The sequence below is a fragment of the Rhinolophus ferrumequinum genome, chromosome 3 (assembly GCF_004115265.2).
Source record: "Rhinolophus ferrumequinum isolate MPI-CBG mRhiFer1 chromosome 3, mRhiFer1_v1.p, whole genome shotgun sequence".
NCBI classification, from domain to species: Eukaryota; Metazoa; Chordata; class Mammalia; order Chiroptera; family Rhinolophidae; genus Rhinolophus; species Rhinolophus ferrumequinum.
In genome coordinates, this window is record NC_046286.1 from 79088609 (window position 1) to 79212856 (window position 124248).

Consider the following 124248-nt stretch of genomic DNA (forward strand, 5'->3'; position numbering starts at 1 on the left):
AGGTAGTGGGTCGGCAGGCTTGGTGGGAATTCTTGCTTGTTTCTATACGTGGGAGAAAAAGAAGGTCGTAGTCCCCCTATTTACATGTGCACCCACAAACACACAGGTCTGTTCCGACTCCTCTCCTACCTTGTTGAAACTGCACGAGACTGGGCCGCTGCATCCTACTTCTGCTATTCCTGCACTATTTTGGGAGCCCATGATCTCATGCCCTCTGCAGACCACACTCTGCAATTCCAGTCCAGCCCGCGCCACGAGGCCACGCAGGGCGATTCCTGCAAGTGTTCGGAAGGTGCCCCGGGGCGCGGGGAGGGGAAGGCTTTGGGGCAAGTTAAAGGTACGCCCACGTTAAAGGACCCAAAATAACCGACACACAAAGTGCCCGAAATCAGACAGGAAGCCAAATAATCCGGGGCGTTGAGTTGCTTTCCCCCTCACTTCTAGCTCTGGGCGGCGGGCGACTAGCCAAGGGTCTGGCGACGAGGGGCGGGCGCGGCGGCGGGGCGGGGCCGGTGCGGAGCCTATTAAAGGTGCGGCGGGGCGGCGGGGCGGGAGCGCCCCGGACACGATGGAGCGCGACGGATGCGCAGGGGGCGGGAGCCGCGGCGAGGGCGGGCACGATCGCCGGGAGGGCCCGGCGGGGAACGGCCGCGACCCAGGCCGCGGCCACGCCGCCGAGGCACCCGGGGACTCGCAGACGGCGGCGTCCTTGCTGGCCCCCATGGACCTGGGGGAGGAGCCGCTGGGAAAGACGGCGCGCGCCCGCCCGGCCAAAGACCCCAACACTTATAAAGTGCTCTCGCTGGTAGGTCCGCGGCCCCGCGCGGCGCCCGGGGCGGGGAGGGCGGCACCAGTTCCTGCGCTCCGAGCGCGATCAGCACCCGCGACCAGGAGAGAGGCAGCTTGTGTGCCGCTCCTGTTCGCCCTCGCGCTCAGCTCTGCTGGCTGCACAACGTGCTCATCACTCCTGTGCCTCCTCTTCACCCCAGGGAAATAGTTCACTCTCACTTGTATTAACTGATGCATAAGAAAGGGCCTGTTCATGAAAGCAAGCTGTTAAAAATTGGTCTTTATAAACACCACCTCTAACCCCCAGGGAGTGCAAGGTTTTCAGAGGGGGAAAATTACCAGCGCGAAAGTTGTTGGTCTTAGGAACAACCAACAATGTTTTATCCCCTGTGGTTGGCGTTTGGGTGGCTCTGGGTGCGATATTGATGACTCACCTGGCGTTAACTGATTCCACTTGAAAAGATGGAACAGAGTTCAGTGTTTTTCAAGAACTTGGGAAAATATTTTTTCCTTTGGCTCTGTTTAGGAATTTCCTTGCAGCTGTTTAGAAATTCCATCAATATTCATATTATGTGAGTGTAAAGAAACGATTATGATTCTTTGTCCACTCTTTAAACTATTGGCTACTCGGTTTTTGTTGCTAACAAAAGTCCTTATTATTCCTCAGCTATTCTGTTATGACAGTTGCAGGAGCCACAGTCAACTTTTGTGAAATGTGGGGGTTGTTTTTCAGTCTAGATCTGTGGTGAGAAGTGCTGGACTGAGAGAACGTTGGGTTCTTGGCTTCGTTGTTATTAATGGCTGAGGCCTTCCGTAACCTCTCCCCAAACCGCGATTTGTTCTTTGTTAAAATGAGGACATCAACTCCACTGCACATCGCATAAGATTATTGTGAGAATCACATGGAACAATGTATTTGGGGAAGTAAATTGAACACCTACAAGGAGAACAAATCATTTTTATTGTATTATATGGAAAGAACAGATTTCCACATATAGAGTACCCTAAAATATATCGTCACTTACATGTTATGATTTGAACAATGATGTGTAGACAATATCTTTTCTGATTTTTGAAATCTTTTTTCCTTTTATAAGCATTTCCATTTTCACTGTAGTTTGGGTATCATGAAAATATTACAGTACTTTGAGGAATCAACATTCCTAGACTAAAGAGATGGTGTCCTACTTAGTACTTAAAAACAAGCCTGAGATTCAATGAGTGAAGTGTTCTAAAGTATGATTTTATCTCAAAATATATTTTGCATCATATATCACTGTTTATGTCTAGAACACATGATATTGATGAGAACTTAGTTTTAAGTCTATTGAGTTACCTTTTTAGTTTTTGTTAATGGGAGCCCTTAGCTTTTTTATCACAATCACTTCAATTTTTAGTATCAGTACTTTCAGGTGTTTAGCACACTATGAGAATTCAGTAACTATACATTGAATCTGTATGTAACTCCAATGTAAAATCATATCTAAATGTTCATACTTAGAAATGTTGCTAAATTTAGGTTTTAAATCTTTCCTACTCATTTACTTAGAGATTTACAATTGGTATCAGTAGAGGTCTGCCTTTGGAACATGCATTCTGGTCTTTGACCCCTGCGATCAGCTGGTCAAGCAGTATTCTGTTATGCTCCAATGATGCAACGCTGGGTGTTTGACATGGAATTGTCCTAGGATTTAATTTCCACAAATAGCACAATCCTAAATATTTTTTATCTCATTAGGTGGAGTCTTGTGTTGTGACACAAATTTAATTGGAAAGAACTCTTAACCTCTTGTCTTTTGATGAACTGCTGTAGGACGTTAAAATCCACCAAAACTCATTGCTGTGTTTTTGAAACTCATAATTTATCCATTCTTCTTTTACCCATGCACTTCCAAAGGGAAAGTCTCCAAAAGGAACTTGACAATTGTCATCAAAGAGCCCTGGGACATGTCTTCTAGAAAGGAGCTGCAATTATGGGATTCCTTTTTCAGGTTAAACATGAGCACACTTTTCATAAAGCTGAAGAAACGGATTGACTAATTGCATCTGGGATTGAGGTTATAAGAGGCCAGCCACTAAGGAGGTCCTCAGGCACATTTTCATCTAGTAGGATAAACACAAGAGTTGCCTTGTAGAGAGATAATCTGTGGAAACTTGACCGTTGCATTTTTCTGAAAATCCTTCAGATAAGCTAAATGATTTGGCATGTGAGAATGGATGCAGAGGGGAAGATCCTGCCCTACTCTTGCTTCTCTCCAGCGTGGTTTTTGATCCCAGGAGACCAGCAGGGTCTGCTCTGGGAGCTTTGGCTCTAGGCCCTGGAAATGCTCATTCTTAGGCACGGAGCCAGACTGCAGGAAACTTCAAGAGGGCAAATAAATGTTGTATTCTCTATATACTTCAGGAGATATGTTAAGTACTGGATCCTTTCCTTGGTTCCAAATTAAGTTTTGAACCGAAATGTTCACATCCACTGAGGTTGGACTTGAAGATTTATTTGAAATGTCTTTTTTGCTCCCTGGCATAATTTTGAGGGGGCAGGTAACTTTCACCCACATGGCAGTAAATTTCTCCATTCTCCAGTGAGCTGTTCTATGGCATTATTTTGTGTTTGTGAAATTCTGCTGTACTCATGAATACATATACCTACCTGTGTTATGTGTGTGTAAAGGGCCTTGTGTGTGGGTGGTGGTAAGTAAAGACTACTTTTACCTTTCACTGAAAGTGTTCTTTGTAAGTGGCAGAAGTTGGCCTTGTTTATCATAAATTTGGTTGTGAAGGTTATTCGTTCTGTTACGTAGATTCTCTTTCCTTCCTCTTGTAGCATATTATCTTATCTCTAGAATACAGATGGAGAATATTCAAGATAGTTCTCTGCTCTTAATCTGACCTAGAATTGACATTGCTCTTTGATTTGTAAAATGTAACATCTGTCCAGCCGTACTTTAGCATTTATTTCAAAATGACCAGAACATATCGGAGGCCAAAGAAGTCTCCTGTTTGCCCCTTTATGGTATTTGTTCCACATGTTCTAGTGAAATGCGCCAGAAATTTCTAGGAACCCAGCAAGAATGTTGTATTTACTACTGGGCCTAACACAGGGCCTTACGCTTAGTGTCAGGTTTTGGTTCACTGAATGAATGCACTGTGTTTTTACCTAGACCTGGTGATACACTGACTTGGCAAAGGGCAAGATGGGAAGACTAAATACACAACCACATACCCATATACCTGGGTATATGGGTATATGAAGGTTGGGAGTCCAAATATAGATTCACTAAGAGAGATGACACTTGGGTATAAATCCAGGGACAATATCAAACTGGTATCAAACATTTTATTAGTGTGTACTGATAATTATTGCTGTAATATGTAAAAATATAATAATATAATATAACTATTGCTATAAAAGGGAGATGGAAGAGACAGTAAATGAACTGGAACCAGAAATTCCCAGCTGAGGCCAACCTACTTAAGAGCCCAAACAGGGCCTCCATGATAACTTGAATTCAGAATTAGGATCTAGCCACTGGGCATTCGCTCAGGTACAAACAAGCCCAGTGTGGCCATCTGGCATGTACAAGTAAGGCCACCCTGCAGGTACAAACGAGAGTCTCCTCACTTATACCAAGGCCTCTTTTGTTTTCATGACTTTGCTGTCACACCCCAAGTTCAGTCTTTGTGGATCTTGTAAGGAACTATTTTCTCCAGCATTACTTTCTGTTGCTTCCTTTCTTCTGCTCTGTGTCATATTCTGATATTTGTTTCTCTCTCAGGATTAATATCTGAGCTGTTTCTACTCTATGCATTTTCTTTCTCATGGACACTCAGCCATCTTTTCAACATCTTTCTTTTTTTCCTCCTATCACACTTTTTCAGTTAACTCTGGACACTCAGTTTTGTCATCTCCTCTTGTCCCATCATGTCCTAATCATGACTCTGAAAAGAATCCCTAATGGCCATGTTGGGAGACCTTATACATTCTCGGCTGTAATAAAGAATTGGGGCCCATTAATCCTTTTAGAATATTTGCAGAAATTTTTATTTTCATTTTCCTCTAGTTAATACTTTTTTCCTCAGATATCAATACTAAAGTCAAAGAAAACAGCTTTATAGTCAATTTTGTTTTTGATGAATTCCATTGCAAAATATTTGTGTGACTTTTAAGACATAGCACTTGTATCTTATCTATATTATGAGCTTGGACAAGCCAGAGATTCATAAATTATTATTATTATTTTTTTTTACGGGAGGAAGGGCATTTCAAGTTTCAAACAACTTAGGAACAAATAAGCTTTTGGAATACAACTTGTAATTAGAGATCTCTGCCTTTGGTTCAAACAAACATGCCTCTATCAACCATGAAATATCCTCCAAACAACAAAAATAAAGAAAAATACTTTTAGTAGAATAGAGATTACTCTACTGAACCTAAGTTCTGTGCAGCAAGAACTGATAATCAGAATGCTGACCCAAGATAAAAATCCTTTGGCATCAAGTAAGAGCTGAGTTATGTATTTACCAGGGAAAGAAAGTATAATACATTTAAGAGGGCTTTCCAAAAATAAATAAATAACCAGAATGTTCAGCTAAATATTAACTAGAACACTCTATTTCCTGAGTATTTTAGTTATTTGAGATTCACTTCTAAGAATTAAGACAGCATTTATAATATTTCTCATTATTTTCTGCTCATTCACTTTTAGTTTTTAGAGTACGATTTGGTGGAGATGTAGGTATTAAAAGTTTAGATGATTATAATCATTCACATAGCACTTCAGAGTTTCAGAAAGCATTTTCCCATAGATTCTTAATTGATCCTCAACAGCTTTAAATTGGGTAGTATGGTGACAATCCTACTTTACAGGTAAGGCAACATCTGGTTCCCAGGGGTACAGTCTGTATTATTAAACATTAGTGTGCATAGGAACCATTCGGGAACTATTAAAAACAGACTCTTGGGCTCCAATCCCAGAAATTGTGATGTGAATATTTGCAATTGTTATGGACTGAATGTTTGTGTCCCCACTCCCCACCCCAATTCATATGTTGAAGCCCCAATTGTACAAATAGTCATGCACTTACAATTTAAAAAAAAAAATTAAGTTTTGCTTAAAAGAATGTACTAGATGAAGCAATAAAAATAACCTTGATGAAGCAGATTTTATTAAATTTCAACTCTAAATTGCCTGTCGTTACTATTCTGTATGACAAAATTGGAAGTATTATATAGTATATTTACTGCATGCTGCGGTACCATTGTTTTCTGGATGAAAAGCAATTGTGCAGTTGATTTGTAAGCTTAACTGACTGCTTTTTTTTTCATGGAACACCATTTTTAGTTGAAAGAAAAACTGACCAACAGTGGTTACAAACTTGGGTATTTGGCATGTAGTTTTTCAAAAATGAATGATCTTAACATGTCACTTCAAGGAGAACAAATTTAGGTGACTGTTGTCTATGATAAAACCTGAGCTTTCAAGCAAATATTAGAATTTTGGAAAACTTTTATCTGCCATTGTAAACTTGACAGTTTCCCAATCCTTAAAGACTTTTCTGATGAAATTGATGGAGATAGAGATATAATTTTTATATGGCCTAATAACTCGTGTCAACATTTGGAAAAACTACATAACTCAGTGAACCAACATTTTCCAGAGGCCCAATGGGTGACTTACAAAATTATGCATGGATGCAAGTACCATTGAAAGTGCAAGATAAACTCATGGATTTTAATGTAACAGTATGAAAAGTTCATTAATATTGTGTCCAGTTTCATGTTGCATTTTGCCTTTAGGAAATTATACTTGTAGAATGCTGGTGTCCTTTTAAAGAAGAATGTCCACAATGATCTGAAAAAGACTTCTTACGGTCCTCAGTAATTTTTCAGAGTATAAAAGAATTTTGAGACCAAAAGTTTGGAGAATATCTGCTTTAAGAAAAGTTGTACATTCAATACTATATAAGAAATAGGAAGGGGGCACCAGAGATTAAGACATAAAAAGAAGCAGCTAATTACAACAGTTGTATTTTTATTTAAGGTCCTTTATATGTTTCAAAATAATTCTACATCTCGTTCCTTTGGTTCAAACCACAGCTCTGCCATTGTCCCTGTGCTAGAGATGAACAAAATCATGGCTCAGAGAAATTTGGAGGACTTTGCAAAATCACAAAACTAACAATTCTCTTATTCTCATCATTGTAGTTTATTGACGAATCCTTTTGAAATCAGAATTGGGTTTAAATCCGTACTGTTATTATCTGTTGGAATGTAGGCAAATAACTTTAAGTTTCCTGAATATCAGCTTCCACAACCATAAAAGAGAGATTATAAAACGGTGTTGTTAGGAGAATACATGAGATAACGTGTACAAAGTAGCTCATAGTGTGCTCTAAGTGGTTGTTTTTCTTGTTATTGCTAAGCTTCAATGTAATTGAATTTTTTATTTTTCCTTACTCAGAAGACACTTGACATCCTTGTACCCAAATTGTGGTCTGCAGACCAGCATGTCAGTATTAACTACTTGGAACTTATAAGAAATGCAGACTGGTGGGCCTCATCCCAGACCTAACCAAACCAGAATCTTCATTTCCATAGATCCCCAGGGATTAGTTTGTACATGAAAGTTTGAGGAGCAGCACTCCATAGGGTTATGCAGTGGAGAAGTCACAGCAATGGTAATTTCTTTAGCTGGGAATTCTAATCAACCCTTGTTCTGCCATTGACTTCACACATACTGCTGATTGCATTTCGACCTTTTCCTTCCTTTGACCTCAGGGGGGAATTAATGATAGTAGCCACACGAAGTGATCACCCTGATAAATCTAGTACGTGTCTGTCACCATGCATATTTATTACAGTATTATTGGCTACATTCCCTATGCTGTTCTTTACATCCTCATGACTATTTTGTAACTACCAATTTGTACTTCTTAATCCCTCTTCCTTTTTCCCTCAACACCCAACCCCCTTCCATCTGGCAACCATCAAAATGTTTTCTGTATCTATGAGTTTGCTTCTGTTTTGTTTGTTTATTTTTCTCTTTAGAGTCTACATATAAGTGAAATAATATGGCATTTGTCCTTCTCTGACTTCCTTCACTCAGTACAATACCCTCTAGGTCCATCCATGTTGTTGCAGATGCAAGATTTCATTGTTTTTTAAGACTGAGTAATGTTCTATTGTACATATGGAGCACCTCTTCTTTATCCCTTTCCCTCTTTTTAATTTTTCAGCTACAGTTGACATTCGATATTATTTTACATTCATTTCATGTGTACAGCGTATGCTTAGACATTTATATAATTTAAGAAGTGCCCCCCCGACTAGTCTAGTAGCCACCTGGCACTATGCATAGTTATTACTATAATATTGACTATAGTTCCTACCTATGCTTTACAGTCCCCTGATGATTTTGTAACTAGCAATTTGTGCTTCTTAATCCTTTCACCTTTTTCACCCTGCCCCCAATGTCCTCCCATCTATTACCCCAATAAACCCATTTGACACCATATGTAGGTATTAAAATATTATTGACTATAATTTTTATGCTATACCCTACATCCCATGACTACTTTGTAATAACCACTTTGTATTTCTTAATCCCTCCCCCTTTTGCACCCATGACTCCAACCTCCCTCTCATCTGGCAACCATCACAGTTGTTCTCTATATCTGTGAGTCTGTTTCAGTTTTGTTTGTTTATTTTGTTCTTTAGATTCCACATGCAAGCAAAATCACATTGCATTTGTCTTTCACTGTCTGACATATTCCACTCAGAACAATACCCTCCAGGTCCATCCATGCCACCACAGATGGAAAGAACCCATTCCTTCCCTGGCCGAGCAATATTCCATTATATATATGTACCACGACCTCCTCTTTATCCATTCTTCTGTCAGTGGACACCCAGGCTGCTTCTACATCTTGGCCATTGTAAACAGTGCTGCAATGAACATATGGATGCACATGTCCCTGGAAGCAGGATTACTGGGTCCTTCTCTGTCTCTTGTTATAGCATATGTCCCCAGGAAGTAAGATTACTGGGTTCTTCTCTGTCCTTTGTTACAGCCTTTGTTTTAAAGTCTATTATCTGGTATACACGTAAGTATTGCTACCCCAGCTTTATTTATTTATTTATTTATTTATTTATTTATTTATTTATTTATTTATTTTCCGTTTTCATGAAATAACTTTTTCCATCCCTTTACTTTCCTTCTGTGTGTATCTTGCAGTCTGAAGTGAGTTTCTTGTAGGCAATGTATGTAAGAATTTTATTTTCTTATCCATTCAGCCACCCTATGTTTTTGATTGCAGCATTTAATCCACTTACATTAAAAGCAATTTTTGTTAGATACATAGTTATTGCCATTTTATTATTCATATTTTTTATTTTCTTTCTTTCTTTCTTTTTTTTTTTTTGGTCTTAAAGAAGTCCCTCTAACATTGCTTGTAATACTGGTTGGGTGGTGATGAACTCCTTTAGCTTTTTCTTTTCTGGGAAGCTCTTTATCTGTCCTTTGATTTTAAATGATAGTCTTGCTGGATAAAGTACCTTTGGTTGTAGGTCCTTTGTTTTCATCACTTTGAATATTTCCTGCCAATCCTTTCTGGCCTGCAAAGTTTCTGTTGAGAAATCAGATGACAGTCTTATGGGAGCTCCCTTGTAGGTAACTAAGTGCTTTTCTCTTGCTGCTTTTAGGATTCTCTCTTTGTCTTTAACCTTTGCCATTTTAATTATATGTCTTGGTGTGGGCCTGCTTGGATTCATCTTGTTTGGGACTCTCTGCACTCCCCGGATTTGTACGTCTATTTCCTTCACCAGATTAGGAGATTTTTCATTCATTATTTCTTCAAATAGGTTCTCAATCCCTTGCTCTCCCTCTTCTCCTTCTGGTACCCCTATGATGCGAGTGTTGTTACTCTTGATATCATCCCAGGGATCTCTTAAACTATCCTCATTTTTTTGGATTTTTTTTCTTTTTGCTGTTCCAATTGTGTGTTTTCTGCTACCTTGTCTTCCAAATCCTGATTTGATCCTCTACTTCATCTAATCTACTGGAGATTCCTTCTAGTGCATTCTTCATTTCAGTTACTATATTCTTCACTTTTGATTTTTTTTTTTAAATCATTTCTATATCCTTTTTTATGCTTCCTTTCTTTTTGTTGAAGTTCCCACTAAGTTCCTTGAGCACCCTCATAACCATTGTTTTGAATTCTATACCTGGTAGGTTGCTTGCTTCCATTTTGTTTAGTTCTTTTTTCTGGAGTTTTCTCCTGTTTTTTAATTTGGGATGTATTTTTTTTGTTTCCTCATTTTGGCTGCCTCTCTGTGTTTGTTTCTATATATTAAGTAAGGCAGCGACATCTCCCAGTCTTTCCAGGTAGCCTAATGTAATAGCGGTCCTGTGGGGCCCAGTGGCACAGTCTCCCTGGTCTCCTGAGCCAGGTACTCCAGGAGTGTCCCTTGTATGGGTTATTTGTGCCCTTCTGTTATAGTTGAGCCTTGAGTGCTGTTGGCATGTCAGTGGTGGTATTGACCCTCGGGCTGACTGGCTGTGGGGTTTGGCCACGTCCACAGCTTATATGGCTGCTGTGTGGGGGTCTTATCACATGGAGTGAGATTCACCCCAGTGGGCTCTGGTGCCTGTTGAGACCACTCTTTGTGTGTCACTTGTGGGGCTGATTGGGCAATGTTCTGCTGTGATCTGAAGCCAACCTCCAAGAATGTTCGTTCTGGGGCCTCTTGGGAGGGGCTCCAGTGCAGGCCCAGGCAGCTGCTGCCTGTGACTGGCTGGGAAGTACCTGGTAGGAGCTACAAAGTGATCCACAGTTGGTCACTGCCTGTGCTGTATCTAGAGGTACATGGGAGAGGCCACGCTGCTACCAGTACCGGATCTGGGGAAGCTCCACAAAAAGCCAGAATATTCCAAGGCCTGTTGCCATCTGCTAGTTCCTGTAAGGTTCAGCCGCCAATAAAGCTTCCTGTGGTATGCAAGTTGGGTGAGGCAGAGTTTCAGTGAAGCAGTGGAGCTTACCAGGCCAATCAGATTCAGATTTGGTCTGTGAGTGTGGGCTCAAAAACAGGAAAGATGGCACCCACCTGCTGGCTGCACAGGAAGATTTCCCATACAGGGAAAATGGGGACTATCCCTCCAGTCCTTGCCCCAAAATTACACCACTCAATCTCTCCCCATATGTCTCTGATGCCCACAAGTCACCATCCCTTCATCAGCGCTCAGGGTGAGTGCCTGTGCAGGCCTTTTAAGAGGATGTCTGGGTTTCCTGCAGCTTTCTGTCCCACCCAGATGGTTGGAATCCCCACTGTTGGAATCCCTACTGTTTTTCACAGCCGGAAGTTGTGGTGTCTCTTCTTTCTGGCACCAGTACTCCAGGCTAGGGAATCTGGTCCCTTGCTCCTCTGAGGGGAAGCTTTGTGGCTGAGATATCTGTCTCGATTTTCAACCACCGCATGTGGGTGTGGGACCAGCCAATTTCGCATCTCTACTCCTACCAGGCTCGACATGGCTTCTTTATATCCTTAGTTATAAAAGTTCTGTTCAGCTAGACTTCAGGTGGTTCTCCAGGTTGATTGTTCTATAATTTAGTTGTAATTTTGTTGTGTTCTCGGGATGAGGCAATCACAGCATTTATCTAATTCTCCATCTGGGTCTCCTCTGTCCATTCATCTCAAATAGGTTTTCAATTCCTTGTTTTCTCTTTTCTCCTACTAGTACTACTCTGATGCAAATATTGGTATGCTTGATATTGTCCCAGAGGCCCCTTAAGCTGTCCTCATTTTTTTATTTTCTTGTGGCTGTTCTGATTGGGTGTTTTCTACTACGTTATCTTCTAAATCGCTGATTTGATCCTCTGCTTCATCTAATCTACTGTTGATTCTCTGTAATGTATTTTTCATTTCCCTTATTGTATTCTTTATTTCTGACTGGTTGTTTATCATGTTTTCTGTCTTCATTTTTATGTTTTCTATTGCTTTGTTAAAGTTCTCAATGAGTCCATCCACTCTTCCCCTAAATTCATTAAGCATCCTTATAACCAGTGTTTTGAACTTTGCATCTGGTAGATTGCTTGTCTTCATTTTGTTTAGTTCTTTTTCTGGAGCTTTGTTCTGTTCTTTCGTTTGGGATGTGTTTCTTTGTCTTGCCATTTTGTCTGCCCCCTTGTGTTTGTTTCTATGTATTAGATAGGGCTGCTATGTCTCCTGGTCTTAGTAGAGTGGCTTTATGTAGTAGATGTCCTGTGGGCCGCAGTGGCAGTCTCCCTCGTCACCTGAGCTGGGTGTTCCAGGTGTGTTCCTTGTGTGGGTTCTGTGTGCCCTTCTATTGTAGTTTAGCCTTGATTGCTGTTTGGACATCAATGGGAGGGATTGGCCCTCAGGCTGATTGGTTGTGAGGACTGGCTGTGATGACAGTAGAGGAACTGTAGTGCAGGAACTGACCATATGGAGCAGGATTCACTTTAGCAGGGCTCTGGTGCCTGTCCTGTCTATCCTTTGGATATATTGTCCTGGGATGCAGCCTCCGGTGATGCTCTGGCTCGGCCTACTTGGTGTGCCAGCCCCAGGGCCTGCCACAGGCCAAGTTCAGCTGCAGCCTGTGCCCAGCCTGGGGCCCCCTGTCATGAGCCACCAATCAATCTGCAGATTGCCACCATCTGCCCTGGGCTTGGAAATACCTCAAGAGGCCAAGCTATGAATTGAAGCCAACTGCCACAGGTGCCAAGCTTGGGTCTGATCAGCAAGAGATACAAGGCACACTGAGGCCAGATGCTGCTTATTTGGGGTTTGTGAACCTCTGAGAGGTTTTAGGAAAATCTGCAGCATGAGCCAAGACAGGCCATTTGTATGGAAAAGCCGCTGGAAGTGGCTTGATTGGGCCTGCAAGTTCAGTGGGGTGGGGTCTTAGGGAATCACCAGGGCAGGGTGAATGGTGTTTGCCAGGTTGATGGAGACTCAGACATGGTGGCCGCCTGTGTCTACGTGCCCAGAGGGGAGAGGGCTCAACAAAGGAACAGTAGATTCTATCAGCACTTCCATCTGGGAGAAAGCTGCCCTTCCAGCCCTTACCCTGAATCCAGATTACTTAATTCCTCCCCTTATGTCCCTGGCACCTTGCAAGCTGCTGCCCCAGCACTGGAGCTCAGAGCAAGTGAGTCTATCAGTGGGTAAGTCTATGTGTGAGCTCTTTAAGAGGAGTGCCTGAGACTGCAGCCAACCTCTTGCTCATTCAACAACAATTTCTCCTGATTTTCACAGCCAGGAGTTATGGGGACTTCTCTTCCTAACACTTGAACCTTGGACTGGGGAGCCTGTTGTGGGGCTGGGACGCCATGCTTCTCTTGGGGGAAGCTCTGCAGCTGAGATATCCCTTCTGATTTTTAACCACCACACGCGGGTGTGGGACCAGGGTGTTTCAGGTCTCCGCCCCTCCTGCCAGCCTCATGTGGCTTCTGTCTGTCCTTAGTTATAGGAATTCTGTTCAGTTAGACCTCAGGTGATTCTCAACGATGTGTTCTATAGATTAGTTGTAATTTTGATGTGGTCATGACAAGAGGTGAGCCTAGCATTTATCTACTCTGCCATCTTGACTGGAAATCTAGCACCATTGTTCTTGTCACGTGTACAGGACACTGGATACACAATCTCTTACTCCCATCACGTGTGCAGTTTCCATCTCTCAGGAGCCTACCTATTCTCTCATTTGTTTTCTTATACTTTAATTGCCTCTTCCTTACTCTGCCCTGGCTTGTCCTTTAATTTCTCGTTATTGCTCTTGGTTGTGCCAATCTTCTGCCTTTGCTGTGATCTGAAAACACTGAGATGTTTTTTCCAATTCAACTATCCATCTTTCAGAATACCAAGTAGATGTCACTTTACATCTCACCATCAGTAGAACTCTTCAATTCAAAGTTTCCACCACAGTACTTTCTCCATGATCAACAATGTACTTGACCAAAAACCAAAACAAAGGATCTTATACTAGGGCTTTTCTGGTGGTGTTGAATCAGGTTAAATGTCCTCTGTGCAGAATATGTTCCATAACACTTACTTCGCCAATCACACTGGTTTCCTAGGTGCCACCCAGCATCATTTAGATTAGAGTCTTCTGGAGAGGAGGAAACAGGTGAATAAAGTATATTCACGTGGGCAGGGTGTGGTTCAGGGGCATTATGAATACTGTGTCAGTCTTTTCTATTTTTGAATTAACCAGGGAAATAAGTACAAAACATCTCTATATTTGTACGCTATTGAAATATCTTACTGATCAGTTCAAAGGAAGTATATATAGAGTATGTTGACATATAAAAGTGCTTTACATTTCTCACTTCTTGGGAACTTTCAAAGAAAAAGAGAACATTGATTTTTCTGGGGTGATTCAGACAAAGGTCTTGAGAGAAAGGGGTCATGTAAAGAGTCCTAAACTTGGAATCACAAGAATTATTTGCCATGTGACCTTTGAACAGTCACTTGGCTTCTCTGACTTTCTATTTCCTTAACCATAATAAGAGGGGTTTGGACTAGGTGGGTTCTTTCCAGGTCTAAAATCTTAGACATAGAGAGCTGACAATATTTTCCTCTTGTAAAAATACTACATATTGAAGAAAGCTCAGAAAATGCAAAACAGTATAAAGAAGATACTAAAAATTGCTGTTTTCTTATTATGTGTTATCCCTGTTTTGTTCCCACTCCAAGGACTTTTTTATGTGTATGAACTATTTTTTTTAGTAACAAAACTGCATGTTTCATTGCCTTTTTTCTTTTATGTTCCATTATGAGATTTACCACTGCTAGAAAGCTTTTCAGTGTTTCTTTCATGAGTAGAGTTTGAGACTTTTATTTTCCAAATCTTAGTTCATTAGATGATATTTGAAACCACCTCTAGTTGTACCTCAGATGTAATCAGTCCCCAATAATTTATTTTTTTAGTACACATTTTCTTTTTTATTTATTTCTTAACTCTATCTTCATTGCTCATGTCTCTTTTTTATGGTTTATTAGTTTTCCTAAAATAATGACTTCCCTTCATTAAGGTTCTGCTCAGAATTTCCCAGAGACTACCACAAGTTACATATATGGGGAAATGTGTACTCAAAAACTCATTCTTCTTTTTAGCCTTATTTCTCATCACTCGAATAAGAGTTACCACTCGAGGGCTTACTGTGAACAGTTTCATCCATTCATAGCACTCCTGCAGGTTTATGACATACATGTGAAGTGACTTATTAGTCAACATTTGTCAAGCACTTGGAGCAGACCCTTGAACACAGAAGTACTATGCAAGTATTTGTTGAATTCATGCATGCCTTGATTGAGATTACTCTTCGCTAGACCCTTTGTTATGCACTTAATCTTCCTTTAATTGATACAATTGTGTGAGGTAGGAGGGAGCAAACCTGTTCGCTGATGAGTGAGTCTGGTATGGGACCCACACCTTAGTGGGACTGTGTGTCTTTTACCTTATATGGGACATGGTATCATATGCATAACTTGGAATTAGGAGTTCACAGGGCTCAGATATTTTTCGGTCAACTTCTGCTCTTATGGCACTTTGCTAATTTTGAGAAGTGGGGGCTCAAGATGCATATTTCTCCCTAATGTTCCAGCTTTGCTGAAATACACCTTCCATTACCATCAGCTCAGACTTGTCTTGTTCCTCAAATATACTTTATTTCGATTATTTCTGTTCTCTATTCCAGGAGTGATCTTCTCATTAACCTTTTTCTCACCCAACACCCTGGGATCCATGTCAATTTTTCCTCCCACATGAAACGTTTTTTAGCTGCTCTTCGACCAGCTCTCCCCTTTCCCTGAACCACTCAATTGTCACTTAGGCAAGAGAGGCGATAGAGTTTAGTGGTTAAGGGTCAGACTCTGGAACCAGACTGTTGGAATGTGAATCTGTCTCTGCCACTAACTTCTCTGTGTCCTTGGGCAAGCCCCTTAACTTCTCTGTGCCTTAGTTTCCTCACCTGTAAAATAGGGAAAATGATAGTTTGTACCTCATAAGTTTGTGTTGAGGGTTAAATGAATTAGTATATGCAAACTAATTATAAAAGTGCCTGAGAAATAGTGGATGCTAGCTTAGGGTTTATTGTTATTGTTATGGTTAGTAACTTATTAAACAAATATTTATTGTTCCTACTGTGTGAGCAGTCCTTTGGAAGAGGCTGAGGGCTAAACCGTGATAAGGGTAGGGGAAAGACTTACTCCGTTATGGTGGTCCATCCCCACTGGAGCAGATAATTTGTTTATTTGTTTATTTATTTATTTTAGAATTGATGTACAATATCACATTAGTTTCAGGTGCATAACATAGTGATTTAACATTTCTTTACCTTATGATGTGATCGCTACAATAAGTGTAGTAGCCGTCTGTCACCATCCAAAGTTATTATGATATTATTGAATATATTCCCAGGACCAGAAACTTATCAGGATTCCCACAAGATTGTCTCATGTTACAGCTGTGAGACAATCTTGCTGCCTAAAAGCTGTACACAGGGCTTAGTCATAGAGGTCTGAGATGACGTCCCTGAGGAAGTGACAGGTGAGCAGTAGAGGATTCTGACGGGAGGCAGCAGCATGTGCCTAGGCCCTGGGATAGCAGGGAGCATGGTCCATCCCAGAAAGGCAGACGGCCTGGGTGGCTGGTGTACCGAGAGGTATGTCATGGGTGACAAAGCTGGAAAGGTTGTCAGGGGCCAGGTCCAGGCAGGACCTTGCAGACCATTTAGGGATTTGGGTTTTTGTTTTAAGGGCAATTGGAAATCACTGAAGTCTTTTTCTGTTTGTTTTCATTTCAATTTTTGTAATTAGTTACAAAATCTGATGTACGTTTCAGAAAGGTCGTGTTAGCTTTAGTGGCAGGACCAAATTAAAGGGCGCATATTAGGTGTAGAAAGATCACAGTCATTTTTTTACTTGCCCATTTCATAACTACTTTTTCCTACTAGATTTTAAGGTCCACGTGTGGCTAATTCAGTTAAAATTTACACTAATTAAAGTTGAAATGAAAAAGGAATTCAATTCCGTAATCACACTAGCCACTTTTCAAATGCTCAACAGTGATGTGCCATACTACCATATTGGGCTGCACAGACGTGGAACTTTGTATCGTCCTTTAAATGTCTACTGCCCAGTGCTTACAGGTTGTGATGTCTAAAGTTTTTCTAAATTTATAGTTCTTCCAGCAAGTAATAATGAAAATGTTCATAGAACAAATGTTCTTTGTTCAAGAAACCTTTATTAGAACAGAAGAAATTGCTTAAAAGGGTTAAATTGTGAATGTTCTTACAAATATAATTTTAAGATTTCTTATCCAAATGAATGAGTGTAATTTAGTTGACGTAAGCCTAACTATACACTTTGAAAGGTGACACATTTCTGAAATTCTGTTCCCTCCAGAATTATAAACCCATGTATCCATTACCAGTTTTTAGATTCTGTCTTTAAACTGCCACTTGTCATTTGCGTCTTTATGGAAGACTTAATCTGGGTGTTTACAGAAAGTAAATGGTTGCTTGTTATCTTCCTGTTATCCCATTTCCTGTCCTCAGGAAGAATTACCAAAAACCCTCTAGACAGTTGCCTTTTTGTTGTCTATTTCCACTGTGCCTATGTTTCCAGAAGAAATATGAGGTACAAGGTGTTCTAGTCATTATGTTCCAAAAATTGTTTCAGAAAAGAAATAAATCACAGAAACACAGAAACAACTGAGCACGATATTCTTTTTCCACCTTTTGTGTTTCATCTCTGACCTACTCTCTGTGTAGGCAAGATACCTGCCTAGGCAAGAAAAACAATGTCTCTTGGATAAAACTGGGGGTGCTTTACCTTTTAGTCCATCTGTTTTATCCTCTGCCTGAGGGTAGGAAGGGCTCTCTTGTACCATAAATAAACTACTTTGCCTCCCTCTCCCACCTCATGAGCTTAACTAAACTTAAAACATTTTTTTTCTAAAATAATTTAATACTACTTTTATTTAATGAGTCATATCTTTCTTAATTATAGCTTCAAAAGAAACAAACTGTTTTCAGGATGATTTGACCATGCTGTTTTGTTGTGTTTTCCCCCCCTTGAAATCCATCTGTAACAAGATAGAATTTAAATATTTTTTGCATCTAGGAGATTGAGAATTAAAAACAAATGAACCCTCAACATGGGAAGTTTTTTGCCTGTGTTAAATTTAGCTTAGATTATACCTTGGGCTGTGTGTGTGTGTGTGTGTGTGTGTGTGTGTGTGTGTGTGTGTGTGTCTGATGTCTGATTATTTGCTGTGCAGGCCTAGGTCCAATCAGAAAAACAAAGACCACACTTGATAATTTAATCTGAGGATTTAACATAAGAAACACGTTACAAAGTTGTTAGAAAAGCTGAAAGTCAAAGGGGTTGATGTGGCAATGATGTGGCAACCCAGAAGCATTTCCCTTCCTCCAGTGAAGTGATGAAGAACCAGGTTGTGACCTCTGAGTGAAGCTAGACAGTTGTGCACTTTCAGCAGAGTCAACTCTTAGATTCTTTTCATTGATCACTTCACCTTGGGCACAGTTGAGGCATACAATCTGTGAGAAGGAAAAAAGCAAGTGTGTTCTCTTGCGTGGTCGAGGAGCTATGTTGGTTAGTACTACTAGTCACTTGATAAATTCAGCATCCAGTCATCAGCTCTGTAGACTCAAAAACCTTTCAGTTTTTTGATGGTTCAGGAATTGTGGAAAGGCGTGGCTGGGCAGGTGTGGTTCAGAGTCTGTCTTGCAGTTGTAGTCAGATGGTAGCTAGAGTTGCAACAGCAAGGGATGGAGCATCTAAGAGCTGGCAAAGTATCTCTCTCCCACTTCATGTAGTTTCGTGACATCCTCATGTCGTCTTTATGAATGGGCTTACAGCACGACAGCCTCAGAGTAGACTGCTTACATGGGGGCTGAAGGCTTTAAGACCAGATATTTCGATGATGCATCTATATAATTTAAAAATAATTGGATAGTATTTTATATTGTTTGGATTTACCATAGTGTATTATATTTACTCAATTGTTTATTAACAGAAATTTAGGTTATTTGCACATTTTTACTATTACAAAAAATGCTACAATAAATAAATATTTCTGCATATCCTTATGTGCTTCTGTGAAAATATCTATCAGATAAATTAATAGAATTGGGATTGCAGAAGTAGAGGTTATGCACATTTTGAATTTAGATAGATTCATCTAAATCATCTTTTAGACAGGAACTTATACATCCATGAAGACAGTGTGAGAATGCCTGTTTCACTTTGCATTGTTACTAACACTTGAAATTAGCAATCTTTTTAACCTTTGTCAATTTTTTTGGGTGAAAAGGGGACTCTTTGATTTATAATTCTTTGATTTTTAATGAAGGTGAATGTCATTAAAATTTTTGCTAGATGTTTATTTTTGCTAGATGTTTAAATAGCTAGTTTATTACTTTGGGTATTTTAAAAATTACGGGTTATCTTTTTCTACTTGATTTTATACATTCATTCTCTACCATGGAGGTTAACCTTTTGTCGTATGTTGGAAATGGTTTGTCCTAGTTTCCTTTACCCCAGTTTTGCTTTCAGTAAATATTTTTTTGGGGGGTAGGAGGGAGTTTATAGAAATTCCTAACGTTTATGGATTCAAATATATCAACTTTTCTATTATAATTTCTGGATTTTGCACCATGCTTGTAAAGATGTTTACCATCCTAAAATTACAAAAAAATATTTGCCTATATTTTTTTCTAATGATATCATGTTAAAACTTGAAATATTAACTCCATATGTCATTTTGTTATAAGGCAAGAGATAGAAATACAGTTTACACTTTCCTTAAGATCTCTGTTCTCAATAAGTTGTTTTTCTTAAGAAGCTAAAGTAAATCAGAAGATTATATTAAGAGATGCCGCAAAAATGTATTTTGCTATACTAACAGTCCTACTGAAGACAGAAGACAAATAAACCACCAAACCAAGAACAGAGTATTGATATTTCATAATTCCGTGATCACTTGTGGCATTACCCATTTTTAGATGTAAATAGAAAGTCTAGAGGCAGGAGGCTGTATCTAAGGAGTTACCCCCCACCCTCCCCCACCCCCGCAGTCTTTTTAAGAGTGATCCTTCTTTGTGTTGAGGTGTTTTCTGTTACTGACCTTGTAGATTTGGTACTTGTGTGTCAAGATTCAGTGAGGGTATACAAGCCATGGAATGAAGGCTGCCTTCCAAGCTTAGTCTCTACCGAAACTATTACTTTATACAACCCAATGGATGGTTTATCCTTTGACCTTTATCTTCAAAGAGAAATGGTCTGTGAGAGTACTTGGTGAGATCTGGGAGAAATGATTTGCTCTCTCAGGCAGAAGTTGTAAGTGCTGGATATTCTTTCCTTTGAAAATGCTTAGTGCTTTTTGAAACAAAAATAAATGAACAGGATGGGAAAGGATAAACCAGTTCTTAGATAATTGGTTCTGTCCTAGATAAATCAGTTCTCTGGAGCCCTTACAGGGTCCAGGAAAAACTTCTAATATGAAGGATATTGCTCAGGATATGGGGTCAGGAGTGATCCAAAGGTAGGCTCAATTGTCAGGGGGAAATAGATGTATAGATATCTTAGGTTTCTTAGGGACTATAGAGAATATCGAGTCCAGTTCAATGAAAGGACTGCAGATGCCGTGGCTTTCTCAGTATCACAAAGTTCCAAATGTAATACACATTTTAATTTGGATATAAAGGCATGGGAGTTATTGGTTCCTTTGTGATTAGGGCCACAATTTGGCCTTACTTATATTTTTAATAAAAAATGGCTAAAATTTTAATAATTTCTTACAGTTTATGGTAGCGTACTAGCATTATTTGTTTTCTTAAGCCAGCCTTTTAATTTGATACTTCATTTTAACTTTTCGTCCTAAAAAAATATGTTTCGATGATTATTACCAGCTCTCATGGGCTACTGATATGAGCTTTCTTTCAGACTTTTCTTCAAATGCTTATTTAGCAGGATAATTCATTGAAAATTAGGGAAATTTTGAAATGACTATTTCCTTAAATATCAAAGGTGCCAAAAATTTTTTCTGGACTCTTAATTTTAATTTAGAGAAGAATCTCATAGTTTTATCTTCTCAAGAGACTAGTCCAACCAAATGTGTACTGTACTTATTCAAAATAATTGTTTTGAACTGCACTTTCTATTATCAGCAACTGCTAATAGGTTTATATTAGATCGGGAGCATTGTCTTCTCTGTCTTTCATTACATAGTGTGGTATCTGAATTTATAAATAAATATATCAGCTATTATCTTTCTTACTTAGGAAGGGTTAAAAAGAGCCCCTGAGTGACACATGGGAGCATTTAAAAGAGCCAGTATTTAACATAATAATTTAAGGATTTCTATTTTGTGCCTTGCAGAACTTCTCTACTTCCTTCTGACTTTTTCTTCTGTTTTTTTTTTTTTAAAGATATGAGATAAAGAAAAACATAAAGATCCCAAAGAAGAACATGTGCTTTTTTAAAAATGTGATTGTAGGTCTCTTTATTCACAACTAGAATCCACTTTGGTAAAGTCTTTTAAACTCAAACTGCTGCTGATTTTCCCACTTAAAAATATGAGAAATATTTGCCATTTAAAAAAATGCACCAGATTCATGATACTATTTCTGACATAAATTAGAAGCAAGTAGTGTTTGAAATGATGGCAGACATCCAGCAATTCTATTAACTGTTATTATAAAAAAATATGTTGATGGTGGATTTTTGGAAAGTCAATCAAAATTTCTGTGATATGTCTTTGTTTTTGTGGACTTTGGTCTTAACATCTCTCATTTTAAAGCCACATTTTCCATTTTATGTTTGTGGAAAGTGCTGTACTGGTATCCAAAAGAGCAGAGATTCTTCTTATCCACAGAAATAGGAGTCTCTCTGAAGGAAAGTTATATGGCTTGTGATCTTAGCTTGTGTGTAATAGAATATCCTAGAAGTGCTTTAGCACCTGGGTTTGAGCAGGTAGTAACAAGTTCTACCTCACATGTATGGATCTGTATAGAGGCCAAAGGAACCCACCATAATGTTTCCCTCTGTTATGCTGTCATTAGCCTTCTGATTGATCCTTTAGTTACTCTTACAAGCATTGGTTTGATAATAAATGGCCTTGTCCACCAAGACCCTAGATATTTTGGGTTTTTTATTGTCAGTGTGTGTCTGTGTGAGTGTTTGTATAGTTTAATAAATTGCTAGTTATTGCTTAAAACTTTATCAAACGACTCTTACATTACTTTTATTTTAGCACCTTTTCTTCCTTCTGTCATCATAGTCTTCAGTCTATGCTAGTCGTAAATTGATAGATATTGGTATAATTTCTTGGACTCTTAATTGAGACATGTTAATGAGCTAACAAGCAATATCACTGTTCCCATAATTTCCAAAGCTGATGTAATTGTGAGGATAAAGGACATCCTACTTAAGACAGTTATCATATTAAATGTTTCCTGGCACTACAGACAGGCAGTAATATTTCTTAAATTGAATTTGATAAGGATGAGCACCGGTTGGAGAGACAGAGATATAAAAGATGCATTTTTGAAAGCTGTCATAAATTAGAAATGGAGATAAAGTTTTGAAGTCATAATTTCACTGTAAAGAAATCGTGCTATTGTGTTGTTGAGTTAAACTATTTTGAGAAGAAAATTCAAATAGAATTAGATTTCACTGCTCTCAAAATTGTTGGTAAGAAATTTCATACTGAACTTTTCTGGTTGGGTGTTGTGTAACAGAGTGCTAGTTAATCTAAATTTCATCTTTGATGGATGAGACTGTAGTTGAGAAATGATTGCTTCTGTTGTACTTTTGTTTCAGCTACATGCTGTGCCTTATCTTATAAAAGGGAAATGTAAGTAACTTCTTTTAGCAAAGAAGAGCTGATTCAAAAAATCAGTGTGCCTCTTCAGCTTAATAAGAAAGTAAAGGCCTACATACAATATGGGTGTTTTAAACCAGTATTTATGATATCAATGCTTGCTTACTACTGAATCTTTTCATAGTTTTTCTCAAGATGAGACTTCTTTGTAACAGAACTGTTCACAAGTTCTGTTTTATATTTAGTAAGGACAGTAAAGTTATTGGTAATTATCTTCATACTGAACTTTTTACAGCAGTGAGGGAATATGTATTTAAAGTCAATAAATTTCATGGTATAAATAGAATTCTCTTATTGTGATTTTCATTTATTGGTGAAAGGTTAACTCTGATTACTGGTAAAAGTAGTAGAACTTTTAGGTCTTCTTACTTCCAGCAAATCCCTCTGCCAATTTCAGTTTTCTACTTTTGATTTCATCTCTATTCCATACTGTTCCACTTCTGAGAACTCAACTCAGACTCTGAAATTCCTTTCCGAGCTCATAGCTTTCATTCGTCCTCCTTGCCCTCTCATTTCCATTCTCTCACACACCTGACCCCCTTTCTTTTCCTAGTTCTCCTTTCAAATACCTATGTCCATACGGTCCTAACCCTGTTAAGCCATTGCATCCACACCTTGACTTTCTCGTCCCCCTTTTCTGCTCTGTTTTCCTTGCTTTCCCTATCTCCCCATGACGTATCTCTTTATCCCATTCCCCCACTGCCACCCCTAGAATTCAGGGCATTTGGGTCCATTACAATCCATGATCTCAGGTTAAGCTTGGCTCCCAGGGTTTGAGGGTCTTTTCACTCTTCCCTTGTTGACTAGGTCTCCCCTGTCCCCACTGATGTGCTGACATCCTTTGGATGGGATGTTTTAAGTCCCCTCCATTACTTCAGAGCCCCACTTTGACTTGCTCAGTTCCAGCAGGTGCTTCTTACTTATCCAAGAAGATTGAGGAGGTCTGTCTTTAGCCACTTTCCACTTTTTATGGCTACACCTCAGTTGTTGTTGTTTTCTTGTTTGTTTTTGTATCTTCTCAAACTCCTCTGGCACACCTATCTTTGAGGCTAACCCCATGAGAATATGTCATTTTATAAATTACACATGACTTATTAAACCAGTTTCTCAAAATGAGCTTAGATTGTTTTGGGTTTTGTTGTTGTTTTTAATGAATTCAACCAATTTTGAAATAAACATTCTTATACACCTGCTTGTAAGAGTACAGGCAGTCCTAGTTTTGCATGACTTTCTGACGTACAATTTCAGTTACCACGGTTTAATTAAATAACACCTCTCCCCAAAAAATATGGTTCAAATTTCAGTTGCCAAGATTTATTAACTGTAGTTGCATAAAGTTCAATCTTTGCTGCTAACTTTTCAGTCCACAAAGCACTACATATATAAAATGCATATTGTGGTCCATAACCAATGTTGCTTCTTTCGAAGTCTGTCAGGGATTGGTCATTATGTGACTTTTGATCAGTTCAACACAAGACAGCAAAGCAGGTAGTTGTATTGCTTCTTTGTCTCCCAGTGATAAGCCTACATGACATTTATAAAAATGGATAATTGAAAGAGGGAATCAGTTGATAAAGATGAAAGTGCAGTAAAGAAAAATGATAATGCTGGAAGTGAAATTCAAACTGAATGTCAATGAGATTATGGGAGAAATAACTAACTGTGGGAATGTTAACACTGCCGCTGTTTAATAGACTTTAGATACGCAGCCAGAGGAGCTTAGGAAGGGAGAATTTTCTGACATAAATAAGGAGCGTGGTTGTGATGAAAAGGATGAAGATGTGTCAAACGAAGATGCAAAAGTTAAAACATTGGAAACTTACCTAAACTTAGAAATTAATATGGCAATTCACTAAGACATAGAAAGGGCAAAAATGAAAAATAAAACTTTAATTCTCTATGGTTTAAATTACAATATACTAAATAAAGGTTAGTTTTACTATTTTGTCTTTTCTGTATATACTTTTGACAATAAGAGAATTTTTAATATTTTTGATACTTTAAAATTATGCTTCTGTGTGATTGTGTCATTTTACACCACCATCAAATGTTCAAGCTGTTCTTCTGCTGGTTCCCTATTTCAATGGACATGTATACACTTCGGTTTTTGATTTCCTTAAAAAAGAAATAAAAAAGGCCTGGCCTTGACCCTGTTTAGTTTTAGACCCACTATGTTCTTGCTCTCTCTCTTTTTTTTTTACTCATTTCCTTTTGTAATAAGATATACCTGCTACTTCAGTTTACTTAACATTCACCTCTTTCGTTATGGCAGTCATTTGAGAGTAGGCACCTGGAGGACAAAGGTCATGTCTGTTTTATTACTGATAATAGCCAATACCTAGCCTAGAGACTGGCATACGCTCAATGCTCAATGTTTTATTTGCAGGAATGTGTTCATAAAAGCCACTACCCCCATCCACCCTGCCCCATTCACCCATTCCTCCTGTCTCTATTATCTTTCTTGGCTTTTGAGCAATACTACTCCACCTTTCCATTCCTCCACCCTCTGTCCATGTCCATTCCCCTTTGCATTTTCTTTGTTCCAGCCAAAATAGCTGCTTGTTACTCATCAGCCGCCTTCCATATGCCTTTCTTCCTTTGGGCCTTTCCTTTTGCGGGCCTTGCTCCTAGATGTTTGCTCTGATGCGTCCTCTGTTCCCTTCCCTCAGCTCTGCCTGCAGTGTCACGCCATCATTGGCCTGCTTCAGAGCCCAGCCAGCCCAAAGCCTTTCTCTATGATGCTCTTTCTGATCTCCCTCTCCCCAACCACCCCAAAATTTATCCTTCTTTAAACAACTGTAGAACTCTGCAACTTCTTCTTAGAGCCTACCAATATGAGTCTCTGATGCTGTTGTTTTTTACCTCCTTGCCCACAAATAGAAGCTCCCTGAGGTATCTCTTATTCTTTCCTTCAATGTGTAACCGTCCTTACGTATAGTTGGTATTCAAGGAATACTTGGGTGAAATGTCCTGCAAAGTGACATTCCAGAGAGCTCCATCCCACTAAAAATATTGAGGGTTGTTAATGGATTGTTCTGCTTTTTATTCTAACTCACAAACAAAAAGTTCTGCCATTGTTCTTGGGAGTTGTATTTTGTATCCACTTATTTTAAAATGGCAAAGGCCATAAGCGTAGAGAATGAGAAATTAGCAAAATGTTAGAGTTGGAATGATTTTTAGCGATCCATGCAGTCCAACTCTTTAATGAATAAATTAAAGAGTGACTTGCCCCGAATCACAAAACCAATTCATGGTAACATTTGGACCCGAGATGTAGGCACCTAACTCTCTTCAGTTCCCAGAAGCTACCACAGTGCATATGAAGATATTGCTTAGGTTTGTGTAGTTAAATTGTTTGAAAAGGAACCTAATATTCTAGTATTTCCTTTTATAGATTAACAAATAGGAAATCAAGTCTCTAGATGAATTTTCTTCTCTCCCTCCCTTAATTATTACAGATTCTCTGACTAGATTCATTTACATCAACTGGGAAATTTCTGACAACTTTACCCTTGGACGGCAGAGGTTCATTTGCTAACATTTAGGTAGACTTTTTATTGAAGTATAACATATATACAGAAAAGTATATAAGTGTGCAGTTTGGATTTTCACAGAGTAAACATGTTTATGTGACCAGCACCCTGATCAGAAAATGGAGCAACAAGTTTAGAAACATTTGAAGAAACCAAACATTTGAAGAAATGTCTTAAAGCTATATAATTTTCTTTTTTCTCCCCACAGGTATTGTCAGTCTGTGTGTTAACAATAATCCTTGGTTGTATATTTGGGTTGAAACCAAGCTGTGCCAAAGAAGGTAAATAGTAGTGTGTGTGTGTGTGTGTGTGTGTGTGTGTGTATTCAGCCTTCTTTAGAATGTGACTGAGATAAGCATTATGTCCTAATCCTATGGATACTTCATAGATATTGCAAATTTGATGCTGGTTTTAGTCTTCTTCTTGAAGCTCTCTTATTATTGTAGCCATACAATATTTTATTTACTTGTAAAACCATCCCAAAACAACGAAGAGGGGCTATGACCAAAACACCAGCCAAACAAACAGAAAAAACAAAAAACAACAACAAAAACCCCAGAGCAACAGAAATTAAATTAAGAACAAACAAGCTGACATGGCGAACAGGTTCTGGTGCTGTGTTCCTGGAGCCCACGCCCGGACTTCCTCCAGGCAGTCTCCTAGGGACACCCTTTCTTCCCAAGCAGTTAGTTGCTGAAGCAGCCCTAGATGTTATTAGGTGACCAGTTAACATCCCTGGAAACCAGAAATATATCATTACATGCTCTTAAGGCTTTTAAAATTGTGGACATTGGTGGTTTCAAAGAAAAAGTGATATATATATTTTTTTTTCAGGAAGTTTGGAAAATTTATTTTTTTAATTTATTTTTTATTTTTATTATTATTATTTTTAAATTTATTGGGGTGACAATTGTCAGTGAAATTACATGGATTTCAGGTGTACAATTCTGTATTACATCATCTATAAATCCCATTGTGTGTTCACTACCCACAGGAAGTAGTGGTATTTTTAAACATAAATGTATATAATATATTACATATACATATATAATGCGTGTGTATATATATATATATATATATATATATATATATATATATATATATATTATACTGAGTGTGGAAATTATCCAGCATTGACAAGATCACTATAAATAATAAAACTGAATCACAGTACATTGTAGTAGTCATTGTTTGCCTCTGAGGTAAGCTTTTTTTCTAACCTGTATAAAAATCATTCATTGGTGGTCTTCCTAGGCAATTCAGTTGTGAAAATAAGAACAAATTCTTTTCCTGCTCAATTGTTTTGTAATTGTAATGTTAGTCCTTAAAAAAACGTTAGTGATTGTTAAGCCATCATTTATTGTCGAAATGAGTGAAATATAGTAATTTTATGTGTTTAGTCAGCAATCTACAGGCATATCTTGAAGATATTGCAGGTTTGGTTCCAAACCACTGCAATAAAGCAAGTTATAGTCTTTTTTATGGTTGAGGGTCTTGCCTTCGTTTTATGAAAAACACAGCATCAGGGAAGTACAATAAAGTGAAGCACAATAAAACAAGATATGCTTATATTCAGGGCAAATGTATTGAAGTTTAACAAAATTAAGAAGCTACAGACTTTAGTGTTAGGCCTGAAGTAATTTAGAGTTCAGTTTGACAAAAATAATACTGAAGGCTTACAAATAATTAGCCATTTTAATCTAAACGTAACATAGTACGCTTAGTATTTTTAAAAATGACTAGGTACATATTAATGAGCTTCAAGTAATAACTATTATGCTAATAGCTTTCCCCCACCCCAGGTCAACAAAATAAGTACTTCTGACCCTAGAAATTAAAATTGCTGACTTTCCGTGTCCTGAGAGTTAAATTCTGTGACAGTATCTTGTTGGGTTAGGAGACTATTAAAGTCAAGAGCTAAGGTTATTCCTTTTCTCAGTTGGACTTCCATTATTTTACGAGTGAATTTTTTTTCTTCATCATCTGATTTTTTAGTAATCCAATAAAAACATAGTTTATTCCAAATATTAGATTGTTGCAAAAGTAATTATGGTTTTTTGCAATTTTTTTAACCCTTTAAGCCGCAATTACTTCTGTACCACCCTAATATCTAGTAAAGAATTACAATGTAAAATAATTTTTTTTAATGAAAAATATTTTCCTTCCCTATCTGCCATTTATCCATTTAACAAAATCATATTAGGACCAACTATATGTCATGCATCTTGCTGGGTACCAGGGAGACAGTATGCTGAACAAAATCCAGGTGTTGTCTGTGTTCTTAAGAGGTTTAGGATACTAACCAAATAATCACTTACAAATGGAATTAAGTGACTGAGGGGAAGGACAAGGTTTTATAAAAGCTTAAATAAAGGAAAATGAACCTAGACTGGGGAATTTGGCAGGCTTCGGAGAGGGAGCCAGACTGGATCTGAAGGTGACATGGGTGTGTAAGGTGATGGTGGAAGGGACAGTCCCGCAGAATGTGTTCTGCATCAACACAATACTTCTTTATACCAAAACTGAGAGCAAGGTAAGTCAGGTATTCTCTTTCTGAAATACTCATAATCACTTGCTCACAATTTGAAATTTTGGAGAACTCCATAGCTGTTTAAGCCAACCTTTGCAGAGCATAAAATATTCACCACAAGCCCTTATTCTGACTTTTTTTTTTAACCATCTCATAGGTTTGTAAGTTTTATCAAACCCAGTAGGGTTTGTAATAAATAAGAGAAAACAATCTCTTTTTTCCTATGGCAATAGATAAAATCACAATCTATATAAGGTAACCTTGTATTTGTCTCACTTTCTACGTGTATTTGTGAAAAGCTTCCAAGGTAACTTTATTATCCCATCTATCTTTTCTAAAGTAGTATTTGAATCTATATGCAACTTAGGTGTATTAGTTGATATTTGCTTTTTAATCATATGATTAGAAACATCTAACTCATTATTTAATATTTTCAGTTAAAAGTTGCAAAGGTCGCTGTTTTGAGAGAACATTTGGGAACTGCCGCTGTGATGTTGCTTGCGTTGACCTTGGAAACTGCTGTCTAGATTACCAGGAGACGTGTATAGAGCCAGGTAAAAATGCACAGGGGAAAAAATGGAGTCACAAGAATTAGTAGTAAAAGATCAGAGCAGTGTTCTGCATCTTTTAGGTGTGTGACCTAACTCATTTGAGATTTTAAAAAATTTGGCCTTTATATTTTTTTGAAGAAAAAATTTCACCTATTCTGCCACTCACTAAACATCTTCTGGATAGCAAAACTGTGCCTGTTTTTAATGTATACTGAAAGCCTATACAGTCTAATTTGCATTTAAACTAAGTTAAAAAAAACTGCTTGAAATATATAAATATTTTCATTATGGGCTTATTAAAGCAGGCGTTCTTAGATGTTCACTTAAACTTTAAAATGAAACCATCAGAATATGGACATTTTTCTCAGTTTGATGTAGACTTCTCTACATTTGACATGGAGTAATATTTAAATGGGAGTGAACCAAATTTAGATTAAATTTGAGAACCTTGAAAATGGCTGGTGGAAGAAGCCAAGGTCTTCATATGAATTGTATAATAATAATAATTTGTCCACATTTTAAAATGATGAGATTCTGGGAACTAATAATTGCCGCCTCCATGTTCTCTGTGTTCGTTCTGATTGACCACTGCGGTGGCAGATTTTGTTAGTGACAAAATGAAGCTACAGAATGAGCTAGTTCATTGTCTTTTACAGAGCTTGGGTTCAGAAGACCACAATTCTGTGTTCACGTTGAATGTTTTGAATTTGGACCATAAAATTAATTTTTTTTTTTATTTCTCGATATTTATTTCTAGAACGCATATGGACTTGCAGCAAATTCCGGTGTGGTGAGAAAAGGTTGTCCAGAAGCCTGTGCTCCTGTTCCGATGACTGCAGAGACAAGGGCGACTGCTGCATCAACTACAGCCCCGTGTGTCGAGGTCAGGTTTGCACGCCCTCAACAGCTGCGACAGCAGCCTGCCATCTTCCTAGGTTTCAGCTGGGTTTTGCATAAACAATATTTAGTCTGAAAAAATATTTTGAAAACACTTTATGAAAGAAAATTTCAAGCATATACATGAGGAGAGAGTGTGTGCAATGAACCTTGTGCCCACACCCAGCTTAATGATTATTAGCTGCACATGGCCAATCTCGTTTTATCTACTCATTCTCCTGCCATCACCCCCTCATGCTAGTTTGATATTAGCTACACATTTAAAGTGGTAATTGTAGACAGATTGCCCTGGCTGACTCCTATGTCCCAGGTTCCCTTGTGAAAAACGAGGGTAAAGTCTGCCATGCATTGAGAGAGCAGGTGTGAAATTACTGCAAAAGATTTTAGGGTATTATGTAAGCTGAGGTTATTATGAGGTCTTGTCTAGGTGTTGCAGGGTTCTTTGAAATTTCTTGACAGAATCTGGCTCTATATGAAAGGAACTAAGACATCAAGGAGTTAAAACCAGAAGATTTTGTAGGGTGGGTTAAAAGGAGGGTTGTAAATTTTGGCTGAAAATATTAAGAATTTGAAAATGGAAAATATGCCTTTAAGTTCTCACAAATATAGTATTGTATTTTAGTCTTGTGATTATACATTCATTTTTTTTCTTCCTGATATTTAGTAACTCTTTGGAAACAGATTTTTGTTTAGAAACAGATTGCTTTTTTTCATTGCATTTCCCTAGAACCATGCCCCATATTACCTGTGTATCTGTTCACACATTTTGTTTTGGGAATCTGTCTTACTTGTCTCACAAACATCTCAATTGTTACTATTAAAGTGTGTTCTACTCATTTTATTTCTTGAAAATATTTTAGGTGAGAAAAGTTGGGTAGAAGAAACGTGTGAGAGCATTAATGAGCCACAGTGTCCAGCAGGGTAAGATGATATTCTCAGATACAAATTTTTTTCTTTTTTAGAAGTACCATTTTTTTTCTTTCCAAATTGAAAAGATGAAAATACTAATTATTTATTGGTTCATTAGACATGATTTTTAGTCAGGACTCGTAGTTGGCACTGGTGGTATAGAGATGGCGTAGAGTGGTATGACCCCCACTCTGGAAGCTAGTGGGAAAAAAGAGGTCATGAATATTTTTTAGTATTCATGAGTGTTAGATAGAAGTATTTGTGTCTTCCTTCTTAAGAAAGGCTCTTTACTTTCATTTGGAGTTTTGAGAGTTGAGCTTGGAGCAAATTACTTTATAGCTTTTTGTTACTTTTGTATTTAGCTTCATTTATAAATTTTAGGGATAAGCAACATATCTGTGAGAAGATGTTACATAATTTTTACAGTTCATATTTGTTTTTTGTCAAATTATTTTGCACAGTACGTTATATATACTAGGCTATAAAAAAAGTTTTTATGGAATTCAAGGGATGGAAATTTTGTAAAAGGTTTTAGATATATTTAGCTTTGCTCCACTTGCGATCTACCTCATAACTTGAATTATTGATCTTCAGAAGTATATTTTTACTTCTTCAAAATGATGATTTTTTAAACTATTAAAAATTTTAAAGCTGTATAGCTTATTTTGTTTATGTATTTGTTTATTTTTAACAATATAAGGTGTGTTGTTTTTTTCTTTTGGATGGGAGAGTATTTTGTTGTTTTTTAAAGCAATAGTAACAGCAGCAGCAAAAACTAAACCTAAACCAGAAATTTCCAGAAGAAGAGACTATTTTCAAAGGGCACTACTCATGTACCCTAACCTGTCTTTTAAGTCCAAGATGTACTGGAAATTTCAGACTTAATGAATTTTGAATCTTTTCCTTCTAAATATTGATCATTATTTTTCAATTGTGATGTTTACTCTTTTAGTAAAAAAAGTAAAGCCTCCTGTCTGTACTAGAAAATCATAATTTAGAACACACTTTATTATACTGGAAATTATTATACCAGTATAATTACTTGGTGGCCCAGTAAACTCTTTTTATGTTTTTTGTTGATTCGGTATAAATTTCTTTATATAGATATGGATCATTGAGGCTAAAAGCAGCGGCTTTTGCAGAGCCGTCCAACAGAGCTATGGTACAAACACTACAAATTTTCTCCTTTTTCTATTTGCATTCGTATGTGAGAGTCAGCTGGGGAAGAGGTAGAGTTGGGAAAGGCAAGGTGAGGTAAACATTTGCTCTCATGTTTTAAATTACTGAGTGAATTTTCAGTGGAAAGTTTTTTCGTGGTAATCTAGTGATATACAACTCTCCTGCCATCTACTATATATCATTAGAAGCTGCAAAATTTCTGAACCATGCCTGTTTTGGTGTAGTCGTATAATAGCTGTCTGTCATTATTCTCTTTCGTGTTTTTTGGGCTGTTTTTTGCCTCTCTGTTTTTTGGATTTCCACACCACACACATTAACTCTGTGTGTGTGTGTGTGTGTGTGTGTGTGTGTGTGTATGTACACTGTTCATTCCTAGCTTTGGATCATTTCTTTGTTTATATATTTAAATCTAGTGAATACCAATGAAACTTCTTTATTAAATATTAATGTATTTTAAATATATTAAATGTAAAAATTAAATATTGTGTATAATATATGTGATACGAGGTGCCATCTGTTAGATTCACATATAGACTATTGGAAAGTGGTTAGTCAGGGAAAAAAAATCATTTTTTTATTTTTTTATTTTATTTTTTTAAGAAATATAATTTAGAAAATGCTGTTTGTTAACATTTCTTCTCCGGCAAATTGGGGAAGTAGCATTAAATTTTAGTAGTATTTGGTCTAGCTTTTGGAAGAGTAGGAACCATGAATGATGTCCTTTGTATGGTGCCTCAAAATGGTATGAGTGCTTAATAAATGCTTTTTGATGATAGATACCTAATGAAATATAAAAGCATGTATAGGAATACAAATGCTTGTAAAATATCCTGTATGACAGTGCTTGCTGAGCTTCTTAGTTTACTTTAGATTATATACCGACCTCCTTGGAAAATCTTCACTGGATCTGTACCAAGGAAGGAGAAAATCTTCACTTGGTGTGTTTCTTCTTCCTGCTTATTTAAACATTTTTTTTTTCTTATTACCCAGGTTTGAAATGCCTCCTACCCTCTTATTTTCCTTGGATGGTTTCAGAGCAGAATATTTACATACTTGGGGTGGACTTCTTCCTGTTATTAGCAGACTAAGTGAGTAACTTCAGACTTTACTGTTGGAATGTCATGATTTCAGTGAGATAGACTAGGGAGACAGTCGCTTTGGAAAAATACTGGCTGAACCTGTTTTACCAAACTTCTCTATTGCAAAGTAGTTGAAACTGATGATAAGTAACTAGTCTTTAATATTGTCATTACTCTGAAGATAATACAGTTATCTTAGGATTTTTATCCATTAGTACACATGTGTGTGTGTGTGTGTGTGTAAACTTAATATAAATAACTATATAAATACATGAACATTTTTTCTTAAAATTTTGGATTTATTTCCTGGTAATTTTATTTATTATTTCATTTATTTACTTATTAACTACTATATCTTCAAATAGAATTTCAAAAATATGAAGGTATTTCTGATATTATATATTAGTAATATAGACTTAGACTAATTGCCTGCTAATTATCCTATAGTATCATGTAACATCCTTCCAGTTTCTTTGTGTTAACTAAGGCCTCAGTTGAATGATTATTCTATAAGTTATTGACACACTAGTAGAATGATCTTTTTTTAGTATTAATGCCCAAGTTTTAAATCACATTAACCATTAGTAATATGGGTATAACTTGTATCACTATTGCTATTGAAAAAGAAAAATTGTATGTGGGTGTAAAAGGGTAGAATTTTGCTCATTACCAGTGATCAAATTTAGGAAGTTACAGTGTAATACTGGACTGAGATAGAAGTATATAAATACAACTATTTTAGTGTTCTTCTGGAATTCTAAAATGTTATTTACCAGACTTGAGTATATGAGATTGGTTTAAACATTAAAATCACTCTCGGTAAATACATGTGCACATTTATTGTACTTCTTTTGTTACAAGCCAAAATAATTTTGGAAGACTTCTAAAAATTTCAGTTTTTAATTTCTATCTGGAAGAAAGTAGGTTTTATAAATAATCATTTGTCATAAAAAGCCTTTAACAAAGAGCTTGCACAGGCAAGGAATGCTCTGTTCCTAACAGCCAGGCCCATGGACTTTGAAACTTGAATTTGGCCCTTTGTTACCATTAGGAGGAAAGTTTGTCTCAATGGCAGCACACATGGCGTCCTGAGTTGAGAATTAAGGAGCCATATGTACCTGAATGTGACATTTAAAAGAAATTAATACACAATTAGCGTAATCCTTAGCTTTGGATAAGTGGAGGATTTAATGTGGTATTCTGAACTATTCGGGAGGTACTGAGATAGATAGACACATGCTAATCCAAGGAACATTTTCAATCAATGAAGCACTGAAATGCTAGAATCATTAGTTATATGTTCCTCCCTCAATAGCAGATGCTAGAGAAGAGGAGTATGACACCAGGGCTAAATCAAGAACAGTCTGACTTCTGTGCTTTCTCAAACTTGAAGCTAGAACATGCCTTTTTATCTTTCAGTAGTGTTGAGTTTCTCCAAAGTTAGCTAGTTCTGGATCTGTGGGTTGGGACCCCAGCCACTATTTTACCCTTGTTTCAGTTTTGCAGATTTAGCTATTGTACTAGTGCAATTTTTTGTTGTTGTTGTTTTCTTTTGTTTAATACTACCTGTTGTAATTAAGTATGTGCCCACTAAATAGTAACGAAGGTCTAGCAAACATCATTGTTACAAATGTTCCATCTGGAATGTAATGTTACTGATAAGTATGGGATAATTATTCCATTGGCTTAATTATTTTTTTAATGTTTTCTTTCCTTTTTTTTGACTACGAGAAAAATAACTCTAATCTTAACCTTGATTTTGAGTTCACAAAGTTGCTTTATAATTCACCCTGAATTTGTAGATGGTTATAAACTCCTCCTGGGTTAAATTTTTTTTATACGGTTTAGACTGCTGTGGTACCAAAGCTAAATGATGTAAACAGATTGTCAGTGGTATTTAATAACAACCTTTAATTTTTTTTCTTTGTAGAAAACTGTGGAACATATACTAAAAACATGAGACCAGTATATCCAACAAAAACTTTCCCCAATCACTACAGTATTGTCACAGTAAGCGCCGCATTTCAACTTTTATATGTTCAGAGAAGTGAGATGTAAATGCATTTTTTGATGAATTAATTAGATATCAGCTCAGAAAAAAATAAGTTCTTTTCCAATGTATCATTAAACAAGGAACATGTTCTGGTCTTTGCTCTGCTACTAACTAGCTGTGGCTGGAAGGCCACTTTATCTTCGAGTCTCAATTTTCTCATGTGTGAAAAGAGGTGACTAAAGACCCCAAGAAATGATTTATTGGTTTCCTTTTAGTTTTAAGATCTGTCATTTTTGTATCCTGTTTTATTTGTTACTAGTTTTGTAGCTTACTTTATTTGAGCCCCACACTATCCTACGCTCTTGGATTCTCAACTGGTCTTTCCAGGCATCTTGATGTATGAGTTTGAGCAAGTCACTCTGCCTGACTCCGAATAGGATTACATCTCTGTTTTTGTTTCAAAGTTTCCAGATTTAATTTGAATCCAGGAAAAAAATAAATGTAGAATTCATTAGGCCTTAAGGTTGAAGCGACAAAATTAATACATTAGGTTGTATTGACACATGCTCTTCTTCGACCAAACCAAAAAAAAATTTGTTCTGCAGAAATATTTTACTCAGCAATGCAAAAGGACAACAGAGTACTTTTTTCAAAATTTGGGAGACTGCCCATTTATATAGACTCTCATCTATAGCATTCCTAACTTATTATCTCCTATTACATAGTATAAAACACAAATAGTACATAAAATATTGAGTGGTTGGTTGTGTTTTGACAATATCCATTGTTTTGTTTTTCACTTCCTTAAACTGTGTTAAGTTCCTTGCAGCTTCAGTTACCTGTTTCTCTTTGATGAAATTATTCTGTAACTTTAGTATTAAATCACTCATAACTTGCATAAAACCTGTATTTTATATTTTTAGGGTCTTTATCCAGAATCCCATGGCATAATTGACAATAAAATGTATGATCCCAAAATGAATGTTTCCTTTGCACTTAAGAGTAAAGAGAAATTTAATCCTGCGTGGTACAAAGGAGAACCAGTAAGTTGTTTGTTTGTCTAGCTACTGAAAGACATTTTCTTTAATTATTCTCATCTGTTTCAATCAGAGTTAAATACCAGATTCCCTGGAACTCTTAATAACCTAGTTCATTTACTGTGTCTGTGGCCATCCTTTGTGAATGGAGATGAATGCTGATAATCCTAAATGCAGTTTGTGTCATTGTCTGAGAGTGGTAATTTATTTCAGAACTGGTTTGCCTTATTCTAAACCATTTTTCTTTTCTGCTTGACTCTACCTTCTTGTAAAAGTAGCATATAGCAGCAGATGAGTAGGGGTAATGTTTTGATCTACACAAAGCTGCTTGTTTCTAAAGGAGGTAACCTTTGACTTTATTTGCCTAGGCTAACTTAGAAGAGTCTCTCTGTGATTTCGATGTTTCTTTTTTTTTTTTTTAAATTGTTACAATAATTCTCTAAGTTCTATTTGGGTCTACAATCCTCTTGGGAGGAAAAAGAGGAGCATGGTGTGTAATTTGCAGGTTATAAGGTCAAATTTTAAAAATTTAAAGTTTTGTGATTTCGGGCAAATTATTCTTTCTGTACCTTAGTTTTCTCGTCTTTGTACTATGGATAATACTGTTACTACCCTCATAGGGTTATTGTAAAGATTATTTAATAATCTGAGATGTTTATAGGAATACTATTTACAACTGTAATTGGCAATAATAAATGTTAGGTCAGTAAGTAAAAATTCTAAGAAATTATACATATATATGTGTGCATTTTTCTTCTTTTAAAGAGAACCTATTAAGTACAGGAAAGGTTTAAAAGTTGTAGGAGTTATCAACTGACTTATGTCCATATTTTTGAGGTTAATTTAATTTCTAATTATTTAAATTCTTCTCGCTCCTGTTCAGAAATATATGATTATTTTGTAGTCTAACTTCTGTAGCTTGTTAACCTCAAAAACATTCTAGCACTTCAGAGGAATTCATTGTTGTTGCATGAACACGTACTCCTAAGAGATGAATATTTGCATAATTTCCTAACTTTCCTTCATTTTCTTCCCCAGATCTGGCTCACAGCTAAATATCAAGGCCTGAAGGCTGGCACATATTTTTGGCCAGGATCAGATGTGGAAATTAATGGAATTTTCCCAGACATCTATAAAATATATAATGGGTATGTGTAGATGTACTTTTTCTAGGACCTATGACACAAAACAGTTAGACTGTCCTTTTTATCACGTCCTAGGTGCCAGCATTTGAGTGATATGTTAGCTGAAAAGTGAGAACTGTCGGAATAAGGACTCTATCTCAAAGAGTTTTATATGGCTGGTAAATAGTAAAACAAGACAAGTTTTTTCTAGAGGTTTTTGAGGAAGCTTTGATAACATATCGGGATTTGCAATTAGATCTTTGGACAGGATTAAAAAATGAAGTCACGGTAAAAGTAGAGGTCTCAGAGTAGAGTTAATACACGTTTTAACTTTTGGAAGAAAAAAAGAGCTAGGAGAAAGATGAATTAGAGAGGATACAGATGACTCTCTGCTGTCTGGAGTTATTATTTTAAAGAAGATATCAGTGGCATCTCTGGATTTGTATTTCCGAATTACTTCAATAAATATGCTGTCTGACATGAGAAACTGATTAGAATAATCTCCCTGTAATATTCAAAATCTATGATGTATTGAGGGAAAAAAAAGACAAAAACTTTTGTTCTGGAAGACTCTCTTTGAATAACTTTAGTGAGACTACCAAAATAATTTTATTTTATGCTTAGGAAATTTCTCTCTGAAAATCAGTACAACAGTATGTTTGGGAGATGAACAGAAAAAATCACGAATTCTAGACAAGAAATGCATAATGATTTCCGTTGGTGATTTTGTGCCATTATTAATTTTTTATGGTTCACTTGAGCACAGTGCAGTGCCTCTTGACACCTTATTATTTACCATTATTTTCATTCCATAGATGGTAGTTGAGATTTTATTGCCATACACTGTACTAGGCATGGGGGGTTTAAAGATCAGCGATATATGTTCTCTGGCTTCTTGAGGTCTAATAGAGAACATAACTAACTATACTTGGGGTTGGGCAAGCACACACTCTGATGGAGCTGTGCAGACAAACTCCTGTGCCCAGAGGAAGGTTTTATTAATACTGCTGAGGAAATGTTGCCTGGAGAACTGTCTGCTCACCAGGTGCCTCCCTCCCATTTTACAGAGTCATCAATGAGTGAGTTCTTCATGAGGTACCCTTTGACGAATGTATTGACACATGGGTTTTCCATGTGGTAGCAATTGATATTCTCAGGTACAGGAAAAACATCCTCAAGCAGAGTATAGGAAGCAAATTCTTAAGCCCAATTACAACTTTCATATGTGTATTAACTTTGCTTCCTTTTTTGGGAAAACAAATTTAAGTTTTCAAATAAAACTCTTCCATTGCTTCAAACACAATTGATGGATTAGATTGTTTTAGTTTTTCTTAACACAGTTTCATTAAGAAAAACATTTATATTTTAAACCTAAACAGTTGTCACAGATTTGTTTCATTTTGTTTATCCTTAATTTTAGTTCAGTACCATTTGAAGAAAGAATTTTAGCTGTTCTTAAGTGGTTACAGCTTCCTAAAGATGAAAGGTATGTATTGTAAATACTCCTTTGCTTTATAGAAATGACACAATATTTTAAAATAGACTACAAGAGAACTTTGGTATTGGCTATGAGGTTTTATATCCAAGTGAACTCTTTAGTGAGCTGTTACAGTCACATTTTGAAGAATTCGAAACCTGTAAGTTATTCTCAGCAAGTTTAGAAATGTTACCCCAGTGTTGTATAATTTTTGTTCACTATCAATTGTTGAATTATTCTTTCCATTCTCTTTTACAATGTGTTCATAAAATATTACATTTTGATACTGTTTGATTTAGACCACACTTTTACACTCTGTATTTAGAAGAACCAGATTCTTCAGGTCATTCATATGGACCAGTCAGCAGTGAAGTAAGTACATTTTATCAGTGATTACTTCATTAAACCTGGTAACAGCTAACTGAACCTTGATTTGAAGCAGGTTACTAGACTATTCTGTAAAGTTCCATGCTTCCTGGAAAGAGTGAGTATTAAGCACAATTTTACTTAACCAAAGAATGCACTTTAATCACAATAATGGGAGAATTGTTTTGTTTATATTTTTACAGTGCTAAATTGACCTGATGATGAATTAAATTCAATATTTTCAATTCCTAAGCCTTCATGCACTCCATATGCCACTACACTGGCTTAAAAACAGAGTATTCTTTGAAAATTTTGTAAATGGGTAAGACTCCAATTTTCCAGGAAAATGTAAGATAATATTTCAAATAGTGGAAGAAGCCTCCTATGAACTCTTCACCTTAGGAGATATTCCTCTGACCATTTGAGATCATGCTTACAACACAGTTTGGGCATTGAAAGATTGGAGATTTTTATCAAAAGTGTAGAGAAGTTCAAATCATCATCGTTTTATTGAGTGGTTACTAGGAAACGAGAAATAAGGAAACAGCTCATGGACTAAGACTTTCAATGTACCATCTTATTTGACCTGACACCCTTTCAGGAATTTTGCCCACTCCTGGATATGTTTATAATTGGTACAGTGCTTTAAAACCTCAAACACTGCTTTCAGTTTCTGTGTGTCCCTATCATTTTGTATCATGGAGGATAAGAAGCATTAAAACAGAAAACAATTTGATGTTCTTTCCTTGAGCCTCTAAGCTGACTTTCCTTATGATTTATATGTCATATAAAATTTTAAATTTCTATTTTACAATGTAAAAAGAAACAGTAAGTAAGGAACTGTGAATATTGTTGGTGATGCTGAAAGGGAGAAGAGGTATTGCCAAGATCTCTAATCTCAGAATTCTTCTCTAATTATCTTTTACCCCATTTAAAAGACTAGGAAAACACACTCTTTCTTAATAACTGGAGTTTCACTCCCAAATTCCCATCAGTTCTCCTGCCCAGGTAACCCAGGCTGGAGAATTTGTGTACCTCAAGGACTTACCACAGGGTTCACACTAAAGCCTGGCCGAACATGTGTGTTGTGAGCCCTTTGTTTGAGGGTACTAATTGCTCTAGATGCTTACTTCAGCAAGAGTAGAAGGAAGGGAGAAAAAGCATGCTCATTTTTCTCACTTGAATGTAAAACAGCTGCTTAAACCATCTTCCCCTAGCTTCCCTTCCCTTGGGTCTACCCTAGATTTGCCCCTCTTAAAAAGGAGGTTCCTCTTGGGTGCCATCTCATCAGATAAAAGAGAACAAAGAGCGAGGAAAGTTGACCGTCATCTAGATCTGTCTTTACCCTTTGTATTCCTTCCAGCAAAATGCACTTCTAGTAGCTCCAATATGGTTGGTAACCCCAGGTGCCCTTGTTTTGATTCTATCCTTCAACTAAGCAAAAATGTTCCTTCTTTGAGATGGGATAAGGAAGATGTGTGGACTACAATGTGCCATGTCATAATTGCTCAAAGGGAAATGTTTCTTGTAGCTGTTACCTTGGTTTGAACAATTGGTCAGATGCTAGTATAATTTTCATTCTTTCACTAAAATCACTGACACCAAAGACTCATGTCTAGGTCAGTTTGGCTACAAGTAAACCTAAAGATCATTTTGTAATTGCTTGATTATCAGATCATATAAGTTTTAAAATCAGTGCTGCCTTTTCTAGTTCACTAAAGAGTTTGCAAAGTACCTGTTTTTCTGATTCATCTTCATTCAAATCTGAGCCCATTGCTTTTGAATCCTATTCACCAACTTATAAACTCCATTCAACTCTAATATTCCTGGCACATCAAAGCATATTTTCTCATAATACTTGAAAATTCCAATTCACGTTGCTTAGGGATCTTCGAGTGAATGAAAGGCCATACTGAAAGAGCATGTTTCATATTACTGTAAAATACACGGTACTGTAAAATACTGTAAAATTACATGTTCAATATACTGTAAAATAATTTTATAATTGTAAAATTATTTATCAAAAGATTAGACTGATTTGATACATTACAGAAAGCACATGCAAAACTGCACAAGAGTTTTCCTCAGGTAGTTTTGTAAGGAAAGAAGAAAAGAAATGCTAAAAGCAATTTGCCAAAATTATTTGCCATTTGGTGTCCTTGTAGTCATATGCAAAATACATGCAGTTTATAAGAAAATAATGCATTGTATTCCTAGAGGTTCTAATTTTAAAAGTTAAGTACCTAGAAATATAAGAAGCATTTCGTGAATAATTCTAACGTTTTTGAAAATTAGGAAACATAGCATTTCCACAGTAAACATTGAAATGATCAGAAAGTACAAGGAGAAATGGGTTATAGAAAAATGAAGTGATAATTGAGACTGCATTTGTTTCTGGCCAAAAAGTATGAGTTTGGGCTGGTAGTACTTTGACTTAAGTTGGGTCTGGTCTAAGGCATCACATCACAACTCTGAGGGAGAGTTAATCAGATCAGCCAACCCCATTTCACCATTTCACCGTCTCTAAGACTTACGATTAAGCATGTGTGGAATTTGGGCCCTTCCACTGTTAATAGTCAGAGGTTACATTGTGTCCTTCCTGTGTTACCTAACTTGTCTTAGGCTCATGTGAATCAGTTCACCATAGTATTTGCATCCACTGAACTTTTTCTTTTTTAACAGAGGTAGCTTTATATAGAAATAGCCCTTAGAGTGGAACGCATCGTGTAAGGTTGCTTCTCTTTCTCAGGTCATCAGAGCATTGCAGAGAGTTGACAACATGGTTGGCATGCTGATGGATGGTCTAAAAGAGCTGAACTTGCATCGATGCCTGAACCTCATCCTCATTTCAGATCATGGTAGTCTGAATTTGCATCATTTACCCTTCAAGTAGAATGGTGCCCCCGCCCCCATTTGCTTGATGGATTATTGTTTCATTGTTTCCTCTGATTGTTATATAGTTCATTCTTTTTTCAAAACATACTTTCTTGTGGAAAGTCTTTACGGAAATATTATGTTAAATATAAAGTACAAAAGGAACACAGAATTCACAGAAATCTAAGAGCCTATTAATCAAAATGCACCCATGTCCTGATTTGGGAAGACTTACATCAGGAATTTGGATACTTAAAAAAATTTTTTTTTCAATACTAAATTTTGGTAAATCTACTCTGACAATTTTAGATTTAATTTGAACAGATTATTATGAACCATCTCTACTTTCTTTAGCATGATAAATCTGACTTTGGAGGCAGTATATATTAATTTTGGCAATATTTTCACTTTTACTTACTATAGCCTTGCGACTATAGAAGTGGTGTGTATACAAGAAAATAGGAAACAGGTTCTTTTACTGTTTGTTTTTTCTTGTTGTTGTTTGCCTCACAAACAATTACTGAAAACTATTTCTAGAAATAGTCCTAAAAAGTTATATCCTAAACAAGCTCCAGTCTTGAAATGAAACTGACAGTTTTATACTCCTTGGTGATTTGAGGGACATACTGGGCTTTCATATTCTGGCTAAAACTGTGATATTTCTCCTCACTCGCATAGTATAATACATAAATAAGAAGAAACATTAAACTAATTTTGGATAAAGGAAAAGGGAAAATATTTTTTTAAAAGTGAAATGATAGACATAGCTGAAAGTCTGTGTCTTACCTATTAGATATTTAATTAACATGAGCACTGAGCATGTTTATTAAGTTGAATTAAATGGTGGAAATGAAAGAAATTTTTTTCTACATATTACATTTTTTATTAAAGTTGCAACATATTTGGGGATTTTTTTTCACCTAGGCATGGAACAAGGCAGTTGTAAGAAATACGTGTATCTGAATAAATATCTGGGTGATGTTAAAAATATTAAAGTTGTATATGGACCTGCAGCTCGATTGAGGCCAACTGATGTCCCAGATAAATACTATTCATGTAAGTATGTCTCTGCTAACTTTGAATATGATTATGTTTTGAATACATTCCTCTAAATCATTATATCCAAACCAAAGGGAATCAACTAAAGTTAACTTCCTTTTCATGATTGAATATCTTCAATGCAGATCTTCTGCATCCAAAGGGATTTTATGGGGCTGGATGTATTATTTTTAATTTCTAATTGTAACATACCATCAACAATTAATTCTCATCTTTGTCCCCTTTCAGTTAATTATGAAGGCATTGCCAGGAATCTTTCTGTGAGTATCTTTATTTTTCTATTGTCGAATTATTGTTAGTTTGATATAATATGTACTTAGAAAAGAAGTTTACGTATTTGTTCTTGGGATGGTAGGATTAGAATTTTTGAGTATCTGGGCCAACATTTAAAGTCTCTAGTTTTTAAAGATCCTTAAAGATAAGTCGCAATAATGTAGGTTTGAATGTTTTTAAGAATTTATTTATTGACATTGTTACATTGATATGACAGTACAAGAAATATGTAATTGAAAACAATAGAAGGAAGACACCTATACTTTACCATCATAAATGCTGTTGTCATTATGATATATTTTCTACCAGTCCTTTTTATGCTATTTTTTTTAAATAAATTTTTTTCCTAGTGCTGAGTTATCTATACTACATTTTTGTTTTGTTTTGTTTTACTTGATAGAAAATTCTTTCAATTTTGGAGAAAATTCTTACAATTATAGTTACAATAGTGTTTGAAAATAGCATCATTAGAAGTAACTCAGATATAATTTAGTGACACAGTCTAAGCACCATGGGATTTCTATGCAATGGTTATGAGTTTCTGTAAAAATGAGAATATTTAAAAGCTGAGAATACTCAACCTGTACATTACAAAAATAATAAGAACTCAGTTATTTTCCCACATGTCACTTTTGGGGCTTGCTGGTGAAATGTTTGTGAGAAAAAATTTATACAGAGTTAGAAAGCAATTTCAAGAGAAGTTTACACTTAAGAAAATATGGAAATACTTTTTCTTTGCCTTCTGCAATTTCAGTGCCGGGAACCAAACCAGCACTTCAAACCTTACCTGAAACAGTTCTTACCCAAGCGTTTGCACTTTGCCAAAAGTGACAGGATTGAGCCATTAACGTTCTATTTGGACCCTCAGTGGCAACTTGCATTGTAAGTTCTGATAGTCTCCCAGGTGAACTTAGCCTGATTTGTTAGTAATTCAAGGTAACCATTGAGCCCTTTCCAAAAATGTTGTTATATGAAAACTGCACAAGTATGATTTTCTATATTCTGTTCCCGGGTTTCTCAGTCTTGACCTGTTGATATTTTGGATCAGATAATTCTTTGTTGTGGGGAGCTGTCACCTGTATTGTGGGCTGTTTGAAAGCATTCCTGGCTTCTACTCACTAAATGAAAAAGTACTCTTTCTATAGTTGTGACAACCAAAAATGTCACCAGACATTGCCAGAAGTCCCCAGAGGCAGGGTATTACCCCCAGCTAGGAACCACTACTCTGTCTGCTTACATCCATACTCATTATGCCTTATGATCCATATTTGTGTTACCACTTGCCGTTGTATCTTTTCTGCACATTATAGTCATGCCTAATAATGTCTTTAAAGTCCAGTGATAATTGGCAAGAGCTCTTTACCTTAGAATAATGACCAATTACCTTGGTCATTATGCAGAGTTGTTTTTCTTATTCTTGTTATACTAGTCCATCAATAGACCTCAGTTTATTGGTATGTTTAGCAAATTATTCGGATAGTTAATGTTAAATCTCAAAACTCGGTCATTAAGTCTTTGATGGTTGAGAGGAAGCCCGGGTCAAACAAAACCAAAGGAGTGAACCAAAATTCAGTCAGTGGAATTGTATTGTTTCTGTTGTATTAAAGAGCTATGCTTTTAGTGTTTGGAAAAAGACTATGAAAGAAGGGATGGGTCTTACCCTCATGAGAGAACTAATATTTAGTAAACATCTACTATATTCCAAGCATTTCTCTAGGTTAAACCATTTAATTTTTACCAACAACCCAATATGACAAAATTGAAACCAAGAGAAGATAAATTGCCAAGGTACAGCTAGTTAATAGTACAGTCAGGCTTGAAAACCAGTTCTATCTCAATACTAGTAGTTTTTTTTTTTTTTTATACCATCTTGCTTATAGTTGATTTGTCTACCAAATAAAAGATAAAGGTGGCCCCTTAATGCTTTTCAAAGCCAAGTGGTTTTATTGATCCATTCTTGGTTTGTTTAACAAAATAGTTATTTATTCTTTATGAGTGAGAATAATGCCATAGTTATCGATTTTGCTTTATGAATGGACTTTACATTATTAATTCATATTATGTAAAAATTAGGAATCCTTCAGAAAGGAAATATTGTGGAGGTGGATTTCATGGCTCTGACAACATATTTTCAAATATGCAAGTGAGTAAACCTATTATATATATATTTTTAAAAATGATAATTGTATCCAAAGAAAAACTGATATAAAAAGTCTTAGACTTGAAAACAGACTGATTATATGTCTTGAATGAGAAGTGATGAAGCATATACTTTCATATAGCTGTTTTCCTTAGGACATTAAATTAATAGAATTTTGTTGAAATATATTCATGTTTCATGAACATGTGACATATACCTCCTATTAAATTTCCAATAATTAATTTGCATATATTATGCTTCATTAAGAATATTAGGAAAGACAAAAGAAATGTTTGTTCATATTTGAAAAGGTACCATAATTATGTTCTAAATGAAGATAATACCTGAAATTTACCTAGCACTTTAAAATTTTTTATGTACTCACAATAATTATGTAATTTGATTCCTCTAGCACTGTGTGAGGTGGGCAGGGTGAGGTTTGTATCCCATGTCATAGATGAAAATAGATTTTATTGTCATTCTGTTCTGAATGTCAAACCAGGAATTATAGTAGAGCCAAGAGAAAGATCCTACATAGATGTCCTTACATTGTATGTGCAACAGGTTTAAAAAAAAAAAATACTATGCCATTGGGCATAGTATTTTTCCTCTTATCTTAACATAACCAGTTTACATTTGTGCAATATAAATAATTTAAAATATAAATATTATAAAATAATTTTTTCCTTTTATTAAATTTATTGGGATGATATTGGTTAATAAAATTATATAGGTTTCAAGTGTACAGTACTATAATACATCATCTATATATTGCATTGTGTGTTCACTACCCAAAGTCTTATGATCAACTACATATATAACTGAAATGAACTAATAAATTGTTGCTTTTCTGGCCAATATAGGCCCTGTTTGTTGGCTATGGACCTGGATTCAAGCATGGAATTGAAGTTGAGTCCTTTGAAAATATTGAAGTCTATAACTTAATTTGTGGTAAGTGTGAACAGGCAGCTTTCACCCCTTTTGAAAATAGAGCTAGAATAGGATGATCTAAAATAGGTCACATGGTGGGCACCTTTGTGAAGATGATGAGGCAGGACAGACCCTCCTCACATTTCCACCTTTCTTCTTCCTGACCCAGAATCATTGGAAAAATGTGCCAGACATACCATCAGATTACTTATCTGATTCTTCCACTAGGCTGCACAATGGTAAAGTACAACAGCCAGAGTGGGGGGGATGTAAATCCCCAGTGCCTAATACTTTGCTAGGCTCTGGGCTTAATTATATAACAACTGAATCATATCAGGGGTGGAAGCCAGATAGCAGAGTTTGGGGGCTGTGAAAGGTACACAAAGCAAGTGGAACCTCTGGTAGCAATAATAGTTGAATGGATGACAACGTCAACATTGTAAAAATGAAGGCCGACCCATTAGATATGTTTTTGGTTTACTCTGTACCTTCTTAATTAGTACTTTAATGGGTAGGGTATTACATCTTAAATATTACCTCCTTTTTCGGATAATGATACTGGGCATTTGCAAAACTTTAAATATGTCCTAAGTATAAATTCTTTTTGGTAGCTGATACGCATAAATGAGTATGGATCCTAAAGCACTTAAGTTGGTACCTGGCATATAATAAGTGCTTTACTATATAAGTGTTTGCTATTATTACTTTTAAGAGCATGAGTCTTAGACTTGGACAAAGCTGGTTTTGAATCCTAGGTCTATTAAATTAGTAGTTTTGAGACCTTGAACAAAGTACTCTGATTATTCATCTACCAAATATTGACTATAACTTAGTAAATTGCTTTGAGGATTAAGTAAGGATTAATATATTAACACAGTGATTAGTAAGGATTAATATATTAACACAGTGATTACCATATCATAAACATTCAACAGATGGTAACTATAGTTACACACATTAAAATTGAGACATTTTTATAGAGAAGTATAGCATACATATCAGTATCTCCATTAACAATCGCATAGTCATACATATTCTAAAACCCAAGAGAGTTTTATAGTTTTAAGTTAAGGGTTAAGAACTCTATAGATTTGGTTTTAAAAAAATAAAAATCATAGTACAAGTCTACTATTTATTTGACTTTGAAACTTTTAAGTAAATCTTTACCATTCTTGGAATGATGCAGATTTGCTGAATTTGACACCTGCTCCTAATAACGGAACTCATGGAAGCCTTAACCACCTTCTAAAGAATCCAGTTCACACCCCAAAGCATCCCAAAGAAGTCCGCCCCCTGGTTCAGTGCCCCTTCACAAGGACCCCCAGAGATAACATGGGCTGCTCGTGCAATCCCTTAGTAAGTATTGCTGAGAAGTTGTGCCTGGTGTGTGTTTTATAGCACCTTCTGCATAGCATGTTCTGTAGAAATATTTAATGATATGATTAAAATTTATGAGTGGGAGTAAACATAGTATTTATTTTTAATTTTAGTAACACATGCAGACCTTTTATTTTTCCTTTACCTTGTTTTTGCATTTTTGCCTCTATTTTTATCTCTGGCTGCTGTGACTTGCCTTTCAGGTTGGGAGAAGTCTAGCTGAGTGTTGGAGCATTCTGAATCATAGACTCTGTGTTGTTAACCTACCAGTGCGATCTCCATTATAAACCAGTCACAATATTCCTTCTCTAAAATACTTCCCAACCTATTTTAAATTTAGGAGAGAATATTATTTTTTACTACAAAATGGATAATACAGCACTGTTCCTCTTCTACTCTGATCTTAATATATAGTTGTTGTAAAAGGATGAAAATATGTGACAAGTTTTGAACAAAGTTATAGATCTTTTCTGATAAGATCTATAAAGATAGGAAATTGGGTAGTAGTTGATTTTATGTGTTCTCTTTTGTTTTAGGCTTGTAGAAAGACTAAGAATAGAGATAAGAATTATCAAGTAGTCATTACATTCTTCCATTAGTAGTGCTGTGCTTATGCTAACAATTTTATCTTTTTGCAACTAGCGTCCCGATCCTTTTATCCTCTTCATCAAAAAAATGACTAGTACAGACGGTTTTAAATTTTGTCTTTGTTGTACAATGGAATAATTAAGCTGTAGAAGTTATTTATTGCAAAATTGAAACATGTCTATCATTCCTTAAAAGTAGTATTGTTAACTTTTTAGATTTTTCCAGTTGTGGATTTTCAGACACAGTTGAATCTGACCACTGCAGAAGGTAAAGCATGTTTACTCTTGAACTTGGAACGTGGAAACAGGCTTTTTCTCAACAATGTGAACCACGGAATATTGGTTTGAGGGCATTTTTGAGAATCACCAATAAAATAAAGGAGTTGTAGAGGATCACTTGATGAAACAGAGTTTTCTCTGCTTGGCAGTCTAGACAGTTACTCACAAAGAAAGGGGATATTTACCATGGGAACAGCATGTAGTATATTTAGTGGAAGCTGAATCACTTTATGAACATAGTAGAGTTGTTTTGAGATTTTGATTTTTATAAGTTTGTAATAAATCTTCCAGTTTTCATTTAAAACACCCATTAGATGTCTATGTCACTGGGTTCTTCGTTAATTACAAGAGGGTGTAAATTGATTTATTTATTTAAAGTTATTTCTTCATAAGTTTTGAAAAAAGAATTACAAATATGCAGACACTTGATGAAATTTGTCAGTCATGACGTGGATATGCAGCGTCACTTTGATACAGACCCCGATGCACATTGATAGAGCCTCTGGTAGATTAAGTGACTCGTCTTACAGTTTTTTTCCTGCTGGAATAAAAAGGTGAATTCTGCACTATTCCTGACTTGAATTTGTTTGTCTGTATACAATCTCTGTAAATGTTCAGATTAGAGAAATGTTTGATGACCCCAAGGTGGCAAAGTGCTGTGAAGAATGGCACTTTTGGAACTGAATAGATCTCGGTTTGAATATAAGCTTAGGAATGGTATATCCATGGACAAAGTATTTACTTCTTATAAGTTTCTGTTTTCTCATCTTTAAAATGGGCATATAACCATAATTCATAGGGCTATGTAAGAATTAAATCAGATGATGTCTACAAAGAACACGACACTTGGAAAAAGGGTAATAAATAACTAGTATTGTTTCATTCAGTTTAGCGTCATAATTTCGGTTCTGAACTTTTGCTTTCCAAATTACACGTATCATCCAGAAAATTTTCTTTTTGGAATACATCCTGAAGAATAAGTAGTTAAAATGATGTTAAAGAATTTTAGTAATATAATTTAAATCCTAATTGCTGAAATTCCTAGTGATTTCATGAAATGCGTGTCTCTTATGAGACTTTCAAATTACATTGCTCTTTCAGAATCTTTACAGGCCAAAAAATCCCTTTTGTTCTTTAATTGTTTATGGTTCTTTATAATTAATTTTTTTTTTTTACAGTTAAAATAATTTTCCAATAGGGTTCAGTAGAGGAAAGAATTAGATGAGTGTCTCATGTATGTTATCATAAAATGCGCTAAGCTCATTTAAATGGTGGTTCCATTTTCCCCTTACAACCCAAGAAAAGGTTATTAAGCGTGGTGCTCTACCCTATGGAAGACCCAGAGTTCTCCAGAAGAATAGCTCCGTCTGTCTTCTCTACCAGCACCAGTTTGTGAGTGGTTACAGTCATGACATCCAAATGCCCCTTTGGGCATCCTACACCGTGGACAGAAATGCAAGTATTTGTCACCCCTTTAGCTATGTGTGGTTATTTCAAATTATTAAGCAAAACATTGACACTATTGTTTCTCACTGTTAATCTTGGCTTTAAAATCAGTTTCCAAATTAGATCACTGAACTGGGAATCAGAAAAATGAGGCTCTGCCACTAGCTTGTGACTTTGAGACTCAGCATTTCTTTTTCTATGAAATGAGGGATGTGCAGTAAAGGCTTTTCTTTGCCTTTATTTTATTTTATTTTTTTGGTTTAAATATTTTATGTTTCTGATTTGTAATTTCATGAAATCAGTTTTACAGTCAGTCAGTTATTCATCTCTAAATACATCGCATGTGAGCACCAGGATTTCCCTCACCTGCCCAACTCTTATGGGATCCTCACTAATGGAGAAGCCCATTAAAGCTCAGTAACCTCAGTGCATGTACCATCTACAGAAAGACCTCTAACCAAACCACAGAGGAGCTGGGGGTGCTCTTCATGCCCAGACCACAGGCGTTAGGTCTTGAAAGGAGTGAGGGAAAAGATCCCAGAATAAGACCACCTTCCTCCTCACTATCTTCGCCCTGGGTGCTGTGGTGGAAGAGAAACGATGAAGGAGAAAGGCCTTGAAAGTGAGAATGAAGGGAGGAGATGAGATTTAGATCTTACATGGAATTGAAGTTTTTTGTTTTTTAATTTTTTCAATTACAGCTGACATTCAATATTAGATGAGTTTCAGGTATGCAGCATAGTGGTTAAACATTTATGTAACTTACGAAGGGATTCCCCAGATAACTCTAATACCCACCTGGTACCATACAAGAATTGAAGTTTTAAACTAGACTGAGCAGATTTTCAGAAACTGAAAATGTCTGGCAAGCTGTAAGATGCCCTTAAGGGATAGACAGGGGATTTGAGAGCCCATAGTTGAGTTGGATTTAAAAAATAAAACTATTGTTAATGTCGCTGAGATTGCAAAATAAAAAGATAGTGATATGTATATATATGTAGTATGTATGTGTGTGTATATATATATATATATATAATGTAAATCTGTGTTTAAAAATAGATACACTATAGACACACATTCACATATTTACATAAAATTTCTACCTTCAGCTTGATTTAAAAAAAAAGTTTTGAAGACTATATTCAAACGCAGTAAACATTTTTTTTCTTGACTTTGTAATATGTAGCATTCTACACAATGTTTTGTGGGTCCTATCCTATTCATTGTTGTTTAGTACTTCAATTATGGTGTTTTGATTATTTGAATTTTCAGTTTTCATACGTAATCAAAACTGCAAAACTTCAGAGTCATCACTACTGAGATTTTCATATTACATTGCTATTCGGTGGCATTTTTACACCCCTCCCTCCAACTTTTGGTTGTGTAGTTGAGTATGGAAGATAGTCTCAGATCTCTAAATTACAATTCCCCATATAAAAGTTAGAAATTGAATAAAAAATAAATTATAAATAAAATTAATACATCATGGTAGGAAAATATTTGCATGCATATGACAGATGATTAATATCCTTCATATTGTAAAGAGTTTTGCACTTTAGTTAGAAAAAAAGATGAATACACTAATAGAAAAATGGAAAAAGGGTGACAGACATGAGCAGACAGCTAGAGCTCCATAATTTTATGATGTAGTTCACCTTTAACTATTTACAAAGCAATCTTTTCTTCTATATACCTGATACCTAATGGTTCTTTTCATTTTGTTCTTCAGGACAGTTTCTCTACAGAAGACTTTTCCAACTGCCTTTACCAGGATCTTCGAATTTCTCTTAGTCCTGTCCATAAATGTTCATTTTATAAAAATAACGCTAAACTGAGCTATGGATTCCTATCCCCACCACGTAAGTTTCTTTCTCCTGTACCTTCCTTTTCCCTGTCCTCTTTCTCTCTTCCTTTTCCTTTTCTTTTTATGGGGCAATGTACGTCATTTTGTTTATTTATTGATGAAAATTGTGAATAAGAAATATAACTACTGAGGAAAATTTTAAAGCTAGGTCTGCAACTTGAGTTTTAGAAAACTTTTTACTTCTGTTTGAAGGGTAGTTGATTTAGTGCAGACATTACATAGGATATTCTTCACTTTCCTGCATTTCTTTTAAACTGGATTTGATAAAACTCAGTGAGATCAGATGGACGCATCAGGGTTCTTAGGAAGGAGATACCATTTTATTGTTTAAAAAGAAAAATGTAATTTGTCAAAGAATTAGGTAAAGGTAGAACCTAAGTGTGCTTGTTTTTTCACCAATACAGGCTTTTTTTTTTGAAGTTGAATGTTCTGTTTTTCAAAGTGACAAATTTGTTAATGAGAAAACATTTTGAGGCCACCCTAAATAAGGCAGAAATCAAAAGGCTCCAGGTGCTCAAATACCTTCAATATCCAGTCCAGTTGCTGGAGTAAGTGTCTAAAGTCAGAACTTGGCTATTGCGTTATAAAAATAGATGAGGTCCAAGCTGAAAATCCATACAAAGAAGCCTTGTACAGCATCTCCAGGCAGACATCATGTGATGTTTTGTCTGGGTTGTAGGTGTTGTTCTGAAGCCAGATATTCTCTTTTTTCTTTTCACTGTGAAAGAGTTTAAGGAAAGAATATTGTCAACATGATATACTTTAGTTGAAATAAGGCAAATAAGGTAAAGTTTGAATATGTTTAATGTGGGTCCTTCTTATTAAGGTTTTTGTTTCTTTGGTAAATTTATTTTGAAGAAAAAAAGATCTAAATATGTTATTTTGTTGAGGGACTTGACCAAACACATCGTATTTCCCTTTGAATCAGTACCTGGGAAAGTTTTATGGGTTTAGGATAATACTCAGCTCATTTTTTTAAAGTCCCCCAATAAGAAAGTATAGTTTCTAATGTTATTTGTGAAGAATGTCCTTTTTATTTATTTATTTTTTTTGTAGAACTAAACAAAGGTTCGAGTGAAATACATTCTGAAGCATTGCTTACTACTAATGTGGTGCCAATGTACCAGAGTTTTCAAGGTAAAAAATTTTAACCCTATATTTTATTTTAATGAATTTCTGTGTATTATAGGTATAATTTATATGTATAAGACTGATGCTCTTAACTTAAATGACAAAACATCAAATACATTCTTATAGGTTTGTTTGACTTTGAGAATTCCAGTATACAAAAAATTCTTCATGTATTAAAGTTACGATACATTCCCGTATCTATTACTCTGCTTTGTGTTTAAGTGTTTATAAACATTTTTGGTAGAAAAAGTATGTAATGTTCTTATCTAGCTAATATAGTCCACCAGCATTAACTTTTAGTCTGTTTCCCTATTTAACTGTTTGGAAGTTCCTGATAATTGTTTTTGATCTTAAAATGAATGGATTTTTATATTATTAATTATTGAAGCATTTGGCTCTTACAAGAATAAATATACATTTACACTTCAAGTGACATGGGATTTTTAAATATAGAGCATACAAGGAGATTTTTACTATAATTTACATCTAGAATACTTGTGACTATTTCACAGGAAATATTCAGATATTAACAATAAATCTGAATACCTGCCTTGTTTCTGATTTTTTTTTTTTTTTTAATGCTTAATGATGATATGTGACCAGAAGTTCATGATGATGCACAAGTTCAGGAATGACTGAAATAGAGTTGAATTCAACATTTGTCTATTAGTTCTTTCAAAGGCCAAAGCTGAACAATGAATTTTTGGCCTCACACTAAGATCAAAGCCAAACTTGACTTTATCTCTGATTATTACAAATGCTAATTCTGAATCATCTGTTGATTTATTTCACATGACAGCATGGCTTCTTGTTCTTTTGAAACTACACTGTCTTCCTTCTTGTTTCAGTTATATGGCGCTACTTTCATAGCACCCTCCTACAACAGTACGCTGAAGAAAGAAATGGCGTCAATGTTGTCAGCGGTCCTGTGTTTGACTCTGATTATGATGGACGTTATGATTCCGCGGAGATTCTGAAGCAGTAAGAACATATTTCATTTACTCTTAACAGCAGCTGTCAAGTGGGATCACCATTCAGATGAGTCATCAGAACCTTTTCTCTCTGACAGTATTCAGGTTTATGTATGTGACGTTTCAGAATACGCTGGAAGCCCTCTGCTATAACTGATTAGTTTGGATGTTTCACTCAGTGTTCATTAGAATACTTTTTAGGTGAAAGAAGTAGTGTTCCTCCACCACTCAGCTCAGATGAGCAATTTTTGAGGTCAGATTAAGTACTGAACTCTGCCATATGTTAAGAAGGTGACATCAGTGTTTAAAATCTCCATGTGTGGCTAAGATACTGTCTCAATTAACATCCTGCTAGTTAGAAGATAAAGAACCATATGGTGTAGCTAGAGGCATCTTGAGTTAAGGAATCAACAGGGTTATAAAGCTGAAGTGTCCAAGTGTAGGTCTTGGGTGAATGTCACAGCTTTTACCCAACTCTGGATGGAGGGAAATAATAGAGTGACCAGTGTAGGTCTTGGGTGAATGTCACAGCTTTTACCCAACTCTGGATGGAGGGAAATAATAGAGTGACCATCTTGAGAAAACCATCAGTGGAGCTGTTTTCATAAAGGAGAAAGGAGAACATTTTAGAAACTGGTTGATCTTTATTAAAATAGTAATTATAATTACAAGAGTTTTTTGAAGCAGTTTTGCTATTAAGGCTTCACCAAAAGGGGACCAAAAGCTACTCTGAGGTTCAGTCCCTTTCTGAGACCTTCTGTCCCAAACTGACTTAGGGATTATGGTTTACACACATGTATGTATGTGGCCATGTTAGTTTGTAAAATCACAATTTCTTTTTACTATATTCCTTGAGGCATAAGGGCCCTATATAACTGCTTCGTAAGTCACAGCAGTAGAGTAGGTAAAGAAAAGAACTCCATACCTTTCCTATTTGCAGCTTCAATTGGAGCTCTCTGTTTTAATCTGTTTTCTATATTATGGTACCACATAAACTTATATTTGAAAACAATGATCCTACAACCTTAAATTTTGAAAGATGCTGAATAAACAAGCAAACAAACCTAGCTTTAAGACCAAAGGAAATAGGAGAATTAAGATGAGGCAGAGGTGTTACTTGGGACATCTTTAAAAATATGCTGCAATTAAAAGAATAATAATAAGGTTATTGGGATAGGAAAGAAAATCTAGTTAAAGCAAAGAAGCCACAGCAACATGGCTTCTCTGAAGGGGATGGAATAAAAAGAAAATCCCAAACCAGTTCTTTCTCTGTCCATTTTTTGTCCACAACTGCATAGAGTTTAAAAGACTAATAATAATGCTTTAGAATCTTGGTTGTAGGTATTCAAAAATGATCTTTTTTTCATTAATGCCTCAATTCCAGTGTGTTACGGTAGAATGTTTAAAACTTCCAAAGTTCATTAAATATGTATAGAAAATAAAAGTTATTTGGGTTGTGTTTATCTCACTGTATTCTAATTCTTATTTTCTCTCAATCTGGCAGAATATGTTGAGGTATTATGATTACTAACTTCTTATAATACAATTAATCATTTGAATTTTATTTTTAGGTGTATTAAACATGCTTTGCTGAAGTATTCGTTAAAAAGAATATAGTTATTTCTTTCTTAAAGTGAATATTGCCATATTTTACAGAAACAGCAGACCCATCCGTAATCAAGAAATTCTGATTCCAACTCACTTCTTCATTGTACTAACAAGTTGTAAAAACACATCACAGACTTCCTCACAGTGTGAAAACTTAGATACCTTAGCTTTCATTTTGCCTCACAGGACTGATAATAGTGAGAGCTGTGTGGTAAGTAGCCTTTGTTAACTTACCTTAAACATTGAAAATATAAATACAAATATATTTGTGTTTGTGTCTTACATCTAACATTACTATGGAAGAAAACATAACTTGAATATGCATATACTTTGAAATTGTAGGATGGCCTTAAATTGATGATCCTCTAAGATGACATATCTTTGAAGAAGACCACTCCTGTCTGTTAAAAATACTAAAAATCAGGTCAAAATGTAAAAACCTGGTAACCGTGTATGATTTAGCCACTAAATTCTAGGTTTATTTGAAGTGTGAATTTACTCTTGTTTCAAAACTGGATTTGTAATTCCAAAAGTATCAGTACTTTATAAACTAGTCTTTAAGTTGCGATTAGACAACATTTCAAATTAATTTTCTATATATCACTTTATTATAAAAATCATATGTTTGTCCCTAATTATCTTTTCTTATTCAATTATCATTCCAGTGTTTGGAAATAATTGTTTTATATTATTTGCTCAAAATTTTAAATAGCTAAACTCTAGTCTTTGAATATCAAGACTGCATTACAATTTTAGCAATTTTTAAGTTTTTCCTTACGGTAAGCAAATGTTTTTCTTTCAGAGTACTTCCTTAGTTGTTGTTTTTTTCCCTTTTTTTTTCTTTTTGTGTCCTCCTAAGTTACACAATGTAAGTCTAGACCTAAGTTGGCAAGTAGATTTGGCTTTCCTACCAGCCTCCATGGGTAGGTGGCGAACACCTGGAGTCCTATAGTCAAAAGGGACTTGAGGCCCAATCTGAGCTTGGCAGGAGGGAGTGCTATGGTCACTCACCTGTTTATCCCTTGGTTCATTCTTTTATCCCTTATTTGATCCAGCCATTCATCCCTTTAATAAATTTTTGTTGCCAAGTACTGTAGGTACTGAGGACATCAGTGAACAAAACAGACAGTGGTCTCTCTGGTGGTTCCAGGAGTGCAGTACAGTGACCCATTGGCCATCCCTGATCTAGTAGTCTTCCTGTGTATCATTCATGAAAATTAATGAGGATATGTCTTTCTTTACTTGTTTCTCTGATCAACTTACAGAATTAATTGACCAGTCTTCATAGAACATATTTCTCATTAAGCTATTTTTTACTTATGCTTCAGAATTATGTACAGAACAAAGAAATTTTAATTATTTGGTGCCTGTTGAGCTTCTAACTCTGCTAACTAGTCAGTAGTGGGGCGGCTTTGGACACATACCAAATATTTCCTTCTTTGTTGCTTTATTTCCTTTGAGAGATTAAATTTTCATTAAAGCTATCATGTAGTGTTCTGCAGCAAATAACAGAGAACCCAGATAATTGTCACAGAAAGTCCAAACATAGACAGTCTCAGGACACCACATTGGTCAGTAGCACCATTAGAGACCCAGACCTGTCTTTCTGTGCCACTGTCCTTATCACGTGGCCCATGTGGGCTAAAGATGGCTTCTCTAAATATTATGTCTGGGCCTTGCCCCCCCAAAAGAAGGCAGCAACACGCTTATGCTTATACCTCATTGACCAAAATCATATTAAATGCCATGAGTTTAGTGTTGAGTTCTTTTTTCCATCTCTAACATTCCAAAAGCTATTGCATAGATATCCTAAATACAAACATTTTATCAAATTTTACAATGACAGTATACCTAGAAGACACTAAATATTGGACTCCAACCAGGAAGAGGATTATTTGAAAGTATATCACACATACTTAGTGATTCCTTCTGTTTCATGTCTGAAGTAGTAACTAATATTGGTTAGTTACCAATATTAATATTGGTAATATTGGTTAATATTGGTTAATATTAGCTGGATATTAGTTACCAATATTAATATTGGTAATATTGGTTAATATTGGTTAATATTAGCTGGATATTAGTTACCAATATTAATATTGGTAATATTGGTTAATATTGGTTAATATTAGCTGGATATTGGCCTGAGAAAACATGCTTTGCATGTATTTTTTTTTTTTTTTGTCTATTTTTGTAAATGTTGAAACAGATGACAAATACCTTCTGGCCAAGTAGTCTACTGAGCCAGGGCCATTCCCGTGAGAGCCAGGATGAGGACAGCTGCAGAGAAGGAGACAGTGGGGCAGCAGTATTGAGTAGTATTAAGTAGATGATAAGAGGCTAATGGGAAAATGGAAATTATTGGTCTGTTCCCCTTTTATGTCAAGTGTGTATTTATCATTTTTAACTAAAAATGTTCCAAGGGTACAAGAACCTTGATTGAAGGATGTCTTTCAAGGACAATCATAGCCCACCAACCAGTCGGTGTTTTCTTCATCTAACCTTCTCCAGTAGCTTTTTTCAGAAAAATGTACGCTAACACATGGATATATGATTTCCATCTCTATTACCTGTGTCAGCTACCACCTCTGCTTCCGTGTGCCAGAGTATATGCCTTTAATTCTTCTCTAATTTCATATCAGCTAAGACTTCACTACCTTACCAAAAATGAAATTGTTTTATCACTTCTCCCAAATCCTTTCTTCATTGCAATTATGTATATAATTGATTCTCAAAAGAACTAGTGTTTGTCTAGTGCCTTTGCACACATCGTTACATTGGATCCTCAAAACAAAACCTTGTAAGGAGGGTTCAGATAAGGGATTCAGGAATCAGATGGGAAATAGCTTGCCTCAGTTTACTTGGTAGGACCAGGACTTGAAGCCAAGTTTCTTTATGCTAATTCCCATATGCTTTCTACCATGCCATGTTGCTTCTGTTTTCCAACATTTTTTAACCCTACACAACTGAAGTTTCTGCACGAATGCAATAAACGAGCATCGGTTCCAGGTACACTTTCCTTTCCCCAAATTTGATACATTTTATTAAGCAAACATATACGATATATATTAGATAGTGAGTTACAAGAGCAAGGATTATGCCTAACAAATCTTATGATATCTGCCACTTAAGAGCCAAAGTGCCACAGCTGATTAAAATAGGGGAGATGGAGAGCTTGTAGGGTAAGTGAACTGACTGTCCTCCAGTGACGATTTTTCTTTATTTCCCACCCTAATAGCACGGGAAGCATGAATCCTCATGGGTTGAAGAGTTGTTGAAGTTACACAGAGCTCGGATCACAGATGTTGAACACATCACTGGACTCAGCTTCTATCAAGAAAGAAAAGAGCCAATTTCAGACATTTTAAAGTTAAAAACACATTTGCCAACCTTTAACCAAGAAGACTGATATTTTTTTATTCCAAAAGCACACCATATATCTTTTTGAAAGAAACTTCTATTTTATACAGTCCTCTATTCACACTATTGCATTGTTTGGAAACTGTCGACCAGAGTTAGAACTGGGAATCCTCTGTGATACGACCATCTCAGGGAAACTGGTGGCCTCAGCATAGCAGCAGAAATGTGTTCCTATTGAGTCTCGCACAAGTTTGAACATGTAAGAGTTGTTCAAATTTGGGAATAAAAACAGACCAAACCTAAAACTGCTCTTCTACTTCTCTTAAGGACAGAAGTAGCCTGTGAACATTGTCTGGACACCAGATATTTGAATTTTATTATCATTGGTAAACTTTTATGGAGCTGACAAACACCAGACTAATGAATAGGATTGGAATAATCCATGTTATGTTAGTAGCCTCACAAGATTTTTAAAGTGATTCTTGAATCTTTTAAAAGTGATTTTGGAATTTCATTTATTTTAGTTTTAATCAAAAAAAAAAATCAATGGAAACAAATATTTCTGAGGTCCTCAAAAGCCAAAATATGTAATCCTGTGTTATGTGTTTTATTGTGATGGCTTCTTCAGAGTTAATGACTCTAACAAGTTAAACTTTGAGGGAATATCTGTGAATTGAGTATATCGACCTGTTATAAAATTTTACTCTACATTTGTACCGAAAAACAAAAATACTCCCATCCTGCTCCCTGGTAATTAACATAGGTTGAAAACAGCTCTAAAAGTGGTTCTTTTAGACTGTTAAAATGTCTTATCTTGGTGAAATTTCAGAGAACTTGCCAGTACACGCAAGGTGGCATTTTTCACTGAGAGGGTAGGAATGTTTCCCTCTGTGCACAAACATGACCCCACTTGCAGGAGAGCTGTATTGTCCCGACTGCTCATTTGGAAGCTCCATAGATTTGAAGACAACATGTTACCATCACTTCAGATCTTCTTGGTGGTCATGATAAATGAACTTGATTTCTCCACTGCATAGACTATATTCTTTTGTGCCTACCTGTGAACCTTCAAAAGCTCCGTTCATTTCTAGGCTACTTGGGTCTAATTTAGGTATTCTATTAGTACACCAAATATTTGTATTTGTCTTTCATATGATAGTCATTCTTCAACTGCCTCGGGGCCACAAGGGCTTTTAGATAATACAATTTGCACCCAAAAATTATTTAATAATTTAGAAAGTTTCATTGCTTTTCTGTTTTAGTCCCACAGGTCTCTGAAACGCTGTACGTTATTTTTTATTTAAAATTTTTTTCTTTTTTCTCTGTTGTTCAAATTGAATAATTTCTATTGTTCTGTCTTCAAGTTCACTGATTCTCTGTGTAATCCATTCTGCTGTTGAGCCTATCTATTGAATTTTTTTTTTTATTTCAGTTTTTTTTTTTTTATTTCTAAAATTTCCATTTGGTTCTTCTTTATATCTTTTCATTCTTTGCTGAGATTTTTTTTTATCTCTCTCTCTGCTGAGACTTTCTGTTTTCTCATTTGTTTCAAGAATGTTCATAATTGCTCAATGAAGCATTTTTATGATGGCTGCTATAAAATCCTTGTCAGATAATCCTGACGTGTGTGTCATCTTTATGTTGGCATCTATTGTCTTTTTTCATTCAAAAAGATCGTCCTGATTTTTGGTGTGATGAATGATTTTAAATTGAAACATGGATATTTCAGGTATTACGTTACAGTTAAACCATCTGTTTTTAGCAGAGTTTCTCTGAACATCACCCCAGCAGGGGAGGTGAGGGCTCTGCCTTGTTACTTACAGGTATGTTAGAGTTCAGGTTCCCTACTCAGCCTCCATTGGCACTTGGGGTAAGAGAGGGCCCTTGTTACTGGACATGGTGGGAATTCAGCTCTGGGAAGTAGCCTCCATGGATGCCTCCCTGGCTGGGATGTGCAGGACGCCCAATTACTACCCTGACATAGTCTCCACGGACACTGGACAGGGGTGGCAAGGAAAGCTTTATTATCACCAAGTAGAGGTGAAATTACCAGTTCCCTACTCAGCCTTCTCTAGCATCACCCTGCAGGGCACTTGGGGCGCCTGTTCACAGCCTGGAAAGGGTGGAAGTCTAGGCTCCATACTCTGTCTCTACTGATATAGATGGGATCGTGGTCTTTTCTGTAGTGTTTGGCTGGAGTGCAGCAGTTATTGTTTTCTCTTTTGCTAGGCTGTTCCTCTTCTGTTCCTTTGGCTAGAGGCCTTTCTTGAGGCTTCTTTTTGTCTATACTCGGTGTTTCCAGGTTGCTGACTTCTTTAGCTCCAAGTCTGGGATATATGAGCTACCAAGAAAACTTGGGAATGCATGACATTGTTGTTCCTTGGGTCCCAAGGTCCCTAGCCTGTGTATCTTCGCTACCTTTCAGAATTTTCCTGTGTTTGTTTTATATGTAATAACTAAGCTTTTTATCTGCACTTAGCAGAAGTGTCTCATTGGTTTTTATGTATTATTCAAAACACATGCAGACTCGATTGCCTCTACATAAAACATGTTAATAAATCTTAATTAAATGGGTAGATGCCTCTTCCCTTTACCAGACACTAGGAATACAAAGAAAAACAAGTTATAATCATTGTGGACCTGAAGAGAGAAAGGAGGCAGCAGAAGTGCAAATGATCCTGAAAAGATGGTAAATGTTGCCAGGGAGCCATGGGTGCGGTGCCAGGGAGTACAAAGGATGCACTAGGTGCTGCTTGGCAGTATCAGCAGTGGCTTCCCAGAGGTAGTGACACTGGAGATGGGACTTGAAGGATGAACTGAAAGCTCTTCAGACGAATAGGTGAGGAAAGGGTATTCTAGCCTCTCTGAAATGGACACATTTTTGGCATTTTCTCATTTACTACTACTTCTGATATTTTCTACAAGTGTCACTGTGACCAGCTTATAATATTCAACTATTTCATTTTTCTTGCTTTGTTATAGTAATCTCCCATTCTTAAAGGAAATGGCAGACTATCAATTCTACGCTGACTCGTTAAAGGAAATGGCGTCCATATTTCTTCCTACTTAGCTTTTTTCCTCCAGTTGGTGTTACACAGTATTCCTTTCTTTTGTTCTTGTCTTTAAAGAGATATTTCCTTTCACTATTCATCAGTTTTAAACATGTGACTAGTCACCACTTCCCCAATTTGAATGGCAAATTCCTATGACCATATATGAAAACTTTCTCCTTTCTTCAATAAAGGGTATTTTTTGCTTCTCAGATGCTAAGCACGACTTTCATTTATCTCTTACAGTCATGCCTCTGGTCAGTATTTCTTAAATGAGGTAAGTACCAGGGATAGAGCGGAACCACCTACTCCTGCAGCAGAGGCTCTTACTTCCCTTGATATTTTTCTGTCATTAGCAACAATAACTGTCCTGCCCTGCTCTGTAGGTACATGCTAATAGAAACTGGCATTTGAACTTTGAAACTAAACTATGATGACTATATTTCATGCTGAAGCCTATCACAGGAATTTTCATAAGCATTAAGTCAAATTCTATTATGGGTACAGTCCAAGGAGACTCTCCCTGATTTGGGGCCAGTCTAAATATTGTAAGGTGGAAAAAAAAAAAAGTCTTCTACAAAATATAAGTGTCTCTAAGCTTAAAAATGTGGATTTACAAATAAAAGTTGTATATTCAGAAGCTTGGTTACTTTCCTGGGTGGTGTGTGTTTGGAGGGTGGGGGCAGATGATGGGTGGTGGTGTTTCTCCAGGGACTGATACTGAGTGCAAGGATCCTGGACAATTAACCACAGCTGTGTTGTTGGAATGAGAGGATCCAAAGTTCATTTCAGGTTAACTGAGTAAACATCCATTTCTGATCTGTGACCTATATTCTTGTTTCTGGTATTTTAATTACATTTCATCATACTTCCAGGTAAAAACAAACAACAGGCATATATAAATACCCTTCCAGTACTTAGATGGTCTGAAACCAGAGGGAACGTCTCCAACTTGTAACTTCCATAGATTTTTTTTTAAACATGAAATTTTTGCATTTATCCTCTACATTATATATAAATAGTGACTGGAGAAAAAATCAAAATGATGTCTAGAAATCATATCCATACCAAGAAACAGACGCATAAAATATGTGTTAGCATACTAGAAATGAAAGAATCTGTAGAATAGGTAGTATATCTATGGGATGCCAACCGGAAGTGACAACATGAAAGAAGCCCCTTTCATCCCACCAGGTACAGTTTTAAATTTAACTTCATACTTGCACATACATCCTCAATTCAGGGGACACTTTGAGGATTTTAATGAAAGTAACACATTTGAAATTTATATCCAATTTCATTATATATCAGAAATTCAGAACTTAGACTAGACTTCAGCTTTCACAGAACAGTTGTAAAAAGCAATTTAATAAATATCCAGGAAATGAGATTTCTATAACGTCTCTTAGTAATTCTGCCCCATGATGCCCAGGTATTTTTCACTATCAGAAACGTTTTATGCCTACACTTGGATGGTGGTGTGCTGAGCATAATATAAAGGAAATGATACTGGCCTTGGAACTGAAAATTTGTAAGTTAATAAAAACTTGAGAGGATTTTAGATAAATGAGATCAAAATTTTCTCAGTCCAGTGAATGGATCTCATTGCTCAAATTTTCACAATTTAAAAAATTTCAGTTAACACAATTTTGAATTCTCTATCATAAAATGTTCTATACCTTGACACAATTTCACTGTCTTTGTTTTGAAGAGTCACTCACTTATATTAAGCTCCAAACAAACAGGGTGGTAAATGTGTGGGTCATTTGTGAACTTGTTTCTTTTTGAAATATCACCATAGTTTAATTTTTTGAGGAACCTCCACACTGCCTTCCATAACAGCTGCACCAGTCTGCACTCCCACCAACAATGTATGAGGGTTCCTTTTTCTCCACAGCCTCTCCAACCCTTGTTACTGTTTGTCTTGTTGATAGCCATCCTAACTGGGGTGAGTTGGTATCTCATTGTGGTTTTTATTTGCATTTCTCTGATGGTTAGTGATGTTGAGCATTTTTTCATACGTCTATTTGCCATTTGTATGTCCTCTTTGGAGAAATGTCTCTTCAGGTCCTCTGCCCATTTTTCAATTGGGTTGTTTGTTTTTTTGTTGTTGAGTTTCATGATTTCCTTGTATATTTTGGATATTAGACCCTTATCGGAGGCACTGTTGGCAAAAATCTCCCATTCAGTTGGTTGCCTCTTTATTTTGTCCATGGTTTCTTTTGCTGTGCAGAAGCTTTTAAGTTTGATATAGTCCCATACATTTATTTTAGCTTTTACTTCCCTTGCCTTTGGAGTCAAATTCATAAAATGCTCTTTGAACCCAAGGTCCATAAGTTTAGTACCTATGTTTTCTTCAATGCAGTTTATTGTGTCTGGTCTTATGCTTAAGTCTTTGATCCATTACCATATGACCCAGCAATCCCTCTCCTGGGTATCTACCAAGAAAATCGGAAGACATTTATCCATAAAGACACGTGTGCTTCAATGTTCATTGCAGCTTTATTTATGGTGGCCAAGACATGGAAACAACCAAAATGTCCTTCGATAGATGAATGGATAAAGAAGTTGTGGTATATATACACAATGGAATATACTATTTGGCGGTAAGAAAAGATGAAATAGGACCATTTGTGACAACATGAATGGATCTTGAGAATATGATGCTAAGTGAAATAAGTCAGACAGAAAAAGCAGAGAACCATATGATTTCACTGATAATGTGGTATATAAACCAAAAACAACAAAAGAACAAGACAAACAAATGAGAAACAAAAACTCATAGACACAGACAATAATTTAGTGGTTACCAGAGGGTAGAGAGGGACGGGGTGGTAGATGAGGGTAAAGGGATCAAATACATGGTGATGGAAGGAGAAATGACTCTGCGTGGTGAACACACAATGGGATTTATAGTGATGTATTACAGAATTGTACACCTAAACCCTATGTAACTTTACTAACAATTGTCACCCCAATAAACTTTAATTAAAAATATATATATTACCATAGTTTAACTCAACAGCACACTTCAGGACATTGCAACTAGATGAGATTCAATTAGATCAATATTGACAATAGGTTTCAAAGCTGTGTTTTCTCTATTTCAAGGAATTAGGCATTGGGGATAAGTTGCAGAGCAGGACAAATGAGATACCTGCCCCTTGGTCCTTATCAATATTTCACCTTTAGTTCAAGGCCCAGCCCAAGTCCCCTGTTCTTACATGTCACTCCTATTCCATACTCCTGAGGTATTGGTTATGTGACTTAACGTTTTCTTCTAGGTGGATAAGTGGAATTAACCAATTCCTCCCTCCCTCCCTACCTCCCTCCTTCCCTCCCTTCCTCCCTCCCTTCCTTCCTTCTTTGCTTCCTTCCTTCCTTCCCTCCTTCCTTAATGCCCTCCTCCTCTTTTATCCTGTAGTATATATTTGCTGAGTTTAATGCCATTTCTTTTTATCTTATTTATGGTTGACATTCTTTAAGCTTTTTCTGAAAAATTTCAAGAATACACAAGAATCAGAGTATAATGGAGGTCCATGAATCCATTTCCAGTTTCCCTGATTACAATTCTAACAGTCTTATTTAATCTATCACTCATTTAAAGTTATTCTTTTACATTCAATATTATTTTATATTAATTTCAGGTGTACAGCATAATGGTTAGACATTTATATAATTTAAGAAGTGATCCCCCTGACTAGCCTAGTACCCACCTAGCACTGTACATAATTATTACCACATTATTGACTGTATTCCCTTTGCTTTACTTTACATCCCCATGACTATTTTGTAATGACCAATTTGTACTTTTTAATCCCTGCACCTTTTTGACTCTGCCTCCACCCCTCCCATCTATCACCCCAACAAATGTAGTACACATCTAACACCATACATAGTTATTACAATAGTATTGACTACATTTCTTATGCTATAACCTACACCCCGATAACTACTTTGTAACAACCAATTTGTACTTCTCAATTCCTTCCCCTTCTTTCACCCACACCCCAAAACCCCTCCCATCTAGCAACTATCAAAACGTTTTCTGTATCTATGAGTTTGTTTCTGTTTTGTTTGTTAATTTTGTTCTTAAATTCCACATATAAGTGAAATCAATTATCTGCATCTGTCTTTTTCTGTCTGACATACTCCACTCAGCACAACACACTCCAGGTCCATCCATGCCACCACAGATGGTAAGAACCCATTTCCTTCCTGGTCCAAGGAATATTCCATTATAAATATATATATACTACCTCCATTTTATCCATTCTTCTATTGATGGACACCTAGACTGCCTCCACATGTTGGCCATTGTAAATAATGCTGCAATGAACATATGAATGTATACATCCCCTCAAAGTAGCTTGGGATTCTTCAGATAAATACCCTGAAGTGAGATTACTGGGTCATTATTTGTCTCTTGTTATGGTCTTTGTTTTAAAGTCTATTTTGTTTAAGTATAAGTATAGCTAACCAAGCTTTGAAAGTAATTACTGATAGGTATGTAGCTATTGCCATTTTATTATTCATATATATATATATATATATATATATATATATATTTTTTTTTTTTTCTGTCTTAAAAAAGTCCGTCTAACATTCCTTGTAATACTGATTTTGTGATGATGAAATCCTGTAGCTTTTTCTTGTCTGGGGAGTTCTTAATCTGTCCTTCAATTTTTAATGATAGCTTTGCAGGGTAGAGTAGTCTTGATTGTAGGTCCTTGCTTTTCATCACTTTGAATATTTCCTGCCCATCTCTTCTGGCCTGCAAAGGTTCTGTTGAGGAATCAGCTGACAATCTTATGGGAGCTCCCTTGTAGGTGACTAACTACTTTTGTTTTGCTGCTTTTAGGATTCTCTCTTTGTCTTTAACCTTTGGCATTTTAATTATGACGTGTCTTGGTGTAGGCCTCCTTGGGTTCATCTTGTTTGGGACTCTGCACTTCTATTTCCTTCACCAGGTTAGGAAAATTATCAGTCATTATTTCTTTAAATACATTCTCAATCCTTGCTTTCTCTCTTCTTCTGGTATCCCTACGGTGCAAAAGTTGTTATGATTGATGTTGTCCCAGCGGTCTCTTAAACTATCCTCATTTTTTGGATTCTTTTTTTTCTTTTTACTGTTCTGATTGTATGTTTTCTGCTACCTTGTCTTCCAAATCACTGATTCAAACCTCTGTTTCATCTAGTCTGCTGCTAATTCCTTCTACTGCATTCTTCATTTTAGTTACTGTATTCTTCACTTCTGACTGGTTCTTTTTTATGGTTTCTATATCCTTTTTTATGCTTGCTATCTCTTTGTTGAAGTTCTCACTAAGTTCCTTGAGCATCCTTATAACCATTGTTTTGAACTCTGTATCTGGTAGGTTGCTTTCCTCCATTTTGTTTAGTTCTTTTTATGGAGTTTTCTCCTGCTTTTTCATTTGGGATGTATTTCTTTGTATCCTCATGGTGGCTGCCTCTTTGTGTTTGCTTCTATGTATTAGGTAGATCTGCTATGCCTCCCAGTCTTGGCCAGATGGCCTTATGTAGTAAGTGTCCTGTGGGGCCCAATGGCACAGTCTGCCTGGTCACTTGAGCCGGGAGCTCCAGGAGTGTCCTTTGTGTGGGTTGTGTGTGCTCCCCTGTTATACTTGATCCTTGATTGCTGTTGGCATGTCAGTGGGTGGGTTTGACCCTCAGGCTGACTGGCTGTGGGGTTTGGCCATGTCTACAGCTTATGGGCTGCAATTTGGGAAAATTACCCTACAGAGTAGTATTCACCTTAGCAGGCTCTGGTGCTTGTTGTGACTGCCCTTCGTGTGTGCTATTTGTGGGACTAATTTGGTGATGCTTTGCTGTGGTCTGAAGCCAACCTCCAAGTACGTTGGTTCTGGGGCCTCTTGGGGTGGGCTCTGGTGCAGATGCAGGTCAGCCACTGCCTGTGACTGACCAGGGGCTACCTGGTGGGAGCTGCCAAGTGATCCACAGTTGTTCGCTGCCTGTGCTAACCCTGGAGGAGAGTTGGAAAGGCCACACTGTGAACTGAAGACATTGCCACCAGTACTAGGCCTGAGATAACTCCACAAAAAGCCAGGAAACCCAGAGGCCTGCTGCCACCTGCTGGCTCACTTAAGATTCAGCCAATGATAAAGCCTTGTGCATACACAAGTTAAGTGAGGCAGGGTCTCAGGGAGTCACTAGAGTTGTGCTCAGCAGGTTATTGTAGACTCTGGTTTGGTGCCAGTGCTGTGCCTGGAGCAACTCAGAAAAAGTTTCAGAGCACACTGAAGCCAGTTGCTGCCTGTCTGGAGCCCATGGACTCTGACAGTTTTCTTAGAAAGAGTGCAATGGGAAAGGGGCTGCTCGCAGGTAGAGAAAGTGCATCCAGCTGTGTGTGAGTTAGGTGGGGCAGGGGTCCCAGCTGAGTCAATAGGGCGGAGCAGAGGAGCTTGCCAGGCCAATCAGATTCAGATTTGGCCTACGGGGGTGGGCTCAACATAGGAAAGATAGTGCCTGCCTGCCAGCTGCAGGGATAAAGACCCCTCACTGAGAAAATGCCAACTGTTCTCCAGTCCTCCCCCTGAAGCCCCTGCCATCCCCTTCCTCCCCCCCCTCCAGAGTTCTCCAAGGCCACTTGAGTCACCATCCCTCTGCTGAAGCCGAAGGTGAGTGCCTGAGAGTGCGTGAGTCTGTGTTCGGGCCATGTAAGAGGATATCTGGGTTTCCTGCAGCCTTCTGTCCCACCTGAACAGTTGGAATCCCTACTGTTTTTCACAGCCAGATGTTGTGGGGCTTCTCTTCCCGGCACCAGTACTTCAGGCCGGGGAGCCTGGTGTGAGGGGTTGGGGTGCCTCGCTCCTTCCGGGGGAACTTCCACAGCCAAGGTATCTCTCCTGATTCTCAATTGCCATAGGAAGTTTTGAACTCATTCTTCATCCTGCCCTGTCCTACCAGTTTCAATGTGGTTTCTTCTTTATATTTTCAGTTATACTGAACTTCTGTTTGGCTAGACTTTAGATGGTTCTCCAGGTTGATTGTTCTATAATTTAGCTATAATTTTAATGTATTCATGGAAGGATGCAGGCATAGTGTTTATCTACTCCACCATCTTACATTTCTCCTCAGTTGACATTCTATTTTACTCTGAGATGTGGTGTGACCATCTTTTAGCATTGTCTGAGAATCATTTGTTTTTTCCTTTAAACTACAGTGTCAAGGAAGAATATTTTGTGTCCTATGCACTTTTTTGAAACTCCTATGCACTTTCTTGAAACAAGGGTAGATAAGGATGGGAAAAAAGATTGACAAAGGTTGTCTTAGACCTTCTATGACATTTGGGATCTTTCCCTCTTTAGAGATTGTGTTATAAAAGATTCACTTCATCTGAGTGTAAACAACTCCTATGTTGGATACTCTAGGACTTTGGCTCATTTCCTGAATTTATTTCGTACCCAGGAGATTCTACATCTCTGTCAACCTTATTTTCTCTTTCCCTGTTTTGCTATTTGTTCCCCGCAATGTAGTTCCCACTATGTTTCCCATTTCACCACTATGGTTGATCGCTTGCTTTTTCCATCCTGCATGCCTCTTTGCAATGTGACTTTGCTATTTGATCCCTCAAATGTGGGCTAACTTGTGACTCACTTTAACCAGGTTGAATGTGGCAGGAGTGACTGATGAGGTTGCCTTGCACCTTACGCTTTCAGCTCTGTAAACACTCCTACCACAATGTAAGGAAGCCTAGGTGAAACTACTGAATGTTGACAAACTATGAAGGAGAGAGGCTCAGCTCAGAGCCTGTACCAGCGCCTCATATGAGAGGGTAAAGCCATCTTCTGCCCTCCAGCCCTAACAGAGCTGCCAGGTGACTGTATCTGTGTAAGTGGCCTCAGTTGAGACCATCAGAAGAAACACTCATCTGAGTACGGCCACAGAATTTGAGAAATATTAAATCTTTCTTTGATGCTCCAATGACTTGAGAGGTTTTTTTATTCAACAATATATAATTAGTACCTGAAAGCAATGGTACTATAAGAACAACTTGAAACATGCGGCATTGGCTTTAAAACCAGGCAGTGGGCAGAGATTAGAAAACGGTAAAAAGACTATTGAAGGCAGAAGGAAGGACACATACCTGTGTATGCGTCACGTAATGTTGCAATTCTTCAAAATTTATTTCCAATTGTTTGTGAAGCACTCTGAAGGTGACAAGGCTGAGCTTAAATTGAAACACCAGTCATTTGTGAGTGCGTATTGATTTCATATTTAAAAGGACATGTTGATACATACCCACGTCCACTGCAGCATTATTAACAATAGCCAACGGGTCAAAGCAAGCCAAATGTCCATTGATGGATGAATGGGTAAACAAAATATAGCATATACATACAATAAAATATTATTCAGCCTTAAGAAGGAAGGAAATTTTGTCATATACTATAACATGGATGAACCTTGAGGACACTATGCTAACTGAAATAACTCAGACACAAAAAGACAATATTTTATGATTCCACTAATATGAGGTATCTATAAGGAGTCAAATTAATAAAAACAGAAAGTAAAATGGTGGTTACTAGAGGCTAGGGGAAGGACAAAATGGGGAGTTTAATGGGTATAGAGTTTGTGTTTTTTAAGATGAAAAATTTCTGGAGATCTATTGCATGATAATGTGAATATATTTATCACTACTGATCTGTGCACTTAGAAATGGTTAAGATGGTAAAATGTTTTATGTTTTTTGTTGTTGTTGTTTTTGCTTGTTTTATTACAATTTAAAAAATAATCAAGGAGGGGTGAGGACATGTTGCCAGGATGTGTGGTAAGTCCTGACTGTAAATGGGGAACTTGCAAGTTTATGAATATGCTTCACAGCAATAATAAATACAACAGCAGTAAAAATAACAAAAACAATTGTCACTTTAGAAACTGTTAGTTCTATAAATGTAAGCCCTGGATAAAATTGAACATAGGAAACTCCTGCAGCTACAGATAGTACTCCTTAGATTCCAGCTCTCAACTAAAGGGTAGTTCTCCCCCTGCTGGCCATCTTGTAATTGTTCAGCTTTAGGAAATAATGAGGACTTCATGTTTCCTGTAAGATTAGATGCTTTAATTCACCAAAATATTCCCTCTAGAGATACTAAACTCCCATAGCTATTTTCTGAAATTATCACTCATTTCTTCTTTCATTTGTTAAAATGAATGTATAGTTAATTTGTACATAGCTTACTCATTCACCAACCTTTATTTAACCCCTAATATGTGCTAGGCACTGTGCTAAAACACAGGTTTCAAAGATGACATTAGTGTGGACCTAGGTTTGACATCTAACAGAGTTACATAGACATGTAAATCATTAAATCAAACACAGTAAAGAGTTATAAGTGTAATAGAAGTCATCCATGTACTGGAGTATACGAATTGAGGCATGGAAGAGGTTCAGAAGAAGTATAATTAACAAATTAGATCGCTGTCCTTAGAATCCACAAATAAGAGTAGTGTGATTATATACGGGCACACAATTATATTAATTGTCAAAGAGCATCCTTTTTTTTTCTAGTTGGATTTTTTAAAAATAGCTTTTTATTTTGAAATAGTGACAAACTCACAAGAAGTTACAGAGATAGTCCAGGTAGTCATTATATCATATGTTTAGATTTGGTAAGCACCACTACAATCAAGATACACAGTATTTCATCACCACAAAGACCTCCCAGTGCTACCCCTGGCTAGTTACACCCCTCTCCTGCCTCCACCATCCCTAACCCCTGGCAACTGTTCATCTGTTAAAAGATGACATTGGTCCCTGGAGATGACATCTGATAGAGAGACATAGACATAAAAATCATATAGATCAAATGCAGAAAATATACTAAACTATACTGTCATTTCAAGAATGTTATGCAAATGGAATCTTACAGTCTGTGATTTTTTGATAGTGGCTTTTTTTTTTCATGGTCTAGTGTCCTTGAAATCCATCCAAGTTGTTACATATATCACTAGTTTGTCCTTTTTAATTGCTGAGTAGTATTTTTGTTATGGATGTACATATTTTGTTTAAATGTTCTCCTGTTATACGATGTTTTGGTTATTTCCAGTTTTTAGCTCTCATAAAACTGCTAAAAACAGTCATGTGTAGGTTTTTGTGTGGACATAAGTTTTCATTTCTCTGGGATAAATGCCCAGGAGGAAGATTACTGGGTTATATAGTAAGTGTGTTTAGGTTTTTTTTGTTTGTTTGTTTGGGTTTTTTTTTTTTTTGAGAGACTGCCAAACTATTTTCCAGAGTAGCTGTATCATTTTTATATCACTACCCGCAAAGTATGAAAGATTCAGTTTTTCCTTATTTTTGCCAGCATTCCGGGTTGTCACTAGATACTATCTTTGTTGATTGGGTAGGTATGTGATCTCTCATAATAATCTTATTGCATTTCTCTATTCAATAATGATGTTGAATATGTTTTCATGTGCTTATTTGCCATCTATACCCTCTTTAGTGAAACATTTTTTCATATCTCTTGCCTATTTGCTAATTGGATGGTATATTTTTTACTATTGCGTTTTGAGAATTCTTTATAAATTCTAGACATGAGGTTTTTTTATCTGATATGTGGTTTGCAAATATTTTATCCTAGTCTGTAGCTTGTATTTACACCCGCAACAGGGTCTTATGAAGAACAAGTGTTTTAATTTTGATGAAGTCTAATTTATCTTTTTGTCCTTTTATGAATCATGCTTTTGGTGTCAGGTTTGAGAACTCTTCACCAAGCCTTAGGTCCTGAAGATTTTCTTTTGTAATTTATTTTAAACATTTTATAGTTTTACATTTAAATCTATGATCCAAAATTTTGCATTAATTTTTGCATAAAATGTGAGGTTTAGGGCAAAGTTATTATTTTTGTCTGTGAATAATCCAGTTGCTCCAGGGCCACATGTTGAAAAGCTCATCCTTCCTCTACGACATCACTTTTGGACCTTTGACAGCAACCAGGTGGGTGTATTTTCACGGCTTTGCTTTAACAACAGTGACATCAGTAGACGAAGAACTCAGACGGTAAAGCTCCTTAGAGTTCAATTGGATCTTGAGATACAATTTGTCCTTGAGTGTTGCCTCTCTTCCCCCAGCAGATGGCAGTAAACGATTGTGGGAAACCCTGTACCAGGCATCAGTGTAAAAGACTTTGGCATTTACTTAGGGCTGTTTGGAAAGGATAATTCCAAGGGCATGTTGGATAGCCTACTAATCTGAAGTTAGCTTTTAGTTTGACTATCACCTGAAAACCTATTTTATTTGGTGTCTCCAAACTGGTGAAGTGTACCTACTGTTGAAGCATAAAACAGATTTACAGCAGAGCTGCTTTAGTTGTATAGGGGCATGAAACTTGGAGCATAACTTCTCAGTGCCACTCTGCCCCAGTAAATTAGACCTTTGGGACTTCGGCTTTTCATGGGAACAACCAACCTGTAATTCTTTCTAGTCACCTCCACCTAGATGTCTGACAGCCATCTCAAATGCAACATGTTCAGACCAGGTAATGGTATGCTAGATACAGCCGCCTTCATGGGCTCCTAAGAGCCAGTTGATAATTTGTCAGAGACTTTGCAAGCAGGATGACTTTGCATTGATAGTTTGAAATTGGCTATCATGGAAGCATTTATAATAGAAAGTGTCTTTTGCTATAAGCCAGGACCTTCTACCAACTCTGGCTGGTTGTTAAATATTCACCAATATTCCACTGATTCAAACACACTTGCTTTGTCCCTTAACAATACTTCTGGGCACACATCCTATCAATCCCAAACCTCAGATTATCTCACTCTCCGAAGCCCAGTTCAAATTCACCTCCTCCCATGGTCAACTAATATTTGACAAGGGAACCAAGAATATTCAATGGAGAAAAGACAGTCTCTTCAATAAATGGTGCTGGGAAAATTGAATATTCACATATAGAAGAATGAAACTGGATCTTTATCTTACACCACTCACAAAAACTCAAAATGGATTAAAGACTTAGATGTAAGACCTGATACTATAAAACTCCTAGAAGAAAACATAGGAAAAGCTTGTTGACATTGATCTTGGCAATTATTTTTGTGTATATGACACCTAAAGCACAAAACAACAAAAACAAAAATAAGCAAGTGTGACTATATCAAATGAAAAAGCTTCTGCATAGCAAAAGAAATGATTAACAAAATGAAAAAAAAACAACCTACAAAATGAGTGAAAATATTTGCAAACCGCATATTGGATAAAGGATTAATATCTAAAATATATAAGGAACTCATATAATTCAATAGCAAAATAACAACAATAACATTCCAATTTAAAATGTGCAAAGGAGCTGAATAGACATTTTTCCAAAGACGATATTCAAATGACTAACAGATACATGAAAAGGTGCTCAACATGACTAATCATCAGGGAAATGCAAATCAAAACCACAATGAGATATCATCTCACATCTGGTAGAATGGCTATCATCGAAAAGATAAGAGATAAATATTGGCAAGGATATGGAGAAAAGGGAACCCTGTGTACTGTTAGTGGTACTGCAAATTGGTGCAACCACTGTGGAAAGCAGCATGGGGGTTCCTCAAAAAATTACAAATAGAACTGCCATATGATCCAGCAATCTTACTTCTGCATACACATCCAAAGGAAATGAAATTACTATCTCAAAAAACTATCTGCACCCCATGTTCACTGCAGCATTATTTACATTAGCCAAGATACGGAAACAACCTAAGTGTCCAGATATAGATGAATGGGTAAGGAAGATGTCATATATATATATATATATATATATATATATATATATATACACACACACACACACATACATATAATATATATTATTTATATATGTGTGTCATATATATGACATATAATATGTTACATATAATATATATTACATATAATATATAATGCAATATTATTTAGTCATAAAAAAGAAGGAAGTCTTGCCATTTGCAACAATATAGATGGTCCTTGAGGTATTGTGTTAAGTGAAATCAGTCAGACAGAGAAAGACTACATCATCTCGTTTTTATGTGGAATCTTAAGAAAATGAGCTCATAGAAACAGAGGACAGATTGGTGGTTGCCTGATGGAGAGAGTGGGAGAAATGGGTGAAGGAGGTCAAAAGAGAAACACAAAACACTTCCCTCCTGCAGTGACATTAAACTTGCTTCCCCGCCCCTGCCACGACTCCTGTGCTTCTGGCTTCTAAAGCACTTTATTTATGTCACAGGGCAAAATAGTCTTATTTTATAACGTGTGTTTCTGAAGAGTCTAGTGTCTAGATGCTAGACTGTGAGTTTCTAGAGGGGATTTTGAGGACTGTCTGCAAGAGTGTGGCTACCTCAGTGGCTATGGTATAACTTGGCAGACGGTAAATACTAAAATGGTTATGGTTTTGGTTATTGCCACAGAATGACTTTGTAATTCTTTTATGTTCACCATCTTACCCCAACCAACTTATTAACATCATTTTTTATCTGTCATCTTCACTCATCCTGTTACATTTATTACATTTTACTCATAACTCTTAATGTGCCCCGTAGCCACCTCCCACCGTTTTCATCTTTGTGTGTGTTCTTTCCTGTCTCCATAGAGTATCTTTTCCCATTTCCCTCAAGGTCTTGCTCAAATGCCATTTCTTCTATGGAGCTTTTTTCTCCTCATTCTTTTGATTCTGCTACTCCAAGTAATCTGATCTCTCAACAGCACGAGTCTTTAAATTTGTCCACTAACTCCTAAAATTCCTTTAAAAGGGGAAACTGAAATAATCCACTGTGGTTGACTAAACCGCAAAGAGAAATGCCGGAGTTCATGAAGAATATTCTGAGAACCTTGCCAAAGTCACTCCCTTGTCCAGACCAAACAGGAGTGTGAATGATGGATAGAGATTTCGGATGTGGGGTATAATGAAGGGGAGGAGGGCTTGCGTTCTAATTCAAGTGGTTGCCTGTTTGGCAGCACTCCCTGGAGGTGAGAGGGCTGTTTGTGCTCTCATCCATATCAAAGGTGCCCTTAACACCCTACATTCCAGGTCTGTTAGCCTTCCCCATAAAACCATGTTTGGAGAGATACCTCTGGGGAGGGAATTTTGGTTTGAAACTGGAAGAAAGCAAGCCTGAAACTTAATTCGGAAGTAAGAGATATATCAAGGGAGAAAAGGCAACAATTTTGAAGTGGAAAATATCTTGTGAAGAGTAAAAATAGTGGCTTTTAGGTGGCATATGGGGCAGTTCTGCTGCTAACCCTTTCATTAGCTGACTTCCTGTGCCCCACTGGGACTGTCTTCTGGGGGCTGATTGCTGTCTTTGATGCTTCTAACTAGCCAGTGTCACTACTCAGGCCATGGATTCTAGGATTCCAGAAAGATAGGTAGCCTAGCAAAGAGTTAAAGAAGTTTTGTTTCAGAAAAGCTGATCTATCAGTCACTTATAAAGAATTTGTAGAACACCTGTTACCTGCCAAGAACAGTGACAGATGCTGGGGGTAGGGGATACAAAAATAAATATGATGTCAACTTTTTTTGGTGCTCCCGATAAAGTGAATTGTTTTCATTTGCCTGAGAAGACAACATAAAGAATGAAGTGTTTGCATATGTTAAAAATGATACTACCTTCTACTTTTTAACTCCTCTCACTTGCTCCTCTTCTTTAGTTCAATGTTACACCTTTTTAAAAGAGATTTTTATTAAAATACAACTAACATATAGTATTATATTAGTTTCACCATAGTTACATATTTCCATGACTACTGTGTAACAACCAATTTGTACTTCTTAATCCCCTTTTTAACCCACCCTTAACCCCACCCATCTGGCAACCATCAAATCATTCTCTGTGTCTACATATTTGTTTCTGTTTTGTTTGTTTGGTTTTTTTTTTTTAGATTCCAGTGAAATCAGATGACATTTGTCTTTCTCTATCTGACTTACTACACTCAGCACAATACCCTCTAGGTCCCTCCATGTTGTCACAGAGAGCAAGATTTCATTTTTTCTAATCGCTGAGTAATACTCCATTGTATATATGTATTACCTTTTCATTATCCATTCATTCATTCAGGGACACCTAGGTTGCCCTCATATCTTGGCTATTGTAAATAAGGCTGCAATGAATATGTGGATGGACACATCCCCTTGAAGTAGCATTTTGAGTTTCTTTGGATGTATACCCAAAAGTGGGATTATTGGATCCTTCTTTATCTCCTCTTATAACCTTTCTTTTAAAGTCTGTTTTGTCTGGTGTAAGTATTGCTACCCCAGCTTTGGTTTTTTTTCACTTTCATGAAATAACTTTTTCCATCTCTTTACTTTCAGTCTTTTGATCTAAGGTGTGTCTCTTGTAGGTAGACTATGTATGGGTCTTGTTTTCTTATCCGTTCAGCCACACTATGTCTTCTGATTGTAGCATCTAATCCATTTACATTTAATTATTGATAGATAGGTAGTTATTGCCATTTTATTATTCATATTTTTGACCTTTTTTTTTTTTTCATCTTAAATCCGTCTAAGATTCCATGTAATACTGGTTTGGTGGTGATGAGCTCCTCTTGCTTTTTCTTGTCTGGAAAACTCTTTATTTGTTCTTCGGTTTTAAATCATAGCTTTGCTGGGTAGAGTCATCTTGGTTGTAGATTCTTGCTTTTCATCACGTTGAATATTACCTGCCAATCCTTTCTGGCATGCAAAGGTTCTGTTGAGGAATCAGCTGACAATCTTATGGGAGCTCCCTTGTAGGTAGCTAACTGCTCTTCTCTTGCTGCTTTTAGGATTCTCTCTTTGTTTTTAACCTTTGGCATTTTAATTATGTGTCTTTGTGTGGGCCTCTTTGGGTTCATTTTATTTGAGAACACTCTGTGCTTCCTGGCCTTGTATAACTATTTCCTTTGCCAGGTTAGGAAAGTTTTTCATCATTATTTATCAAATAGTTTTTTCAATTCCTTGCTCGCTCTCTCCTCCTTCTGGTACTTCTATAATGCGAAAGTTGGTATGCTCAATATTATACCAGAAGCCCCTTAGATTGTCCTCATTATTTTGCAATCTTTTTAAAATTTTTGTTTTTCTTATTGGGTGTTTTCTGCTATCTTATCTTCTAAATCACTGATTTGATCCTCTGTTTCATCTAAGCTACTGTAGATTCCCTGTAATGTATTTATTTCAGTTATTGTATTCTTTATTTCTGATGGGTTCTTTTTTATGTTTTCTATCTCCACTTTTATGTTTCCTATCTCTTTGTTGAAGTTCTCCCTGAAATCATCGAGCGTCCTTATAACCAGTGTTTTGAACTCTGCATCTGGCAGGTTGCTTGTCTCCATTTTGCTTAGTTCTTTTTCTGGAGCCTTGTTATATTCTTTTATTTGGGACATGTTTTTTTGTGTCCCCAGTTTGGCTGCCTCCCTGTGTTTGTTTCTATATATTAGGTAGGGCTGCTATGCCTCCCATCTCTGTAGAGTAGCCTGATGTAGTAGGTGTTCAGTGGGTCCCAGTGGCACAGTCTCTCTTGTCACTAGAGCTGGGTGCTCCAGGTATGTCTCTTGTGTGAATTGTGTGTCTCCTTCTGTTATAGTTGAGATTTGGTTGCTGTTTGCATGTCAACGGGAGGGATTGACCCTTGGGCTCATTGGTTGTGAGGACTGGCTGTGACTATAATGGAGAAACTGTCATGCAGGGGCTGACCCTATAGAGCAGGATTTGCTTTACCAGGGCTCAGGTGCCCACCCAGTGTGCCCTCTGCATGTGTCATCCTTGGAGGTGGCTGGGTGATGCTCCAGCTCAGTTCAAAGCTGGTCACTGGGCATTCCAGACCCAGGGCCACCTGGGAGGGGGTGCATTGAAGGCCAAATTCATCTGCAGCCAGTGCCCTACCTGGAGCCACCTGACATGAGCCACAAAGCAATGCACAGATGGCCACCACCTGCACTGTGCTTGGAGGTGCTTTGAGAGACCAAACCTTGAACCAAGGCTGGCTGCCATTATTGCCATGCATAGGGCTGCTCAGCCAGAGATACGGGACATGCTGAAGCCAGATGCTGCTTGTTTGGGTTTTGTGAACCTTTCAGACATTAGTAAAATCTGCAGCATGAGCCAAGGCAGGTGGTTTGTATGAAAAAGCCACTGGAAGTGGCTTCCATGTACCTGAAAGTTAGGTGGGGCAGGGTCTCAGAATCACCAGGATTGGGCAAATGAATGTCATTAGCCAGGTTGATAGAGACTCAGGTATGGTGGCCACCTGTGTCTGCATGCCACGTGGGTGGAGGGCTCAACAAAGAAACAATGGCTTCCACCAGTTCTTCTGTCCAGGAGAAAGCTGCCCCTCCATCCGTCACCATGCAGCCAGACAATTCAGATCCTCCCTGTATGTCCCTTTCATCTTTCAAGCTGCTGCCCCAGTGCTAGAGTTCAGAGGGAGTGAGTCAATCAGTGAGTAAGTTCATGTGTGGGCCCTCCAAGAGGAGAGCCTCAAAGTGTAGCTGCCCTCCATCCCACTCAGCCACAATCTCTGCTGGTTTTTACGATCAGAAATTATGGAGACTTCTCTCCCCAGCACTGAAACCCTGGGTTGGGGAGGCTCGTGTGGTGCTGGGACCCCTCACTCCTCTGGGAGTTACCTCAGCAGCCAAGATATCCCTCTCAATTTTCAACTGTCACACACAGGTGTGGGACCAGCCTGTGCCTCGTCTCTGCCCCTCCTACTGTGTTTCCCTGAAAATAAGACTGGGCCTTATATTAATTTTTGCTCCAAAAGAATTTTCAGGGAGACATGGTACCAGTGTCGAGATAGCTTCCTTTTTAAATCCTTAGTTGTAGGGCTTCGGTTTAGCAAGACTTCTGGCGATTCTCATTGATGGTTATTTTGTAGTTTTGGTGTAATTTTGATGTGGTCATGACAGAAATAAGCACAGCGTTTACCTACTCTGCCATCTTGACCAGCAATTCTCCCAATTTTGCACTCTTTGGTTAAACCCTGCTATGTGACAAGTGCTTTGGTAAGTCCTAGGGATGCACACTTGAACAAAACATCATTCTTTTTTCCTTCAAGGAGTTTACTGCCTATTGCAGATTTGTAAACCTCTAATCTTAGTCTCTGATAAGTTATAAAAACAAATCTGTGTAAAAAGTGAAATAGAGAGAGTAAGTTGGGGAAGACACTATAGAGGACTTAACTGCTACTTCTTTCTTTTGGTCACTTTTTCATCACTAACTACTTGCTTTTCCACTGAGCCTGCACATGACCTCAAATCCTTTTAACACAGAGCTCAAGGGAGTTACTGCCTGTCATTTATCATGAGCCTAGAACAGAGATCTATTTCTCACCCCTACCCTATCCCTAACTGATGTTCCACTCCTCCTTTCTCTTATTATTAAGGGTCTAAAATTCCTATTTTTGTGCTCCAACATTCTCTCGTGAAAGATTATACTAACATTTGTTTTGTAATTTTGAATTGTGAATTCATGTTTATCTATGGAAATTCTCCACAATCTGGCTTGGGAATATGCCTTCCAAAAAGGTTTCCAATTTGCTTGAGTCAGGCATCCTGGAGATATTAGCATCTTGGGACAAATGTTTACATTAACCTCCCAGCTCAGGAGTTCCCAGACTACCTAAGTAGTGTTATTCCAAACCTCAGATTACTTATGGGAAGGCCCATAGATATAAATGCCAGAGTAGATTTTTTTTTTTCCTATCCAAGCAGACCAAATTGTTTCTCATAGGAGTGAGTAGATTTTTCTCTAGTACACCTTTTCACTGAAGGTTTGGTATAGAAAGTGTTCTGGTGGTATTATATATGCAACTCTACCTCCCGGCATCAAGACTTCATATTCTGTGCTTATGTGGGTGCTAAGACCCCAGAATCTTTTTTTTTTTTTAATTTTTATCAGGGAATATTAGGGAACAGTGTGTTTTTCCAGAACCCATCAGGTCAAAATCAAGTGGTTGTTTTTAATCTAGTTGTGGAGATTGCAGCTCACTGGCCCATGTGGGCATGGAACTGGTGACCTTGGTGTTATGAGCACTGCACTCTAACCAACTAAGCCAACCAGCCACCCCCAAGACCCCAGACTCTTGATTACTGGAATTGGAAACGCTCTTCCCTCCCAGGTAGCCTCAGTGTTATTTTGCACTCATAGCTGTAGTTTTTAATTTCTTATGATTTGAAGGTCCTATAGAATTGCTTTTTCATCTTGAGAGCTTAACAATGCATTTTAAAGAAGGTTGTTTGTATGTTACCTAGAATTTCTAGGGTTGTAATGGGAGAATGTCCAAATTATCTACTGCCCAGAAACAGACATTTATCCAGCAAATCCTTAATACCTAACATCATTCAAGCAACCCTTAGCATCTGTAGGATGCTACAACAACAGGGTAGAACCTGTGACAACTGATTTTTATCTGATTATCTGTCTCTCTACAGGTATAGAGATAGAAGACTTACTCCTGCCTGATTCTCCCCATGGCAGAAATACTACATTACAGGCATGACCCAAATCACCACTTTCAGTGTACAAATATGGTCACTCTATTTTTCTGTGTAATCACTTTAAATCTAACTGCTTTTGTTAAGAGTCTAGAGTCTTTCTTTTGAGGCTTCACCCTTTCTAATAAACTATAAAATAACCCCTAGGGATTATTTAATACAAAGGGAATCAGACCTCTTCCACGTCCAAGGCAAGAGAACCCATCTGTCCTTTGGCACAGCTATTGTCAATCGTTGTCACATAGCATCACTGTTCAACACGGACCCTGTTGGGTCCAGGGGCCACTTGTTTGTTGCTATAATTTTGCCTTGCTGGTACTCTCATTTGGACAGCAGAGTTGTAGCTCTTTTTGTTTACTCCCAGATTTCAGCAACTGTTTTCTAAAGCTATGACAGAGTAGCTGGTCCTGAGGGCCTTTTAGCCTCAGCCAGCTATTGAACCAAACCAGCTCTTTCTCACCCAGATTCTCCCTGTCCCTCTTGCTTTGCAGTAGTATTTAGGCTATATGTTTCTTCCAAGGATATTAAGCTCTCCATTAGTTTCATTTCTCACTTAATACTAATAAGAATAACAACTTTCGTTGATACGGTCTCTTACTATTCCATAATTCACTGATACTCAAAACCCACTCTATGAAGGCAGCCCTAAAGTGCAGAGAGGATAAGTGACTTTCCCAAGAGAATTCTACAAATTAATGGAAAAACTGGAACTCCATTGTTTTCTGCACTGACACTATGATTTTCAGACACTAACTCCTGCCACACAGTGAGCAGTCTGAGATAAAAACCAATATCTCCTGTATATTTACACACATCCTGACTTATTTAAGTGTAGTTCCCCTCACTAATGGTGTATTTCTGATCCTCTGGATTCTACTAGCTGCAAACACAACACTAGTGGTTCTCAAAGTGTGGTCACTGGACCAGAATTATCAGCATCGCCAGAGAACTTGTTAGAAATGCAGGTTCTCAGATCCCTTTCCAGACCTACTGATTCAAAAACTCTAGAGGTGGGGAACAGCAGTCTTTGTTTTAAGACTCTGCAGGGATTTTGATCATCCCTAAATTTCGAGAAGACCTGCTATACAACTCATACAGCCTTTTATCCATTAAGGAATCTAGATAGAGTCCTTGGCATGGGACGTGAGATTTTGAAAGCTTACAAAAAATGTTTGTAATTTCAAAAACAAAGTTTTATTTCTGAGTCACAAAAAGAAAGTAATTGTTTATGAACTACTTACAACACAAAACAATTTCATTTAATCAACTAATCTCAATTCTTATAATTATCTATTAATATATAACATGTTTAATTAAGAATGTGGATGCATTTTACTGTTTGATATAATATGTAATAAAACCTCCAAAATCAGTACACTTTGGCCTTATTTTGTTATTTAAGTCTTGAATGTAGAGACTCAGGTTCTCATATAACAGCTCTGCAGATGAAAGTTAAAAATGTGGGAGGAATAATCACCAATTTCCAGACATGTTCAAATGACCATGAATGTCAGTGCAATTAAAGGAAAAAGTAAATGATATAGTGCAGTAAACTCCCACTAAAATGTCTTTTAAAAATAAATCATTATGTCAAGTGAAATGAGAAAAAACACCCAAACTACATATAGTCCTATTAGTCTGTTATGGCAAGGTATTGTGCTTTATTTCTATTTTCATCTTATCTCTGCTCTTTTACCTCCATATTCTCTAATGTAACCAGGTCAGTAACTTAAGGTGAAAAGAAAAAAAAAAAGAATATTTACTGATAGCTTATTATATATCAGCTATTGTACGGTACCACGTAATAAATGCTTAAAAGGATCCGCTGAATGCAATAGTAAATTTGGTATTCACATCGATGTGCAAAGCATTTACTATTGCTTCCAATTACAGATAGGAAAACTGAGGTTTAGGAAGATCATATTATATTCTAAGGTCACATAACCAGTAAATGTGAATCCAGGATTTAAATGACAGTCTCTAAAACACTAGAAACTCATGATTTTTCCACAGTACCATAATGCCTCTCTGAGGACTAGCATTAATAGTGAATATTGTCTCTGGACCATTTTTACTGTGTAAGGAATATTGATGCCATTAGCTATTGCTTTGGGATCTGGAAATTTGTGAAGTAATTTAGCTTTTCCATGCCAGTATATGTAGGCATACGTACAAAATAATTATTCCTTGTATATGGAAGCCCAGATTTGCTATATTTGAGTTGAACTTCAAAAGTTGACATTTAAGGGAAAAGTTTCTTATTAAAAAAATCTATTTTGAGGCTTTATTACTCCCTGTTCTCTTATAAGACTTTAAATGCAGCAAGTCTCATCAATCTGTTTTGTATCGGTTGCTTAGAGGTAGTCTGTGGCTACTGCATGATTTGTCAACTATACAGCCTCACCTCCTAAAAATAGTATTATTGCTTGATCATAAACCTTGGTGAGAGAATAGCCCATAGATACTATTGACAGATAGTAGTCTGTTATTGTTACTGCAACTAGGGTAAATGCAATGTGAAAGCTTTAGTTCATAAACACTCCTTTCATCCAAGTCTCTACTGAGATTCCTGGAAACATGTCTCATTGAATGGTCCAGAGCTCCCCTACCTGCAGGCTTCCTTCCTTCAATATTTTAGAAAAACAAAGGTCTAATTAAATAATGGAGATTCAACCCTTATAAATGGCTCAGTAAGAAGCTCACCCCAGAAAACAAGGATCTCTTACTTATTTTAATCCTTATGAGGCTGTATGAAAATGTATTCATATGATGTTCTTGACATACTGTGAAGTAGGAAAAAGTCGTTAATCATTTGCACAGTATTTGACCATTAAAAATTATGTTATTAAACAATCTAGAGGCTATACACGAATATGTAATAGAGCAGCATTGTTCAACAGAAACATGAGTCAGGTATGTAATTTAAAATTTTCTAGAAGTCACATTTAAGAAATTAAAAGAAATAGGTAAAAGTAATTGTAATAATATATTAATATATTCTAAATTATATTCATTTTACATTATATTTATATAGTTATATATTTACATAAAAATAAATATGATTAACGTTTATATTTAAGTCTATATTAAATCAATGTATTCATAATATATTTAATAATATATTCATCTATATAATAAAACGTATTAATCATATATTTTATTTAACCCAATACATTTCAACATGAAATAATCAATATAAAATTATTGATATATTTTACATTTTTTTCATATTTACTGTTTGAAATCTGGTGTGTATTTTACACTTACAGCCCATCTCAATTTTGGCACTAATTTTTGTGGGAAAGTTTTGATATGTTTAGATTTCATGAAATGCACAGCTGAAAAATAGATTTATATACCCAAGTTATTCCGGTCACACATAAAAGTTTTCCAATAACTGAATTGAGTATCAATTTTAAAGTTAAATTAATAAAATAAAATAAAGTTTCAAAATTAATTTCTCAGCTACACTAGACACATATCAAGTGCTCAGTAATGACATGTGGCTAGTGGCTGTCATTCTGGACATAGCAGTAGTAAATTATTTCCATGAAATCTCAAACTGCATGATCATTTCCAGACCTCAGAGAATGTCTCCTACTGTTCTGAAACCCAGGAGAGCTGAGGCTCTGCCCTCTGCTAGCTTGTCCTGCTCTCAACACCATTTCTCTGCTACCAGTTCCCTTTGTCAGGCCTACAGTGTATACTTACACATGGCATACTGCATAAGGCCAGGGAACACTATTCACATGGTTGTGAAGTACCAGTGGCCTTCCACCACACTGTCAGATCGCACAGCATCCTTGCCTAAAGCCTGACCTGGTGGGTTGGGCATTCAGAGCACCTTAGCTCCTGGTTCTCCCTCTATCGGCCTCTCTCATCATGTGCTCTCCTCTTTCTCCTCAACCTCCCTGCAAATCCACCCAGGATTAAGGTAGGCAACCACGTCTTCTCTGATGACACTGCTCTCCAGAAGAGCTCTTTACCACGGACACCTCCATAATAGCTCCGTGATCAGAGAACGCTTGAGAAAATGTCTTGTCCTCACATTTGTGATGAAGAAGGGATGAGATTAGGCCTGTGGGCAGGATATCAGACTCATAATCTTGGTCCTCATCAATCAGGACATCGTTACTACATTTGAAAAATATTTTTATATAAAAATGAAACAGCGATTAGATTCTAGAAGCTCTTTTGCTGAGATTAGGTGAAGAGACACCTGATTTCGTCATTAGAGAGAAGCTATGGAAACAATTTTACTGATAATGTATCAATCGTCTCTGCGTCAAAACCAAATGGAAACCTAGTTATCCTGTTCAGATTGGAAACATGAATTCAATGGGAAAAGGAAAAAGTCAGAGGGTTGAAATGCTCCATCACAGTTGAAGAAAACCTTTCAGAGCAAATCATTAATCGTTGAGGCCACATGACTCTAAGAGTAATAGATTTAGGGTAAGTATAAGGAAATAAGAGTAGCACACGGAAATCAGTTTGAATCTTGGGAGAAGTACAGCTTCGCCTGCAGAAGGAAACTGTCTCAACAACTGAACAATTTCCATTAGGTAAGTCAAATCAAGAGAGAAACACATCAGAAAGGATATAGGCTTTTCTGGGGTGTAAGTCAGTGACCCTTTAGTTTAAGTTCAAAGTAGTCAAATGTCCAGGTAAAGAACACTGAGGCCACTCAGGGAAGGGAGTACTTCCTGCAAGGAGTCTGGAAGGGGAGCTACAGGGAACTCTCAGAAAACTGGAGAGGGCAAGGTTGGTGTCAGTCAGGAGTTTTAGACTCTAGGGGAGTAGTCATTTGAGGCCATAAAGTGAAAGGCACATTTGGTTTTGCCTGAGATCAACTGGGAAAAAAAAAAGTGCAATACTTAAAAGCTACCTTTTCAGCAGCTCCAACAGCTACAAGGGCCATAGAGGCACCAACACTTGCAGTGATCTTACTGCTTAAGCTTCCTTCCCATCCTTCCTCCCATTCACTCGTTTTCCTCGGGTTTAATCTCCTATGGCTCACTTTTGTCCTGTCTCACACATAGATTCTACCTTTTGACCCTTGGGCAATACCTGATTTTTCATTTTAGTTTCTTCTCAAGGCTTTGTCTCTGGGCTCTGTGTTTTGAGGATGTGTTTTTCCTTACCCAGAATAGTTCTGGGATAAAGCATCTTAATTAAAGCTATTTAATTCATTGGGCAGCATAGGCACAAATCCGGGAAACTATGAGCTTTTCAGAGACCCACAAAATGCTTGACTCCTGAAAAATATATATGGGCTCTAAATAATATAAGAGAACTGAAAAATTGAAAGTAATATAAATGTTTAATTAAAATCTACAAATATAACACGATCTCCACATTATTGTCAACTTTAGTATTTACACAAATTTCATTGCATTTGAATATAATTTGGGAAGTTGGAATTTCTTACCTTGAAACACATCCCAAGTATACATGGTGATAGTTGACAAATCGTAGCCAACCACACATCAAATGCTACCTGGAGTCAAACAATTTCAAAGGTAAAATTATAAGCATGCTTTCAAAAGAATTTACAGCTGAAAATTATATTTAGTGTGGGATGAGTGTTTGTTTTGATATGTTTTTTATGATGCAGAGTGAAACCTCCATAGCGAAAGAACGCAGTGCCTACTAAGGTCTTAAAATGACACTGAGAACCCCTTTCCACCCAGCCCATACTTGTCCCTTCCCATTCCTGGATAAGGCAGGTCCACATAATATGTAGTGTAATGTGTCAAAGTAAGTGGAATTCATATCCTGGGCATATTAATTGCTAGCAATAAGAAGTTTGGAATCTTTATTAGCTTCTCAGACCTTCCAATTATTTGACTAATTAGAGATTCCTTGGAGGATTACATAAGATGACAAAAGGATCTCATACCTAGTAGGTTGGTAGTATGGTCTATATAAAAGGGAAGATGGATTAGATTCTCATGCCCCATGGGAGAACATAATTGAACAGAGGAATAGAATTGGAGTCGAGATCAAGGAATTAACTAAGGAGTTAAAAACTGCAAGAGCCTTCAGCATCTCAAATCTTACAAAATCCAGTATGGTCTGTTGGGGAAAGGATAAGGTGATTGTGGTAACTGGGTCATGTGGCAGAGTGCATTGTTGTTCTCACAGACTCATTCACTTCCCTGTAGAATAATCATGCCTTACCACCCATTGCCATGTGACTTGCAGAGCCTCACTATGAGCAAAATACACTTCCTGCAATCATGTCAGGTTGGCCATGAGATTTGTTTCAGCCAATGGAAGGGCTAACGCCACACCCAAGCAACAGCTTTAAGAGCAGTTGTGTGATTTGGCTCTGCTTCTTCCCCTTTTCCCCTCCATCTCAGTCATGATGTGTCCCAGAGAGGGGCTGCCCATTTAGCCTAGTTCCTGGTGTGAGAAGGGACATGGAGCTAAGCCACAGCTGTGAGATACGGAGGCTAACGTGGAATTGTGCAAGAAATAAACATTTGTTGTTATAAGCCACTGAGGTTTAGGACTGGTTTGTCACCACAGGAATGCTGATTAATATAGGTGTGGAGGAAATCTCTGCACAGTGAGAGGGTTATTCTCATTGTTTTTTGTTCTGTTTGTTATTAATCTAATTTGAAAATAAGGATTTTGCATTATTTAACAGTAAAGAGAACCAGCATGTTCCACCCTCTCCAATAGTGTTTTGCAGAATTAGAAAGAATTAGACAGAATTCTTAAACAGAATCAGAAAGTTAACATTAAAGGTAACCCCTGTGCCGCCCATGCCACAAGGCCACAAGGCTCTATGTCAGGATCTGGGAGTGAAGTCATGGAGATATTTAAATGGCCAATAAATTTACTTATTTGTCCCTAATGACATCTTTTGGGATTTATTGACGTAAGCATTTTGTGTTTTTCAATTACAAGTGTGAAATATTCTTTGTTGCCAATTTTGCTGGTGTTAGGAATTCTTTCAAGGTTCTTTCTGCACTTCATAGAAAATCAGTGTTAATTAAATCAGCTCATTTCCCAACGGCTTAATTTAGCACACTACTTATTTCTCCATGGTGTGCATCTTGTTTTTTCTTCTCTGTGCTCTAGAAAAACGAAGTACCTTGACTCAGAAGAACATAACCTTTCATCAATTATAGTAGAGTAGCAACTACCTAGTTTTTTGTTCTTATTGTTTCTTGTTTATTTTTATTTATTAAGTGCTACTTTAAAAATTTCTTAGTGTAGCCATTTGACCAGGCAGTGAAACTTGAACAGAGAGATTGTCTTTCTTTTGGAACCTTGGAATAATTGCACTAATCTGAGCATTTCTGCATTCACCCATTATCTATATACCTGACTTCATTTGTTTTTCCACATTTGCTTCATTCATTCATTCAGCAAATATTTATCAACCACATGTCAAGTACTGTTCTATACCCTACAGATATAGTGGAGAAGAAGAGGAACAACATCGTGTTCTCTTGGATTTAACATTCTTAAAAATTCTTAAGAAAAGATCTGCCTAGATACAGGGAATAGAAAGTTCAAAAGCCATGAGGCAGGGCTGAGCTTATAGAATTTAAGGAATGGCTGAAAGGCAATGCTGCTGCCATGGACGTAAAAAGGGGAGAGTGTGTTAGGCTGGCACGGTTGAGAAAGTCTAGATCACCGGTCTTGTGAACTATGCTCAGGAGTTTAGATTTAATTCTAAACATAATGGGAAGCTATGGGAGGATTTATATTTTAGTAAGATCACTTTGGCTGCTGAACAGAGAAAGAACAGTAGAGGAGCAGGAAGAAGGCAGGAGACCCATGGCAAGGCGTAGGAGAAGTCCAGAAAAGGGGCAATGGTGACACGGACTAGAGTTGTGGCAGTGGTAATAGGAAGAAGTGATCAGAGTCAGTATGTATTTTAGATGTAGAACTTGCTGACTAGTTGACTGTGGGATGTGAACCGAAACAAACAAAAAACCCCAAGGATGATATCTCAGCTTTTGTCCTGAATGACTGGGTAAAAAGGAATGCATGAGAAAGACTGGGGAAGAAGAAGATTATTTGGGGGCGAGGGGGGTCAGGGAGAAGACATATGTTTTAGCATATGAAAGTGTTGTATCTAGCAGCAAATTATCTGTTCCTGGAGTTGATACTGACCACAAGCTTGTTACCACGAAGGCTATCATCTTTCTTCCTGGGTTCCAAGGGTTTGCAAGAGCCACCTAGACACTCAGTAGACCATTTTAATTTGAATCCAGGTGAATTTGGAAGAAAAGCAGTCTACTAAAAGTCATCTGTTATTATTTTCATTAAAGAGAGGGAGAAGGGCGAAAGACCCAGGGGAGCAGGCATATCTATATTGTACAACGCATGTAGTAGAGATCTGTTACTTGGTTTTGTTGCCTTACTTTCATCCTGATAATTGTACTCAAATCCTCTTTAGTGCCGGGGTTGGCAAACTACAGCCAAAATCTGACAAAATCTGGCCCACCTCCCGATTTTGTAAACAAAGTGTTATTTGTATGTAACCATGCCATGTAACCATGCCGTGTTGCCAACGTAATGTCTATAACTGATTTTGAGCTGCAATTGCAGAGGTGAATAGGTAGAGACTGTATGACCCACAAAGGCTAAAATATTTGCTATCAAGCCTTTTACAGGAAAAGTTTGCCAATTTACAGGTGTAACCATGATCCCCCAGCTTTCAGATCATGTGCTTTGGGAAAAGCTGGCTCTACACATGGACTTCAAGGTTCACCTGGGCTCAACCAGTCTGCACATTCCTTCCCCCTGTCATGAGTTCAGGGGTGAGCCTGTGCCCCTGTGAACTTTACCAGTATTTCTAAGTTTTTTCCCCACCTTAGGTATGACCACATAGTTACAGGGAGATAGAGTTAGGCATTTCCCTTCCCCCACATAGGGTTAAACTCTGACAAAAGCCCATTAAGTTAGGTTCTGGTAAAATCACTTTTTCTCAGGGCTGGCCTTGTTAAGAAGAACAGAGTGCTCTGGTGTATTTAAAAATGGTTACTTTTCAGGTGGGTAGTAGACTTATTTGGGGATCACTTTGTAAGTTATATAAATGTCTAACCGCTACACAGTACACCTGAAACTAACATAATATGGGATGTCAACCGTAATTGAAAAATAAAAATTAAAAATAAATTTAAAAAACTGCAAAGAGGAATACATAAATAAAAATGGTTACTTTTCCCTCTCCCTGCATGAAGCAAGAGGGGATTTTCCTCCAATACTCACAGATCTCCTAGATGTGAAACTCACAGAAGTGTGCCCCTCACCCCCATGATTGGGTCAGGGACTTTCTCTATAAAGTGAATTTCTAAACTGAAGTTGAAAAATTTGAATGTGGGTGAAAGGGAAGTGGAGGAGTGCATGACAATGGAGTGTTTCCGTCTGGGTGACAAGTAGATTAATAGTGTTATTAACAGAAATGCAGGATCATAAGCAGGAGATGATTTTGAGGGAAATTATGACAATCTCTTAGTGTGGAGCATAATAAGACCAATAGTATTTCTCTTTCTCCCTAACATCAAGGATAATTCACCCAAGCATGTTTAAACAAAACAAACAACCTCCTCCCCCAAAAAACTCTTCAAGTAGATGATCCAGACCTAGCCCTCTCTATTAGAGACACCCAGCGGCTCTTCCAGTCAACGTCTCCCAGTAGAGCCTCTTGGCTGTGGCTCTTGGCAGCGACAGCTTCCATTGGCCATGACTTCCAACAGTGTTAGCATGAGTTTCCATAGCAGCAGCTTTCCAGTGGCCACTCACATTGTCACAGATCCTAACAAGCAGCTACGCTCCCCAGGAGATCCTGCTGGTGAACACAGGGCTCCAAGTGACAGCCCCGCAGCCGCTATTATTTCCTTGGAATCCCTTTGCATTCTAAAAGGTTCATTTTAAAGGACCTCAATCCTAAAATGTTCTCAAAAAAAGCTTCTGGTTTCCCTCCGTCGCTAATGGGAGCATTAGATTTCTGGCACCACTCCTCTCGTCCAGCTCTTGTCGGCTTCCTATTAAGCCCTGTAGGGTCAGTGACAATGCCACACTGTTCTTTCAAAGTCCTTTATATCTCAGTTGGCTACTCTATATTCCTCTGGTAGACAAGCTGGGCGTTTGGTTTAAAAGACGGATGAGTGTTTTCTCCTTGTGGGGTCCTCTGTGTCCTCCAGTTAGCTGAGCAATCTGCATGTATGGGAGGGCACTCAACAACCAAGTTTGAAACTGTATGACAAAAAAGACTACCACAATAGATAGCAGAAAACTTACAAAGACTCATACTAAAAAGAATGAAAGCCCCCCAATGTTTTATGAGTGAACTAAAAATGTTTATGATATTACTCAGGACTCCATTCCTGTTGCCTTTCCCACTTTCTTTTGCTGTTCACCAAGGCAGGACACACAAACCGACCTTCCCAGAACTCCGGCAGAGCTCCTGTCTTCCCTCGAAGTTGTCTCCCAGATGTCACTCTATAAAGTCCATAACTCTCTCCCCAAATCTAGGGAACTATAGTGTTTGGCTTAAGCCCACACGTGTCCCTTCTGTCACCACATCTCTATCTCAAGGAATCTACGCAAACGGAGTCCTGAGAATTGCCCCAGATCTTTCAGAGCTCCTTAACATAAATAGGCAAACTTGCTTGATAACCCTGAATTTAAAATTATGAGTGACATGAAGTGATCTTTGCACTGGGATTCATCAGCTCAAATTATGGGTAAAGTCTAAAAACAAACAAATGAGTAGAATATAAAAAAAGTAGTCATGTGGAGAATATTTCCTAAGCCCTTAGAGGTAATGCCATTTTCAGTACGTCACAATAGCCCACTAGAGAGGGTATAACAAACACTGAACAAAGATCAGAAAAAAATTAGAGAGGAATTCAGTCTGAGGAGAAAAATAAGGAGTTGGATCTACTCTTGTTTCAAAAAAATTCCTCTAGAATGATATAAAAGAACATTTGGAAAAAGATTAAAAGGGTAATAGTGCATTTTTGGTTTTTTAAATGCTAAGAGTTTCAATTTTTAAAAGACTTCAATTCCAAACATAGAATAAATCCGTAAGAATTTGGTTGAAAAACGGAGAATAGTCAACATTATTAGCAGTGAATGAAGACATATAAATTCAAAATTTTTATCAAAATTTCCCAGTTCAAACTGTCTACTGAATCTTGGATTATATGTGGCTTGTGTTAAATCTGCCTGTGTTTCCTAAATTCTAACTTCTTTGTACAACACCCATCACGTCAGCAGTAAGTTTGGGTGCTTTGTATGTTATTTTAATAAAAATGATGATAGATTGAAGGTCACTTGAAAATACAAGATAATAAGTACAAGATGTTGCTCATCCAATTAGATTCATGGACCTTATTGTTTTTCCCTTTGTCTTTATTATGTATTGGAATAAAAATGTATCCGTATAGTGTCATTTATAGCCCAGTCTTTTTAGGGAAAGGGCCCAGGTGCCTTAAGTGACGTTTATGAATCTTGGTTTCTTGTATGAAAGTGAGTGTATGCAGAGGAATTATTATTATTTTTAATTAGAGAGCTGGGTTCGACTAAAATTTTTATTGATTTACATATGAATAAAATTTACTAAGAGTATTACCTTCTTCTTCCTTCTCTTGGTTCCTCTGCCCTGCCCCAGGATACTTGATTAACTGATCTCTCTAGTTTTTTGGTTTTGTTTTTTTGTTTTTGTTTTCTTGTTGTTGTTGTTTACTTTATTTATTTATTTATTTATTTATTTTTAAAAATTTATTGGGGTGACATTTGCCAGCAACATCACATAGATTTCAGGTGCACAACTCTGCATCACATCATCTACAAATCACATTGTGTGTTTATCACCCAGAGTCAGCTCTCCCTCCATCACCATACACCCGATCCCCCTTACCCTCATCTCCCACCCTCCACCCCCCTTACCCTCTGGTAACCACTAAATTACGTTCCCCAGATTAATTTTCAAACCCCGTGGCCGTCTTGTGGTTACTGATTGTTTTCTAATCCCCTCACCTTTCCCCTTACCCCCACCCCCCCCCGCCCATCTAGCAACTCTCAGTTTTTCCTCTTTGTCTCCAAAACTGTTTCTGATTAGTTCATTCACTTATTCTTTTCTTTAGATTCGCATATAAGTGAGATCATATGGTACTTATCTTTCTCTGTCTGACTTATTTCACTTAACATAATGTTCTCTAGGTCCATCCATGTTGTTGCAAATGGTAAGATTTCTTTCTTCTTTATGGCTGCGTAATACTCCATTGTATAAATGTACCACAGTTTCTTAATCCAGTCATCTACCGATGGACATTTGTTTTAATTAAATAAAGGCAGTATGGATAAGAGCAGCTCTTGTTTTTCATAAAAGCAGTATTTTCTAACTATTTTCTTGCCTATCTCCTGTTGAAATGCACACAAACATAATGTAACGTGTTGATAACCCTCATTGCTAAAGTGAAACTTTACATAGTGAGATGTTATTTTCCACACGTGAATCCAGACATCTTCAAATCTTGTGCTCTATAATTACATGACATTTGTTAAATGCCATTAAATATATATATCACATATATATATACATACATATATAATTTTATGGCTTCTTTCATTAGTTTCATTTTGGAATTATGTTTTAAGAAACTTACCTGCTGGTAAGCTAGTAAAACTATAAATGTTGGGAGAAGTCTGTCTTCTGAGATTTAAATAAAAATTGGCATGAGTCCATCTGATGTTAAAAGGAAAGTCTAATACCTCTCTAAGATATTTTTGCATTTTGGGAAAATTTCTTTTTATAGGTGGCAATTTTAGCTTTGAGTTTCTAGTCTGTGATTTGGGGATAAGAAATATACCGGGGGTGCAAAAAAAAATGTATACAAGTGGACACTTTGGTCAATGTTGCTCAAGCAGAAGTTCGCTGTAAGCAGAAGTGTCTGGACGCTGATGGTCACCACTTTGAGCACCTCTAGTAATTGCAGAAGTCAAACATGACTTGTATTCATCGTTTGTTATTGGTATATATTGAGTAATACAATTTTAATAGTTTTCCTTTCTTAAAATATGTATACATTTTTTTGGGGGGGCATGCTCTGTATATTTCGTCATCGTCCTCATTTCTAGCATAAAGCTCCAAAATCCAGAGAATTTCCTAAGTATTGAGAGCCATAAATGTGTTTTTTGTTATGTTAATGAGGTGACTTTTGGAACCCACTTAAGAATGGGAGCTGGTTGCTGGGAGACCCATCCATGTGTTTGAGGGCTGGAACTTGCAGTTTCATTCCCTTTCTCCCCGCATCTGAAGGAAGGAAAGAGGGGCTGGAAGTTGAGTCAGTTACCAATGGCCAATGATTTAATCAATCATGACTAGTATGTAATGAAGCCTCCATAAAATCTCAAAAGGTCAGGGTACAGAGAGCTTCTAGGTGGGTGAATACATGGAGGTGCTTGGAGAGTGGCACACCTGGAGAGGGCATGAAAGCTCTATTCCCTTTTCCCATACCTTGCACTATGTATCTCTTCCATCTGCTTGCTCCTGAGTTACAACCTTTTAAAATAAATTCGTACTCTAGTGAGTAAATAGTTTTTCTTGAGTTCTGTGAGCTGTTCTAGCAAATTATTCAAACCCAAGAAGGGGTTTGTGGGAACCTCTGATTTATAGCCAGTCAGAAGTATAGGTAACAATTTGGGCTTACAACTGGGGTCTGAAGTGGAGGGTGGTCATGTGGGACTGAACCTTTTACTTGTAGATCCCAATTCTACCTCCTGGTAGAGAGTGTTACAAATGAGTTGAATTCTCAGACATCCTACTGGTGTGTAAGAATTGTTTGTTGCTGTGGGGAAGCCTGTACACACACACACACACACACACACACACACACACACATGAATTAGGTTCAGATGTTGTTGGAAAATGGGTTCTTGGTGTATGCCACAGGAAAGAATTAAAGGACGCACTGAATAAGCCTGAATAAGCCAAGCAAGCAGCAGATTTATTAAAAGGAGGACAGTACACTTGCAGGAAGGGAGAGCACGCAGGCCTGGAAAAGAGCAGCCGTGCCAAAGAGGGGTGGGGCTTGGGAAGTTTTACTTCCAAAGTGACGGTGGGGACTTAGTCAAGACTTGGGGGTGGTGTTATAGGCGTTCCTAGGCAGGTCCTTGCTGACCACGCCTTCCTGTGGGGAGGAGGGATTTTTGTCCATATTTGGCTTTTGTTGACACTGTCATGGCAGCACAGGGGTGGAGATTTTCCCAAACTGTAGTGCTAATGATATTGTAGTCCATTATGATTAGCTAAAGTTCACCTTGAGGCGCAAGATGGCATCCTGGATCTGCTCTCCCACACAGAAATCTAGTTCTAGCCGGTCTGGTCTGGTTGTACTTTTTCTTAAGGATGATCTCATCTCCTCCCTACTTTGTTTTCCCCGTACTTTCTCCTTCCCTTCCTCCCCCTCTCTCCCTGTGGCCCTATTCTTTCTTCTTACAGTAACACAGGAACTCCTTGCATACCCCCTTTGAATTCTCAATCTCATATGGCTCTGCAGTAGCTTTCACTGTGCAATGAAACTTAGTATATGCATTATGTGTTACCTTTCAGGGGACTATCATCTGAATTTTTCAAAATAAGTTGTTTTTTCTGATTCTAAAGTCATAAGTATTCTTTGTAAATAATTTGGAAAATCTAGAATATTATAAAGATGGAAAAAATAGCTTCTAGTTAATCCCTTTTAATGTTTTGGCAAAATTCTTTTTTAAAAAGTGCTTGAATTCTTTTATTTAATTTTTAAACCTTTTAATTGAAATGTAATATACATATAATAAATGTATGCCAAATTTTCTCATGCCCCCACCTCCAAAGTAACCACTATTCTGAATTCTGTCACTGTTGATTAGTTTAGCCTATTGTTCAATGTCACATAGATGAAATCACATATGTGCTTGCTTTGTTTGTCTGGCTTCTTTCATTCAACATAATCCAATAATTTTTTTTATTGATGTATATTATTCCATCGCATGAATAGTCTACATTCTGTTTATTCTATTGCTATACATTTGTTTTTTTTTTTCAGTTTTGGGGAAGATGAAACTATGAGAATTTTGTATATGTCTTTCATTAATTTCTCTTGGATCTATACCTAGGAGTAAAAGTTTGCTATGTAACAGGTAACTATAGGTTTAGCTTTAGTAAACAGTGTCATGCAGTTTTCTAAAGTTATATTTTTCTAAATTACACATGTTATATGTGCTGACAAAAATTGTGTTATAATTTGTTGACCTAAGCAAGTCTTAATATATTTTATATTTGAGATGAAAATTCTAATTAATCAGTGATACTCTAAATTTCTTACTAACTCATCTTCCACTAACTTTTAAACATACAATATAGGAGATGGATGGCCTCCATGTTTATTGCTTTGGATCTTATGTTTAGAACTAGAATCTGACTTAGTATTTTAAGGATATATTTTATATTTACTTTATTCTTAGTCTTAGCAACAGTCCATATATAATCAGTATCATTCATGAGATAAAGAATAGTTATTATAAACTTGTGGAGAAAAGTCTTTCATGATTTTATTTATGGCATGGGAAAATGAGGTCAGAGGATATATTGAATATACATGAATACAGGAATTCTCTAGAAGCTATCTGTGTGTTGCACATGCTTCCAGGCGCATGGCTAATTAAGGAATAGTCACTTAAATAGCTAAGCCATTTACTGATTTATGTATTGTGAACTGTTTATCTAAATCTGCAATCATGAAAAACTCTTAAAACTTTTTGGCGTATTCTTTGCTATTTTTAAATGAGGTGATAAAAGATTTATTTCAAATATATTTTTCTGATTATAAAAAAGTGCATGTTCATTTCAGGATATTTAGAAAACCACAGAAAATATCAAAACAGAACACGAAATTACTTTAAACTAATCATCATGAAATGAACACTACTGACTAAGAGATTTATTTCTTTTAAAAGTCATCTCTGGCTTATATCTAGATTAGGCCGATATGTCTGCGGCACTGTCTGGTGTGCAGCATACCAAAGCTATGGTACTGGAGTCATTATAAAAGATTACATTTGCTCTATAATGAATAAGTTCCCTGTCATTCTTAGGTGACCAATTAGGTTTTTTCTTTAACTTTTATTGTGAACTAATGAACTTAAGAATAGGTGATACGTTGAATACACTGACATTTTTATTCTTGTCCTTATTGCAGCTCAAACTGCCCCCCTCTTTCATACGCGTCTCTTCAATTTGACTCCTGAATCCTTTTAATATGATCTTAATGGTCCTTGTTAACTTTATTATTATACAATATGAAAAGATATTTCAAGCACAAATGCACTTATCTTACACATTTCTTGCTCTAGACCTGGAATCAGCCATTCTCCAAGAAGCTCTAGTTTCTTTTAGAGGAAAGTAATAATTCAAGAGCACAATCCAGGCCTAGGGATGCTCATTGCTCTTGAGCTGACATTGTAGCTAAGCCTTTTCAGTGAGCAGATGTAGGATAAAATATATGTGTATGTGTGTATGTACTGGTATGTGTGTGTGTTTGTTTTAAAGATAAAATATATCATAAGTTTATGCTGATATTTAATTCAAATTCAGTACTACAGAATTTCATTTAACCACTTTTATATTACATCTGTATTTTCTGCCTTCCTCACTAAGAAGCCCAGTACTTACCAACACGAGGGATCAAATTAAAATATCAATTATGGTTCGTTTGCTTTATCACTCATTAACAGAATAACATTATTAATAATACCACCACCACCAAGAAAAGCAGTTAAATATCTGGAGGGGCTGGTCATATGCTATTTCCATTCTCTCCTCCATCTTTTATGGTTGCTCTCTATACTGTATACGTATGCTATACCTTCTACTCTTTACCTTTATTTAGTTGTAGTTCTAAAGATAAGCTATGTTAAATGCTTACCACAAGTCCTGATGTTAATATGTCTCAGATATTTTGTTGTCTGAGTTTCTTTTCTAGTAGGTTCCTCGGGAATGGCTCATAGGAACATATGCCCTGAGTTCTTATATGATTTTTATAGTTTGTGTCTTTTATTCTTGCATGTCAATTTTTGATGATAAAAGTTTTTTGGCTCACGTTTTCTTTCCTTGAGTATATTAAATATGTTATTCCAATTTTTCTGGTGTTGCAATCAAAAAGCTAATGATGAGTTAAATTTCTTTTGCTTATAAGGCTCATGTTCTTTTACCTAGATGTCCCAATGGTTTTTCCTTTTTCTTTATATTTCAGCAATTTGACTAGAATAAATCTTTGTGATGGTTGATTTTATTAGGTACCAGGCATGTTCTTACAATATGTGCTTTCAAATCACTTTTTATTTCACTAAAGGTTTCTTGATTTATGGTTTTTAGACTTTTGTTGTTGTGTCTCAGAAATTCCTACTATGTATATGTTGGATCTTCTTCGCTGACCTACAATATTTATTACTTTTTCTTGAAACATTTTTGTTCTTTATTTTTTAGGTTGGCGCAAAAGTAACTGCGGTTTAAAAGGTTAAAAATAATTGCAAAAACCTCAATTACTTTTGCACCAACCTAATATTTATCCTTTCACTATTCTTCTTAAGGAATTATCTGTTGTATTTATTCACTCTTGTGTTTCTTCTAGTTTGATATATTTCTTTTAGTTCTAATTCCCTCTTGAGTTTTATCATCATATTTCTAAGTTTTACTAATTCTGATGTATGTTGCTATTTTCTCAATAGTTGTTTCCTTTTTATCATTTATGTCTAATGTCATTTTCTTAATATTCTTTTAAAATAGTACGTTATCATTTTAACATGTTTTCTGGGCCTGCATTTCTGACATGCTTATATCTGTAGGTATGTTATTCTGTACTTTATTTTATATGATAACTTTGTATGAAATTTGGCTTTGATACTTGTTTTCTTATTTTTTATGTGAAATTAGTTTTCCTGAATTTTGTTCAAGAAGGAGGCTTGATTTAGATAACTTTTCTAACTTCATAGAGCTCCCACTTTTGTTATTTTTATGCAGTATTAAAAGTATGGCAATTTGCCTCCTGAGGTTTCAAACCTCTGTTTCTCTCCTTATTTTTATCTGGACCTTTTCTCTCAATATCTTTTTTGTCTCTGACCTGCTCAATTTTCATTCTACTCCCAAAAGTGTGGAGTCCTTGCTTGTGAAAGAGCCTTGGTCTGTACATTTTGTTGGAGTGAGCAAAACCTCTACCAGTTTCAGTAGCTGCTCTCAAATTGGTCTTCTATATTTATTTCACTGTTGGCTATTTTGGAGCTTTCCTGTTCTCAGAAGCATCAGATACCCTGATACATCCCTTTTGCTTTTTTGCCCACATGCATGCTGATATAGTGCAGGTTTGTAGGGGTTGATGATTATTTCCTTACTCATATTTTGGGGTTCAAGGGATGCCTTGCCACCTAATTTTTAAAAATACATATTACTCGTGGGATTTTGATTTCACAAACTACTCTGTTTTTATGTGGAGATTTGGAAAATTTACTTGTATGCTTCTATTACTACTTTTATTTTCCCAGAATTCTCAAATTCCTTTTAAAACAGGCTCATTTACCATGGCCCTTCACCTTTGCAGCCAGGAGTCAATTGACAGGAAGGAAAAGTGAACTAAACACAGAGTACTCTGTGTGTATGTCTGTGTGTGTGCGTGCGCATGTGTGTGCACATGTGGGTTTATTTGGGGAAGTGGGATGAGAGCTTTTCTATATATGTATGTGGGTATATCCTAAAAATCCAATGTTTTGACCAGAAATACTGTTCACATATTGAATACGGGAAGTTTTCACTTTGGTTTGTGGCAATGGGCACTGTTTGTAGAACTGGTCTTTATTTTCAGATGTATTTTTATCTCTCGAAATGACACTTCCACTAAAACATTGCCAATTACCTTGTGATAGGTTAGTTTGTCTGCAACTATTTTTTTCCCCCCCTAGAATCTACAGCTATTCTGATTTGGAAAAAAATGAGGTTCTAGTTGTACTTGGAAAATTTCTTTTCTTTGCCACTTAACATCAGTTCCCTTTTCAGTAGAGGCTTGGAAAGATCCAATATCATTTCCACACTGGGCTTCTTGAACAATTTCATTTTGTCACTTACAAACCCTTTGTGGATCCTGAGATCTGAAAAAGCCAAAAACTTAGGGAAATGGAGATAATGGTCTTAAGACAAATTTCTATTAATGTTAATAAATGGAAGATTTACGTATCCTCTTTTTCTACTTATGCCATCTATTTGTGATTGCTCCATTTTCATGCAGATCTAATTTTATACTTTTCACATTTGACAGCTAAGTAAGATATTAAAAGTTCAGAAATACATCTACAGTAGAGAACACAAATTCAAAAAAATTAAAAAAAATACTTAAACATTTCCTTTGTGCAAGACGCAGACTAGTTTGTGATGTGAAGTGTTGAAAATTAAATGCCTACAATGGCCAGAGGTATTAAATGTAAATAGGACTGAGAGTAATAAAATAGGGGCTTGTGGAAACTGAAGAAATCTAGAATCGAATTTGTATTTATAAAGTATTGTGAACATAAAAAAAGCCTGTGTGCTCAATACAGTGTGTATTCCTGCAAGTTTGTTACGATTCAGTGTGAAATATGTTTATGTGAAATTTCTATTGAAGTGATTAACCAATTAGTATATATAAGAAATTTAAAAATAATAGGTGAATTGTTTTAAGGCAAATAAAAGCTTCCCATTTACATGCAAGAACACTCAGAAATGTTTACAGAAAAAAATGTTTACAAGCTCTTTATAGAAAAAATATATACTTTATTTTCAACTAGAAAGGTGCAAACATGTAACTTTTGGTCACACTCTCAACAAATAAACTGTCCAAAAAACAGTCATAGTCAAAGTAGAAACAAATGCTTCCAGGTGGAAAAACTGACCAGCTATGTAGAGCCACTCCTTTTTTAATAAAGGCCATTTGTTCATTAAAAGTGAGGCTACCTCATTTTCAACCTACAAATCAGACTTCCAAGGGCATCACTGTCTCACCTTCATCAAAACAGATTGTTTTCATGGACTGTCACTCTAATTGAGCAGAATTTCCTTTTGAATATCCATTCCATGCTTTGAATTATCAGACAAGCTTCATGTCCTACCTATGGTGTTCAGAATTGAGGCTAACATTTGAAATATCAAAGCATTAAAAACATAAACAAAAAGGCACAAACAACTTTAAATTAACTTAGATAACTGTACAAATATATATATATATATATACACAATATTTACAATATCAATAAAAAAAATCTGGCTTGTTACAGGCTAATTAGCTTGCCACAAGCTGTCCAGTCTAATAGACAGGATTCTGATTTCTGAACACTGTCAGTTGAATCAGAATGTCAGAGCTGAATCCGCTGTTCTGACTTAAAGAAGAACTTGACTCAGCCTCACGATGGCTGGAGAACACACATCCTAGCTGTCGCGGGAGCTACAGGCAGGTCAGTGAGCATGCTAAAATTTTCCTTCTCAGTTAACACTCCAAATAGCAGGTACATCACTACTTTAAGCTTCCAAGCCTTTCTACTGGTGCCCCCCCACTGCTCCTAAAGCCATACCTTAGTATACATTCTGGTGCTATGCGCTAACGTAACCCCACTGTCAAGTCTTACTTTCTTCAAACCAGTGTCTGGGGTTGATAGACTATTTGTTTGAATGTCACATGACACAGCATTTTGAATTTAGAGGGAATTTTTCTTTTCCCCAGTTAGAAAAACTGATTTAAATAACTTGTGCTACTGAAATCATGTTTACACTAAAATGAGATGTGAATCAGTTCAAGTCACAGCCAAATGAGTTAATGTCTCTCACTCTCTGGCTTTAAGCCATGTCTCCATACATCTTCCTGTAGTAGAGTGACTCAAAGATGTCATTGTCTCCAGGACAGTTGTAATGGCAGGCACAGGTCTTGATGAACATCATGCTCCTCTTCATGACCTCACCGTCAGGACACTTGAACTCCACGGGAAGGGTGGTGGTTCTGTGAGGGGTGCAGCATCGGCCATCTGTGCACACTCCGCAGAACTTAGCCCTGTAGGTCTTCACGCTGGTGCAGCCAGAAAGTTCAAACTTGACAGGCTTGGAGATTTTGGGGGTACGGATGCACTTTTTGCCCTTCTAAGGAAGACAAAGGAGAAGAGAAAAATCAGTGACACCACAAGGGGAGTGGCTTTCTTTAACCTCTGTGTGTTCTAAGCTTATGCTGTCTGACTTTTTTTTATATTTTGAGAAGAGGAAGTCTGACTCTCATTTGCCAGTTTTCCAAAAATAGACAGCCTCTCTTGGGATGTCTTGAATTAACTAACACTGGGGAGGATTTTTAGTGGAAAGCTGGTAGTTCCTATTACACAATCATTCCAGCAAAACAGCACAACTGTTAGATATTTTTGGAGATAATAGGCCTATAATAACAAGGGTGGTGGGAGACCTGACTTTGGTCCTATCCACTGTCATTCCACGAAAACTAGTTAATAGGAGCAGAACATATACCTTAATGTTCTCTTCCAGGTCAGCTTCACAAGGCCTGACCATGCAGAGGCGACTCTGCTTCTCCAGCCTGCAGAAGGCGTTGTCGTTGGTAACCCGGGTAGAGATGCCCATCCCACAGGTCTTGGAACAGGCACTCCACTCTGTGGTCTGGACCAGGCAGTTGGCTCGAATCATAGTTGGGTCTGGGCCAAACGTGTCTTCTAGTCGGTAAGCTGGCAGAGCAGAGCACACAAACACAAGGTAAGACACCAGGAAAGACATTTCCCCCTTCCTTTGTCCAAGTCAGACTCACGCCTGGGGGAGATCTGCAACACTGACATAGAGAAGATTCAACTCACCAGCGAGGGCAGGGCCAACCACGGTGTGGTCCTTGGGCTCGTCACACACCCACTCCTCACAGCATTTGCCCGGAAGCTTGACCCTCCGCGGAAAGGGGCAGTCAGGGCTGGGCAGGCGAACGTCCATGCTGCAGAGGGGCACGCAGCCCACCGCCCCGTCCAGGCAAGTGCACTGGTATTTGCAGCTGCTCTGGAAGGACTCTCCGCTCCTGTACACGGTCCCTCCAAAGACGCAGGGGGCACCATCTTTGGCTGAAGAAGAGGAAGAGAAAAAGGGGGGATGCAAGGGTCAGGCATTTGTCCTTGGCCCTCTAACAGTGGGCGCAAAGGGGATGAGAGTTGGGAGCAGGGCTCCAGGGAGGCGGGTTGCAAACAGCCAGAGAAAGGACTCAAACCCAGCAGCTTATTAGCGTGTTTTCTGGCGGGAAGGTGGGCGTGAGGGAGGAGGTGGCCGGTCACAAAGTGTCCCCAACACCTTGGCAGGCAGTGGCGGTAGAGGCAGCAAGGGGCAAGGGGCCCGGATCGGGGCTGTAGGTCTTACCCGTGCACACGCCGACTTTGCGGTTGGCCGGGGAGCCGAAGTCGCAGAAGAGGCCCTTGTGCGGGTCGCAGGGGTCGCGCTCAGTGCACAGCTCGCCCAGTTGCTTGGCGCACACGCGGCAGCAGCCGCAGCCATCCAGCACCAGGCTGACGCCCGCAGGGCAGCGTGGCGCCGGGGCTGTGCACTGGCACTGGCCGCTGCAGTCCTGGCCGGACGTGGGCTGCAAGGAGGAGGGGGCGGTCAGCAGGGCTCACACCGCCGCCGGGCCCTCCTCTTCCCGGCGGAGTCCCTCCCCACTAGCGCCAGTGCAGCTGGGGTCTCCATGCGCTTACCCGGCTGCAGAGGGCGAACAGGAGCACGAAGGCGAAACGGACGGGACCCAGGCCGGCGGCGGACATGGTCGGGGCGCTGCGGACAGAGGGTCGTAGTATGCGGTGGCGTTGGCTGGGTGGGCGCGGCACGGTCGGCGGGACGGTGGATCGCGGGCTCGGACCCGAGGTGGGGGTCTGGATGCGCCGGGCTGTCGTTTCTGGAGCTGTCGGCCGGGCGGCTGCCGTCGGGTTAGAGGCGGTTGGTCGCCTGTGGTTAGAGTTGCACTGGCTGCCTCCTCTCAGCGGGGAAGAGTTGTTGTGTGAGGCTGGGGCGGGCGGCCCGCGGCTTTTATACGCTCCAGGCGGCCCCGGCTCGCCAATAAGCTGAATGGAGTCCTACACAAACAGGGACATTCCTCGCATTCCTCCCCACCTTCCTGCCTCATCAACTCACACCGGATTGATCCTGACCCCTTGACACTCAGCATTCCTCCCGTCTGAAAAAGCTGGCACACTCCAGCTCACCAAAAAAAAAAAAAAAAAAAAGAAAAAGAAAAAAAAAAAGAAGGCTCAGTATTTCCAGCACCAAATAGGATTTTTTTCCCCTTACCTCTTCGCACCACTCCAGATTTATACCATTAAACACATCGGCAATTATTATTTTTATACCACTCACTTCTGTTTCTAATAGCTGTGCATGTTCTACCCCCTGACATAAATCCGTCTTAGGATGTACGTAGTTAAAGAGGCTAACAGCAGGGATTCCTAAAAAATTCAATAAGGGTTTCCTTTTATTATTTTTGTAATGATTTTAATTTTAGACACTGTCTGCCTTTGAAGTTCTTCAGAGACCAGAAGAGGAGTTAGTTGCTTTTAAGCTGAAACCCCAAAAATCTTACCTGTAATCCCCTGGATTCCATACTGGAGAGATAGGAATTTGATTGTTAGTATCTTGAGATAGTGATTTGGATGCCCATTGCCACACAAGAAAGAGAACAAAGCCCAGGGGTCTGAGTGTGTATGCAGTTTTCTGGGGGAGATTTCCAGCACTCTTGCTTTGTTTTCTCTTAACACATGTAGCAGTTTTATTGTTGGTGTTAGAGGGAGGGAAAGGAGATGAGTGGACATCTGTATTTCCAGAAAAGTGGACTTAAGTCAGAGCAGATAATTATCTACTGGGTAGTTAGAGGCTCCCCATGTTAGATGAGAACACCGGTGGGAAGAGAGGGAAATCAGACAGGAGGGGGCCACAGGGGAACCTGACAGGAGGAGGCCAGCAAGAAGTTCGGGGTTTACTTTGGGTGTTGAAAACACCGTTGTGAGTCTTTGAGAAATGAATGATTTGTCTTGCGCTCAAACCTATAATCTTCAAATGTGGATTATACTTGGTTTGTCTTGCAGTAAAAAAAAAAAAAATCTGTTTATATAACAGGAACAGTGAACCCCATTATATCTAGTTATAAACTGAGAGTGTCAGTGAATAATATATTTTAGTGACTCTACAGGTCTATGAATAGTGATTGTGACTTCTTACTACCCAGGGAGTCTGCAGCCTAATGGAGTGAGATCAGGTCAAGGAAAGAATAGGTTTTATTCCCTCTGTTTATGTACAGATGTCAAATATGGCCAATGAAGTCTAACCATATCTCAGTTCCTTAATATTGCTAGTTAGCTTCAGTAAGGACTCAGTTAACGAACTGTGCTTTCATTTACAATCTACAGTTTAGTTGCTTTTTTGTTAATCACTCCAGTTACCATTTTATGTAAAGAGATTCCAGGACCATGCCAGTTTTTTCCTATTGTAATGCCACATCAGTTGACAGTAGTGTCACCAACGAGTAGATTCATTTCAGTTGTTGATGCTTCATTGTATTGGTTTAAGATAAACATATCTGTTTCTGATGCCAAGGCAAGCTTTCAGAAACAACACTGTCAATTCATAAGTTGAAAACAGCTTATTGAAGCTGGCCACATTTTTTAAAAGTTTCAATTCATTGTGTTGAAAAATAGCCAAGAAAAAAAAATAACCACTCCAACTTCAGTGTAGACCACATCATCTGTGCACAATTACCTTGTTAAGCAATCCACGTGGTGTACAGTGTACTTGCATGTCAACAGTGTGAATGGCCAGTAAAGGGGGCCTCTGAAGCTCAGGAAGAATTTTCATCATTGTTATTTAATGTTCTTTCCAAGCATTCCTCAAAGAGAAGAGGCCTAAAAGTTCCTATTTAAAGAAGGAACATTCCAAGTTATGTTAATAGACACATGTGTATTAAAGGCAACTTGGCCCCCAACTGTTTCTTCCCTTGTGGATGATTTTAAAAGTCCAAAATATGTGGGAAGCCACAGTGAAATCTTTTAAGACCTAAACCCCCAATTACGTCTACCACTAATGGTTGGAAAGGTGTGGTAAATGGGGAATGGTAGGGATGTGAAGCTCCAACCTCACCTAAGGTGGGATGTGGGCTCAGTGGTGAGCTCTCTCAGCTTGCAGGGTGAAGGAGATGGGGAACGGTTGGGAATTTTTGAATCTTCTGGAGAGTCTGAGAGCCACCATCAACAGCTTCAGGTGAAACAGAGTGAAGACTTTCATTCATGGAGGGGATAAATTGCTGGACTGGGTTACGTTTGGGTGACCTGGGTTGTATTCTTGGAACTACCATTCACAAATCTTAGGGAAATCACAAGTAGGAACCCTATTCCCAAGTTTCCATTTATAAAATCGTGATAATAATGAGAATATTTTACTTCATAGGGTTTAATGATGGTTAATTCGATTAAACATTTCAGGGAATTGGTACTTTATTATTTTTTCAATCTTTGTTGATTTTCTCTTTCTCCACAAACATAACAAATATATTACCATTCTGCTATGATTACTCTAAAATTCACATGGTCCCTTGAAGTCTTAAAAGTCCTAAGTTAGCTCCAAGTGGATGAGTTTGACATTGGCTAAGAGAAAATAAGCATATTGAAATATATAGAACATGGAATCTCAGAATAGAAAAATGTCCTGTGCATTATAAGCTGTATGATTAAAACTCTTTTGAAGGGTTTAAAATAAAAGATTATTAGATATATATTAGATATATAAGATTATTAGATGTATACACACACACACACACACACACACACACACACATATAGAGAGAGAGAGAGAGAGAGAGAGAGAGAGAAGGATAAGACACCCAAGACATTTACAGACCCAAATGTTTATATTGTGATACGGACCATCAAGTGCCAGGAAATTCAAAGGGAAGGGCTGACACTCCATCCCTAACTCATGCCATAGGGATCTGAATTCTTGTGCTATTATAAATGACTCAGCAAATGTTTGTGTGTATCTGGGTGGTAAAGTGGAAATAGTGGCTTCTTATAACCTCGTCCAACTCTGACTGATCCCAACCCTTTTGATTGACAGAAGGTCAGCATTGGGAGAACATGTTCTTTGAATTTGTGTGCAAAATGGTTAAGATGCACTAATTTTGTCTTGTAAGCAAGTGTTTATCTAGCAAATGCTTTTTAGAGAGCTTTCTTTTTTCTTGGTAAAATGAGGAATTCACTAAGCTGGCCACTGAGCCCTGTTTACAGAGCTATATAAAGTATGTGTGTGTCTATGTGGGCATCATTTGTACAGGTCGTTTGATTAAGTCTTGTAAGATGTTCCGCTTTGGACGTGTTACATTCCTTCTGTTATGTTTGCTGTTGTTCTTTCCCCCCACCATCCTTAAAAAGGTTACTTGATCAGATATCAGACATAGAGAAAACCTGGCAGGATTTCAGGGAAGTGGCCAGACTTGGAGTGTTTGTGTACTTAAAGAAGGAATCTTGCACATTTTCAACTTGGAGTTGTAGACATTTTCTTATAAGAGCAAGTAGAAGTCTGTGCCAGCCCTCAAAACGGAAATCAGAGCTCTCAGGGAAACATACGGGAAGAATGTGAGTCTGAGCCAAGACCCATACGCAATGCATACACTGAACTGTCAGATTTATAGGAAGTCTGGCCGTATAAGGGCATCTGGGCAGTAAGCAGTTTGTCGTTATGATGACTTGGGAGTGGGCTTCTGATGTTTCCAGCATGCCTCACATTCAGTCGTGTAAATGAATTCCACACACACAAAAATGACGTGCAAGAAGACTTTTTGAGAAATAGTAACAAATATTATCCTCAAGACTTCAGGGACCCTGGCTTGGCTTACATTGCCTTATATTTGCTTAAGATGAAGGTTAAAGAGAGGGCGTATTCGCTGGGGTTCAAGGTGGGAATGAAGCACGGATGTTTACTATCTAAATTACATTCATTTCCTTCGTGCTTTTTCCTCCTTATAATTAGTTCTCTGACTTTCCTAAGATATTTTCTGATGCAAAGGTATTCATTGCAAGGTAGTCGAAGCTATTTCATGTGGTCTGTGTTTTATGGTTGTCTGTTCGTTTACCTGCATTTAGAGTCGAAGATTGGAGAAACGAGAAAGAACAGGAATTAAAACAAAAATTTCCTTCAATTTACTACTTGTCTCACTTATTTTAATAGTTTAATTAGCATCCTGGGTTGCCTCTAGTCTGCTTCCATTAACCTGAGATGGTGATGGACAACATGGATGCTACTAGGGATGGAGATGAGTCGCTAACACTTTTCCCGACAGATCAGCATCTCAAATTTATTACACTTTAGCAACCAGAGTCTGTACAACCTTTTTTTTTTTTTTTTTTTTTTTTATCAATCTAAATGGGAAGAGTCTTCTTGGTGGTACTTAAATGATAATGAGTGGAAATGCAAAAAAGTGAAGATAACCATTTTTTAAATGTGTGATTTGGGGAAACCAAGTCAATAGGCTTAAGAGGAAGAGAGAATTGAAACTAGATAATTTATTTTAAAAAATGAGAGTATGTGAGGATAAATATTTTGAAAGGACCGGTGTGAAATGTACATGAATGTATTCCTAGAGATTCTGCTGGGGGGTGAGGAGGTGGGGACAAACTAAGCCAGGCCCCATTGTTCATCCTTTGGTGCTCCTGCCTCCTGCCAAGAAGCCTGAAGCCCCTTCTCAAAACTCCTGGGCTCCCTTGAACAGTTTTTTTTTAAAAAACCATTAGGTAGGGCCCAGAAGACTGGCTGTAAGACTGGAGATGTGACTTCCATACCTGTCATTTACCTGCCAAGTGGGCTCAGGGCACTAATTCTCTCTGAGCCCCAGTTTTCCATCTGGTCATAGTTATTTTTCAGACCAAGGAGACCATGTTTATGAAAGTACTTTCACATGATGTATTAGGATTTTAAATTTACCCACCTCTTTTGTTCTCTAGTGGCTTTGCTTGCCCTTAAGACTAAGTCCAACTCAGCCTTGACTTTAAAGACTAAATTCATCAAGTCTGACTTTATAACATCATTCATCCTTGCAAGGATTTTAGTGTTGAAACTCTGAGAGCTGACAGAAAACCAGATCCTACTTGTTTTTAGATTAGATGCTCAGAATTGATAGAGATATTTAACAAAGGAAACATTTTGTCTTATGCCTCTTATATCCTTACATATTATCTGTATGAAGGAGATATGATAATATATTTCTCTTTTAATCGTAGTTTTCAAGGTACATAAAATGAAATTTCATACCCAGCTTTAGTCACATGAGAGGATCTGCTCCCTTCATTTCCATTTTATAGTTTACATTCCATTTTTTGGGGGTGGGAGGGGAATGCCAAATAGTCCCCCTGTCATCAAGGAAAAGCATATACTGCTAATCCTTAGGTAAGAACATGGTGTATAAATATGAAAGAAACAACTAAACATTGATTATTTCCCATGTAGATGTTTTCTTTAGATTATTTATTTCTCAGAAACTAAGATGGTGACCTTTTGTTTAATGTAATGCCACAGATATTTTACACTCTACATACTCATATATTGGGTGAAACATTTCTGTTTCATTTCATTGTGTATCGTGAACTGTGATACCATGATAGTGACAAGCAAATTTTCAAATTAAATGCAAACTGGTAGCCAGTACATTCTAGAATGCTGAAAACAAGTTTTTCAAATTGTCTAAAAAGTTTCTAAAATATTTTCCTACTGTGAATTTTTAAATAACTATGCCTATGGGAATTATATGTTAAAATCTGAACACATGGATAAGGCTTTTTGAGATGTCTTACCTTCTAGGTTGGAGCTTATACCATTTATGAAGAAGAAAAGCACACTCTATTTAAACTCTTGACAGCACCAGATTTAAAGTAAAAGTGAACTCATGCCTTGTTTAATTTGACATTAGAGTATACAATGCAACGCAATTTTGTGTGATCAATTTAACAGGAAAGCTTCTTAGAGCTTTGTCTACATACCTGAAATGGATGGATACCCTATACGGCTGTATCACCTTTCATTTATGCAGAAACTTTAAATTTCAAAGCCCTTTCGCATATACAGTCTTACTTCAGCTTCATAACAACCCTGTGAGGTATTATTCTCCCCATTTTGCAGATGAGAAAATTGAGGTCCAAGAAGGCCAAGTAACACAACGCAAGCTTTGTTAGAGGTGGAGCAGGGACATGTGAATTTTAATTCAGTTCTTCTGATCTCCTTTCTTCCAATCTCCACTGCTTCTTTTCTTCACATTCTCCATACAGTGATTTCTGAACACTGAATGTTCTTAAGATAATTATCTCAGAACTTCTTAAGCTTCTTAAAGTGCACACTCTGGAAGGCATATAAAGCACTAGGGGCTAATTGGCGGAGTCAGTATTATGCAGTGGTCTAAGATAAGCATGAGGTAGAAAGATAATGTTTACTGATCTGTATTAGGAGAGAACTGTGGGCTTAGACAAAGTTTTTTTGTTTTTGTTTTTTTGACAATTAAGATTTTTGTGATTTTGCTCTGTGGACAGACATGTTACTTCTTATCTCCTAATGAACCAAGGTGATGAGTGTGCTTTGGGAGGCTTAATATCAGGGTGTGTTCTACTGCGACATCAGCTTTCGGTCACACTGAAAATGTTCAGTCTCTAATTCAGTGCGATCTTGTTCAGGCTGAGACTCAGACCAACCACAGGCATCATAAAAGTCTTCTTGAGTGTTTGCATCATTCACTGATAAGCTATTCTTATGAATAAAAATCATGACAGAGTCTCAGACAGGCACTGAAGTCTTGAAGCCATATCTGCTATAAACATAGATCTTTCTTCACAAGTGTCCCTGAAAAGATGTGTCCCAGCATGTTATTGACAGAGTGCTTATTTTGTGAACTTCATCTTCAGTGAAAATGCACTTTCTTCAGATTGAATGCAGTTTGTATTTCAGGCTTACAGCTTGCCTCTTCTCGCCTTTCATCATGGAATGATTTAATTTGAATCATGACTAGTTTTATGTTGTTAATGGAATGAAATCTATGGCATAACTACACATGGCAGAAATTAGGAGTGTTGTATAGGAATGACAGGTTTATAATGAGGGAGTTTTCTTATTGACCCATGCATGTGTGTGAAAGTTAACAGCTATAGGATAAAATTTCATATAGCCATAGATTTGTTAATGTCTGGAAACATTTCACCATTGAGCTATTTCTCACATATAGATGACGAAAGCTGATTTTTTTCCCAAGTGAATCTTTTGTGGCATTTTCATCCTTTCTCAGTGCTCTCTGTTGATTCTTCTTACTCATGTATTTTGCCCCTTACTCATGTATTTGTTTCCATATATGGCTGATTTCCGAGACTCCAACTGTTTGCTTTCAGCTCTGTAGGTAAATAAGCAAACTTCCAGCAATTTCATATAAACATAGACTTGTTAATGTCTGGAAATATTTCACCATTGAGCTATTTCTCACATGTAGATGACGAAAGCTGATTTTTTTTCCAAGTGAATCTTTTGTGGCATTTTCATGATTTCTCACTGCTCTCTGTTGATTCTTTTTACTCATGTATTTTGCCCCGCTGTTTCCATATATGGCTGATTTCTGAGACTCCAACTGTTTGCTTTCAGCTCCGTAGGTAAGTAAGCAAACTTTCAGCTTCAGATAGACTTTGGACCAATTTTACTTTGCAGTAGGGCAGTGCGACAGCCAAACATATCCCCTTGTTGGCTTTGACTGCTTTACAGATAGGTCCCTCTCTCACCAATCAAGTAGATTTGTCTTGGCCAAGCCCTGGAGGGGCTGACAGAGGGGAGTGCCTACAGCGTGGTGGAACCGTTGTGCCTCTCTAATGTTCTCTTCTTAACGCGCAGAAGCCTGGTCTTAATCTAGACAGGTCTTAGGAGCTCCAAACTCTTAATATTTCTCATGCATCACATCCAATTTTCCAAGAAGGGAAAATGACCTTGTATCGAGCAGAAATGGCAATCCAGAAGCCATTTTGTTTACAATAGTAAGTTCCAAGTTCTAGGGGAATTCTTAGACTCTGCGTATGTGAGGACAGGTGACCAAATGCATTGCGGAGCATCACCTGGCATCCTTTAGAGGAGCACTGCTGAGGTTCGCTTTGCTTGGGGTTCCGTATTTTTCCTGGCAGTAGTGGTAGTAGAGAAATACAACTGTTTTACTATTTTACTGCTCAATATTCAATCAAGCTAGGCCTAGAAAAGCAAAGTAAAAAAAAAAAAAAAAAAAAAAAGACACCAATAGATCATTTAAAAAAAAGCTTTTAGGTGTTTACATTTATTTTTAAGGTCTAAAGAAAAAAGCCTGACTAAATAAACTAGTATCACATTGAACTAAACAAAATTTTCAACAATTCTAGTTTGGCATTCTACTATGAAATTTTATCACTGTAAAGTAGATTAATTCTCTTGTTTAAAGCATTTCATAAAATTAGATACCATTTTGGAGTTAGCTGGACCAACTTTTTGTTACCTTGATTTCAAATGTCCTATTAGATAAACGTTCTATAAAATTGATGTGAATATAGAACATGATGGACTTTATATTTCTCTGATTATTTCAGGAGAGGTCTTTTCTTCTTTATTTAATTATTTAGCCATTTAATGAAATGCCCAACATTGAACAAACTACTTAATCTTTTAAGCCTCAGTTGTCCCCTCTTAACTAACAGCACCCACCACATAAGATTGTTGTGAAGACTAAATACCCCAAATCTTATAAAGCATTGAACATGCTTGTCACAGAGTAAACACTAAATAAATGTTTGTTAAAGTAAAATAAAGCTTTCCCTTTTGTTCATCTCTAAATATTTTCAGATCCTAAATTTCTGCCTTAGTACATTGCCAAATATTAGCCCTTAGCCCAGTACGTTTCCGGGTGATACATTATGCAGATTGCATGGAAATAAAAGAATGTTGTCACAACTTCTATTGATAGCCTCTTTCTAGCAAGACATATACCATTATTATGTCACTGGTGAATGAGTTATAAATTGTGATTCTGTTCTTAAGGATCTTTTTTTTTTGCCATGAAATTGCCACAGGGGGGAGCAAAGAATACAGTTAAGGAATTTGATACCAATTATTATTAAGAATCCCTATCTAAAACATCTAAACAGGTTAGATTATATTAATACCCATGAGCAAGTAGAAATCTTGATGATAAAATAATAAATTAGACCGCTGTTTAATCTTGGATTTAATTATTTTGTGATAGTTGCAAAAATAGTGCCTGTAAAATGTGTGTGTGTGTGTGTGTGTGTGTGTGTGTGTGTATACACATGGGCAATATCAACACTGTAGAAGAGGGAAGAAAATTTAAGTTTCTAGTTTTTGCTATTATAGTCATGAAATGAAAGAGAGAGAGGAAGAGCGAGAAAGTGAGTAAGTACTAATTTATATAAAATGAGAATGGTTTGGATACAGTGCAACACAGCCTCACAACATGGATGATACTGAATCCACATGTGCATGTGGAGAATTTAACCTTATGAAATGCAATAGCTAGATAAGACAATCCCAAAATGGAGAGGACTGTGCAAGTGGAAAATAAAATATTCCTTTGATTAATACAGTTGCATTTAGTAGCTGCAAAAATTGTGACCTAATTTTATAACACTAATAGCCAAAAATATGGTTATTTCCTCTGCTTCTTTGGATAAAGTGAGGCACAACAAAAGTCCTAGGGAAGCGAGATAGAGAACATTAAAGGTTGGGCCAGTTGATCATGGTACTGACGTGATCCTTTCCTGTATGTAGACAGTCGTCTTTGCAGGTAGTTGGTCAGCCTTACTTCTATCTCTCTGCCTGTCCCCGAAAGTCCTTCTTTAGGACTTCCTGATATGCCACAGTTGACACCACTTTTCCCACTCTCTTCTTCTCTTCCCGTCTCCCCAGTTTAGTATCGTGTTCTGAGGAAACCCTGTCTTAAAGATTCTTATTCTTATGGGATTTCTTTATGCGTGTCCTTTTAGCATGCTAACTGATTTTCTGACTTATTGAGGGCTTGTAGCCGGTCGGTCATGCTCTTCCGTTGCCCTCCAACTCCTGCCACCACGATGGGTTACCCAAAGATTCACCGGAATAATCATCCAAACTTAATTCTAGGTTCTTGTTGCCTGTTTCTTTTAAACCAACCAGGACTGCCTCGAAACTTGCCATTATCCAGAACTGCTCCATCCCCTGTGGTCCTAAACCATCTATCTATCCTCTCATGCCCTCTCTCACTCACTTACCCTTTATATCAATTTTTTGACCTCATTGAGACCTTTATCTCACGCCTCCTTTCTTTTCTTCTAAACACATGGTTTTGCTTCCTTCTCTGTCCATGGCACCATGTTTTATGTTAGCAGTCTCTTGTTAGCACCTCTGGCATTCAGCTTTCCTTTTTTCAAGCCAACCCCTTGCTTCAGTTTGTTCCTACATGGCCTGGCATACATTTGTGGTCTCTAGTCTCAGGTGGGCCCTCAGCTCTGCCCGGTTGTGTTTTTAGATGTTTTGGTCGGCACTTTCCCATCTCCTTTTTTGTGTTTCTTCCCAACCTTACTTCTTCCCTCAAGGTTCCTACTCTGTCGTCCTCCACTCAGCAGATCAGTCCTCCCTTGTACATGAGACCCTCTGGCATGAACAGCTCAAGCCTCCATCCCCAGGACTGATGGGTCCTCAGCCTCATATTCACACCTTGAGTTTAGAGCTGCAGTGTTCAATTCTGTAGCCACTAGTCACATATGGCTACTTCAATTTAAATTAATAAAAATTTAAAATTTAGTCCTCAGCTGTACTAGGTGCATTTCAAGTGTTCAGTAGTCACAGGTGACAAGTGGCTACTGTATTGGATGGTGTAAAGAACCTTAATGTCATTGCAGAAAGTTCAGTTGGACAGCACTGGTTCAGACGGACTTCTCATTGTGCTTTTGATCCAAGTTCCTCCTGTCTCCTGTGGAGCCATGTTCTCTCCTTTCTCTTTCATCTTTTTTTTTTTTTTAATATATATTTTTTTAAGTTTTCAATTACAGTTGATGTACAATATTATATTAGTTTCAGGTGTACAACATACTAATTAGGCATTTATATAACTTACAGAGTGATCACCCGATACATCTAGTACCCACCCGACACCATACATAGTTATTATATTATTGACTATATTCCTCACGTTACACTTTATATCCCCATGACTATTTTGTAACTGCCAATTTGGACTTCTTAATCCCTTCCCCTTTTCACCTATTCCCCCAACGCCCTTGCATCTGGCAAACCTCAAAACGTTCCCTGTATCTGTGAGTTTGTTTTGTTTACTTTGTTCTTTAGATTCCCCATATAAGTGAAATCATACGGCATTTGTCTTTGTCTGACTTACTACATTCAGCACAATACCCTCCATCCATGTTGTTGCAGATGGCAAGATTTCATCCTTTTTTATGGCTGAGTAATATTCCATTGTATATATGTACCACCTCTTCTTTATTCATTTATCCATATATGGACACCCAGGTTGCCCCCATATCACCTTTCTCGTATCTTTTGGTTTCTTTTTCTCTAGTAGCTTCTTCTCAATCTATAAAGATATGCACATTTCTGTCACATAAAAAGAGAAAAATCCCCAAACAAACAAAACAAACTCCCCTTTGTCCTACACATCCTTCTGTATACTGCTTCCTTTTCACTTGGAAGCTTCTAACATGCGCGTGCGCACGCGCGCGTGCACACACACACACACACTCACACAAATCCTATGTATTTGCTGTCTCCAAATATTTACCTTCAAGTTACCATTCACTGTGCTGCACTAAGGCTCTTGACTCTAGTCCTGAAAATTGCCACCAAACAACTTCTTCATTGCCAAATCCAGTAGATTCTTTTCAATCCTTATATAATGATGTCTCTGTGGGTATTATAATTGAGTTCCATCTTCTCTCCATCTTTCGACCATTGCCTTTGGTCTCCCTTGAAGTTTCATTTCCCTTTGCCCATCCTTTTGATGTGGATGCCTCATAGTCTTTTGTCCCTGGTCCTCTTCCTACATGTTCATTAGCTTCCACATTGTTGATGGTTCCCTGCTATCTCTTTCTTGACTGGAAACTCTGTTCTGAGTTCATTTGTGCTGTCCACAGGACGTTAATCTGAATGTCCTACACAGAGCTTAAAGTAAGCATATTCAAAACCAAACTCATTCCCCAATTACCCAAATCTGCTCCCTTTGATGTGCTCCCCGTCTTAGTGATTGGAGCCACCATGTGACTCCATATTGAAGCCTGCACATTATTCGATATCATTTTTTTTTCTATTTTAGCTCCTGTAATTAGTCACAAAGTTCTGTGGAGTATACCTTCTCATTATATCTCCCCAATATCCCATGCCATCAGCATCTTTTGTTTGAGTCACTGCATTGGTCTTCCTATTATTTCCTGGTCTTTTGACCTATATTATCTGTCCTCTACAGTTATCTGTCCTCTACAATTTATTTTCTTTGCTGCCTGAAGAATCTATCAATGCAAGGTGCTTACTCACCTGCTTAAAACCATCATAGGATTTCCATTGCCTCTAAGATAAAGGCTTTTGTCTGGCTCTGATCTTCCCCATTCTTCTCTCTCTCTACCCACCACTCCTGCCCTACTCTCTGTTTTTCACCTCCTACTTTGTTCCTGTTAGTTTCAATAACTTACAATTTTATCATGCTATTTCATGCCTTTAAGACCTTGCTCATATTGCACCCAGCACTTGGAGGAGCTGTAAGGTATGTAGTAGGAGCTCGTTTTACATTTGATCCAGTACATATGCACTTACACATACACATACGCAATGAAATAAAAATTTGATAGAAACAACAATTATTGTAGTTATATGTGATACCTTTGGTATTTTAAACTCTGTTGCATTTCATTAAAAAAAAAAATACTGGTCTTGACCTCCAAACTTATTTTACTGTCTGATTGAACCTACACATTGGGTACATATAGCTTTGGAACCCCAAGTGACCAGGATGGGCTACCTGAATAAGCAATGGAGGGAGGTGGGAGGTCATGTGAGGAAGTGAGGTTTGAGGATGCTGTGGACATTTTGGGACCACCAAGGGAGCACCTGTAGTTGCTGAGAGACCAGTTTATGGAGTCCAAGTGAATTACAGAACTAAGCCACACAGAAAACCTGGATTCTTGGTGCTAAATCAAGTTTATCGGTTTCATGAGCCAATATATCCCATTTTTTTTAATGGTTTCTGGATATTGTACTACAAAATGACCTAGCAGATACAGATTTCACCAACGTAAGAGGCATATAGTTTTACTTTCACATTTATATCTTCTAATGTAATTACTCATAATGTTTTCTAATTCTATCATAGTATTAGGATATAGCAGTGTTTTCTAGTCCACCCCCCTTTTAATGCAATGGAACATACAGGAAATGATAACATTTTTATGGCATTTTGGGGCAAAGGCTTTCTAAAAGTTCTAAAATTTTGGAATAGTTAAGAAATTCCTTTGGTTTAAAGATATCAAAGATCATAAGGGAGCTTACTGGCAAATTGCTACCTTTTTTTTTTTCTTTTTTATGTTTCTAGGTAATTTAAGGTATTTCTTGGAAGTTGTCTTGCTGAGTTTTGTGAATAACTTCTCACACAGCATGAAGTAGAAAGAAATCCATCATTGAATGAATTCCTTGTGTAAAGTTTGGGAACTAGCTTGAACTTTAAAATATCCTATAAATATTCTATATTTAGCTAAAATTGCGTAATTACTAAGATCTTAGGATCTATGGTGATTTGTATTATAGTATGTTTATATCAGTTCATAGGTATTTGTATTTATTGATTATATAAATAAAATTTCTGAGGCTATGTATTCATACCTGGTAAATTTATGTTTTTCAAAATATTAGGGAATATAATAATGTGTATGTTATTCAAGCTATAATTTATTAAAGTAAATCATTCTCTAGAAAATTGGATAGTAACATTAGTAGGTGTGTAGGAAAAGTTACTGATTGGTGGACTGGCTGAAGTAATTTAAAAATTAATGCAGTTTTCAGCTTGCTAACCTTAAACATAAGGTCTTCGTGTTAAATTCTTCCAGGCTAATAAATGTATTCAGATGCCTCAAATTAAAAGTCAGTCATTGGTGTTGTCTTCCTCTCAGTGAAATAAATAATGCACAAATATTTTGAGCATTTGATGTGTTTCTAACATTGTGTTAAACACGGTGGGATATTAAAACCTACCTAATTCTTGCTTACAGGGAGGTTGTAATATAGCTGCAGAAATAAGTCATAAATGGACTGCAAGTTAATCCAGTTATTCTCACAGTTGTACTACTTGGGAACCACAGGATACTGAAAACTCTGGAGAATTGGTATGATGTAATATTTCATGACCTTGAAATTAGTACTTTTGAGGAACTTTGGGTCATAGATTATGACAGAGCTACACACGGCGAAGCTCAAGAGCTCTTTCTCAGGTGTCGGTGTGTAAATGGTAAGTCATTAAGTAGTCATGGGGAGTATAGCACTAAGTGTTCTGTGAATGAAGAGAAGGTGAAGTAACCAATTTGGAAAAACCTGGTGTGACTTTTTTTTTTTTTTTATGGACGAGGAAGACAGAAGCAGCAGGGGCATTCTAGGCCTCAGGAATGGTGTGAACAGTCTTGATTTTGCAAATGCTGTGGCATATATGGAAGAGAATAGGTGGGCTGTTTTGACCCGAGCCAACATGGGGATGAATGGGAAAGATTTGGGAAGGGACTTCAGTGTAGGACCCAGAACTCTCATTTCTTTCTTTTACTCTTCTGTTGAATATATCACTTCTATTTTTAATCCTCTAGTCTTTTGGGATGTATATATTTTGCTTTACAATAGTTTTCATGGCTTAGAGAATGTTCAGAAGACATTTGTAGTTTTATAGGGTAAAATTAAGAGGGCCTCAAAATTAAGAATTAGTAATGCTGAAATTGTTGTTATGCTTCTGTTAGTCCTCTTGCTTTAATAAATAGTATATATTATTTTTTCTCTCCACAACTTGCACAGTGCCAGGCATATGGGGAAAAAAAAACACAAAGCACACTAAATATTTATTGAATTAGTGCATCTTTCTTGATGACAGAGATGATACGTTTTCTTTTTTTTATGATTCTTCATGACTCCTACTAGGATGTTTCACACACAGTGGACATTCAATAACTATAATGTATTGAAACTATTTATATTATTGAGGAACAAACATGGCTAAAGTTATTACTTGGCCAGGCTGTCTCCCAGATTCTTTCATTCATTCACTGAACACTGTGCTAATGTGAGGACTATTAGTCTAAAGGTGATTTTAGCAAGAGTTTCCTGTCTTTATGCCTTTGTACAGGCCGGCCAGTTCTTACCCATTCTTCAACTCTCAGCTCACGTCACTTTCTTTTTTGGCATTCCAGACTGGGTTGCGTGCTTATCTTTTGATAGCCTTTATCTAACTGTATGGTGATTTGCCTGTATTTCTTACCAGATGGAGCTCCACAAGAGCAGAATTGAGCCATTCACCTCTGTGTCCCTAGCACTAAGCCCAGCACCTTGTATATAAATGTCACTTGATGAGAGTTTGTTGAGTGATTGTAGAAAAATATAATCTTTAATGATGGTGTTGTCAGATGTCTGACTTTGAATTGGCAATTTGGCTTGTAAGTATTGTGTTCAGAAAACTAACTGAAAAAAAAAAAAAAAACAAGAAAAAAAAAGAAAACCACCTACCGGAATGATAACAGTTTGGAGACAACAGATGAGTTAACAAGAAAGAAACATTGAAAAGTCATAAAAATGCAATATGAAATATAAGATGAAATGTATGTTACCATCAATAAACTATTCATGTTGTGTGGGCATATATATATATATTTTTTTTGTTGTGGCAAACTGTTAGTGTTTTGGTTGAAACTTTACAGGCAACCCTTTCGGTATGCACTGTGTGTGAGAGCAGAGCAGCAGGGCCTTTAGAGATCATTGAGTCCAAATACTGATTTATTGAAGAATTGAAGCCATCGTCTTCAGAGTGCACAAAGGCAGGCACATGTCGGTGATTCGGTCTTGTCTGTGCCGCAAAGGCAAGGGAACCCCCTCTCATTCTGCCACCACTGGTCTTCCCACTGCATCATCCTACCCGTCCAGTAAACAGCTTGAGGGGGCTTGGTGGGTGGTGGGTAGTCTCCCTCTTCATACACACTGCTTCCTTGTGGCCATGCATGTACTCGGGAGGAAGAGAGGAATTGCCACAGTACAGGACTTCCCACAATCTGTAAGGGTGACCCTCACACATTATTACTAATAACAGTAGTGGCTACCATTGACGGAGGACCTGTACTAGACTGCTTATGTAGGTTAACTCAGATATTCACACAGCCCTGCAAGTTTATAAAATTTACTCCATTTTTACAGATAAAGGGAGTGGGGAGATGGAGAGACTATATATTATGTCCATGTATTGGAGCCAATTAAGTGGCAAAGCTAGGATTCACACCAAGCCTCTCTAACTCCCCAAACTATGTAAGTTTTTTCCAGACACCATATCACCTTTTATAAAGTAAAGAGGATATGGTAACCTCTCAATATGTGTCAGGTAATATGGTATATCAAGTAGAACAAAGCATAATGCTTTCTGTAAACTCTAAATGCTTACCTATTGTTATATGAATGTGTATGTGATTCTTAAAAAGAAGAAAAATCACACACCCTTTATCAACATAGATTTGGGATCATCATCATAAGTTAGAATTTCGTGTAAATACGAAGCTGAAAGGCTAAATTCAGGAACTTTTTTATTTTATTTTTTTTAGTAACAATTGCATCAGTAGAGCATACATTTTTTTTGGTTGTATAATAAGAAAAACTAACAATTTTTCCTAGTAAAGTGTACTTGGAAGAAATTATGGAAGTTGTATAATGTATACAATATTTTCCTTGAAACTAGTGTAAATGCCTATCGCTTCATTATTTTCAGATTGAGCTTTTTTCCCCTAATTTTAAAAAGCCTAATTAAAATATAAGTGTTAATGAAGGCATGATGTTTATTCCAAGCATGCTAATAGAAACTGTCTGTTTAAAAACCCAACTTAAATAATATTCAGAACCTTTATTTTTGACATTCTCAGAACCAAGTAAGTAATGATTGTTATCTTTAGGCTAGAAATGGGGTCTGGTTAGTTTTAAAATATTTTCTAAAATCTTGGCAATGGTGTTTGTGACAAATACAATGGAATCTACTACCATGCCCTTATTTACCTGATTGTGAATTTTCAGTCTCCACCAGAACTTTTTGAGAATAAATAGAATTTATAGATATAAAGGTCAATGTAGTTACGTATTTGCTTTCTGTGGAGACATGTGTCTTTATACAGTGGGAGGCTAGCAACAACTCACGTGTCTTGGATTGGGCGATAGCAGTGATGTCATTCTGTCCTCAGAACCCTATTTGGAAGAGACGTTAAAACAAATGGAAAATGAGAGGGAAGACTAATTACTCTTAGCACAAGTGGATTTTTGTCTCATGGGGAGATTTGATGAAGTGCATTACTGTATTCCCTAGAAATGCCTTAGGCTCAGCTTGTGTTTGTCTTAATTTTCTCCATATCCCTAGCAGAGTGCTTTGCATGTTAGTTAAGTATGAGTTGACTTGAACTGAATTTAGCCTGGTTAGATCAGGCTGCTTTTGAGTCAACTGACACCCTAAAGGCATGAAGATAGAGCATTCCTTTCTGCTAACTAATATGTGGAACTATTTCCTACCTTATATAACTTCTGGAAATTCTCTCAGATAGTCATAAAGCGTAGAAAGTAGCTGAGTATTAAAGCAGGACATTACAGACTCAATAAGCCACCTTGTTAGATTTCTCTTCCCTTCACCCTGAATTAGAGTATCAGGAGTTATGCATAAATATAAACTCTAAGCTACACCACTGTTAAATTCTACAGGATCTTTTAGGCAAATAGCTTGTCTTTTATGTGGTATGTTTACATAAGGATTAAGGTAGTAGAGAGACGTTCGTTGAGAGCCAAGTAGACTTATACAACTGTCTGAATATTATGAAGGTGGGTGGTTGTTATTATCAGACAATCAAGGGAACCACCAATTGACTTACAAGATGAATGGGTAAAACAATATAGAGTCAGTGTTTTATGGAGATATATATCGCTATATCTAATTATCTACTATCTATCATTAAATTAAAAGTAAACCAAAGTAGAAATTCACTCAAATTGGTGGCTCTTTTAATTTTATAATCATTTGATTTGTGGATTAATTCTTGATCCACATGTTTAATGAAAAATTAAAAAACAAATGCAAAGTGAGGGTAAATTTCTCTCTCTTTTCCCTACCCCCAGAGAAAAATGTTAGAAGTATTTAACCCACACATCTCACTGAGATGTCTTATTAAAGCTGAATTGACCTAAATAGTTATAAAAGCTCTACATATATGACGTTAACAGATATTGTTATACAGGCAAATCTTGACTAGAAGGGAAACGTAATGTCCACTTTGAATGTACAACTAACAAATTTAGGAATAAAAGTTATCTTTTTAGCTTGCCATGAAAATAACACCATGTTCTTTTCTTTCAGGTAGGAGGATGAAGAAGTGATTGAAAGAGCCTGACTACTGACTATGAAACAGGTGAGAATGAAAGAAAGGATCAACATCTGTGAAAATTCAAACATGATTACATACTGACCAAGTATTAAATACTAAACTACAATTTAGTATTTCCATTTGTAAACTAGATTTTTATTTGACAGAAATATAACAAGATTATGTATTTTTAATTTCAGTGGTTTTTCTTAAAAACAAAAGGCAAGGCATCTGTCCATAAGATGAATAAACATTAAGCAGCATTTGCTAGTTACCTTATCTTCTAAATGTGGTCTCTCTAGAGTTTATTTAATGTAGTTCATCTTCAGGAAATTGCAGAGTAATGAGGAAGAGCCATAATAGAAAAGCCGACAATTTTACTCTTATCTGTAGGAAAAGTCCCATGAAACAAAGGAAACCATTTTTAAACTACCTTAGAATATATGTTTTTTTAAACCTCACTTTTGGATAGTATAATAGAAATTAAAGCCTGGCTGTTATTTGCAGTTAATTCTTTAATGGTAATAATAATTACACCAGCATTGTTGATTAATAATACTGTTGACATGACTCCCTTATGAATTTGCATGTAGATAAAATTAGAATCGTTTTTTTCTGTTTTTTTGTTTTTTCCGTTAAGCCTTGGAATATATATTTAAAGACTTGTCCAAAGCCACATAGGTAGTTAGGGACACAGCTGGTGCTAAGTGCAGGTTTCCTGACATAGCTCTGTCTCCATTG

At 37.2% G+C, this 124248-nt stretch overlaps 2 protein-coding genes across 2 annotated transcripts; one reads left to right on the top strand and one right to left on the bottom strand.

Annotated features, from left to right (window-relative positions):
- The first annotated feature begins 566 nt into the window (after window positions 1-566).
- ENPP1 (ectonucleotide pyrophosphatase/phosphodiesterase 1) lies at window positions 567-60445 on the top strand. The gene is made up of 25 exons (XM_033098873.1): window positions 567-805; window positions 26457-26529; window positions 29216-29332; window positions 30087-30212; window positions 31087-31147; window positions 33305-33402; window positions 35324-35403; window positions 36310-36429; window positions 37462-37571; window positions 38968-39033; window positions 39324-39396; window positions 42140-42248; window positions 43189-43320; window positions 43552-43583; window positions 44351-44478; window positions 45670-45739; window positions 46600-46687; window positions 47853-48022; window positions 48847-48898; window positions 50210-50364; window positions 52085-52214; window positions 53276-53356; window positions 54199-54331; window positions 55978-56140; window positions 59168-60445. The coding sequence occupies exons 1-25, from the start codon at window positions 569-571 to the stop codon at window positions 59336-59338; spliced, it is 2775 nt and encodes a 924-aa protein (XP_032954764.1). The 5' UTR covers window positions 567-568; the 3' UTR covers window positions 59339-60445.
- A 41166-nt stretch (window positions 60446-101611) lies between these two features.
- CCN2 (cellular communication network factor 2) lies at window positions 101612-104880 on the bottom strand. Its single transcript, XM_033103413.1, has 5 exons — window positions 104569-104880; window positions 104237-104456; window positions 103696-103947; window positions 103358-103569; window positions 101612-102985 (listed from the first exon to the last, which is right to left on the bottom strand). The coding sequence occupies exons 1-5, from the start codon at window positions 104632-104634 to the stop codon at window positions 102689-102691; spliced, it is 1047 nt and encodes a 348-aa protein (XP_032959304.1). The 5' UTR covers window positions 104635-104880; the 3' UTR covers window positions 101612-102688.
- Window positions 104881-124248: the final 19368 nt, after the last annotated feature.

Excerpts from the sequence above, each read along its gene's own strand:
- CCN2 (XM_033103413.1), bottom strand. The coding sequence starts at position 104,634 with ATGTCCGCCGCCGGCCTGGGTCCCGTCCGTTTCGCCTTCGTGCTCCTG. Across the intron at positions 104,457-104,568 it reads TGTTCGCCCTCTGCAGCCGG|CCCACGTCCGGCCAGGACTG; the intron begins GTAAGCGCATGG and ends TCCTCCTTGCAG. Across the intron at positions 103,570-103,695 it reads GGTTGGCCCTGCCCTCGCTG|CTTACCGACTAGAAGACACG; the intron begins GTGAGTTGAATC and ends CTGCTCTGCCAG.
- ENPP1 (XM_033098873.1), top strand. The coding sequence starts at position 569 with ATGGAGCGCGACGGATGCGCAGGGGGCGGGAGCCGCGGCGAGGGCGGG. Across the intron at positions 31,148-33,304 it reads GAGCCACAGTGTCCAGCAGG|GTTTGAAATGCCTCCTACCC; the intron begins GTAAGATGATAT and ends CTTATTACCCAG. Across the intron at positions 45,740-46,599 it reads ACATATTTTCAAATATGCAA|GCCCTGTTTGTTGGCTATGG; the intron begins GTGAGTAAACCT and ends TGGCCAATATAG.